The 143,255-nt window shown below is 47.8% G+C and overlaps 2 protein-coding genes across 2 annotated transcripts in view; one reads left to right on the top strand and one right to left on the bottom strand.

Annotated features, from left to right (window-relative positions):
• TPPP (tubulin polymerization promoting protein) overlaps positions 1-22,695 on the bottom strand; it is a 23,356-nt gene extending 661 nt beyond the window's left edge. The window contains exons 1-3 of the mRNA XM_069492869.1: positions 22,665-22,695; positions 9,096-9,416; positions 1-117 (exon numbers count right to left, since the gene is read on the bottom strand). The exon at positions 1-117 is cut by the window's left edge and continues 37 nt beyond it. Coding sequence (XP_069348970.1) covers positions 1-117; positions 9,096-9,412 — 434 coding nt within the window. The 5' untranslated portion in view covers positions 9,413-9,416; positions 22,665-22,695. The remainder of the gene's footprint in view (positions 118-9,095; positions 9,417-22,664) is intronic.
• A 10,967-nt stretch (positions 22,696-33,662) lies between these two features.
• LOC138398374 (RNA-binding protein 44-like) lies at positions 33,663-141,884 on the top strand. The gene is given in 32 exon segments (XM_069492762.1): positions 33,663-33,668; positions 34,179-34,291; positions 34,920-35,094; positions 36,944-37,315; positions 37,413-37,495; positions 37,815-37,900; positions 38,036-38,240; positions 38,324-38,456; positions 38,553-38,640; positions 39,793-39,974; positions 43,961-44,046; positions 44,153-44,711; positions 49,805-49,895; positions 50,714-50,733; positions 53,394-53,796; positions 53,799-53,980; positions 53,982-54,571; positions 54,573-54,960; positions 55,248-55,284; positions 55,287-55,306; positions 56,435-56,607; positions 57,051-57,112; positions 57,115-57,191; positions 57,269-57,336; positions 57,720-57,804; positions 121,832-121,944; positions 122,648-122,778; positions 125,272-125,348; positions 125,397-125,470; positions 127,535-127,643; positions 128,932-129,074; positions 141,759-141,884. Coding segments are annotated over 31 exon segments (4,902 nt in total). The 3' UTR covers positions 129,046-129,074; positions 141,759-141,884.
• The last annotated feature ends 1,371 nt before the right edge of the window (positions 141,885-143,255 follow it).

Raw genomic sequence — 143,255 nt, 5'->3', positions numbered from 1 at the left:
AGCCGGTGCACCTCGCGGACCGCCTCCTCGGCGCTCTTGTCTTTGAACCGCTTCTTGGCGAGCTCCTCCAGCGCCTCCTGGAACTGCTCGAAGGTGATGGTCCGGCAGGACTTCCCCCTGTGGGCGGTGGCGGCTTAAGGCGGGGTCAGGTGGCGGCCCCGAGCTACACCCCGCCCGTCTGGGAGGAAGCCCTCCCCCGCCCAGGGCCCTGCACGGTGGGAGGGGCCGGGCGGGCAGACCCACAGGGAGGGGTCTTGGGTGGGGCGTGGGGTCCCCCAGGGCATTTGGCAGGGTGGGTGCAGGACCCACATGTCAGGACCTGAGCCCCTAGCCCCGACCAGCCACTGCGTGTGAGCGTGGAGCGCAGGGGTCAGAGCCTGGGGGGCTGGGGCAGAGCCTGGGGGGGCTGGAGCAGAGCCTGGGGGGGCTGGAGCAGAGCCTGGGGGGTCTGGGGCAGAGCCTGGGGGGGCTGGAGCAGAGCCTGGGGGGTCTGGGGCAGAGCCTGGGGGGGCTGGGGCAGAGCCTGGGGGGTCTGGGGCACCCAGAGCTGTGCTCCACCCCACAGCACATTCATCAGACCCTCTCTTGGGCGACTGCAAAGAGGTTCTAAACTGGCTCTTTGCCTTTTATAATTTTAATTAGAAAACATTTTCCCACTTGATCTACCCCACCTAATCCAAATTAGTGAGGCTTTGCAAGGTTTAAAACGACCTCACTGTGGGTCCTGGAGGAGCAGCTGTGAGCAAGGCCCCTCCCAGGCCCTTCCAGCTGCGTCCGTGACCGCAGAGAGGCCTGACCCCACAGAACCCCAGCGGCTCTGTCCACCTCACTCAGCAGAGGCTCTAGAAAAGCCAAACAATTTTGAAAACCAGAACAAAGCTGGAGGCTGACACATCTCTAGGCGCACAGCAAAGCCAGGGTGACAAGAGCACAGCTCTGGCAAGAGGACAGACCGTGGATCAACAGCACTGTCTGGTGGGTTCAGGGACAGCCCCCACACGTGCGCACACACACACACACACGCACAGCCCACTGCTTTCCAAGGAGGCAAGCAGGCGAGAAAGGATTCTTTTCAACAAACGGAGGTAGAACAATCGGTGACCCCAGCGCAAAAATTACCCTTTTATCTACACCTTGCACCACACACCAGATTAACTCCAAACAGATCACAGTCCTAATTATTAACCCTACAACAAACTTCAAGAACATGAAAAAGCAAAGCTGTGACCTTGGGTTAGGCAAAGATTTCTTAGAAATGACATCCACAGTCCATGGTGACAAACTGGATGAATTGGACTTCACCAACATGCTGGAAACTGTGCCTTTCAGAAGACACTGTTGAGAGGAAGGAAGGACAGGCCACCGACTGGGAGAACATATTGGCAGGACACACACCTGACAAAGGACTCGTAGCTGAAATGCACAGAGAACTCTGAAAACTCGACAATAAGGAAAAACCCCGTGTAAAAACATGGGCAAAATATTTGAGCCAGAGACGTCCCCAAAGAAGACACACGGATGGCAAACAGCACATGGAGAGACGCTCAGCGTCGTCAGGAAAACCACAGCGAGGCGCCACTGCACACTAGGGTGGCTGCAGCCAGTACAGTAAGGAAAAGGACACAGTCCCAAGGCTGAGGTGGCTGCAGTGGCTGGCGGGCTCCTTCACTGCCGGTGTCTTGCCCAGGGTCTCACCAAGACAGACACCTGCCACGCGGCACACAGCCCTGGGTCCTACTCAAGGGAGATGAAAACGTCAGCTCACACGTGAACTTGGATGGGATTGTATCACAGTTTCACTCATAGTCACCAGAACCTAACCACAACCCAAATGTCCCTCAGCAGCGACCAGGTGAACACACTGATGTGTGCCCACAACACTCAGCAACTCGAGAACGAGCCAGCAAGAGAAAAGACACAGTGGGCTCCGTGGCCAGGCAGATACGAAGACGCCGCCCCCATGCGGCTCCCAGAGCCCGAGTTTTACACAGCAGCTAAAGGATCCACACACACTTTACATATGTCCCGAAGATGTGGGACATTCCAACCAAACCCCCGGTCTGGGGCAGAGCTGAGCCAGAGGGGGCAATGCTGGGGCCAGAGCCCCACGGCACAGTGTCCAACCAGCTGTTGTTCCACCCAGGAGGGGCTGGGGGACTCGGGGGACGTGCAGTGTATGGGCAGTGGCTTCTTGCCCCTCTGAGCTCTCAGCGGGACACCTGCCAGGGCCTCCCTCAGCGGTGCCTGGCACGGACAGCATAAAGCCACCCTTTCGTCCCGCTGGGCCCGCGGGGTGTGTTGACTCACTAAGGCCCTGTGGGGCCTCTCTGTCCTGTGCTGTCAAAGGCGCCCCTGTCTCCTAGTCACAGCCCTGCCCAGGCTGACATGCGGACGCCAGGCCTGACCGCCAGCCTGGTGACCGGCACTGGGGCATGCAGCCCCCTCTGGGCGGCCTCAGCTCCAGGCACCACCAGTGCCAGCCCCTCAGTCTGGGGAGCGGGTGGCTGAGGGGCTGCCTATCAGAGATCACATTCAGACTGGGGTGGATGCCTGTGCCAAGAGCCACTGGCCAGGCCCATGTTCCCAAGTGTCCCTGTGATCTTGGGGAGAGGGAGCCCTGGTCTCTGCCCTGAGCCCGCAGGAGGTCTCCCTGGGGGAGCCAGGCGCCTTCTGCCAGAGCAGTCCCCAGTGAGTGCTGGGAGGACAAAGCCCGTCTCTTCCCTGAGACACCCAGCCCTGCTCCGTGGCTCCCGGGACAGAGTTGGCCTGTTCTCTGGAGCCCACAGGGCAGGGGGCGTCCTGGGAGCCCACGCTGCTCAGAAGATGCGGTTCTCCCCAAACCCAGCCCGGCAGATGTGGCCACTGCTCACACACACAGTGCCCGGGAGAGGCGTCTGCTTCCCAGGCCCAGTGTCCTCCAGGCCTCAGGGCAGAACCCAGGGCCGGCAGGGGACCCCGCTCAGTCTCTGGGGGACACGGGGCCTGGCCAGGGCTGTCCAGGAGCACAGCACTCTGAGGACAGGCCTGTGCCTCCAGGGCGGAGGCGGCCCCAGGCTGGCCACTCACCTGGACCGGCAGCTCCGCCTTGTCCCGGCTGGAGGAGGGCGCAGCGGTTCCCGGCACTGTCGCACTGCAGCCTCGTCCTGCCCAGGGCTGTCCCGTGCACGCTGACCGCCCTGCGTCCCCCGGGCCCCAGCAGGACCAGATGCCCACGCTGAGACCCCCGAGCAGCCACTGCCCCTGGGCCCTTCCAGTTCCCAGCGAGCCCAGAAACCCCTCGGGGGCTGGGGAGGTGGCCTCTGCCCACACAGGGCCTGGAAGGGCCTGGACATCGCCACCTGTGAGGGCTTCTCCCCTGGTCGCAGGAGACCAGAGCCCCTTCCTGAAGCCCCTGTGGGCTCAGCTGATGGCGGGAGACGCCCGCTGAACAGGCAGCTCAGCTCCGGGGCTGACCGGGAAGCCAACAACCTTCCTCCTGCTCTGGCCGCCCAGGCACAGCCACCCGGCTGCCCCGGCTCCACCGGCCGAGCCCGGACCTGCCCCGCGGTCTCTGCCCACAGCGTCCAGTTACTTCCCTCCGGGTGGGCAGCGGCCGCCCTTAGGGCTGCTCCTAACTTCGCGTTGCCTAGTGCCTCTGTGTGGTCACTCGCCTGTGGCCGTCAGCAGGACCCGGGCTGGAGGCCAGAGGGGCCTCGTGCCCCCGCTGCTGCCCTGGCCCGGGGTGCGCTGCGGGCCGATGCCGGAGGTCGTCCAGGCAGACGCTGGCTGTTGCGGAAGGTCATCCTCTTACACCACCTGGGCGCTCTGCAGCCAGGCTAGCGACAGGGAGTGGGAACTGTCCCCGGACAGCAGCACGGAGCATTGCCAACCCTGCCCCAGCGAGCCGCCGCAGGCTCCCAGGAGCCTTCACTGCAAGGCCCCGGGGCCACCAGCCCAGACCTTGCCACAGACCTGCCCGCGCGGCCACCGCGCCCACGGGCCTCCACTCTGCAGACGCCGCGGTCGCCTGCCCTGCCGCCGGCGGCCACTAGAGGGCCCCACAGGGACAGGCCCGGCCCAGGCCCGGGTCGCCGAGGGTGAGACGAGGCCCGCACAGGACCCCGGGGCAGGCGAGGCCCGAGCCTGGGGGCGCAGACGCTGCCCAGGGTGAGGCCACACGGAGAGCTCTGCCCGCGCCCTGCCCTTCCCCGGCCCCCAGACGTGTGGCCCTAGAGTGGCTTCTGGGCAGAGCCGCCTGCAGACTCCAGGATGAGCCCGCTGGGCCCTGCCGGCCCTGGCAGGCGGCAGCAGGTGAGCTGTTCCCGTGCACTTGGTGACCCGGCAGACCCCAGGGCGCCCCGGGCCTGCCCTCCTTGGGGCTGGCCGCTGGCCTTTCTTCCTCCCAGCCCTTGTCCAGACCCTGCCTGTGCCACCCAAGCTGAGCCCCTGCCGGGACCCTGCACGGACGCACCAGCTCGTCCCCATGGGAGAACACAGGGTGCCCGCAGGCAGGCTGGAGCCCAGGGAGGCCGCGCCCCCCCAGGAGCAGAGACCCAGCCTGGGTCTTCCTCTGCCCGAGGCGGGGCCTCCCCTTGCGCGGAGGGACCCCGAGGGCTCAGTGGGCGAGGTCTGCGGACATTCAGTCCAGGAAGGGCGTGGGGGTGGCAGGGGTGGGCACAGCCTGACCCAGGGTGCCTGAGGCCTGACGTACCCCTCCCTGGGCCCACATGGACTTGCTGTCCACGGCCCCTGGGACCCCACACTGGGGTCTGCACACTTCGAGCCTGGATTAGTGTCTTAAAACCCCATTGCAAGCTCTCTGCAGGGGTGTCTGGGCCAACAGTAGTCGTCAATAAAAACCTGGACTCTGCCTGCAAGAAATTTGTTTAAGATTTAACACATAGTAACATCCAAACAAACAAGCGCTGCCGTGGCGACAAGGACTAAACAGAGGCCACAGATACCCCGGCTGGCACCAGGCCCACAGAGCCATGGCAACCTGCCTTGAAAACAGAAATAGTTGGGCTTTTTCTTTCCTGAGTCCCGCCAGAGCACCCAGGCGGCTGTGCACTCCAGGGCGTGGGGCCCTCCTGCAGCTGCCTGGCGCCCGAGCGTGGCTGGCGCTGGACGTCCCACGCCTCAGCGTGCACAGCAGGAGCCGTCCCAACCCCCACTGGGCCTGTGGTCAGCACACCGGCTTCCCTGGGAAACAGGGAAATCCTGGTTGTCCCTTGGGCCCCAGGACTCCAGCGCTTTCTGCAGGGTCCCCACCCTTGCTGGGGCACCGTCCCCTCATGATGCTCCTGGGGTCACTGTCCCCCAACCCTGCCAGGGCACCATCCACCTCTCTCCTCCTGGGCCAAGGGTATGAGTTTGCATCCCTTGCTCCCACATGCCTGGGAAGTCAGGGGCCCCACCCAGAGCAGAGACCCCCCCCCCCCGACGTGGGACTCAGGCCACAGGGAGCCCAAGGAGAGCCCAGGCCCTGGGAGGGAGGGCAGTCCCAGGGTGGGGGCCAGGCCGTGAGGGTCCTGTGCAGGTGGACAGGGAGGGTGGGAGGTCAGGGTCCCTCGGCCTCCCCTCAGGCTGGGCTCCTGCTGCCCAGCTGGACGGCTCCCCCCACACATGTGCAGGCATGTGCACATGTATGTGTGCCATGTGCATGCCGGTGCACACGTGCTGTAGCTTGAAGGCAACTCGCTGCATTTGCAGAAGGAACTGTGGCCCTGACTGCAAGTGGCGGTGTCTGGGCCACGCCGTGGCTGTGGACCATGGGGTCCCCCTGTGGGGTGACTGGCCACCGGGCAGGCCACTTCTTCCCACCTCCAGCCTAGCCCTTCTAGAAACTTCACTCTTCATCCACAGGCACAGGTCTGAGGGCCCCTCTATCCCTGGGCACACCGGGTCGGTGGAGGCCAGCGCTGGATGGCTTGGAGGGTGCCCTGGGCCTGGAGCAGCGGGACCACGCCGGCCCCACCTGAGAAGCACCCACGACCTGGCAGGCAGGTTGGGTCAGCAAAGGGCAAGCCCCCACCCTAAGCCAGGACGCCTGGAGCACTGGGGGTTGAGGGGGCACATGGCCCAGGGGCCGCGCCAACCTTCCTGGCTGTGCACCCCTGGTCCGGGACACGTGGGTGCAGAGCTCCGTGACCACCTCTGCTCTCCCCGCCGCCCACGTGCTGAGCACGGCTATCCTGGCTCCCCCAACCCCCCGAGTCGGTGTGCCAGATGCAGCCTTTCGGCACAGTGAGTCCTGGGCTCCGGCCCCCGGGCATTTGGGCACAGCCAGGTCAGTGCCACTTGCCCACGGCTGGCTGACCTGCTGGAGCACCTGTGGTCACCAGGACCTGCCTGTTGTGGCACCGTCCACTCACAGCCACACTGCAGGGCCTGTTGCCACAGGACGCTGCTCCTCTCCCTGCAGGGCTGGCAGGGCTGGTCTGTCCTGAGACCCCTTGGAAGCCTCCCCCGCCCGATCCCAGGGAGACGGGGACAAGAGGTGCTGAGACCCTCGGGTCAGACCACAAAGGAGCTGCAGCCGGCGGACACACTCGCTGCATGAGGCCTGGTCGCACAGGGCGCTGGAGCCCCCCAGCTTGGCGACGCAGGGGTAAGAATCAAAACACAGGCCCCGTCCAGCCCCCTCCCCGATAGACACTATGCTAGAACGTGCCGGCACCTTCCATGCCTGGTGGTGGCATCCCCATGCCGTCTCTTGGCTGGAGACGTCTCCCCAACCCTAGGCCACACCTTTCAGGTTGTGGCCCCTGTACTCCCACATCCCCCGAGTGGCAGAAACAGAACCTGGTGACACTCTGGGACCCTGTTCAGCAGGGGGACTTGGGTCAGCTGAGCAGCACAGAGCTGGGCCACACGTGCCCGAGGAGCCCCTGGCCGTACCCTCCCAGAGACAGCCGGCACTGCAGGGGAGGCTGGGCCCTGGCCAGGGTGGGAGTCGGGCTCCAGGCGGGCTCAGGGACAAAGCGGCAGTGGTCCTTGGTCAGGGTGGGCCAGTCTGGACAGGACAGTGAGGCCTGCTCACCCCTGGGGGTGGAGCTAACCTGTCCACGCCACCTCCTGTCAGGGGCCACGAGGCCGAGGGGCAGCCACAGGGTGACAGATTAGTGGGACGTTCTGGCCCAGACTGCCTGTGAGACCCAAGAGTCAGGGGATCCCAAAAGGCAGGCAGGTGGCTGGTGACAGGGCGCCCGCTAGCATGGCTTTCCGAGCTCTGACGTCCCCTGCACAACAGGCAGCTTACTGAGGCAACACAGAGGTGGAGCGGCCCACCCGCCCTTCTGTGGCGACCCCGTGCTCCCACGGACACAGAAGTCGGCGTCTGCAGTGGGGTGGGCAGGGACAGCCAGGTCCCTGACACAGGCCATCAGGGTCCCGGGCAACGGTAATCTCATGGAACCCCTTTCCCTGGGGCCACGACCCCCTGTCCTGCCCCCTCCAACCCGGGGCCACGAGAAGGGCCTGGCTCAAGCTGGAGCAGAGAGCCCGACAGCACCCAAGTCCTGCCGCTTCGGTGAGGGCCGTCGTGCCGGGTTCTGGCCAGCCCCACCTCTTCCTGCGGGGCAGAAAGGCCGAGGCCCCACCTCTTCCTGCGCCTGTCTGCAGCCCCTGTCTCTGGGCCCTTTCTGAGCAGGCTCCTGGGGGCCTCCACCCTCCCCCGCCCGGCCGCCTGTGCCCCCGGCTCTGAGGGAACGAGTGCTGTCCCCAGGAACCTGGGGTCTCCCCAGGAGCCGGCTGGCCCACGGTCCTGTGGTGACACCAGTGACAGCCGCCACTCAGGTCAGCGTCCAGGATGGGCACTGGCCAGTGACACAGGGAGCCAGGGGACCTCACCACACCGAGAACACCCTACCACATTCCCAGAGGGCACAGCAGTGACAGAAAGCAGGGCCAGAGGATGGGGACGTCCGGCCGATGGCCCAGCCCCCTGGAAAATCCACGGCACAGGAACACGCGCACGTCTGCACACACGTGCACACGCAGCACAGGAAAGGCGGGGGACTGGAGAGGAAGGAGACGAAGAGGTTATGGTGACAGACAGCTAAACACAAAGCACTGACCACAAGTGGACACTGCCAGAAATCAGCTGAAACAGCTGTTCCCGCAACGACTGACAGGGCCAGGGCGATCACAGGGTCGTGGTGGGCAGGACAATGTCCTTGAGCTTCAAGGATTCACGGCAGGATGTGAAGTGGGGTCTGAGGGTACCTCAACGCACGTCCCAGTGTCCAAGAGGAAATATGTAGGAATGCAAGACACAGACCTTGCCCACGTGTGCACACATCACAGGAACACATGTGCACACATCATGGGAACACGTGTGCACACGTGCACACACAGCAAGGACCACACATGCACACAGTGCAGGAACATGCACACGTGTGCACACAGATGCAGCAAATGGCACAATGCCACAAGGGCTGAGTCTACAGGTGGTGGTTTGCTGCCACCTCTTTGGGGCTTTTTGTTCTATTTTTCACCTTTTCTGTGTATGTGAAAATTCCCCAGGTCAGAAGTGGAGAGAAGTAGTGCAGAGGGGCTGGAGGCAGAGCGTGAGCTCCTGGCCACACAGAGGGACGGGCCTCCACGGCCTGGGGCCACGGACACCTGCCCGCAGACTCAGCCCCCACTGCCCGCTGGAGCCACCTGCCCCCAGCCACGTGCCGGCACTGTCCTCGCTCACGGGAGGCTTGTGATGTGCAGTGACAGCTTCTGACAGGGAGAGCAGAGTTCACCCCCATCTGCTCCAAGGCCAGACACCCCATCACAGGCCCAGGAGGTGGCAAAGGTGGGGACTGAGACTCAGGCTGTGGCATCAAGGAGTCCAGAGATGCTCTGGGAACTACGTTCTCCCCAGAACCTGCCCCAGACAGGGCGAGGTCTGGGGCAATCCCTGGGCACTGTATTCTGAGAAGAGCAGGTGTCTCGAAGCACAGCCACGTCCCCTGTCCTCACTGCCCGTTAAAGCACAGAATCCACCCCCAGATTTGGAACCGCAGACCTCTTGGGAGGTCTGCACGACCATCCCTTCCCGAGCGTGGACCCTGGGCCCTGGAAGGGAAGCCGCCTGGCCTGGACAAAGCCCGCGTGGCACTTACTTGATCTTGCTGAAGACGATGTCCGCGTCGGTGACAGTCACGTTCTTCCCGTCGATCACCTGGCAGTCCTTGCACAGCTTTGACCAGTTCTTGCCGTGCATCTCCTTCCCCGTGGCCCGAGTGTCCCCGTGCACTGCAAAGCGCCGGAAGGCCTCCTCCAGGGCACTGAGCGCGGGGGCCGTGGCAGCCGCCCCCTCACTGGCACCTTCGGACTCCAGTGACAGCCGCTTGGCTGCCTTGTCCTTGGCAGGGTCCCCCGGGGACTTAGGGGGTGTCCTGTTGGCCGCTTTGGCGGGTTTGGCCTTGCTGTCGGCCATGTCGCTGTGGGAGGAAGAACAGAAAGGCGTCATTCTGCTTCTCACAGGGCCCCAGCATCCCCGGCTGGCCCGGGGACAGGACAGGACACGCACTGCATGTGCCACGGCAGGCTCAGGATACGCCCCGAGTCCAGAGATGGGCAGGCCCTCCTCGGAGCCCCTCAGAGCCACCTGCCCCGCAGGTGAGTGTGTGTCCAGCCGAGGAGACGGCAGGGCCAAGAGAGGCTGGGAGGCACTGCTGCCCACCTGGCACCTGGACCCTGCCGCTGCCAAGCCGGTGGGTCAAGGAACACCGCCCCATTCAGTTAAAACCATCAGCAAGAGCAGAGCCCAGGTGGGAGCCAAGCTGGGCTCCCTGGGGGGCTCCAGGCCAGGGAGGCTCAGGGTCTGACCTGGCACAGCAGACCCTGCCTGACCCCTCGGCCACAGCTGCACGGCTCCCTCCCTGGGCCACTCCTCCCTGCAGCTCTGGGGCCGCCATCCCCGGGAAGGGCCCAGAGCAGCCTCAGTGCTGAGCCTTCTGGCCACAGGACTGAGTCTTGCCCAGGGGAGGGTGAGCGGTGACCCTCAGGACGTCCAAGGAGGACCTGCCCCGAAGCCCAGAGCCCAACCTGCCTGCAACGGCCCCTCAGGGCCAGGGAGGCTGTGGGCCTCCGGGTGGGAAAAGCCGTGCTCTTGGACTCTCAAGGTGCCTGGCCCCAGGGCAGGAGGCCAGGCCCCCTAAGGTGGAGGCTGAGGAGGTGCAGGGCCACCCGGGCAGGGCTCTGGGGCACAGGGCCACGCCAGGCACCCCGGGTCCTCAGCCGTGGCGCGTGCCTCCGCCACAAACACGGACACGGACGGGGCCAGGTGGGACAGGCCGTGGGTTGCTGAGGCCACTTCCCCACCCAGCGCCAGCTCCGTCCCAGCGCGGGACCCCAGGGAGTGGCCCAGCCTGTGGCTCTAGTCCCAGAGGGGTCACAGCTGCCTGCGGAGCCACAGCCCAGAGGCCCAGCGGCAGCAGAGGCCCTCAGAATCCGGACAAACACAGCCCTGGCCCGAGGGTCAGTGCCAAGAGCAGCAGGCTGATGTCATGACTCCGCAGTTCAGGAATCCCCTTCAGATCTGGGCTCTCAGTTCCAGTTATGGCCAAGCTATGGCGGGGGGTTCCTGAGTGCGGCCCCAGCTGAACTCAAGATCCTACAAATGTCCCCAAACAGCCAGAAAAACCCAAACGAAGCTCACCGGGCTGAGGCTCTCAGGGGCCGCATAGAAAGTGCAGCTGCCCCAAGGAGGCCGTTCCTGGAGGCACCAGGACCCCACAGAGGGCTTGGGGCTGGGGCAGGAGCGGGGAGGCCGGAGGGAAGAGAGAAAGTGAAATCAGAAGCCTCAAGGGCATCGGCCTGAAAACGTGAAGCCCGAGGCCCCCTGCGTCCCCGAGGGGCAGGAAAGGTGGCCAGGTGTGGTGCCCGCGCCGTTTCTTTGTCTGAAATAGCAGCTTCCCACAGGCCCGCCGCGGGTTTGCCACGGGCATCTCTGCAGCACTCACACACCTGGGAAGGAAAAGCTGTTAAGAAATTACTGGAAGCAATAGTGGGTTTGGTGAGAACACGTGAACTTCCTGTGGGTGTGTTACGCGTGGTCAAAGAGAACCTTTTATGATGCTTCAGAGTTGGCGCGAGTCCTGTGGTCTAAGAGACCAGGAGAAAACGGGCTGGAAGGAAACGTCCGTGCGGGGTTTGAGAGGCGCCGTCTCTGCTGCTGGGACGGCGCCGTTTCTCCCGAGCACAGACGTCCTCCGAGGGCCGCGGGGGAGGTCGGAACGTCGCGCGCTGTCGCCCAGACAGCACAGCAACCCGGGAGGGGCCGGAGGAGGGGCCCTGGGCGCGCACGCGGGACGCCTGAGCCCGCGCGAGATCGGCCTCCAGGGCACGGTGACACGGGGGACCGAGCGCAGGTGCAAGTCCTGCCCCGCGAGGACGGCCTCCGGCGGGAGCACAGGTGCGGACACGCAGGTAAGCGATCGCGGCAGGTGGAGGGGCCGCGCGGCGGAGGCAGCGGGAGCGGCGTGGTCCGGGCGGGCGCGGCACACGTGGGACGCGGCCCTCCTGCCGGCGCGCGCCTGGTGCTGGCTCACCGGCTGTGGTCTGCGGACGCTGGGTCGCGTGCCCGGGCGCCGAGGACAACAGGCCACCTGCAGCCGCTGCCCTCGGGTGTGGGGAGCGGCCGCCCAGAGGCCGGAGGCCGGGGAGCACCAGCGCTCCGGGAAGGAGAGGCCGTGAGCGGCGCAGAGGAGGGAGTGGACGCAGGAGCCACGCGGCCACCTGGAGAGGGACAGCCGGGCGGCCAGACCAGAAGGCGGCCTGGGAGGAAAGTCCGGGAAAAACGAGAGTTGACGTCGGGGCAGCCGAGGAGGCTCCGGAGCGTGGAAAAGCGGAGCCCCTTTCAACTGCGCCCCGGCGTCAGCTGGCCGGGCCCTGCTCCACCGACGGGAGCCGGGAGCCGGGAGCCGGGAGCCGGGGTGGGCGCGCGTTCCCGGAGCGCGGCGCAGGCAGGGCCCGGCGGCTGAGAGCGGCTCTCGGAGGACTCCTGCCCGCGCCAGCGGCCTTCCCTGCAGCCGAGCGCCCCTGGGATGAAGGACAGCTGGGAGGGCGGCGCGGAGGGGCCGCAGCCCTCAGGGACCGCGGAAGAGACGCCACGACACGGCAGCAGGTGGCTCACACACGCGCCCAAGCTCTGTTCTAGGTTTTTGCTGTGTTTTGCCCTGAACATGTATTAGCGTAACAAAATATTAAAAAGGCTCTTTAAACTAAAACTAACAGAGTGAGTTAGGTCCTGCGTGCCGCTGCGGGAGGCTGAGCGAGGCTGCTGCTTGTTCCGCGGAGCCAACACGCTTCCAGCCGGCGAGGGCAGGAGGAGACGGCGGCGGCAGCGACGGGAAGGGTCTCCGGACTCTGCAGCCGACGGGCGGGCTGAGGACAAGGGCGCGACCCCCGTGCTCTTCTCTGTTGTTTGAATTGCCTCATTAAATCCATGTGCTATTTTCATAATGACAGTAATAAGACTAAATTTAATTTAAAAAGCAATTGAAGGTGTAAGCAGAGATTTATGGGACTGTGGAGGCGTCCAGACCGACAGTGAGCCTGGAGGCCTGGAGCCTTTCCCTCCCTCCGAGCGCGGCCCAGGCCGCTCTGCCCTCCCCAGTGCCGCACTGCCCGGGCTCGCCCTTCCCGGCGCAGGCCTGGGGCCTCCGCTTTCCTGCCCCCTGTAGTTCCTGCGGGGACTGAGTGTGAACTGGGCAGCAGAACTTCATGCCCCTTCACCCCTGTACTGCTCTCATCTTCCGCCAGGAGGGAATATAAACAGTAAAAGGTGCTCTGGAAGACACACTGCTGACCCCCGGAGTGCAGCAATAAAGGGAAGACATCCCAGGTGGGCACCCTGCACTCAGGTGCATTCCCTGCGTCAAGGTGAGCTCCAGTACGCCCAGGTGAGTGCCCTGCACCCCCAGATGAGCACCCTGCATTCCCAGGTGAGCGCCCTGCACCCCCAGATGAGCACCCTGCATTCCCAGGTGAGCGCCCTGCTCCCCCAGATGAGCACCCTGCATTCCCAGGTGAGTGCCCTGCACCTGTAGCTGGGCACCCTGAACCTCTCTTCTGATGGCCTGTACCTCTGGGGGGTCTCCTGCAAGAGGGACGTGCCTCTGCCCCATCCACTGGCCAGGAGTCCCCTGCTCTGACCAGCAGCCCACCCAGCAGGAGGTGCTCCTTCTGTGCCAGAGCCCAAGGAAGCCCGAATGGGGCTGGTGGAGTCTTGCAGGGGCTGTGGGCCCAGGCTGTCCTGAAGGTAAGAGCAGGGAGCTGACAGATCTGTCCCCTGAGTGCCTGACAGACTGTGTTACCAGATTTGCATTTCAAAGGAGGGGCTGGAAAGGCAAGACGGGGCAGAAGCTGCAATTACAGACCTCAGAGTGGAGGCTGGGGCAGCTTCACGCCCAGAGAGGCAGCTGCCCTGGGGGAGCAAGTGGCCTCCTGCGGTGCCACAGGCCTGGACACTGCTGCCCTCGTCCCCACTGGCTCAGACACCTGAACTGGCCTTGCCCACCAGCTCACGGGCCTTCCGTGCTCAGAAGAGGCCCCATGGAACCCCCTTCCCAAAATGAATCTCCCTGGAACTTCCTGGCCACTTGCCTGCCTGAAACAAAACCTGTAGAAATGTGATCCAAGACGTCACAGGCAGAGGGACAGCTGCCACGGCTGCCTCAGAGAGAGACACCAACAGAAGGACTAGAAATTGGGGCACCAGTGAGGTGACAGCAACCTGGGCACGGAGCCTGTGAGCAGGGTCAGGTCCTGTCACTTGGACCAGGTCCCTGTCACTAGGACCAAGTCTGGTCACTAGGACCAGGTTGTCCCATGGGGAGAGCCCATCTCTGCGGATGAAGACACTCTGTGACCTTGGCATCATGACCTTTACCCCTAAATCTTCATGACTCAGGTTCTCGGCTTGCCCTGCGTGTCTCGCCCTGTGTGTGGGCGCGCTGGCCTGGGCCCCTCTCACCAACCTCTTCCGTCCACGGGCAAAGTGTCAACCGCCTGGCGTGCGCCGTAGCCCGGGGCGCTGTGTTGCCAGGCCATTGAGAAGCGGGTGGGCGGCTGCTGTGCTTGGCAGGAGCTTGTGTCTCCCGGCTGGTGACAGCCCCAGGCCCTGCAGGTGGGCAGGGCTTCCTAAAGCAGGTCTTCCTGAGCCCCTGCTGGGGCCCCCAGGGGTTGCCGGCTCCTACGCCCATCAGTGGTTCTCTGCGCAATGCTCCAGCCTCCGCAGGGCTGGCTTGGGGGCGGTGGTGCCGCCGGGATCCTTCCGATCTTTATCCCAAGCCCTGTCCAGGGTAGCGCCCTCCACCCGGAGGGGCAGCCCGTGGCCCTCCCGGAGTCCCTGGACCCTTCCTGGCCCACCCCACATCGTGTCCTCACCTCGGAGCACACCTTGAGCCGGTGCTGCTCACCATAACCAGGTGTGGCCGCTGACCGAGGGAGCACCTGCCGAGACAGACCCCACTCCTGCGCAGGCAACGCCGGGCGTCTTGCCACCGCTGCAGGCAGCGACGGCTCCTGCGTCCTGGAGATGGAGGCGTCCTGAGGATCAGACGAGGCCTGGCTCTGCACAGACCGTGGGTTCGCCCAGGCCCTGGGGACAGCGCCCCTCCAGCCATCGCCCTCGGACTCAGAGCCGAGCGAAGGACGTGCCCGTGGAGGCCCTGCGCCTGGCAGGACGAGACTGGACCCTCAGAGGCAGCCTGCCCAGCCCAGAGTGGGCAGAAGGAAAGGAGGAAAGGGAAGGAGCTCCAGCTGCTCCGGGTCTCCACGGAGGCAAGTCCTGCCGGGGCCCCAGACAGCCTCTCCAGAACATTCCCTGGGCTCCCTGATGGCCTGGTCCCTGGAAGCTGACAGGGGCTGGGGGAGAGGAGATGGGGACAGGAGGGAAACCAGCCCCCAGCTACGTCCAAAGCCAGCTGCAGCGCCCGAGAGGGAGGCCGGGCCCGGGGCAAGGGGAGGCCCTTCTGCTCACCGAGGCACCTGCGCTTGGGCCCCGGCTGCTCGGGGCTCTTGAGACCCTGGTGGTCACAGTGAGGCCTGGGGACAGTGGAATGGAAAGACCACAGCAGTCTGGAGTCGGGGAAGGGAGGCTCCCTACTGCCCTTGGTGGGACGAAGTGGCCGGCATCCCTGAAGAACTCGCCTTCCCGTGCTGCGTCCCGAGCCCAGCGCTTCCCGGGTCCCCAGGGCCCGAGTGAACAGGCCCAGTGGACAAAGGCCGTTCAGAGGCTGTGGGCGCCCCGGGCGGCACCAAGCTCCCCACACTGGGCGTTCTCAGCTCTTCTGTCCAGTCCAGCTGAGCGCAGTGGCCCTGGGGCCATTGTTCGTGTTTCTGTCACAGCAGGGCATTCCTCCGCCTCTCCTCGGGACACTCCATGTGAGTGGCCACTTGTGGCTATGGCTGCTACCCTAGACAGGGAGAGCTTCCCAGGGCGGCACCAAGCGGCACTGGCTGTCTGTGCCTCCCCCGCACACCCAGCAGGAGCCACAGCGCTGTCCCCGCACCCTGCGGGCACAGGCCACCCACGGGCCAGGCACAGCCGGGCTGCTGAGCTCTAGCCCAGCCCAGGGGCCCAGCCTCAGGCTGCTCGCTGGCCCAGAAGGTCGCTGGGACGGGGTCTCGGACCCCAGTGAGGCCCCAGCCCCGCGAGGGTGCCGGGTGTGCCTGCCCTTCTTCCGGGCAACCTGGAGGCTGGAAGGGACGAAGCCCCCCAGGTCTCCTTCACTGTTCCGAGGAAGTGAGAGGGAAAGGGCGGAGCTGGTGTCCCGAGCAGGTGTCCCCAGACATCTGCACACCCCCAATGATAGCCCTCCCCAGGGAGCACACCCCGGGACCCCAATGCTCGCCAGAACCAGGTGTGGCCTCGGACCGCTTGGAGACCAGGGGTGGGCAGTGGACGGGACAGGACAGGCGGGAGAGGGGAGTCCGGGCAAGGAGCCTTCCAGGAAGGGAAACTGAGGAAGGTAGGCAGGCAGGGCCTGCGGCAGGGGTGGCTGGTGGGCATCTTCCACCCCCAGCCCCTCGGAAGGAGATATGGATGCGCAGGGCTTCCCTGGCCCACAGAGGCCTCCCGGCACCCAGCCGCTTAGTGCCCTCAGTCCCCAGGAACCGCACTTGGGGCTGAGAACAGGCTCACGGCAGGGGTGACCACTGGAGCCACCTGCGCCCAGACCTAAGGTGAGAAAGCGAGGACAGCTGCTCCTTCTCAGGTTGTGGGGGTCGAGAGGAGACCCTGCCAGATCACATGGCAATGCCCTGTCCCTGCGAGGGAGCATCAGGATGGGAAGGTGGAACGTTCCAGCACTCGAGTGACCCACCACGGTTGTCCTCACTGGCCTGTTATCCAGCCCACAGATGCCCGGGCGCCCGGGACGCCCAGGAGCACCAGTTACATCACTAGGCGGCCACAGGGACGGGATGGAGCGGCGAGAGAGCCCGAAGACCTGTCTGCAGGTGGCACCGTGGCCCCGGGCCCGCGCTCAAGACCTGGTCACCAGGGCTCCAGACACACGCCCACAGCAAGAGTGGAGGTTAAACCACATCCCCGGGTCAAAGGCTGTTTCTCTAAAGCATCACACAGGACATCCCGCCCACGTCCCAAAGGGAGTGAAATAAAGACCCAAGAGCCTGCCTGTCTATCCTCTGAGTTCTAAGGCCGGTGGCGCAGATGCCACAGAGAACCGCCTGATGCCCACGCGCTCGCGGGAAGCACTGAGCAGGCTGAGAGCGAACATGCGGAACCTTCCAGCGCTGGTCCCTCATTCCGCGCATCTTCACTGGGCACCAGGTGCACGCGGGCCCCTGCGGTGCCCTGCACTCGGACGTCCCAGCCTCCAGGGCCGCAGTGACGGACCCTCCCCGCCCTTGGAGGCTGCGTGGAGACAGAGGCAGAAGCTGAAGCGCGGTGGCCACAGCCCGGGATCGCCTGGAGCCCCCGGCAGCCGGAGGGGGCAGGAAGGATCCCACGCGGGAGCCTCTGGAGGGAGAGTGGCCCTGCCCACACGGTGCCACTGGGCTCCTGGTCTCCAGAGCTGGGGAACAAACTCCTGTTGAGTTAAGCCCGTCTGTCATGGCAGCCTGTGGACGCTGGCGTACCAGGTGAGACCAGGACGCTGAGCGCCCCTCACAGAGGGAACAGAGTTCGCAAAGCCACGCGGGTGGCGGCACAGAGAGTCCAGAGGCTGGACTGGACGGAGGCCCAGAGGGGGCTGCAATCCAGGAGTCGTTGGAGCTTTAAGTAGGCGGCTGCTGGCGACACCTGTCTGCTTTGGTGCCCATCTGGCCTCAGGTGGCGTGCGCTTGGGTAGGTGCAAAACAGGGAAACCACCCTCGGCAGGGGGTGTGTTGGCCCAGGGAAGGTCCAACTGCAGTCGCTTGCTAAGCGGCTGTCGCTGGAACAGATCAAGAAGCCTTGGGAAGTTTTGATGTCCCTGGCATAGAGAAAGCGCGTTACCCAGGACACAGAAGCACTACCCCTAAAGGAAAAGATCCCTAAATGGCACCAGATTAAAATTAAGAACGTTTGTTCATCAAAAAATATCATTAGAAGAGTGAAAAGGCAACCCTCGGGGCAAGAGAAGATATTTGCTATGCAGGACAAACATCGTCCTGTCTCCAGAACATATAAAGAACTTCCACAGGTCAGGAGAGAAAGAGCGAACTTGACAGAGACGCCGGAGACGAGAGTGGGCAGCTCAGGGAGGCGGTGCCCAGCTGCCCAGCACACGTGCAGGAGGTTCTCAGCTTCAGGAGTTTAGCAAAGGAAACAAATGAAACACCAAACCAGATACGACCACACGCCTTCCTGGATGGTTAGAAGATTTTAAAGGCTGACGACGACAAGTGCTGGCCAGGATGCGGAGCAACAGAGCGCTGTGGTTGCAGCTGCCTCACTCCCCTGTGAAAACTGCTTGGAATCATCTACTGATTTGAAGAAGCGCATGACTCGGACCCAACAGCTCCGCCTCAGTGTTTACCCAGAGTCACCTGCCCTGTGCCCAGGGAACTACGAAGGTTCAAGGCAGCATCACTCACAGTTGCCAACAGAGGGAAACAACCCAAACACCCACCTCCCGACTCCACAGTGGCCAACGGCGCGGTGGTCCCCACGGAGCACACGGGAACGGCACCGCGGCGCAGCCAATCGGTCCTCGGACCAGCGCAGGGGCGTGTGCTGTGTGGCTTCATGCAGATAAAGACCAAGAACACAGGCCAAAGTCACCACAGAGTTCAGGGCTTTGGGCTGAGGTGGCAAACGGTAATGAAGTGCGAGACCCGGCCCAGCTCCCTGGGGACACGACGGGGGGGCAGCCCCGAACGGCTGGCATGAGGCGCCAGGCACAGACCCAGGAGGTAAGCTCGCGACACAGGGGCACTGGGCACCCGGCAGGGGCGGGGCGGGGCGGGAGGAGCCTGGCGGCAGGGGTGAGGCTGAGACAGGCTCTGTGACATACCACCATGTGGCCCTGCCACGCCTGGCTCCGGGCACTGAGAGGGGCGCACATGGAGCGGTGTCGAGCCCCAGCAGAGAAGGGGCTGGCCTGGCGGAGGTGTTCATGCCACCCTTGCTGAGAGACAAAGGGGTCTGGCACTCGTGGCGGCCTTTGGAGAAGTGGGGACCAGGTGTGTGGAGCAGGGACAGCCACCCCAAGGAGCAGCCCATGGCGGGCAGGTCACCTGTGGGCGCTCCCTGGCCACACAGTGGTGGCCTGGGCACAGGGGGAGGGAGAGGTTGGAGCTCGGAAGGGCCTGCTGGGGTCTGGACCTCACTCCTGGGTCTTGGGCTCCGGCCCGGGCAGGGAGTCAGCGTGGGGTGGGGCTGGGCGATGGCGGTGAGCGCCGTGAGTGAGCACGCCACGCACACCTCCGTGGACAGGGAGGGCGTGTGACAGGCTTGCTGATAGGGCAGCAGGCTCGGGGAGCTGCCCGTGTCAGCCATGAGGGTGCCTGTGTGGGACCCCTGGGTTCGGAGCCACGTCCACCCCCCACATGAAGCGCTCACCCCTCCCGCCTCAGTGACGCGTCAGCCCCTGGGGACAGCGGGTGTGTGTGGGGTCCCCGCAGGCTGCTGCTGGCATTCCTGGGGGAGGGGCCACACCGGCTCACTGGCCCCAGCACCTGGCAGGTGCTGGACAGTCTGGGAACAAACAGGTGGGTCAGGGCTGCAGGTTACAGAAGCTGGGCAGTGTGGCCTGGTCCCCCCTGTGCTCTGGCGGGATCTCACGGAGCCCACACGGAGCCCACACGGGCCGCCTGCTCACCATGCCAGGAAGTGAAGCTCCCCCGGAGCAGAGGCACCCTTCCCTTCTCTGTGCCATCAGGAGGTGCCCGGGGGAAGGGGCTCCGGGACCCTTCCTTCCTTTTCACAAATCTCATTGCAAACAGTTGGTGTGAATGAGATCCTCTGAGCATGAGCCCACACTTTCTCCCACAGAGGAGAGAGGGCCAGCCTGTCTGAGCGTACAGGGCTTGCAAAAAACGTTTGAGTACAAGGCAGAAAACATGTTTTCTTATACTCTTTTGAAAGATTTTGTATATTTCTACCCCAAAGGAGGCCCTGCATTTGTACATTTAAACACTAAATTACAGCTCACGACTGAGTTGTCCTTGTATGTCATTGTGCCGTTCACGGGGAAGCCTGGACCCAACAGCCCCGATTCCCACGTCAGGAAACAAGACCCGGGATAGCTGCTGTTTCCGGCTGCCTTTCTGCTCACGGCAGCGGCACCATCCTGCGGGGGCTGCCCAGGCCTTGCACCCGCCCCACCCGCAGGGCCGTGCAAAGGCCTTCCCGGGCGCTGACGGGCACATGCTGCAGGAGCTTGCCTGGGAAGAGGAGCTGCCACGGCACACTACAGCCCTGACTTCATGGCCCGGCGCGGTGGCTCAGGCCTGTGATCTCAGCACTCTGGGAGGCTGAGGCCGGAGGATCGCTTGAGTTCAGGAGTTTGAGACCCCCCTGAGCAAGAGTGAGACCCTGTCTCTTCTAAAAATAGAAAAATTAGCTGGGCGTGATGGTGGCGCCTGTAGTCCCAGCTACTTGGGAGGCTGAGGCAGGAGGATGACTTGAGCCCAGCAGTCTGAGGTCGCAGTGAGCTGTGACGACGCCACTGCACGTGACAGAGCGAGACTGCCAAAAAAAAAAGGTGAGGTGTGACAGCTGGGTGGGGGTGTCCTGGGTGAGGGGGATGTCCTGGGTGAGGGGGATGTCCTGGGTGGGGGGATGTCCTGGGTGAGGGTGTCCTGGGTGGGGGGGTGTCCTGGGCGGGGGTATGTCCTGGTGAGGGTGTCCTGGGCGGGGGTATGTCCTGGTGAGGGTGTCCTGGGTGGGGGGATGTCCTGGGTGGGAGGATGTCCTGGTGGGGGTGTCCTGGGCGGGGGTATGTCCTGGTGAGGGTGTCCTGGGTGGGGGGATGTCCTGGGTGGGGGGATGTCCTGGGTGAGGGGTGTCCTGGGTGGGAGGTGTCCTGGCTGGGGGTGTCCTGGCTGGGGGGGTGTCCTGGCTGGGGGGGATGTCCTGGGTGGGGGTGTCCTGGCTGGGGGGATGTCCTGGGTGGGAGGTGTCCTGGGTGGCGATGTCCTGGGTGGGGGACGCTGCCCATGGGAGATACCGTGGGCTGTGATGCTGTGGCTTACCCCTCCCACACACATAACCAGGTCCCCTGGCGGGCTGTGGTGGAAGTACATGTGGGGTGGCTGCTGCGCCCCTGTCTGAGCCCCAGTTGTGGCCGGGCCCATCCCTGCAGCTCCTCGCCCTCCAGGAAACACCTTTTGCTTAAGCGTAGGAGTTGGGTGTGTGCAGATTCTCCTGCCTGATCCCAGCACCTGCCTGCTTAAAGGTTTGTAGGCTCAGGTGAATTCGGCACTCTGTGGCCATTCTCTGGGGACAGTTTTGATGGCTCTACCAGCCACAGGTGGAGGTGGTGAGCTTCTCTCCTCAGCAGAGTGTTTCCCCCAGGGTGGTCCTGCTGAGGGTGCCGGGCTGGACCACAGCCTTCGGGGTGCAGACAGCCCCTGGCTCCTGGCCCCAAGGTCCCCAGACTGCAGCTGCGGTGCAAGCTCTCCCGTCTCACCAGCTATAAATAGGCTCGACTCTAAGTTGGCACAACCTCTCCCTGAGGAAGCTTTTAATTCTTCGCCGCTGCTGCAGGGAGTGGCTCCCACAGGCCTGAAGCGGGGAACCACCTCTTGACCTGCTAGGAGGACAGTTTTACTCCTAGAGATTCCCTTAAACCTTAATCAGTGATGGGTGATTTTAATTTTCTTTAGGAAATTCTCCTGTAATTTGCACATTTTCCACAATGAGCATTTATAACCTTGTATAATAGTTAAAACAGTTGTTTATTGCCGCTTCAGAGGATTTAGGAAGACGGACAAAACAATGACCAGGAGATAAGAATACAGCTAGCATAACGTCCTCTGTGGCAGGCATTGTCTCTAATCCGCATCACGTCATCCTTCTGCAGAGATGGAGAGGGCATTTTTAACTCGCATTTAAATCACGGTGCCTTCCAGAATCACAGATCCCTTTGGAAATCGTGAAAGCTCATTCCCCAGGAAGACGCACCCCCCCAGGCCCACACGTTCTGCAGACGGACCCAGGAGACCCTGCCGCCCCGCCCCCCGCCGAACCTCTGAGGCTCACGTGATGGGGGGAGCCCGGCGCGGAGCAGCTGACGGACGCCAGGGAGCCCGCCAGGGAGCCCGCCAGGGAGCCCGCCAGGGAGCCCACCGTGAGGCAAGCGGCGTCTCAGCCCCACTTCCTGCTGGTTCCGAGCGACCCAGGGGCCGTGGCTGGGCCCCAGGAAGCGGCCCCAGCAGGCCGGGCGTTCGGGGCAGCCTTGACTGATCCCGGGCTGGGGGCGGGGGCCGGCCCGGCTGTGGCAGCCCAGGGACCCCACGTAGAGAAGCGCCGGTAAATCCGGCAGGTGAATCAAGCGATGGATGCACCAGGGGTGACAGCCCAGCCAGCGTGAGCCGGACGATGTCGGATGGGAGGACACGAGGCCTCGCTGAGGCCTCATGTACGTGACTGCAGCCCCAGGCACAGGGTTCCAGAGCCTCCCCCGCAGGCACCCCCGCCCCGCCACCCGACCGCCACCCGACCGCGCTCGGCTCGGGCGGGGACCGACGCCCACCCGGGAGCTTCCGCGTCTGCGGCCAGGGTGACGCTCTCGCTCCGAGGACTGTGGTGCTGCGGACCCGGGACGGGCACCCGAGCTCTGGCCGGGGTCACGCTCATTCTGGGCCCTTTCTGTGGCCGTGGCGCTCCCCAAACCTGCCCGTAGGAGACGGGCTTCATTTCAAACCCTGGGGCCGAATGTCCCGCGCCTGACACTGGCGGCGGCTCCCCCGGGCCTGGGCACCGGCAGACGGGCGTGGGGAGGCCCGGAGGGAAGAGGCTGCAAGGAGCGTTCTTTGTCGCCCAGAAAGGCCACAGCGCCACAGTAGGGCCCAATTATAAGCCTGTCCGTTGCGCCCGGCAGCTGCTCCCGCCCGCGCCCCCAGCGCAGCCTCCCCGCCGCCGCCGGCCCCGAGCCCGCAGCGCCCCCCGCCTGGCAGCCCCGGGCGCGGGAGCGGGGCGCGTGTCCCCGGCCCCGGCGCAGGTGTCTGGCACAGCCCCAGGGTGGGGCCGGCGCGCCGCGCCCGCAGGACCGAGCCCCTCGCGCGCTTACCTCGGAGCTGCAGCGACCGCAGCGGCGGCGCCTCCGCGACTCGGCCGCGCGCGATCGGTGTCCCGCGGAGCTCGCGCCCGGCTGGCCCCGCCGCCCCGCCCCGCCCCGCCCCGCCCCCCCCTCCGCGGCCGCCAAGCCCGCCTCTGCCTTACAAGGTCCGCTCTGCGCGGGGCGCGGCCGACCGCGGGGCGGGGAGCGCGGGGCGGGCGGGAGGCGGCGCCCGCACCTGGCCCTCCGAGGTCACCGGGACCGAGGACCTGGGTCTCCGCGCCCCGCAGGAGGCGCGGGCGTGTGCGGCGCTGCGGGAGGATGCGCGAGCGCGGCCGCGGCCTCCGGGCGGGCGAGTGTGCGCGGGCGACTGCCCGGTCCCCTGTCCGCGTCCTGCTCTCCGGGCCCGCGGCCTTGGGGGGCGGCGGAGGGTGCGGCCGGGAGCAGGTCTGCGCCGGCCCCGCCCAGCGTCCCGCAGCGGCCCCGCCCCGAGGCTGAAGGCCGTCGCTGCTGCGGCCTCTGCCCCTTTCCCCTCTGTCCTCTCTCGGGGACACCTGCTGCCCGTCCCCGCCCCCGGCCCGCCCGGCCTTTCACCGGGGGTTGCTCCGCAGGTGCTGGGGCTGTGGTGACAGGCAGCTACTATGGTGTTGGTGCTGGAACCTGGGGCGCAGAGGGTCCCCTCCAGCCTCAGGCCCCCACCGTGGAGGAGGCTCCCCAGGCTGCTGGGGGGGGAGTGTGCAGCCCCTCCCCCGGGGGGAAAGGTCACCTTTAGGTCACTCCCAGCTTTGCTGCGGTTGTTCGGGTGGAGCTGACCCAAGTCCGCCCCACGGCTGCCCCTGTCTCCTGGCCGCAGGACCCGACCCCTCCCGGGAGTGCAGCCGGGCCAGGGAGCCCCACAAAGGCAGCAGAGGACACCGGATGCTGAACCAGAGAAGGGGTGACGGGTGCTGGCGTCCAACAGGCCATGCCGCCTGCGAGGACCAGCACTGAAGCCTCGGGAACCTGGGGGCAGCGTGGCCCCCACAGTGGCCGGGCCTCAGCTTCCTCTCAGCCCCTCTGGGGTCGCTTCTGCAGCCGCTGCCCAAACTGACCCTAACTCTTGCTGTTCTGAGAAGTCCCCTCCAGAGCACAGGTAAGGCACAGAGCAGGAGAGCGTGCGGGTGGGGTCACACCGGGCCAGTCCTGTGACTCAGTTTCTTTTTATGTCTGTTGTGGCTGGCTGTGCTTTCTTTATGGCCCACGGAACACTGGGCAGTTGCCTTCTGGAAGTTAGTACTGACGATATAAACCAGGTAGTGAAAAGATCACCCTGGTTGTGTTCCTTTTACCATTTTAGTCAAAAGGTGACTCATTGGTCCATTTTTCAAAATGAGTACAAATGCTCTTGACATAAATTCAGTGATGTTATCAATAGAATCACAGCTAGAGGTGGCCTCGGCTGTGGGAGCAGAATTATTCCAGGACAGGCAGGCAGGCAGTCGCTGTCCAGGGAGCTAAGCGAGTCCCCTGCCCAGAGGTGAACCAGGCCGGCCGTGCAGCACCACCGGAAAGCCCGGCCCCGCTCCGGACAGGGCCCCGGTGCCACGCCAGGAGCAGCCAGCTCATGAAGACCAGTCCTGACTCTCTGCGAACGGAATTGATTTTAGATGGCAGGTGTGTCATTCCCTAGCAGGCAGTCAGCTCAGTCTGCAGTTAGAAAATTACCTAAAATAGTGGCATAGGGCCTTGCTCAGCTAGGAAAATTAGATCCTGGTTTGGGAATCAGTGGCCCTTCACCAGCCATGGCCACCTGACCAGTGCGCCCTTTGACCCTGCTCTGGGCGCTTGGTCCATTGACAAGACCTGGACAACGTCCACGGATTTACCTTCCAGTTTTTAAGGACTGATTCGCCATCAGTGAATGAACTTCTTCACAGAAGTTGTGTTTGGAAAACCGGGTGGCTTAAACAACAGGAGCTTCCTGTCTTCCGGCCAGCAGGCCAGATGTCCAGGGCCATGTGCCCCCTGGAGGCTCCAGGGAAGGACCCTTCCTTGTCTCCAGTGTCTGGTGGCTCCCTGCATCCTGGGCTTGTGGCCGCCAGCTCCTCCTCTGCTCTGTCCTCATGGGGCCTCCTCCTGGGTGTCTGTTATAAGGACACTTGTCACTGGATTTAGGGGCCCCCATCTCAAGATCCTGAACTTAATTACTTCCACAAAGACCCTATTTTAAAATAAGTTCCTATTTTGAGGTTCCTGTGGATGTGAATTTAGGGGGCGCTATCACACCAGCTCTACCAGTGGCACGAGCAGTTGCCAGGGGTGTTCACTGGAGGGTCAGGTCCCCAATTGCCCTGCTCAGCTCCCTGCCCAGGGTCCCTGTGCACAGCTGGGAGCTCAGAGGTCCCTGCAGGAGGCCGGCTCTCGAGGGTGCCCATTCCCCTGCCCTCTTCTCACACCTGAGCTGGCTGGGCCGGGCCCACTCCCTGCCTGTCAGGTTCTGGACTCTGAGGCTGGCCTTGCCCCTCCTGAGAGAGACAGAGACAAGAGAGTGAGGGAGACAGAGACAGAGAGGGACAGAGAGCAGGGGAGACAAAGAGGCGGAGATGGACACACGCGCAGAGGAGGGAGGGGGCAAGTAGGAGGTGTGGCCACCTGGGTGGCACAGTGACACTACATGACATCTTGGGAGTGCCACCTGCCCTGGAGCTCCGTGGATGGAACGGACTCAGTTTTACTAAAGGATGGTCACAGAGGCCCACTGTCCTCCCCAACCATGTGAACCTGGTAGAAAGTCCCAGGGCCTTCCTGAACCAGCGGGATCTACAGCCAGGTGTGGGGCAGGCCCTGGTGGGACCAAGCCTCCCAGGGAAGCACAGAGAGGGGACCTGGGGGACGTGTGTCCACACCTGTCCTACCCCTCCGCCCTCTGCAGCAGTGGGGTCGGGAGGGGGCAGCTCTCCCTCCTGGAAGCCTCTCTGGCTGACCAGGCCCTGGGCTACTGCTTTGGGCCAGGAGGGTGTCAGGACGCTGACTTGGCAGCGGGGTGGGGTGTGGCTGTGGGGTGCAGGAGTCTCGGGGACACAGGGCTCCTGGGCAGCTCCCTGTGCCCAATCCACAGGTATGGGACTGTGCAGCGGCTAAGGGGCTTCTGCCCAGCCCCCCAGGCCCTGCTGGCCCCTCTCTGTCTCTCCTGCATGGTCTGACTCCTCCCTCAGCGTTCACCCCCTCCCCCGCCTGGGGCTCCGGGGTTTGGAGTTTCATTCCAGGTGGCCTGGGGCTGCTGGCGTGGGCGGTCGGTCATGCTCGGCCTCAGCAACACCTGGACGTCTGTTCAGCCTCTCCCTGCAGAGGCAGCACCATTCACACCCTCCCCCTCCACAGAGCCAAGGCAGGACCAGCCCATCGGACACCACCCGGCCCACAGCACACCTGGCCCCTGGCCCTGGGGTTTGGCTGCCCACAGCCTCGGGCCTGCTGAGCCCCTCCCGGGGACCTGGCCCAGGGCAGGCTCTGTCCTCAAGCGGCAGTGCCAGGGCCTCTCACTGGAGCCACGTGGGGCTCGAGCAGCCGGATGCCAGAACAGGGGCCTCTCGACCTGGTTCCTGTTTTGGGCACAGAACCACCCAGCTCAGCGCCTCACCTGCCTGGTCCCAGCCCTGCCTGTTCCTGGGCCTCCCGAACGTGCCCCATCATTTTGTTTGGAGTGGGCAGCTGCTGGGGGTCGGGGGGCTGAGGCAATATGGCAGTGATCAACAGCTCCTGCTTGTGGGCACTTGTGAGCACCTTGCAAAGCACCTCAAAATCCACCAGGGACACAAAAGCCAAACTCAGGAGACGCTCGAGACACACGTGGGGGCCTCTGACCCTGGCAGGCGGGGACTTAGTGGGAATTGGCTGGCTGCAGGGCAGACGGCTGACCCTCAACATCGGAAGCCTCCGAGTTCATGCAGTAGGCTCACAGCAGGCCAACAGTCCCCCATGTGCCGGGGCTGCGAGCTGGCCCGACACCTGCCAGTCTCAAGATGCCCAGGCCCCTGGAGAGGAAGCTACCTATGCTAGAGCACCAGCCTGGCCAAGCAGGGTCCTGGCGGGAAGCAGCAGAGGTGTTGGGGAGCAAGGGGAAGTGGCCCCTGGGATGTTCCAAAGTCCAGCCAAGGACACCGGGAGGAGGCAGTGGGGAGCTGTGCGGGTTGCAGGCAGGGCCCCACGTGGCAGAGGAAGCTGGCACAGCTGGCAGCTTTCAAGCTGCATCGCAAAAGGCCACCAGCAGCGGTCCCAGTGGGGACTCAGTTTCTCTAGCCTTGAGCAAGGATTCTCAGCCGGGGTGCGGTGGCTCCCCAGTGTCCCAGGTGGCCTTAGGAGGGGCCCTTTGATGAGCAGGAGCTGGGCAGCCTCTGCCGGGCACGGCGACCATGCAACCCACTGCCGAGCGAGCGAGGTCCGTGCCCTCGGGGCTCCAGTAGCTCCCGTTCGGCCCGGGCAAGGATGAGCTGCAGCCTGAGCGGGAGGTCTGGGGAGGGTGCAGGGCGGGGCTGGGCGGCCCGCGGGTATGGACAGCTGGGGGGAAGTCTGTGGGACCCGTGTGCAGGGAACAGAAATTCTCTAAAAAGGAGTCTGGAGGAAAGAGACTCATTCCACAGACCCCGCCTTCCGTGTGATAGGGTGGCCATTCCAGAGAGCACAGGGAAGGCTCAGGTCACAATGCGGATGTTCCCGCCCAGGCTCCAGTCAGGTTCAGTATACAAATGAGGGATTCACTGGCTTGGTCTGATTGGTCGGTGAGGCTGAGTCCTGATTGGTCAATGGAGCTGAGTCTGATTGGTCACTGTAGCTTACTTCTAATTGCTCAATGCATCTGAGTCTGATTGGTTAGTGTGGCTGAGTCCTGATTGGTCAATGAGCTGAGTGTGAGGCTCAGTCCTGATTGGCCGGTGCAGCTGAGTTTGAATGGTCAGTGAGGCTGCATCCTGATTGGTCAATACAGATGAGTCTGATTGGTCAATGCAGCTGAGTCTGATTGGTCACTGTGGCTTACTTCTAATTGCTCAATGCAGCTGAGTATGATTGGTCAATGCAGCTGAGTCTGATTGGTTAGTGTGACTGAGTCCTGATTGGTCAGTGCAACTGAGTCTGATTGGTCAGTGAGGCTGAGTCCTGACTGGTCAGTGCAACTGACTTTGATTGGTCAGTACAGCTGAGTACTGATTGGTCAATGCGGGTGAGTCTGACTGGAGTGCGGCTGAGTCCTGATTCGTCAGTGCAGCTGAATCTGACAGGTCAGTGCTGCTGAGTCCTGACTGGTCATTGAGGCTGAGTACTGATTGGTCAGTGCGGCTGAGTCTGATTGGTCGGTGAGGGTGAGTCCGATTGGTCAATTCAGCTGAGTCTGATTGGTCAGTGTGGCTGAGTCCTGATTGGTCAATGTGGCTGAGTCCGATTGGTCAATGTGGCAGAGTCTGATTGGTCAGTGAGGCTGAGTCCTTATTGGTCAGGGTGGCTGAGTCCTGATTGGTCAATGCGGCTGAACCTGATTGGTCAATGCAGGTGAGTCTGATTGGACACTGAAGCTGAGTCCTGATTGGCCAGTGCAGCTGAGTCTGATTGGACAATGAGGCTGAGTCCTGATTGGTCAGTGTGGCTTTGTCCTGATTGGTCAGTGAGGCTGAGTCTGATTGGTCACTGAGGCTGAATCTGACTGGTCAGTGCAGCTGAGTCCTGATTGGTTAATGCAGCTGAGTCTGATTGGTCAGTGCAGCTGAGTCCTGATTGGTCATTGAGGCTGAGTACTGATTGGTCAGTGCAACTGAGTCTGATTAGTCATTTCGGCTGAGTATGATAGGTCAGTCCAGCTGACTCCTGATTGGTCAATGCAGCTGAGTCTGATTGGTCAGTGCGGCTGAGTCCTGATTGGTCAGTGTGCCTGAGTCCTGTTTGGTCAATGCAGCTGAGTGTGATTGGTCAGTGTGGCAGAGTCTGATTGGTCAGTGCAGCTGAGTTCTAATTGCTTAATGCAGCTGAGCTCTAGACGTGCTAAACCTGACTGGAGGCTCAGGTTTCTGGGGAACTCCGGTGCGGTGGGGGCCTCCAGTCAGCAAATGGCGTCGGGGCTCCATGATAACAGACCCGGCGGCTGCTCGGGTCCGTCTTGAAGGATGGGCTTTCAGGTACACATTTGTCTGCATTCTGCCTCTGAGCCGGACCGTCCGGGGCAGCGGCTGCAGCCGGCCCGGTCCCCCTGGTCCACGCGGGACCCCTGTGGCAGCGCAGGGGCCGGGCAGCGCAACGAGCCCTGTGCCTGGGAAGCGCCCAAGCGTCTGTGAAATACGGATGGGTTCCGGTCGCCTGGGCTGCGGGTCCGGCTGCCGAGAATCAGCCAGCGCGGTCCGGGGCCTCCCGCGGACGCCTGTGAGAACCGCTGAGGCAGGGTGGGGAGGACGCTGAGCCCAGCCGGGATGCGAGGAGGCTCATTAGGGCCTGAGGGGTGGGGCGCGGACGGGACCTGGAAACAGCTGAGAGCGGGAAATTGAGTCCAGTCCGTCGGGCCGGGCCGGGGGCTTTCTGAAGACGCGTCTGTCAGAGCGTCGCCGCCGCAAGAGCTTAGGTTTCTCACGCGACCCAGGTGCGGCGGGAGTGTGGGCAGCGGCGGCGACGCCACCTGGCGGCGGGGCTGGTCTAACGCACGCAGCGGCTGGGCTGCGACGACCCGCGAGGGCGCCTGGGGACCGCGGCTGCCCCCTGGTGGCTGCGGCAGCTCTGTTCACGGCATGGGAAAGGTTTCTGACCACACGGTCATCCCAAGCAGAACCTCGTCCAACGCGGGACCGCAGAAACCTTCCCCATCTCGCTCCTTCACTGGGGTCGACTCCTGGGGTGAATCGCGTCCTCGGGAGTGTACACAACTGTCGTCTTCACAACCTGAGGGTTTCCTCGGTGTTGGATTGTGCCCAGACTCCCACGTGGCTCTTACGGAGCAGGGTGGGTAGTGGTGGCGAGGCTAACTGAATGGATGGGAATTTGGGTAAAAGCCGTTGTGTGGCAAAGTCTCCTGGTGAAAATAACTCAAGCGTTATTTCCCCTAGTTGGGAGAAGGACGGATGGGCCTGGTAGGTTTTTAAGAAGTCCCTGTCCAGGAGATGTATGGGGGCTGACGGGACAAGCAAAAGGCCACAGCTGTCACGAGGGGTCCTAGTTGGAGGATAGGTAGAGATTTAGGAACTGTCATAGATTCGTTGGCCACTGCAACCATCTGGATGAATTCAGAACCCCAGGGAGGGCACAGAGACAGTGTGCCAGGGCTAAGGATAGACAGCGTAGCCCCAGTGTCACCCACATCTCCAGTCTTAATATCTAACTCCTCTCCAATCTTAATATTTAATTCTTAGTTAGTTAATCTGGATAGGGGTCGTGTTCCATGAATGGCCCTGGAGTATCCCTGCTTTGCTGGTGGGAGAGGTCCCAGGGACTTTAGCAGGATTTAGTTGTAGTCAAATATTGGAGGAAATCAGGGGATTTAGGATCCATTCCAGGCCACAGGTAGATAACAAGGACTTGAACCCAGTGCACAGGGCTTCAATCCACTAGCAGGTGTGCTTTAGTTTTCCTTAGAAGCATGATTTTCTCTGTCCACGTTGATCATATAGGAATCTCGGATTTTAGAACTTCTTGAGAGGAGGAAGCCAAACCAAGGCAGGCTTTAGGTGTTACTTATAGTCTTAAGGTTCTCGGACCTGCCGCCAGGGAGTGACAATTTTTACTCATTCACTGTAAGGCTGGGAACACTGGCATTTTATGCATAGTCTTAAATATGACATTTCAGTCAAATCCTTGGCAATATGGCCAGCGTTTCCAATTGTATCCTGCTTGTAAAGAGAGCATATTTTTATTGAACTTATATAAATAAAGATAAGGATATTCACAAATAGTTCTGGAATTTTGAAGGAATCGAGTAGGGAGAAAAAGCAAATGCTTTCATCTTTGTTCACAGAAGGATACTTTATGAAATTGTTGCAAACTATGCAGAGCTTATGAAAGAAAATTTCCTTGACTCTGGAAAACATTTAGGTAAAGAACCAACATTTTAAATAAAGGCATAAAAACAGCATTCTTATCAATTACTTAGTTTCATGTAATCAAGATTATTTTTCTCAATCTTGATTAACAATTTTGGACTATAGCTGATGGAAAATGCTTCCACAGAAGAATTTAAAATAATAACTGTGGAAACCCAGAACAGCCATGGTCAAAAGTCTGATGAGAGTTTACAATTGGCAAGAAAATGTAGGTATTTCAGTGGCATATGAGAGTTTAACATAGTAATCATAATATGACTGATAGCACATAACACAACACATTAGAATTTTCAGAATCACATATTTTTGGAATAAATGTTAATAACACATTCACACAAATATGACTAAGTTAAATATCATTTCTTATTTAGCAATGCTTCCTATACAATTTACCAAATTAGCCTAATGATTTAATATCTCCACAAGAAGAGATATACATGCTTTGATGCTCTCCTGAGGTCCAACTGGAAAATCCCAAAGTTAATTTTAGGTCAAAAAGATTTAATTTAGGATTTTGATCCCAGGAAAACCTGCCAAAGATGTTAAAGAGTTTGAAGTACTTCACTAAACAGAGTCATGGGTCACTAACAGACTCAGATAACTTTTGTTTCTTTGAAATAAGAAGTCAAAAGTATATGAGTCTAAACTCTTATTCAATTAATGTTCAATTACTGTTTTAGAATTATCATATTTGGGTAATATCTATATATTCAATGAATATTCATCATTTAACTTCACGTAGGAAAACTCTAAGGGTATATTTACTGAAAATATTTGAGAAACCTCCCCAAGTAAACATATCATAAAATATAACCATTATCAAAAATTTATTTACAAACTTTTTTCCTAGCTACATCTACCCAATTTATTCATTCTTAACAATTATGCCTGGAAAATTTCATGAGACGTCAGACAAATATAGCCATCATCCCAGGCCAAATTTTCATGCCAAGAAAGCATCATAAAAGTAAGAACCTTAAAGTTAAATATATGCATATCTAGCTGAAGACTTAGCCATTCCCATCAAACGAATATTAGACCAGTCTCATCTGCCAAAAGATTACTAAGTCCTGTGCATTTGAATAGCATCTGGGCTTATTTGCATAATTTACGAATACTCATTTATTTATAAGCCAATTTGGCACTATGGACGATATACAAACAGACCTTTGTAGACAGTCCCGTGTGTTGAAGCTGTCATTTCTCCCCATCCAATTATCTTGATATCCTTGTTTAAAACTGACCATAACTGAAAGGTTGAAGTCTGGACCTCTCTTCTGTTCCACTTGGCTGTGGGTCCATCTTTGCGTCAGCATCACACTGTCGTTACTGCCAGAGCTTTGCAGTAAAACAGGGGAAGGAGGACGGCGCAGGGTCATCAACCGTGTGTACAGCACCCACACGGCAGCTCAGCTCTGCCCGCCATGCGGCCCCGCGCGGCCCCGCGAGGCCCGGACAGGGTGCAAGTGCCTTGTGGTCCCTGCTGGCTGCCATCTGAGTAGGCAAGTGGGCACACGGGCGGCCTGGGGCAGGGGCTCTTCTGTGCCTGCCGCCCCACGCAGGGCCACGCCTGACGGGCATTGCCAGTGTGGGGGCAGCACTGGAGGGCAGCTTCGGAAGGCCCCCCTCTGTCCGAGGGTCCGGGCAGCCGGTGGGGGGTCCTCACGTCTGGACACTCCGTGCTGTGCACCGGGGACGCGCGGACAGAGGAGTGTGGGTGGGGCTGGCTGCACAGGTGCCGCCACCAGCCTGAGGCCACACCGCTGGGTCCTCGGGTCACACACCCCTGCGGGTGCTCGTGCACTCGGCCTTGCAAAGTGACCCCTCCCTAAGGCACTTTTGTTCTCTCCCCAGGACCTCAGCCTCTCAGACGGGGCAGCCCAAAGAGCAGACCTGACCAACTTCTGCACAGGACCCCGGCGACTCGCCACCGTCACCAGCAGCCCACTCTCCAGCAGGACGCCCGCAGACCCCACGCCTTCCAGCCCCACGAAACGTGGCCCACTGCAGATGCCCTCGCCCTCCCCTCCCGGCTCCGGCTGACATCACTCGCATCAAATCTTCCTCCACCTCCACACCCCCCCCCCCGGCAGTGCTCCTGGCCCCACTCTTCGGCTCTCTGTGTGGACAGCACAGGCCAGGCCGACCCCCTGGGTTTGGTGGCAGAGCAGACGCAGGCCCGTGAGGTGTCTGGACCCTGGAAAGTGCCGCCAGGTTGGTCTTTGCGTCCTGCGGGGGCAGAAGAACCCCAGGACATGAGACGTGCTTATCAATAAAGGAGCAATGTTGGTAAAAATGGGCCTGTGCCTATTGCAGCCATGTGCTTCCTGGCGAGGCCAATCTTTTTTCTTCCCCTAAAAACCAACGAACGTGAGAACAGATGGTTTATAATTTTCTCTAGATAGTGAAGAGGGCCACCCACGGAAGCCTATTTGCAGCTCAGGGAGCAGATGGAGGTGGCCCTGGGCTGCCGCGCCCCGGCCAGCAGCTCAGCCTGGGCCTGGAGGGTTTCTGCAAAGGTTCTTGGGCCTGACTTGTCTGTCTTGATTAACTCCCAGGCTCTCATTTCTTCCACAGCCCCTCAGAACCTGTGTCATGGCTTGAGCACGTAAACTTGCACTTGTACCATCAAACCCAGATGGTCAGCACGCCCTGGAACCTCCTGGATGCTGTGCTCTGCCTGGTAAGTTCCATGTGAAACATTTAGCACCTGACTGCCACACTAAAAAAAACAATTTCCCTGGGGCCGTGGTGTTTTATTAAAACTAAACGATCCATTCTAATTTGTTATTTTTTATTGTTTTCTGTGCATGGGTTATATGCAACTCAACCCACATTTTTTGAATTACATTGTCAGTATCAGTTGTAACAATGAGAACATCAAGATTTTCGTGAACCAGCTGCAGGGTTTTGCTTCACACAGACCTGGGCTCAAAACTAGCCTGAGTTAAATGCAGTTCACATGGCAGTCAGTGTGTTGACCTGATTAGGTGGAGGGTGAGTGACAGCCACAAAACTGCAGACCTTCCAGCAGGAACCTGAGGCCAAGCGCTGCTGAGCCGGGCGACTGTCCCCCAGCGTGACTGGACGCTTACTCCAGCTCCAGCGACTGGGAAACCCTGGGTTTCCCCGACTCAGCCAGCGGGTTTTCTCCTCTGCTGGGCACACACCCGGGGTGGCACACACCTTCCCACGGGATTGTGTCCTCGCCATGCCGAGCTGAGGACTCACTGGGGTGACTGTCCCCCAAGCTTCAGTGGCTCCCAACAGCCCACCCTGGGTGCTCAGGCATTGTGGCCCCACGCCCTGGAGTGGGGGCTGGGCCTAGCGGCTGCAGCCCCAGGAACAGGACACAGAGGCGGTGCTGGGGTGAGAGCGAGAGCAGCCCAGGAGACCGACCACGCTGCCCTGGCTGGAGCTCTCTGGCCTCCCACTCGCTCCCTCCGATGGGCTGTCGCCCTGGTGCCGCCCACCCTAGGGGAGCCCACGCGGCTCGGAGTGGAAGGAGAAGGTGGCGCCCAGCCAGCCGCCCACGAGGACCTGCACTGGCCCCCGCCTTGTGGGGACTCGGGTTCAGACCCCCGCCCGCAGGTGAGAAGGTGACCGCACGGGCACCTGGTGGAAGCCTTATGAGGGACCCTGTGAGGAAGGCCCCGCTCCGCGGTGCTGGACTCCTGACCACGCAAACTGCTGAGGAATGAACAGGTGTAGTTTTTTTTTTTTTTTTTTTTTTTTTTGAGACAGAGTCTCACTTTGTTGCCCGGGCTAGAGTGAGTGCCGTGGCGTCAGCCTAGCTCACAGCAACCTCAAACTCCTGGGCTTAAGCAATCCTCCTGCCTCAGCCTCCCGAGTAGCTGGGACTACAGGCATGTGCCACCATGCCCGGCTAATTTTTTCTCTATATATTTTTAGTTGGCCAGATAATTTCTTTCTATTTTTAGTAGAGACGGGGTCTCACTTTTGCTCAGGCTGGTCTCGAACTCCTGACCTCGAGCGATCCACCCGCCTCGGCCTCCCAGAGTGCTAGGATTACAGGCGTGAGCCACCGCGCCCGGCCAGAACAGGTGTAGTTTTAAGCGGCTACATTTTGGGGTAGTTTTACTGCAACTAACAGTAACTAACTAATACATCAACTTTGTCCTGGAAATCTATTCTTCGATGTCCAAACACCCTGACATCAGTGTATGCCGCCCTGACTGGGCTGTTCTCCGTCTCCAAGGGCAGCGGGCCCCACGCCAGCCTGCCCACCCTCACCCCGACCCCCACCCCCGGCCACTGAGCCCTGCTGGGTTGAGTCCCTGACGGTCCTCCCATCTCGCAGTATCTGTCCCTGTGAACTCATCGCCCATGTCCAGAACGGCAGCAGCAGGCTCCAGGCTGGCTTGCTGTCCCGGGTCTGTCCCTCCATGCTGGGGACACAGGGCTGCAGGTGCTTGCTTCCAGGGCCACCTGCCACCGTTCCCCCACACCACCACTGTGCACCGATGCTTCAGGAAGAGCCTCAGCACGTGGGGCTCCCGCAGTCCCTGCAGTTCTCTGGCTCTGCTGGGGATGTCCGTGAGGCGAGCGCCCTGCAGAAGACAGGAGGGGACTGGCGGACACTGCGAGAGCTGCAAAGACTCGTTCTCTTGAGACCAGCGCGTCGTTAAGGGAAGCAGCCGGTGCGGAGGCGTCCGCAAACACCAGCAGTGTGGGAGCCTCCACTGGCCTCAGCAGAGCACCCAGGCCAGCCCAAGAGTCATGTGTGGGTCTCTGAGCTTCAGGGAAGGAAAGCCTCCAGGTGTCCTTGAATTTGTCCTCAGAAGCAGGCATGAAGCAACAGGTGAGGTGTCTACACCTGGTCCAGGCACAGAGGTGCCCATTCTGCCTCCTGGGGGATGTGGCCAGGTATCAAGGAGTGAGAAGGACGCTGGTGTCAGGCCCTCTGGTTCCAGCCCAGGCTGCTTCCCATGTGACCTTCAGGACCTCCAAGTTCCCACCCCAAAGGGGGCAGGTGTAACAGGCCGTCAGCTCTGGGCCCGCTGCTAGTGGAGCATCTCAGGTGCAGAGTGCAGCCAGCATGGGACAGGTGGCCCTGGAGCTCTGGGAACTGCGGGTCCCACACCCTGTGGTTCCACTCTGAGCAGAAGCAGAATCCTCTTGGGGTCACCAGGCTGGGCCCAGTCCCCGGGACCTGGCTGCCTCTGCTCTCCGCCTGCCCCTAAGGCCCCCGCCCCCCGTGCACCCTGCCTGTCCCTCCACCTCTGGCGCTCGTTCCCTTCCCACTGACACACCAGCCCCACGGCGCCCGGCGTGCGGGGGGCATAAAAGCAACTTTTACCAGGACACAGATGTAAAGAGACCCCCTCCCCTCCTCTCCAGCTGGGACCTACACTCCTTCCCTTTGACGGAGCGCAGGGGAGGAGAGCGTAGGGTCCACACGTCACCCTGGGCTGCCCTGGTCCAACCTCTGAGCTGGGGGCTCAATGGGGTCCCTCTGCGGTGTGGCCGGGGCTTCGTGCTGGGGCACAGAGCTCTCCTCTGTTCCCAGGGGAGGGGAGGAAGCCGCTGGCTCTGTGCCAAAGGCTCTACAGGGTTTCAACAGAAAGGGCCACAGTGGGGCAGGTCCCGAGCCGGGAGAGGGGACTGCTGCCAATCCTGACGGAGCCCCTTCTCCGCGTGCTTCTCTGACCGATTCTGTTGCAGTCGGAGCTCAGCATCTACCATCCTGGCCTGTCACACTCGGCCGTGACCTAGAGCCACCCAGGGGCTGTGGGGCTTCAGTTTTCATGCAGGTGCTTTCCCTGACCAGGGCCCATAAGGAGCTGCAGTGACAGCAACAAGCCTGCATGGAAACCAGTTCTGACCGAGACCCAGCGCAGCCACCCACTGCCTCAGTGGACACGTCCTGGGCGTCCCTGCCTCTTCCTCGCTCCAAGTGTGGGCCCAGGGCCCTGGGGGACGCACATGGAGGACAGGACTGACCAGGCCCCCCAATGCCACACGAAGGACCTTGGTCCCTTTCCATGGCCAACCTGACCCCACCACACTGGGAGAGGGGTGTGTGCTGTCCCCACGCTGCCGTGGAGCCAAGGAGCAGACTGAGGCTGTGGTTCCTGTAAGGGTGCAGGGCGGGCTGGGACAGTCAGTGGGGCCGGGTGGTCAGTGGGGCCAGGGGGTCACCAGGGCCAGACGCAGCTGCTGGCACTGCTGTGACTGAGCAGCATCCTGGCACATGAGTCCTCGTGTGCCCACCGCCTGCAGGCTGAGCTGAGGGACGCGCCCCGTTTGTGTGGTTACCAGGGAAACGGGGACCATGTCCAGAGCCGTAGGACACTAGTGGTGGCAGCGGAAGACCATGTGATGGGCACTGTGGCCCAGGTGCGGCTCCTCCCGTTGCGCGGCCAGAGTAGCATTTCCCTTGCTGGAAACCGGAAGGTCGGTGGGGGGACCGAGTGCTTGGGCAGTAGTGAGGCTGAGCAGGAGAACGACACCCAAGCCCTGCACCTCCTCCAACCTCCTCGCCCCTCTCTGGACTGCACACAGCCACCACCAGGAGAGGGCAGCTCTCGGGCACCACCCAGGGACAGTCGGGACGGCGAGGCCCATCTGGGCCCCACAGTGGAGGTGCTCAGGGTGCTGGACAGGCCCAGATTCTCCTGACCTGGGCTGCTAGGCAGACCTGGCCGAGATGCCCTCCACCCTTTTCCTGATCCTGTCCCCAAACTTGCAGGTGCTGTGGCCACGAGGCCACCCTCGAAGTGTCCGCCTGGGAACAAAGGGGTTCGGCTTCCCAGGGACCCCTGAAGTTCCAGGGTAGAAGCTCCTCCTAGACATCTCCTCTGGAACACGAAGCTCGTTCACACAGGAGCAAAGTTTAAGCACATCTGTCACCATGTACCCATGCGCCCTGCTCATCCCCCACAGCACGCTCTGATGCGGGTCGTGCTCTGGTGACAAGCGCCAGCACAGGATTGATGCGGGTGACCTTAAGGCAGCTACATTTTGTCCAAACTGACCTAGCTAGCCCCTCCCTCTGTCACACACTCCGGCAACCCTTTCTGAGCCCGGGAATGAGGTGACACGGCACCAAACCCTCAATTTCCTCTGACTTTCGCACTCGATTTTATGGCAGGAGAGTCAGGTTCAGGCGAGCAGCCAAAGGCGAGAGCAGCAGTGTCTCCTGCCACCAGCAGAGCCGCCTGCCCCCTGCACGTTTCGGTCTGGGGGCGACTGAGAGAACGGCAGCCACCCTGGGACGTTCCCTGGCGACAATCTGTGTTTAGTAAACACAAAAGCCGGACACACGCCCGTCGCCCTCCTCACCCCCGTGACCGTCCCCGCCCCGCTTGGCAGGAGGGGGAGCGGAGGGGCCACACAGCTGTTCTCCCGCGGGACGGCGCGTGTCGACCCCGCAGGGCCGAGCGGTGCCTGAGCGCACGGGGCTCCGGCCGGAACGCGGCGGAGAACGCGGCCTCCCCGCGCGCTCGGCACAGACTCGCCTGCCCGGTCCCGCCGCCTCCGGCCGCAGCTCGGCCTCGCAGGGAGGCGATTTCTCCAGGCGAAACGAAGTTGCAGCAGAGTCCAATCCCTTCCCTACGACGCGCCCTAGCGGACCATGGTGGAGCCTGTTGCCCTTTGCAGGAGAACAGACCCGGGTGGCGGGGCTCGCGTCTGCTCGGGACAGGGCCGGCACCGGGCCAGCGGCCCCCGCGCTCCTGAGCCGCCGCGGGCTCCTCCCGCCTTCGCTGCGTCTTCGCTGGTTCCCACCGCTCAGGTCCTCCGCAGGGCACCGCTCGCCCGCTCCCGTCCCGGACCCTGGCCTCGCTCAGGGCCCGGCGGCCACTTCCCAAGCCCGCCTGGGTCCCTGCAGGCACCAATGGCGCTGGCGCCCCCCAGTGACCACCGCGTGCGGCTGGCGGAGCCGGAGCGCCGCCGGCTGGAGACAGGCCGGGACACAGGTCCCAAAGCAGCCGGCTGGAGACAGGCCGGGACACAGGTCCCAAAGCAGCCGGCTGGAGACAGGCCGGGACACAGGTCCCAAAGCAGCCGGCTGGAGACAGGCCGGGACCCAGGTCCCAAAGCAGCCGGCTGGAGACAGGCCGGGACACAGGTCCCAAAGCAGCAGGGACAGCACAGCAGACGGAGGGCGGGGAGACAGGTGAGCAGGGCTCGCCGGCCAGAAAGCAGGTAAGAGCTCAGAGTGGGCCGCGCAAGAAGAGCCCGAGGGATCATAAAACAGCACGTTAGTAAAAAGCCACGTGCATAACGTCATAACCCCGGCACCTGTGAATGTGACCTCACTTGGAAACACGGCCTTTGGAGATGGCCGAGTTAAGATGGGGTCGCTTAGGGCGGGCCCTGAGCCAACGCTGGCGTCCTCGTAAGAAGGGGGCTGCGCAGGAGGCAGCCCCGGGGGGACTCCGGTGCCAGCACGGCGAGGGCCCGGCTCAGACTCCTGCCCACCTTCGGGGGCATGGCCCTGGCAGTGCCTTGACCCCTGACCCTGGCCGCAGGACTGGGACAGTGTCCGCCGTTGAAGGCACCGTCTGCAGGGCTCTGTCGGGGCGGCCACAGGAAGCCCACACGCCACGCACCCATGCGGTGCCAAAGGACAGACCCAGATGGAGCAGGGGTGGGGGGCAGGGCGGCCTCCTTCTCGGGGTGACAGTGACAGCAGAATCGGAGCGAGACATGGGACTGGCGCTTCAGAGTCGCTGTGGTCAAAGAAACACCAGCAGCTGCCCAGCCAAAGGCAGGCGAGTGTTGTGCTGGACGAGGAAACCCGGAGACCCCAACACAAAGCCCGAACCTTGACTGGATTCTGAGTTTCACAAAATCCTGTATTCGTCACACCTAAAAAGAACAATAAGTGAAGTTTACTACAGGACCTGAGAGCTCTTAATGCTATTACAGTCCTGCTGGGACCGCTACAACCCGGTCTTCCCCAGCTGTCCTTAATTCCAAGAGATTGGCCTTTGATTGTAATGGAGTTAACTTGGGGAAGAGGATATGTTTGTGCTCAAACTCCTACAGGTCCCGAGTGGTTCCCTTCCAGACACGTTTGCCCACGTCATGAGCTGGATTCCACAATGAAATGTCTCTCTCTCCAGCCACGGCTGATGGGGGTCCCGTGACAGACCCACAACACCATGACGGCGCCCAGGATCACGTGGGCTCAACTGAAACAGCTAGAGACACAGGCCTCAGCTATGATGACACAGCTGGGGGCTCCTCCTACCTGGGGAACACTTTCCTGGCGTATTTGGCTATTGCTGCCCGTAATAGCAGGCAGGTACCCCGAGGGCTCCTTTGCGGCCTTCTTCTCCTTTTATTTCTCCCGGATAGTACAGCCACAGTTCACTGGGTTCAATGTCTTAAACCCGCCTGTGTTTAAGCCCCTAACATGGTGGGACTCGGAGATCCCTCTGTCTACCGATGACTTCACAAGGAGGACGGTTGCCTCCACGTCCCTGGCAGAGAAGTGGAACAGACTGGCTTAATATCACAGTATCAGTAGTTTATCATTCCTCTAATCCTGTGTGTTACCAAATTACATAATACAACATGGTGCATTCCCATGACCACCCAAAAATATGTTAGCAACTGGTCGTGCTTGGTCTTGTCACTTTCTGTCTCTTATTTTCCAGGATGGATCCGCCAATTGATGTCTCTTCATAATGGCGTTGAGAGGTCACTGGCTGAAGCTTACATCTATCTCCTACTCACACCCCATCTCTAATTTTAAATAAAAACGGGGACATGTGGGGGCTGGGCCTAGAAGAAAGAAAGGATGGGTGGATGGAAAGAACGTGAGCAGGTGAATGAAGGGTCAGGCGAAGACACCTGCCTGAAGCTGCTTGTTTGCTGTGTGGAAAAGTCAACTAGAAACAGATGACCTGTATGGAAGTAGCAAGCAGCCCTGACCGTTTGCGTGTGTCCTTGGAAATAAATACAGGGAGCAACTTAGCTGAGGAGGCCATTTTCTCATTTAGATTTTGGTCTCTCCTCCTCTCTGAACACTGTTTCAAGTATTTATTCCTTCGCTACGAGCTCAGGAGTGAAAAAGCAGCTGCAACAATCTGGAAGTTAAAAAACCACAGCAACATTGCCGCTAGACTAGGTAATTTTGATAAAAGACAGTGAGTGAGCTCCCAGCAGGTGTTACCAATGGTACAAAAGTGGGAAGACGGGTCCCTGTGGTGGGACCACCCAGCCTTGCTCAAAAGGGCACCTGGCTATTTAGTTCTACCTTATTTTCCCATCGCATTCCCTGAGGATTCCCAGGGTGCGGCTTCATGCTGTGGAGACTTTGTCAACACTCCCTCAAACAGTTGTCTGTAAATGTTGTCACCCTTCTGTGCATCCTGTCTGTTCCACACATTTTAGCCACTCATATGTTCTCTGCTCTCACGGCCGGGCGCGGTGGCTCACGCCTGTAATCCTAGCTCTCTGGGAGGCCGAGGTGGGCGGATCGTTTGAGCTCAGGAGTTCGAGACCAGCCTGAGCAAGAGCGAGACCCCATCTCTACTAAAAAAATAGAAAGAAATTATATGGACAGCTAAAAATATATACAGAAAAAATTAGCCGGGCATGGTGGTGCATGCCTGTAGTCCCAGCTACTCGGGAGGCTGAGACAGGAGGATCGCTTAAGCCCAGGAGTTTGAGGTTGCTGTGAGCTAGGCTGACGCCACGGCACTCACTCTAGCCTGGGCAACAGAGTGAGACTCTGTCTCAAAAAAAAAAAAAAAAAGAGTAAAAGAGTAATATGTTCTCTGCTCTCAGACTGTATGTTCCTTGAGAAGAAGCTTTGCACTCTGTGGCCTGCCTGATACACAGCAAGACCTCAGCAGGTGTTTGTGGAATACAATAGTTGTAACAGCTCCTGAATAGAGAGGTTAAATATGTACAGGGACATCACAGTCCGTGTGGGAGATCTGGGTGGTTTCTCTCTCTCTATAGCTCCCTCAAACATCCAAAATAAGGCTCTGTGAGAAGTAGGATTATAGGAGATTTCCACTTCTTCATATTCTTCTGCATTTTCTACATTAAACACGTAACTTTTATAATAGGATATTTAAAAATTACAAGCAAAAGAATTAAATGTAAAACAAAAGGTAAGTAAAAACGATTACGTGAATGATTATTCTGAACTCGGAATGGGGTAAAAAAATCTCTAAGATTACTGACATCACAGACTGATCAATTTCTTAAAAATGTAAAACTTTACATCAAAACAATGTCAACCCCAACTCAATTCATGGACACGGTAGAACTGCCTGGCAGAAGAGGCTGAGCCGCTGGCCGCGAACACGGATACAGGGAAGTCAGATGAAGAGGAGCAGGGGTCCACGCCCCCAGGGCCAGTGGTCAGTGTCCAGAGTCATTGTCAAAAAAAAAAAAAAAAAAAAGCGGGGGTGGCGGCCAGAGGAAGACACAACTGGGCACTGGAGCTCACGGCTACACTAAAACGACTGAGGTCATTAAGTGGGTATGTTTCTTTCACCTGCCACCATAACACGAGATTTAGTGTCTTCCCTGCAAAGGGTCCGCCTGGCCTCTTTAAAACCGCCTCCCTTCCAGCGCTCTCCCCGCCCACCCCCGCACCCCCTCCTGCCACCTGCTCAGCGGCTTGCCTGCAAGCAACAGCGTCACCGGCACAGATTACCTACCCGGCAACCTGGTGACACATGTGATGTCGGTGCTCAGTATGTCTGGGCCCCTGTCCCCTCGTGGCACAACATCCTATCTCTATCCCCACATCCCAATCATCCTCCGTAAGGATGGCCGTGTCACTGCTTTCAATAGCTTGAAAGGCTGACATATGAAAGAAAGATTTGACTATTTCTGTGTTTTACCAATAGCATAGAGATAGGCCAACAGTGGGATGAGCATTGGACAAATTTATGTGCAGCGCAGGAAAGAAATTCCTAACAATTCTCACTGTGTTGGAGCAGCCAAAGGAGAAGAGTCCAGGGCCTGGAGTAGGACGTGGTTTCCAGCTGTCTTGGCATCAGGGTTGCCCTCCCATGGACACACGTCCAGAGCCACCCCTTCCAGGGTCACCATGGCCCAGAACTACAAGTCCTGTTCTTGGTGCCATCTGCCCAGATAAGGGGAGAGTGTCCAGCCTAATGTGATCCTCAGCCTGAAGCCCTTTTCATAACACAGGCCAGACTTCATTCCCCTGTGAAGCGCTGGCCTGTGAGGACACGGCCGCTGGGCTTGAGCACGTCACAACAACATGCTGCTGCCCTGGCCACCCCTTCATCCACTGATACTGACTTTAAATGATACAGTGATTTCAAAAATTAAATCTGCTGCAAAAGTACAAGACTTATACTTTAAGAGGCACTCCAAGGCAACTTAGATTGGCAAGACTTGCCGTAAAGTATATTAAGTCACCCCAAGGTGACTTCAGGTAGACCCGTGCTGACTGATCACTAGTCACCACGCCCAGCACTTGGCCCCTGGCAGGCCACTACAAATCTGGGAATGAACACAGGAATGAAGTGCATTTCACAGGCAGCCTCCTTTGAGGGGACAATTTGGGGGCGGGCATAGCCTTACAGCTCCCTTGTCCAACTGCCACTTATCCAAAGAGCCCTCCCTCACTCTTCAACAAAGCACATGTTGAGACAAATAACCAAATAAAGCCATCTGCATCCCTTCAGGATTGTTCATTTTGTGCAAGTTTAAATCTGCTATCAGGGACGATTAGGCACAAAATATAAGGGGGGGGTGCAAAAAAATTCAGTAATCAGATAATATTTTAATGCAATTGCTTAAAAAGTCAAAATGCAAAAAATCCATGGTGAACAAAATAGTCAAATTTTAGATAACGACAGTGTGCCCTGTGGAGCCATTTAGAGCCTGGGGGTGAAATGGGAATGGAGTAATTATTTGGATATTTTGTTCATCTTGGATCTTTCTTCATTACTTTTGACTTTTGGAAACAGATGCACTATAATATTATTTATTTTGATGTCTGAGGTTTTTGGCAACCCCTTAAATTTTGCATCCGTGGCAAATAAATGCCTCACTGACCTCACCTACCCCTCGGCCCTGCTAAAGGTATTTCTGCCAGACGGTCACAGGACAAGCTACGTCAAACACTGCGGTCCACGCGGCGCTGGACACAGCCCCGCAAGGAAGGCGGCCAGGCCCCCTCCGGCCACTGAGGGCGGCGGGCTGTGGCCCGCACTGGTCCCACATGGGGGCAGTTTGTCCTTTGCCGGCAGGGGCAGCGCCCCCCAGTATTGTCGCACGTTGGCTTCGCAGAGCCGCGGTCCAGACCAGAGCGGGAAAATCTTCGCCGGTGGCTCTGCCTGCCCGCCCGCCGCGCAGACTCTCTTCTCCCGCCAAACGTGCAAAATCCAGATGGGGGCCTCCTTCCTCGCTTCGGCGCCCGCACGCCCGGCCAATCACGGTGTCGCCCTGTTCGTGATGACCAATAGGAGCGTGCCTTGTCAGAGGTGGGCGGGGCACCGGCAGCCATTACCCGGCGGGCGCCGCGGCAGCCTTCCCAGCGCTAGTAGCCGCGAGGCGGCTGTGGAGAGTGGACGCCTCGCCTGTGGCGGCGGCGGCGACGCTGTTCGCAGGGGCCACGGGCGTGGATGCGGAACGGGAAGCTGGGCAGCGAGGCGGGCAGGGCGCGGCCGCTGGGCTTGGGCAGCTCGGGGGCGGTGAACCCGTGTGGCCGGGGAACCCCCGAGGCCCGTCCGGCTGCGGCGCGCGGGACGCCAAGCGGCGGTGGGGACGAGGCCGGCGAGGTGCGGAGGGGCCGCGGCCTTGCGCGTCCCCGGGCGGCCCCGGGGCTCTCGGACCTTCGCGCCCCTTCCAAGAGGGCTCCAGCGCCGCCTCGCGGGCGCCGCGCGACCTGCACCCCAAAGCTTGTCACGCTGAGCCCGAGACCGTCTTTCCGGGGCAGCTGCTTCCCCGGGGCAGGACGGAACCCGCTCCTGTGTGCGCGCACCGAGCCGCGCAGGCCCGGCCCGGCCCGAGGGAGGAGGGAGGTCGGTCCGGTGCCCCGGTGTGGGCCGCGCGACCCGACGGGGAAGGTCCTGGCCGGCGCGCAGGGCCGGGAAGGTCTCCCTGGAAAGCGGGCGTTTGCGATGAGGTCCGAAGGCCGAGCGGGAACTGAAGGTCAGGTGGGGGCGGCGGCGGGAGAACGCACGTGCCGACCTGTCCCAGCAAGCGGGACGCCCGAGCACCCGGGGACGAAAGCGCCCGCTTAACGCGGAGTCCGGACCGCTGTGGGTCTTACGGGATGTACTGAGGTTGTGACCCGCCTGAAAACGATGGCAGTCCTTTGCTGAGTTGCAAGCAGTGGAGAGAAGCGGCAGATGAGCACTTTGGAAAGAGCATTTTGGCCGAATGGGAGACTGTTGCCAGGATACCGTGAGAGTCAGGGGTTAAAACTGACAAGACCCGGCGAGGGGGAGGGGTGTGCCACGGGCGGTCCTGCAATTTCTGGCCCGGCCCAGGCGGTGCCATGCACCGAGACTGAGAACACTGGAGGGACTGGTTCGGTAAATGACAACTCCAAGGACAGAATAAAAATGGGTTCCTGCCTAGACGTGGAATTGCTGGGTCCATTGGGGGTCGAATACTTCCGGTTTAGCTAATTACTAAGCTTCACGTCTGTGTATCTTTTCCATTCGTATGTATTATAGGCATCTAGAACTTATGTATAAAAATGAACTCATCATCTCCATTACTCCTCACCCAAAAGCAAAATAACATTAAAAACAGAAAACTATTTCTCTACGTAGGTTCCTAGTTCAGTGAATATAAATCGATGATAAGTTCATTTTTATATAAAAGACATATCTAGTTGTCCCGTATCATTCCTCTCCTTGCCTTCTCTGTCAAAATCAATACTAAAGGAGTCCTTCCTCCTGCGGCTAACTCCGACTTGGCCATCTTTCCGATCTCAGTTTAAATGACATTCTCAAAGGCCCTCACTAACCCTTAGACTGTGGAATCTGTGTTTCTATTGAGCTCCCCAAGTGACTCTTATATCGGGCAAGTTTGGAGAAAGGGACACTATAATAAGATTTATATGCTCCCTTCCCCTCCTCCCACCCTGCCTTTGGAAATCGTGTGCCTGTTATGCTTCATAGCGGCAGAGACGGATCACCTGGATGTCCTCAACATTTAGCAGATGACTTAGCAAATAGAGGTTCAGTCATTATTGGATAATGTGTCGAAGAATGATGCTCCAGAGAAATGAATTCATTCCTGAAAATGGAAATGTACTTGCTTGGTAATAGGGTAGGTGTATGTTTAACATCATTAGAAACTTGGAGACAGTTTTCCAAAGTGGTGTTAACAATTTGTGTTCCCTCTAGCAACGTGTAAGAGTCCCAGTTTGTCCACATCCTCACCAATATCTGGTGTTATCAGCCTTTTTTTAAAAGCCATTCTAATGTGAAGTGGCACCTTGGGTGGCTTAAATTTGCATCTTCCTTTTGAAATTTTGCATTTCACTTTTGAATGGATTGTGTGCACTCTCTGTCTCCAGTTCTTGTGAATCTCCTCCCAGCAGGCGTTCATTCCCATCATTTGACCAAGTCGGTTTCTGTGGGTTATAATGACCCCTGTGCTGCCAAATTCCGTGACGAGTTCCAGTCTTCATCTTGCCCCACAATCGTCATCCCCTCCTCCTTTGCACACCCTCTTCTGTTGTCCTCCACTGTTCCATATCTGCATCTACTGGTTTTCCCTGCTACACGTATTCTTCCTTCTCAGTCTCCTTTGTTGGTTCCTTTTCATGTGTTCAACCTTTTCCGACTTTGGAGTGCCTCAGTGCTTAATCCTTGAGTCTCTTCTCTCTTTCTGCAGTCAGTAGGTGATTATATTCAAGTCATAGATTTAAATCTCCATTCTAATGAATCCCAAATTTACATCACTAAGTCAGTGTTATGTAGTGGCAATATAATGTAAGCAATATATATGACTTTATATTTTCTAGTAGCCACATTAAAAAAGGTTAAAAGATATGGGTAGAATTAATTTTAAGATGTTCTGTTTAATCCAGTATATCAAATATTATTTCAACATGTAATGAAATAAAAATGAGATTCTATATTTTTTTTGTATTAAGTCTTTGAAATCTGGTGTGTGTTTTATATTTACAGTACATCTCAATTCAGATTGGCCACATTTCAAGTGCTTAATAGCCACATGTGGCTACCGGACAGTGCAGCTCTAGTTAACTTCACCGATTTCCAGACCTCTGTCTCTCCATTTGAATGTCTAATATGTATCTCAGAATTAATGTGTTTCTCGCAACTCATATTCATTCCAACAAAAACAAATCCTTTCAGTTCTTTTTTTTTTTTTTTTTTTGAGACAGAGTCTCACTCTGTTGCCCAGGCTAGAGTGAGTGCCGTGGCGTCAGCCTAGCTCACAGCAACCTCAAACTCCTGGGCTCACGCGATCCTCCTGCCTCAGCCTCCCGAGTGGCTGGGACTACAGGCATGCACCACTATGCCCGGCTAATTTTTTCTATATATATTTTTAGCTGTCCATATAATTTTTTCTATTTTTAGTAGAGATGGGGTCTCGCTCTTGCTCAGGCTGATCTCGAACTCCTGAGCTCAAACAATCCGCCCACCTCGGCCTCCCAGAGAGCTAGGATTACAGGCGTGAGCCACCGCGCCCGGCCAATCCTTTCAGTTCTAACCTCAGTAGATCCAGGATCTAATCAGTTCTTACCTCCTCTGCTGCAGTCGCTGTGGTCCTGGCCATCACTGTCTCTTGCCTAGGTTATTACACTAGCCTCCTGACTGGTGAGATAGCCACGTGACTCTCTTCCTCCTTCAGTTTGTTCAAGTCTCACCTTATCGGAGAAGTGTTCCTTGACTCCCTTGTTTGAAGTGCAAACCTGGCTGGGCACAGTGGCTCACGTCTGTACTCCCAGCACTTTGGAAGCCCAAGGTGAGAGGATCACTTGAGACCAAGAGATTCAAGACCAGCCTGGGCAACAAAGCAAGACCCATCTCTCCAAAAAATTAAAACAATTAGGTGTGGTGGCCTGCACCTCTAGTCCTAGCTACTTGGGAGGCTGAGCCAGGAGGATTGCTTGAGCCCAGGGGTTTGAGGTTACAATGAGCTATGATGACGCCACTGCATTCTAGCCGAGGCAACAGAGTGAGACCCTGTCTCAAATACATAAATAATAAAAAGGGAAAACCTCTTCTCCTTACACACATAAATACATACCCATGAAAGTCGGTATTCTCTTCTCCCTTCAATGCTTTATTTATTTATTTATTGTTTTAGGGTTTTTGTTTTTGTGGCAGTTTTGAACTCCTGGGCTCAAATGATCTTCCCACCTCGGCCTCCCGAGTAGCTGGGACCACAAGCACATGCCGCCCAGCGGTTTTTAAGGTTGCCTGTCACCATTTCTCTTTGTTCAAAGAAGGTTTGATAGGAATTGTTACAGGATATATCTTTAGTCTTTTCAGTTCTTTCTATGGTTGATTCTCTGTTCACCTGTTTCTGAGTCTTTTTAAAAATTTGTTTTCCTAGAAAATTGCCTATTTTTTGTTAAGTTTTCAAGTTGTCCATCGGGGGTGTACATGATAATCTTAGTTTTTAAAAGTACTTCTTTATCTCTTGTTAACACACTCCTTTTCTCACTACTAATTTCTGTTTTAGACCTCTCTTAGATTTGTCTGGTGTTTATCTACTTCTAGTAGTCTTTTAAAAGAATAGTTCTTGATTTTAGGTACCATTTTTACTGTTTTTAAATTTGTCACTTCTGTTTTTGTCTTAACTAATTGTATTCCCAACCTTTTTGGTTTATTTTTAGTTCTTTTCTATTTTCTTGAGTTGATGGCTTAATTCCAGTTTGATTTAATAACAGTCCTCTAAATCTATGGCTTCTTTTGGTGATAACTTTGACCATGTCCCATAGGTTTTGGTAGTCTTGGCTCTTATTGTCATTAATTTTTTTCAGTTATCAAAATCCACACTGCTTAGGCAGTACCAAAGTCGGAATTCAAAGCTAGATAGGCTGTCTGCATGGAATGAGATCTTCTGCTTTATAATGTTTTCTCATAGTATTATAGAACAGAGTGAACTTAGATGATTTTTTGAGGATGGTTTATTGAAATAGTTCATTGGGAATCAAAGTCAACTTTTTTTTTTTCCCCCAAACTCACCAGGAACCTTTCTAATACCTGATCACCAGACTTCCATTGAAGACACCTCAGCTTTTTGGAAGTATGGATAGTAAAGATAAGTAGGGATGAGAGGCTCAAAATGATGCGAGTTGGCTGGACATCTTTCCTCTTGGTCTCCTTTGGGACTATTCATGTGTCCCTTGGAGTGTCTTGGTTTTCCTTTTAGTGACTAGCTTGGGCTTTCTCATCTAAATAGCTTTATTGAGGTATATTTTACTCATTTCAATGATTTTTTTTTAGTAACTTTATCAAGTGGTACAACCATCACATAAACCATAAATCAGTTTTAGAGCATTTATATCACCCAAATAAGATCCCTCATGCCCATTTATAGGTAATTTCTCCACCACCCCCCTGCTCCTCCATCCCAGGCAGCCACTAATCTACTTTCTCTACAAATTTGCTTTTTCTAGACATTCTATTTAAATGGAATCATACAGTATGTAACCTCTTTTGTCTGGTTTCTTTCATTCAACATAATGTTTTTGAGATTAATCCATGAGGTAATGTTTTGGTAGTTCTTTTTTATTGCTGAAAAATACTGCACTGTATGGATATATCATGTCATTAGTTTTTAATAATTGTACAATTTGTTTTGAAAATATTTTTGATCTAGGTTTGACATAAATAGGGTCACATTATAAAGATTCTATTTTTTTTGTTTTTGACTTTTTTTGGTGACTCTAACACATTGGTGGATTCTTAGATATTCCTTAGAAATTTTAAAAGAATGCATTTGTTCTCTATGTCACTGTCAGTTCATACTTTTTTAAAAGTTACTCATGTTCTACCAGTTTTATTATTTATTAGCCCTCTGATACTAGAATCTTTGACTATAACTGCTGCTTTATCCCATTCTTCTTGTATTTCTAATAGTTTTTTTTTTTTAAATGTCAAGTGTAATAATAGTTCAATATTTATACTTTTCTAGACTGTATATCCTGGAGTGACGCAGGCCACTGCAGTGGTGGAGACAGCTTCTGGTAAAGGCCACCACAGGAATGGAGGAAACCTCCAAAAAGGTGAGGGTGCAGGCCAGCTGCCTTTATTCTGGGTGGGAAGGGGTGATAAAGGTAATTGTGTCAAAGAGTTCCCCCTCCAATGTTGGTACTTTTTAAGCCTTTCTCCCATGAGGTAGTAAGATTCAGTGTGTTTTTAACTGGGCAAATTCACTGAGGTGAGTTTTGGTGGATATGGGCAGTCTAGGCAAGACCTTTCAGGGAAATGGAAGATTTAGGGAGGGGAAGGGGAGCAGGAAGCAGGGCTTCTGTCCAGCCAGGCTTTCCAGAACTGTTGACAGGTACAGTTCCACTTGAGTAATAGCTGGAAAGTGGGCAGGTTGACTTCTGCCTAACAAGTTATATGTGTTCTTTTTCTTCCCATAAATCCAAAATTTCTTTTTGTTAATGGTAGAAAGAAAATAAGAAATGGCAGGAACATAAAAAGCAAGTGACCAAAGTTTATGTGCCCATAAATACATGTGGCTTAAACTATTTTTTTTTTTTTTTGAGATGGTGTCTGGCTCTGTCACCCAGGCTGGAGTGCAGTGGTGTGATCATAGCTCACTGCAGCTCAAGGGATCCTCCCGCCTTGGTATCTTGAGTAGTTGGGAGTGTAGGCACACACCACTATGCCTGGCTTGTGGTTTAAACTATAAAGAGAGATTGTAGGTCAAAACAAAAATCCTATCCTATATTGTTCATGAGACACATTTATAACAGAAAAGGAAGGTTTAAAATAAAAGGGTAGGCAAGTTAAGAAATGAACTTAAAAAAATGAACTTAATGCTTAATCTTAAGTATTAATATAGTATAATTGATGCAAAAATCATTATAAGAAGATAAAGAGGGCCATTTAAAAGTGATAAAGTATTAGACAATGAATATATTACACAATGAAGACATCAGCCATGAACCCTAATGGAACAAACAGTGTACTTTCTATTCATACATTAAATGTTGGAATTAAGGAAAGGTTGCTAGAGATTGGACATAATAATGGTTCTCTCTCTTTCCCAGTATATCAGTAGGATTTTTCATCCGATTCAAAATGTTTCCCAAAAAAATGAGTTTAAAAAATTTAATTTGGGGGAGAGACTATAAAATAAATAAAACAAAAAAGGAAGAAGCTTAACCTACCAGATATAAAAATATCCTATGATGTTATAATAATTAAAACAATATAATGCTATTACACAAAAGATAATTAATGAAACAGAATAAGTAGAAATAGACTCTTAGAAAATTATGAAACAAAAACAGATTGCAGGATATGATAAAGATGCTGTTTCAACTCAGAAGGAAAACAATGGATTATTTAGCAAATGGTGTTAGGACAACTGACTATCCATTTTGGAAGGAAATTAAGTTAGATTGCTACCTTATGCTAGAGAGAAAAATAAATTCTACATAATGTAGAAAGGCTAAGAAGTGTTAAACATACAGAAACACATAGAATTGGAATAAATTATAGGAGAATTTGTTTATAATTATTTGGTAGGGAAGGCCAGACACAAAACCCAGAAGTCATAAAAGAAAAGGCCAAGTCATTTAACTAAGTAATCTCAAAGACTTTGGTATAAAAAAGTGCTATAAAAAGTTTAAGCCAGGTGCTATGGCACTTGCCTTGTAGGGCTATCTGAGGCAAGACGATAGCTTAAGCTGAAGAGTTCAAGTCCAACCTGAGCAACATAGCAAGACCTTGTCTCTTAAAAAAAAAAAAAGTAAAAGGTAATAATAAACTAGGAAAATTCACTATATTATACATTAAAAAAAAGAATTAGTATTTAGAATGTATAAAGAACTCCTAAATAGATCTCTTATCTCCAACCCATATTTATAACAGCTTACTGGACATTTACATCTGGGTGTTCTATCACTGACCTCAAAGTTCACTTGTCTGGAATTGAACTCATTATCTTCCCCCTCCTCCTCACTTTTCCTCTTTACCCTCTAAATCTGTTCTTCATAAAGTCTCTATCTCTTTAGCAATGAGTATTCCCATTGAACTATAGTACCAAGTTGCAAACCATAGTATTATCTGGGAATGATTAAGCAGGTAGCGGCCAATTGGTGAGTCATGAAATCAGTTTAGCTGATTGTGATCTGTTTTTTTTTTTTAATGAAATGAAATAAAATAGAAAATAACAGAACACATCGGAAATGGAGTAATTACTGTTTTGTAAAATTTTCCTTTTACTTACATACACATATATTGTCATATGTTTGTACTGGGTCATGATATAAAATGTGTTTCAAATTGTGATCTTAGTCAAAAAAATATTTGAAAACTACTGATATCTCTCTTCCTCTCACTGCCAATTCAATCAGTCACCAAGACTTGGTCAGTTGTGGAACTTTTATACCAGTGTGTTTTTCAGTCTCACTTCTGCACTCTTTTGGTCTACCTGCCTTTACTCTCCTCCTGCAAGCCTTCATTCTTCCTGTTGCCAGTATCCCAATTCCAGTCACATGATTACCCATTGAAGGAGCTGTCGGTGGTCTTCCATTGCCTTAGAATAAGAGCCCCTGCTCCTTAGCACACCAGAAAAGGCTTCTTTCAGTTCACAGGTCTTGTCACTCCCATCGAGCTCTGTCACTCCAGACAAGCTAACTTAGAATTTCCTTTCACACAGCTAACTACTTGCTGTTGGATCTGCCTAAAAGGATTTTGTCTATTTTGTTTCAAAACATTGTTTAAATAGAAAGTTTCTCTGAAATCTACTTCTTTCTTCTCAAGCATTTACCTGCTCTGTCAGCACTTTTATCTTTAGTACGTTTTTGTGTGCTTATTTGTGACGCTGACAAAATCCGTAAGCATTTGAGGGCAGCACTCCTGTTTTCTTTTCCTTTGTTTTTGCAATGCCTGGGGCTGGCACTAGGAGCACTCAAAGATTTATTAAATAATTTTATAAGAAAAAAGTTTCTTATTAGACCTGCCTACAAACAGAGTCAACTCCTATAAATAGTCAACTCCTTGCCATTGAAAATTCAAGCAGAATCTTGGCTACTATCTTAGTCTTCTCAGGCAGCCATAACAAAATACCATGGCTGAGTGGCTCAAACAACAGAAGTTCATTTTCTCATAGTTCTGGAGGCTGGAAGTCTGAGATCAAGGTGCCCCCGTGGTCAGGTTCTGGTGAGAGATCTCTTCCCGGCTTGGAGATGGCCGCCTTCTTGCTGTGTCCTCACGTAAGAGAGGGGAAGGAAGCTCTCTCCTGTCCCGTACAAGGGTGCTAATCATCTAAACGTAATTACCTCCCAAAGGCCCCAGCTCCAAATACCATCACATTGTGGATTAGGGCTTCAATATATGAAGCTGAGAATTGGGGGCGGGGGGAGGCAGAGTTCAGTCCGTAACAGCTACTATAAGGGATATTTGTCATGGATAACATACAACGTATTTGTGTACTGGGAAAAGCTAGGACCAGATGGTATCTAAGGTTTTTTAGTGTTTAAGTTACGTAATGTTGCTGCTGTTAACATTTTATCCCTTTTTTTAAAATCAGATAAACCTTTAAGAAAGAAAATTTGTTATCTTCCAATGGTTGTTATGAAGTCAAATTGACTTTTCCTGATTATGACTGGGATTCTTTGGCACTAGAGCAAAGAGCTAATGACAAAGAAATCAGCAACATCGACAAAATAGATTTATTGGAGCCATCTTTTTCAGTGAGTCAAGATACTAACAGAGAGAGTACTCAGTCTCAGTCAAGTGAGTCTGAAGACAGTACTGACTATGCTTCCTTAAATGAAACATACTCTATTCATTATACAGAGTCAAAACTAAAGCATGAAAGTCTTATTCTTTTAAGTTCACAATTAGATCCTGAAATGCAGAAAAGGAAGGAACTGTTTTTTGATATTTTGGAACATCAAGGTAGTAAGACTGTTGACTTGGAAAGAATGTACAAGATTTCAGATGGTAATATAAAGAAACTGTTGAAGATATGCAAAAGCATGATACAGATGAAGATTCACAGCAGGAATATCACAGTGCAGAAGAACAAGAATATATAAGTAACCATTTATGTTTTAATCATACAAAAACATTAAGTATATCTAATCTGAAAGTTGTTGAATTAAGAAATTCAGGTTATGAATTTAAACAAACGTGCTAGCAATCTAGAAGTTAACCATGTTAAATTGGAAAGTGATTCTATCTTTTCTTTAGGTTCACTTGATGTTTATGGAGAAGAAGATTCACCGCATGTCTCCAAATTTCAGAATTCTGTCATGTTAAGAGAATATTATGAAAAGTGTAAGGAACAAGAGACTAATTTAATGTACCACACAGTATTTGATGACAGTATGCTAACAAGCAGTTCTCTTGGAAACCAGGAATCTCAATCTAAGAGTGGATTCTTGAACCCTCAAAAAGCATTAAAAACTAAAATTTATACTGAAAAAATGAAATCTCAAATAACTGAAAGTAAAGATTTTTGTGGAAATACAATTGTTGAGAGCAAAATATTACAGCACCTTAAAAATTCTAGCACATTACCACAAGACAGAGCTTTAGAGACATTACCACAACGCTGTAAAGATGGTCAAACTTCCTGGACCTCTGTTTTTGATGATTCAGTAATTTCTGCCTGTGAATATTCACATTATAAAAGCGTACACAACACCCCTGACCCAGCCTTAGATTTTTCTAATACACCACCAAGGGTGACAGTCAGGGATATTCAGGCAATGGAAGAAGGTTGCCAGTAGCAGTGCCACAAATAAAACGTGCCTTCACAATATGGAGGGGATGAATCCTAAATCAGTGACAGATGCAGCAGGTTGCACAGTCACGATTAATCAGACTGTGGATGTTAGCACTGATTTTAGGGCTTGTTTCACAACCAGCAGGGCAGCAAGTGCAAGATCTTCTGTAGCGTCTGCATCAAGTAACACAGAGGTTACAATGATGAATAAAAAACGGCCTGGCACATGGCAAAGAGAGCAACAAAGAAGTGTGGCTTGTAATACAGAGTGGTCATAGGGTCAAGATTGTGTAGATCCTCAGATAGCCGTGATAAAAAGATCAGGAACATCTCCCTCAGTTGACAGTTTAAAACCTAATGGAAATTTTCTAAGCAAGGTAAAATCAATATGATTAATAACAAAATTTTATTTGACTTTATAAAGAGACAGTATATGCTAGCAAATGTTTTTGGTTCATTGATTATATTGAGGCTTTTGTGAGAAAATGCTAGAAGAGGGAAAGGGTACATAGATTGTTACCAGCTCTATGCTCCCATGGCTGCTATTGCCACAAAGTGCATTAGAAGTTGAATTTTGCATTTTATTAATACTAGTTTGGAACTCCAGATAGACCATGTGTTATTTATCATATATTTATAATTTAATTTAAAAGCCTGTTTTCAGGATTCCTTGAAATTAAGAAAAACATCTGATATCACAGACTTAAACATCCTGAGAGGTACGTCAGATATATGAGCTTGCAGAGACATGTCAGGGGAAATCAAAATAGTATTTGTTTTCTGTGTAGCGTATGTAACCATACAGAATAATAGCCAAAAGGGACCCTAAGAAATCATCTGCTTTAGCCATTTGCCTTCAAACAAATAAATAAAACAATACAGAATATTAAAGCTCTTCATTTATTGAGATTTCGGTCTCAGTTTCATCAGAAACTCGTGGCATCTTACCTGTTCAACCCAAACTCATACTGATTTAATTTTCAATTTTCTTTCATTTTATTCCCCTATAGAAAAAAGCAAAAAATGTTTTTTGAAAATGTCATAAATTTGAAGAAGTAAGTAGCTACTCTCACTGGTGCATTTTAATCTTGATTTAAATTTATTATATAATTTGCTTTGCATTTATTAAGATACCCTTATAATTCAGAGCACAGTGAAGAATGAGGAAGTGGGAAGGTAGAGAAACAGGGAGATGTCTAAGAAGCCAAATTAGTTATAATATTCTGAGGTCATTTACTTTTTCCTTCCATCATTCATTCTTCTAATGAGTTTATTCTGGCATCTCAACTCTAGAAGCAGAAGTATTGAGAACAGCTGAAAGTGGCAATTGGAAACAAGGGAAGACTTCCAATAACATTAATACTCAAAAAGATGTAGTGACTTGGGGCTTTTCAATGGATATGTTGTAATAAAACAGCAAAATATTTGCTTATGTTAAGGAAAATGTAAATTATTTTCTGTTAAAAAGATAATATGTTTAAGAACAATTTCCATCCAAAGTGCTTACAACTTAAAAAAATCTTGGCCAAAGTTTGATGTAGGTTGAAAAATACATTGATGATGGATAAAGTTATTACCTTAGATTAGAATCCTTTTTTGGTAAAAGAAAGTATGAATTTAAGAATTGTTTACTTCCTTGACTTATAGAAAGAATATATTTAGTCATAATTCTTGATGTCCTTGTTTTCTGAAGCTGTTATGTGTTCCCACAGCCTCTCTATCCTGAGTAGAATCCATTTAAACTTGACAGAGAAATGCAAGAAATTTAAAATGTTTCTAGAAGCCTGTCATTGCTATAGAAAAATGTTTGGAATGTTTACCAAATCTTTTTTTTTTTTTTTATTTTAAAAGGAATTTCAACTTTTTAAAGAGATGGAGAATTTGCCATCAGTGTGCTGTCAGAAAATAATGCAGAGAGCCACGAAAGCAGAGCTGCAACTTTTAAATGTTCACCATCAGACGTGTCATCATCATTGTTGTGATATTTACAAACTTGTAATGGAAAATAGGGAGGGATTAAATAGGTGTTTATTGATTTTAAATCTGTATTTTTTAAGAAATGTATCACTGCCTTTAAGTTTATTCTGGAAATTTTCTTTAATTTTCATTTGTGAAGGGCAGAATGAGGGGTAGATTGTAACTGGGCTTCTTAGCTGGCCTAGGGGTAACGGACTTTTCCTAGAAAAGGTAATATATTTGAACTTTCTGTAACATCCAAGTAAGAATGAAGTCAGGTGGGGTTTGCATGACATCCTACCACATTCTCTCTGGTTTATCCATTGAGAGATGTTTGTGCTGCCCTTAGAAAAGCACATTAATTGTGGTTCACTTTCTTTTACTCACCATTTAAAAGAAAAAAATTTAAGATCTAGAGAGTTAGCACTAAGCGTATACTATATTAATATTAGTGTTCAATGGACGACTTAGGCTGAAATAATTTCGTTTTGTGGACTTACATTTTGAACAGGAATTTACAAAGTAACTCTGCTAAGAAGGAATTAGGGTCGGCACTGCTGTCTTTTTTGGGAGACGTAGACATGTGAGTTTGAAAGAAAAACCACGCGCGGGCGCAGCACTGGGAGAGCTGCCCACCGTCAGTGGGATCAAGGTCGCCGTCCGCCTGCTCTGCTTTCGCTTCCCGGGTATGTGTGTGTGTTTTAGGAGTAAAAACTTTACTTCATTTAGACAGAAAACATTTTAAACAGAGATTTTTCTTTTCTGTCTTTACAGCTGATGAAAGAAGAATCACATGTGTGAGTTGATTTCATCTAATTTAGAACTCATTACATCTTTAAAATCACTTAATCCAGTTAACTTTAAATTTTCTGTTTTGGTCCCTATTGAAAACATTGGTGGATTCTTTCATGAAGTCTTTATTATCTTTTTTACTGATATGTAATATTTGTACATATTTATAGGGTACATGTAATATTTTGTTACATGCATAGGATGTGTAATAATCAAGTTCAGGGTATTTAGGATATCCATCACTTCATATATTTAATATTTATTATTTCTGTGTTGGGAACATTTCAAGTCCTGTCTTCTAGCTATTTTGAAATATAAAATATATTGTTAACTATAGTCTGCTATCAAACATTAGATCTTATTCTTTCTGAAGCGTTTATCTGTTTAGCTTTTCAGGAGCAGATTCTGAACTAGATGATCAAAGTGCTCAGGATGTTGATGTTTCTTTGACCCTAAAAAAGACACTCTCTAAAGTAAGATTTTTAGAAAGTTCATCTGTATAAATCTTTGATTTTATGGCTTAAGTAAACTATAAATTTCAGGGACTCCAACATCCTTCTTTTCACTCAACTAGCTTACTTTAGTTAGGAGGAACATAATGGTGTATTTAAGCTTAATCAAACAAATCAGCAATATATGTTGAGTAGGGTAAGCATATAGTTTATCACCAGATCAGTAGACTTCTGAGGATAAAGAGAGTAATGTTAATCATTCACCACAGCAATAGGTATAAATCTGGACTGTCCCAGGCAGATCCATGATATATGGCCACCATCATGTCGCATGAGTGCAGTTAAAACTAATATCTTGCACCTTCATTTCATGAGGTAGAATAAAGTAATGCTCTATTTGTTTTAGGCAGGGCAAAGTTTTAATTTCTCCTTTGTTGAAATGTTCCCTAAATCCCTGGGGGGACTGGCCTACAGACCAGGGCTTAACTCTGGGATATCCCAGGTTCCCTAAATCCCTGCGTGGGACTGGCCTACAGACCAGGCTCATCTATGGGACGTCTCAGATTCCCTAACTACCTGGGGAGGACAGGCCTATAAACCATGGCTCATCTGTGGGATGTCCCAGGTTCCCTAAATCCCAGGGGGGACTGGTCTACACACCAGGGCTCATTTATGGGATGTGCGAGATTCCCTAAATCCTTGAGGGCACTGGCCTATAGACCAGGGCTCATCTGATGGCTGTCTAATGTTCCCTAAATCCTTGAGGGCACTGGCCTACAGACCAGGACTCATCTGTGGGCTGTGCCAGGTTCCTTAAATCCCTTGGGGGAGTGGCCTACACACAACAGATCATCTTGGGGCTCTCCCAGGAGTCCCAATGGGATGGCCGCTGTGACAGCCTCTTAGGTTACCTTAATGCATGTCTTTCTTTATTTTCTGTCAGAGATCAGGATCTCGCTGGGCAGGGCATCTAAGAAGGCTTTTTCTCCCTGGCTCCTGCACATCCCAGGGTGGGGACAGGACTAAGTGATGAGCAGAGGGCCACTGGAATTCCTGGGCTGACCTGGAAGGGAGGAGCAGCCGTTACCGTCTCTTCCTTGTGATCAGGTGTGGAGCCTGTGTGTGATGGCCGGAGCCCCTGCTGCTGCTGTGGGCCAGGAGGCGGTTCCCGCGGGAGCTGTGGGAGGCAGGAGGAAGGCGGCAGGACACCGGGGTTGGCTCTCCCTGCCCACACAGTGCGCCTCAGTCATTTCTGGACACGTCCAGGCTCCTGTCTTCCACCCTGAAGTCTCACTCCTCTGAGCTCCCCTGAGCTCGCCCGTTAGTAATGTGGCTACATCTACCCTGTGTGCTGTACTGAGGGGGGTGAGTTGCGTTAAAAACCTCAAAAACTGTAGGTCGAAGGGCTCCTCTCCTGTTTTGTTTCCAAGCGTCTTCCCCAGACTTCACTGAATTCAGAAGAGCAACCTGCAGGCAGCCCCAGGCCCGTCCCCACCCCACACAGTCCTGTGTCGCTGCAGGGGCCCTGGGCAAGGGAGCCGCTGGGATGTGCAAGGGGTGTGCACCCCACTGGCTGAGAGTGGGGCTCCCCGCCTCCTGGTCACTCCCTCCGGGCCACGCCCGCCCCCTACCGCTTCCCCACCTTCTGTAACCCCCACCTCGGTCCCTCCCTAGAGCTCCTCCCTACCCCACACACCTGGTCCCGCCCATCCCCTGCCCAGTCATTCCCTACCGCCCACCTCCTCCCTACAGCTTCCCCACCTCCCGGAACCCCCACCTCCAGCTCTCCCTACAGCTGCCCCCCACCCTGCCCACCTGGTTCCCCGGGTCCCTACCCAGTCACTCCCTGCTGGCCACCTCTGCCCCGCCCAGCCGCCCCCTCCCTTCCTACCGATCTCCGGAAATCCGGGTCACCTTGGCCCCGCGCAGTCACTCCCTCCCCGCCACACCCCCCCCAGCCCTCCTTACCGTCCCGCCCTCATCGCTGCCGGCCGCCCCGCTGGTCCCCTTTCCTCCCTCCGTTCTTTCCGTGCGTCCTCGGAGCCTGGGCTGCAGCGCCCGCCGCACATCGGCCGTCCGGCTCTCTCCCTCGTCCCTCGGTGGTTTCCGTCCATCCTCGGCCCTCTCCGTCACGACTCGGTCCTCGCTGAGGCCTTTCGGCTCTCTTCGCCAAACCTCTTCAGCCCTTCCTGTGGTTCCCCGGCCTTTGTCGCCAACTTTCGGCTCTTTCTGTCACCTGCAGGGTGCACAGTCCCGACCCTGGGACTTGTGCAGGCTCTGCGGTTTCTTGGCGGTCTTGATGGCAATGGCACCTTCTGGAAGAGTCTTCCTGTTGTCCAGACTGCGGGGGGTTTGCGTCTAGATCCAGGTGCTCCTCGCACAAAGATCCAATGATTGAGAGGAGGGCTGCCAAGGAAGGAAGGAACTTTTAACTGGACAGACCTGGAGAAAAGCAGCTGCTCAAATCCGTCTCCGGCTAGCGGAGCTCTCGGGCTCTCAGGGAGGGGAGGGAGCCCGGCAGGTGGGAGGGGGGTCGGCGAGTCCTGGGGCAGGTGTGTGTGGGGGGGTGACGAGTCCCGGGGCAGGTTTGGGGTGGGGGTGACGAGTCCCGGGGCAGGTGGGGGTGGGGGTGGGGGTCGGCGAGTCCCGGGGCAGGTGGGGCTGGGGGTGGCGAGTCCCGCGGCAGGTGGGGATGAGGGTGGAGGACGGTGAGCCCCGGGGGCGACGGAGGTGGGGGGATGGCGAGCCCCGGGGCAGGAACTCTGACGCCTGCAGTCCCAGTTACCCGGAGGCTGAGGCGGGAGGCAGGAGGATCGCTGGAGCCCAGGACTTCTGGGCTGTGGCGCGCTGTGCCCATCAGGTGTGCGCACTAAGTTCGGCATCAACATGGTGACCTCTCCGGAGCGGGCGACCACCAGGTTGGCTAAGGAGGAGTGAATCGGTTCAGGTCGGAAACGGAGCAGGTCAAAACTCCCTGGCTGGTCAGAATCTCAAATCCTTTGTCTTGCAAAAAATCCTTCTTTTCTGGGAAACTCCAAAGGTCCAAGAGTCAGTTAAGGGAGAGGATTACATTAGGGCCGCCAAAATTTGCTCGGGGAGGGGCAGGTACAGTCTCTGGCCACACAGCTGTGATTTTACTGTTGGTGTCTCTGTCAACTAAACTAAAATCTTAAGTCCCCCCCCCCCACCTGCTGACCGAATGGACCCCTCCTGGCCAAGTGGATGCCCTAAAACATTCTGTGCAGAACCACCGTTGTTTCCCTGGGCCATATTTAGTCCAGAATCCTCTTTTCTAGACCCACACAGCCTAGCTGGCTTCTCTGGAATCTTCTAGGCATCGGAAGTGATGAAAACTAGATGGAAGAAAGAAAGGAGATATTATGTCTTGTTTTCCCCTGGAGCAGTAGGTGCCAGGGGGCCCTGGGGTCTGAAGCCACCCTCAGAGGCCTGGCGGGCAGCTCAGAGCCCACCTGTGAGCAGGGGTCCGCGCCAGCTGAGACTCTGCCCTGTGTCGGGAGCCCCCCACTCCTGTTGGGAGCTGGGTTCTCGTGCAGATGGGGGGCAGATGGAGGGACCTCCCGGCAGGCCACCGGGGCCTTTTCCCCTTTGTTCCCTGCACTGCAGTGTGGGGGGGGGCCTGTCACCCTCCCTGGAAACTACACCCCCTCCCCATTGTCATGTGGGGCTGAGCCTAGAGACTGGCTGCCCCCCAGGTGGATGGGACGTGGGGACATCTGCATGGGACATGCACACCGGGCGTGTGACGGTGGGGTCCCACCCGGGCACTCGCCCTGTCCTGAGAGGATCTCTGTGCCCTCCCCGCCCATTCCATGGTCAGCCTGTCGCCATTGGCAGTTTTTAGGGGCCAGAGACCTCTGCTGGGGGGCTATGGCCCCCACCCGCAGGGAGCCACTCCTGTGGAGGGTGGGGGTGGAGCTGCCCAGTGCTAAGTCCCTGGGGGCTTTTGGGGGCACCTGTGGCAGCATGAGCCCACCTCCAGCCCCCAGCCCAGAAGGACCCTCAGCCCCCAAAAGCCTCTGCTGCTTCAGGGGCTCGTCCCAACAGGCCTGGGTGACCTGAGGAGCTGGGCCCAGCATACGCTGTTGGGCTGATGGGCGCGTGTGCACCCCGGATGCAGGCATGGGGCCAGCGGGGCCATCATGGGTGGGTGCAGATGTCCAGTTGGGGCAGTGATGACCATCGGGGGGATGCCCAGGGCCAAGGGCGGGGTGGATGGGCTGCAGTCAGGGAGGGCTTCTCGGAGGCGGTGTCCAAAGTGCCCTGTGAAGGCTGTGCTGAGGAAGGGCCTTACTAAGCCCCAGGGGCACAGGCACATGGGACAGCCCGAGATGTGGTCCCCCGGCCAGAAAAATGAGAAATGAGGCTACGGGCACCTCCCTGGGATCAGGCAGGGCCGACGTGGGGAGAAAGCAGAAGAGGCGGTGCAGGACCCCCTGGGCAGGGCCTGGGGGTTCCAGGTGCCCCTGGAGGAACAGCTTCCCTTTGCCCTGGGCCAGGGCTGCCCTACAAGCCCAGGGCCGCAGGGAAGCCGCAGCCCCCAGTCCTGGGCTAGTGGGGCCTCCCAGCTTGGCTCAGCACTAGAAGGGCCCATTTGCCAGTCTGTCTCCCCCCAGGGCTCTGATGGCAGCACTGGGTCCCAGCTAGCTCCATGCCACCTGGCCCGGGACTCAGTGGCTGGGGGCCAGTCAGTGGGTGACAGGACAGAGCCCGTCCTGGGACAGCACTGACTGTCAGATGTTCTGGGGGCTGGACTTGCTTGGTGGTGGGGGCACTGTCTGGCCACCTGTCCTGGCTGGACATCATGCTGTGGGGACACTGGAATGTGCTCCTGTCTCCACCTTGGTCAGGCTGACATGCGGACGCCAGGCCTGACCGCCAGCCTGGTGACCGGCGCTGGGGCATGCAGCCCCCTCTGGGCGGCCTCGGCTCCAGGCACCACCAGTGCCAGCCCCTCGGTCTGGGGAGCGGGTGGCTGAGGGGCTCCCTATCAGAGATCACATTCAGACTGGGGTGGATGCCTGTGCCAAGAGCCACTGGCCAGGCCCATGTCCCCAAGGGTCCCTGTGATCTTGGGGAGAGGGAGCCCTGGTCTCTGCCCTGAGCCCGCAGGAGCTCTCCCTGGGGGAGCCAGGCGCCTTCTGCCAGAGCAGTCCCCAGTGAGTGCTGGAAAGACAATGCCCGTCTCTTCCCTGAGACACCCAGCCCTGCTCCGTGGCTCCCGGGACAGAGTTGGCCTGTTCTCTGGAGCCCACAGGGCAGGGGGCGTCCTGGGAGCCCACGCTGCTCAGAAGATGCGGTTCTCCCCAAACCCAGCCCGGCAGATGTGGCCACTGCTCACACACACGGTGCCCGGGAGAGGGGTCTGCTTCCCAGGCCCAGTGTCCTCCAGGCCTCAGGGCAGAACCCAGGGCCGGCAGGGGACCCCGCTCAGTCTCTGGGGGACTCGGGGCCTGGCCAGGGGTGTCCAGGAGCACAGCACTCTGAGGACAGGCCTGTGCCTCCAGGGCGGAGGCGGCCCCAGGCTGGCCACTCACCTGGACCGGCAGCTCCGCCTTGTCCGGGATGGAGGAGGACGCAGCGGTTCCCGGCACTGTCGCACTGCAGCCTCCTCCTGCCCAGGGCTGTCCCGTGCACGCTGACCGCCCTGTGTCCCCCGGGCCCCCGCAGGACCAGACGCCCAGGCTGAGAACCCCGAGCAGCCACTGCCCCCCGGCCCTTCCAGCTCCCGGCGATCCCCGAAACCCCTCGGGGGCTGGGGAGGTGGCCTCTGCCCACACAGGGCCTGGAAGGGCCTGGACATCGCCACCTGTGAGGGCTTCTCCCCTGGTCGCAGGAGACCAGAGCCCCTTCCTGAAGCCCCGTGTGGGCTCAGCTGATGGCGGGAGACGCCCGCTGAACAGGCAGCTCAGCTCCGGGGCTGACCGGGAAGCCAACAACCTTCCTCCTGCTGTGGCCGCCCAGGCACAGCCACCCGGCTGCCCCGGCTCCACCGGCCGAGCCCGGACCTGCCCCTGGTCTCTGCCCACAGCGTCCAGTTACTTCCCTCCGGGTGGGCAGCGGCCGCCCTAGGGCTGCTCCTAACTTCCCGTTGCCTAGTGCCTCTGTGTGGTCACTCGCCCGTGGCCGTCAGCAGGACCCGGGCTGGAGGCCGGGGGGCCTCGTGCCGGTGCGTCAGGGCCCGGCCTCTGCGTCCCCGCCGCTGCCCTGGCCCGGGTGCGCTGCGGGCCGATGCCTGAGGTCGTCCAGGCAGACGCTGGCTGTTGCGGAAGGTCATCCTCTTACACCACCTGGGGCCTCTGCGGCCAGGCTAGCGACAGGGAGCGGGAACTGTCCCCGGACAGCAGCACGGAGCATTGCCAACCCTGCCCCAGCGAGCCCTCGCAGGTTCCCAGGAGCCTTCACTGCAAGGCCAGGGGGCCACCAGCCCAGACCTTGCCACAGACCTGCCCGCGCAGCCATCGCGCCCACGGGCCTCCACTCTGCAGAAGACGCGGTCGCCTGCCCTGCCGCCGGCGGCCACCAGAGGGCCCCACAGGGCAGGCTCTGTCCTCAAGCGGCAGTGCCAGGGCCCTCTCACTGGAGCCACGTGGGGCTTGAGCAGCCAGATGCCAGAACAGGGGCCTCTCGACCTGGTTCCTGTTTTGGGCACAGAACCACCCAGCTCAGCGCCTCGCCTGCCTGGTCCCAGCCCTGCCTGTTCCTGGGCCTCCCCAACGTGCCCCATCATTTTGTTTGGAGTGGGCAGCTGCTGGGGGTCGGGGGGCTGAGGCAATATGGCAGCGATCAAAGCTCCTCCTTGTGAGCACCTTGCGAAGCACCTCAAAATCCACCAGGGACACAAAAGCCAAACTCAGGAGACGCTCGAGACACACGTGGGGGCCTCTGACCCTGGTAGACGGGGACTTAGTGGGAATTGGCTGGCCGCAGGGCAGACGGCTGACCCTCGACATTGGAAGGCGCCGAGTACAAGCAGTAGGCTCACAGCAGGCCAACAGTCCCCCACGTGCCGGGGCTGCGAGCTGGCCTGATGCCTGCCAGCCTCAAGATGCCCAGGCCCCTGGAGAGGAACTACCTATGCTAGAGCACCGGCCTGGCCAAGCAGGGTCCTGGCGGGAAGCAGCAGAGGTGTTGGGGAGCAAGGGGAAGTGGCCCCTGGGCCATTCCAAAGTCCAGCCAAGGACACCGGCAGGAGGCAGTGGGGAGCTGTGCGGGTTGCAGGCAGGGTGCCACATGGCAGAGGAAGCTGGCACAGCTGGCAGCTTTCAAGCTGCATCGCAAAGGCCACCAGCAGGGGTCCCAGTGGGGACTCAGGGTCTCTGGCCTTGAGCAAGGATTCTCAGCCGGGGTGCGGTGGCTCCCCAGTGTCCCAGGCGGCCAGAGGATGGGCTCTTTGATGAGCAGGAGCTGGGCAGCCTCTGCCGGGCACCGCGACCATGCAGCCCACTGCCGAGCGAGAGAGGTCTGTGCCCTCGGGGCTCCAGTAGCTCCTGTGGGGCCCGGCCAAGGATGAGCTGCAGCCTGAGCGGGAGGTCTGGGGAGGGTGCAGGGCTGGGCCGGGCGGGCCGCGGGTATGGACAGCTGGGGGAAAGTCTGTGGGACGCGCATGCCGGGAACAGAAGTTCTCTAAAAAGGAGTCTGGAGGAAAGAGAGTCATTCCAGAGACTCCGCATTCCGTGTGATAGGGTGGCCGTTCCAGTGAGCACAGGGAAGGCTCAGGTCACACACCGTAAGTTCCCGCCCAGGCTCCAGTCAGGTTCATTATACAAATGAGGGATTCACTGACTTGGTCTGATTGATCAGTGCGACTGAGTCCTGATTGGTCAATACAGACGAGTCTGGTCAATGCACCTGAGTCTGATTGGTCAGTGTGGCTTACTTCTAATTGCTAAATGCAGCTGAGTCTGATTGGTTACCGTGGCTGAGTCCTGATTGGTCAATGAGCTGAGTTGATTGGACAGTGAGGCTGAGTCCTGATTGGCCAGTGCAGCTGAGTTTGATTGATCAAGGAGGCTGAGTCCTTATTGGTCAGTGTGGCTGAATCCTGATTAATCAATGTGGCTGAAGCTGATTGGTCAGTGTGGATGAATCCTGACTAGTCAATGTGGCTGAGGCAGATTGGTCAGGGTGGCTGAGTCTGATTGGTCAGTTTGGCTGAATCCTGATTGGTCAATGTGGTTGAGTCCTGACTAGTAAGTGTGGCTGAATCTGATTGGTCAGTGAGGCTGAGTCCTGTCTAGTAAGTGTGGCTGATTCTGGTTGGTCACTGTGGGTGAGTCCTGATTGGGCAACGTTGCTGAGTATGATTGCTCAATGTGGCTGCGTCTGATTGGTCAGAGAGGCTGAGGCCAGACTGGTCAGTGTGGCTGAATCTGATTGGTAAGTGTGGCTGAGTCCTCATTAGTCAGTGTGGCTGATTATGATTGGGCAGTGTGGCTGAGTCCTGATTGGTCACTGTGGCTGAATCTCATTGGTCAGTGCAGCTAAGACCTGATTGGTCAGTGTGGCTGAGTCTGATGGGACTATTTGGCTTAGTTCTGATTGGTCAATTTGGTGGAGTCGACTTTGTCATGTGGCTGCGTCTGATTGGTCAGTGCGGCTGAGTATTCATTAGGCAGTATGGCTGCGTCTGATTGGTCAGTGCGGCTGAATCTGATTGGTCAGTGTGGCTGAATCCTGATTAATCAATGTGGCTGATGCAGATTGGTCAGGGTGGCTGAATCTGATTGGTTAGTGAGGCTGAGTCTTGACTAGTAAGTGTGGCTGATTCTGATTGGTCAGTGTGGCTGAGTCCTGATTGGGCAACGTTGCTGAGTATGATTGCTCAATGTGGCTGCGTCTGATTGGTCAGTGTTGCTGAATCTGATTGGACACGGCTGCAGAGTCCTGATTGGTCAACGTGGCTGCGTCTGATTAGTGAGTGTCGCTGAATCTGATTGGTCATTGTGGCTGAGTCCTTACTACTCCGTGTGGCTGAATCTGATTGGTCAGTGCTGCTGAGTCCTGATTGGTCAACGTGGCTGAGTCTGATTAGTCATTGAGGCAGAATCTGATTGGTCAGTGCTGTTGAATCCTGATTGGTCAACGTAGCTGAGTCTCATTGGTCAATGCAGCGGAGTGTGATTGGTCCATGCAGCTGAATCTGATTGGTCAGTGTGGCTTACTTCTAATTGCTCAATGCAGCCGAGTCTGATTGGTCATTGTGGCTAGGTCCTGTTTGGGCATGCTGAGTGTGGCTGAATCTGATTGGTCAGTGTGGCTGCATCGGAAGGTCAGAGTGGCTGAGTCCTGGCTAGTCTGTGTGGCTGAATCTGATTGGTCAGTGCTGCTGAGTCCTGATTGGTCATCGTGGCTGAGTGTTAAGGCTGAAAGCGGCTGAGTCTGATTAGTCAGTGTGGCTGAATCTGATTGGTCGGTGTGGCTCAGTACTGACTAGTTACTGTGGCTGAATCTGATTGGTCAGTGCTGCTGAGTCCTGATTGGTCAACTTGGCTGAACCTGAACGCTGAATGCGCCTGCGTATGATTATTCAGTGTGGCTGACTCCTGACTAGTCCAGTGTGGTTGAATCTGATTGGTCAGTGCTGCTGAGTCCTCATTGGTCAACGTGGCTGAGTCTGAATGCTCAATGCGGCTGTGTCTGACTATTCAGTGTGGCTGAATCTGATTGGTCACAGTGCCTGAACCTGATTGGTCATTGTGGCTGAATCAGATTGGTCCACGTTGCTGTGTGCTGATTGGTCTACGTCGCTGCGTGTGATTAGAAAGTGTGGCTCGAGGAGTCTGAGGTTGCTGTGAGCTAAGCTGACGCCACGGCACTCACTCTAGCCTGGGCAACAAAGTGAGACTCTGTCTCAAAAAAAAAAAAAAAAAAAAAAAAAAAAAAAGAAAGTGTGGTTCAATCTGATTGGTCAGTGCTGCTGAGTCCTCATTGGTCAAGGTGGCTGAGCCTGAACGGTCAATGAGGCTGCGTCTGACTAGTGAGTGTGGCTGAATCTGATTGGACAATATGGCTTAGTCCTGATTTGTCTATTTAGCTGACTCTGCACCGTCAGTGTGGCTGAGTCTGATTACTAAGTGTGACTGAATCTGATCGGTCAGTGTTACTGAGTCCTGACTACTCCGTGTGGCTGAATCTGATTGATCAGTGCTGCTGAGTCCTCATTGGTCAACGTGGCTGAGTCAGAATGCTCAATACAGCTGCGTCTGATTAGTCAATGTGGCTGAATCTGATTGGTCAGTGTGGCCGAATCTGATTGGTCACTGTTGCGGAGTTCTCATTGGTCAAAGTGGCTGAGCCTGAATTCTCAATGTGGCTGCTTCTGATTAGTCAATGTCGCTCAATCTGATTGGTCAATGTGGCTGGGTCCTGACTAGTCAGTGTGGCTGAATCTGATTGGTCAGTGCTGCTGAGACCTGATTGGTCACCGTCGCTGAGTCTGAATGTTCAAAGAGGCTGCATGTGATTAGTCAGTGTGGCTGTATCTGATTGGTTAGTGCGGTTGAACGTGCTTTACCAATGCGGCTCAATCTGATTGGTCAGGGATGCTGAATCCTGACTGGTCAACGTGGCTGAGTCTAAATGCTCAATGCGGCTGCGTCTGATTATTCAGTGTGGCTGAATCTGATTCGTCACTGCTGCTGAGTCCTGATTGGTCAACGTGGTTGGGTCTTATTGGTCAGAGTGGCTGAACGTGATTGGTCAATGCGGCTAAATCTGATTGGTTAGTGTTTCTGAGTCATGATTGGTCAACGTGGCTGAGTTTCATTGGACAATTTTGCTTAGTCCTCATTGATCATTTTGGCTGAGTCTGCAACGTCAATATGGCTGAATCTGATTGGTCAGTGAGGCTGAATTCTGATTGGTCAGTGGGGATGAATCTGATTCGTCAATGTGACTGAGTCCTGATTAGTCAGTGTGGCTAAATCTGATTGGTCAGTGTGGCTGAGTCCTCATTAGTCAGTGTGGCTGAATATGATTGGTCAGTGCTGCTGAGTTCTGATAGGTCAATGTCACTGAGTCTGATTGCTTAATGCAACTGAGTCCTGATTGGTCAGTGTGGCTTAATGTCATTGGTCAGTGTGGCTGCGTCTGATTGGACAACTTGGCTTATTCCTGATTGGTCAATTTGGCTGAGTCTGATTCATCAGTGTGGCTGTGCCTCGTTGGTCACTGAGGCTGAATCCTGATTGGTCAACGTGGCTGAGTCTGATTGCTCTATGCGGTTGAGTCTGATTGGTCGGTGAGGCTGAGTCCTGATTGGTCAGTGTGGCTGAATGTCATTGGTCAGTGCGGCTGAGTCCTGAATGGTCAGTGTGGCTGAATCTGATTCGACATTTTGGCTGAGTCCTGATTGGTCAATTTGGCTGAGTCTGATTTGTCAGTGTGGCTGCGTCTGAGTGGTCATTGTGGCTGAATCCAGATTGGTCAATGTGGCTGAATCCTGATTAGTCAGTGTGGCTGAATCTGATTGGTCAGTGTAACTGAGTCCTGATTGGTCAACGTGGCTGAGTCTGATTGGTCAATTCAGCTGAGTCTTATTGGTCTGTGAAGCTGAGTCATGATCAGTCAGTGAGGCTGAGTCTGATTGGTCAATGCAGCTGAGTCTGATTGGTCAGTGCAGCTGAGCTGCAGACCTGCTAAAGCTGATCCAAGGCTCAGGTTTCTGGTGAACTCCAGTGCGGTGCGGGCGCGGCATCGGCGCGGCCTCCAGTCACAAATGACCTCTGGGCTCCATGTTAAAATCAGACCCTGCGGCTGCTCGGGTCCGTCTTGAAGGATGGGCTTTCAGGTACACATTTGTCAGCATTCTGCTTCTGAGCCGGACCGTCCGGGGCAGCGGCTGCAGCCGGCCCGGTCCCCCTATTCCACGCGGGACCCCAGGGGCAGCTGAGGGGCCGGGCAGCGCCACCAGCCCTCTGCCTGGGAAACGCCCAAGCGCCTGTGAAATACAGATGGGTTCTGGGTCGCGTCAGCTGCGGTCCGGCTGCGGAGAGTCGGCTGGCGCGGTCCGGAGCCTCCCGCAGACACCTGTGAGAATGGCTGAGGCAGGGTGGGGAGGACGCTGAGCCCAGCCCGGATGCGAGGAGGCTCATTAGGGCCCGAGGGGTGGGGCGCGGACGGGACCTGGAAACAGCTGAGAGCGGGAAATTGAGTCCAGTGCGTCGGGCCGGAGCCGGGAGGCTTTCTGAAGACGCGTCTGTCAGAGCGTCGCTGCCGCAAGAGCTTAGGTTTCTCACGCGACCCAGGTGCGGCGGGAGTGTGGGCAGGGCGGCGACGCCACCTGGCGGCGGGGCTGGTCTAACGCACGCAGCGGCTGGGCTGCGACGACCCGCGAGGGCGTCTGGGGACTGCCTCTGCGCCCTGGTGGCTTCGGCAGCTCTGTTCACGGCATGGGAAAGGTTTCTGACCACACGGTCATCCCAAGCAGAACCTCGTCCACCGCAGGACCGCAGAAACCTTCCCCATCTCGCTCCTTCACTGGGGTCGACTCCTGGGGTGAATCGCGTCCTCGGGAGTGTACACAACTGTCATCTTCACAACCAGGGTTTTCCTCGGTGTTGGATTGTGCCCAGACTCCCACGTGGCTCTTACGGAGCAGGGTGGGTAGTGGTGGCAAGGCTAACTGAATGGATGGGAATTTGGGTAAAAGTCATTGTGTGGCAAAGTCTCCTGGTGAAAATAACTCAAGCGTTATTTCCCCTAGTTGGGAGAAGGACGTATGGGCCTGGTAGGTTTTTAAGAAGTCCCTGTCCAGGAGATGTATGGGGGCTGACGGGACAAGCAAAAGACCACGGCTGACACGAGGGGTCCTAGTTGGAGGATAGGTAGAGATTTAGGAACTGTCATAGATTCGTTGGCCACTGCAACCATCTAGATGAATTCAGAACCCCAGGGAGGGCACAGAGACAGTGTGCCGGGGCTAAGGATAGACAGCGTAGCCCCAGTGTCACCCACATCTCCAGTCTTAATATCTAACTCCTCTCCAATCTTAATATTTAATTCTCTTAGTTGGTTAATCTGGATAGGGGTCGTGTTCCATGAATGGCCCTGGAGTATCCCTGCTTTGCTGGTGGGCGAGATCCCGGGGACTTTAGCATGATTTAGTTGTAGCCAAATATTGGAGGAAATCAGGGGATTTAGGATCCATTCCAGGCCACAGGTAGATAACAAGGACTTGAACACAGTGCACAGGGCTTCAATCTACTAGCAGGTGTGCTTTCGTTTTCCTTAGAAGCATGATTTTCTCTGTCCACGTTGATCATATAGGAATCTCAGATTTTAGAACTTCTTGAGAGGAGGAAGCCAAACCAAGGCAGGCTTTAGGTTTTACTTATAGTCTTAAGGTTCTCGGACTTATAGTCTCTTTACTTATAGTTCTCTTTACTTATAGTCTTAAGGTCTGTCACTGCCAGGAAGTGACAAATTTTAACTCATTCACTGTAAGGCTGGGGACACTGGTATTTTATGCATATTCTTAAATATGACACTTCAGTCAAATCATTGGCAATATGGCCAGTGTTTCTAATTGTATCCTGCTTGTAAAGAGACAGCATATTTTTATTGAACTTATATAAATAAAGATAAGGATATTCACGAATACTTCCGGAATTTTGAAGGAATCGAGTAGGGAGAAAAAGCAAATGCTTTCATCTTTGTTCACAAAAGGATACTTTACGAAATTGTTGCAAACTATACAAAGCTTATGAAAGAAAATTTCCTTGACTCTGGAAAACATTTAGGTAAAGAACCAACATTTTAAATAAAGGCATAAAAGCAGTATTGTTATCAATTACTTAGTTTCATGTAATCAAGATTGTTTTTCTCAATCTTGATTAACAATTTTGGACTATAGCTGATTGAAAATGCTTCCATCAAAGAATTTAAAATAATAACTGTGGAAACCCAGAACAGCCATGGTCAAAAGTCTGATGAGAGTTTACAACTGGCAAGAAAATGTAGGTATTTCTGTGGCATATAACAGTTTAACATAGTAATCATAATGACTGATAGCACATAACACACCACATTAGAATTTTCAGAATCACATATTTTTGGAATACATTTTAATAACACATTTACACAAATATGACCAAGTTAAATATCATTTCTTATTTAGCAATGCTTCCTATACGATTTACCAAATTAGCCTAATAGTTTAATATCTCCATAAGAAGAGATATACATTCTTTGATGCTCTCCTGGGGTCCAACTGGAAAATCCCAAAGTTAATTTTAGGTCAAAAAGATTTAATTTAGGATTTTGATCCCAGGAAAACCTGCCAAAGATGTTAAAAGGTTTGAAGTACTTCACTAAACAGAGTCAGAGGTCACTAACAGACTCAGATAACTTTTGTTTCTTTGAAATAAGAAGTCAAAAGTATGTGAGTCTAAACTCTTATTCAATTAATGTTCAATTACTGTTTTAGAATTATCTTATTTGGATAATATCTATATATTCAATGAATATTCATCATTTAACTTCACTTAGTAAAACTCTAAGGGTATATTTACTAAAATATTTGAGAAACCTCCCCAAGTAAACATGTTACAAAATATAACCATCATCAAAAATTTATTTACAAACTTTTTTCCTAGCCACATCTACCCAATTTATTCATTCTTAACAATTATGCCTGGAAAATTTCATGAGACAGACTAATATAGCCATCATCCCAGGCCAAATTTTCATGCCAAGAAAGCATCATAAAAGTAAGAAACTTAAAGTTAAATATATGCATATTTAGCTGAAGACCTGGTCATTCCCATCAAACCAATATTAGACCAGTCTCATCTGCAAAAAGATTACTAAGTCCTGTGCATTTGAATAGCATCTGGGCTTATTTGCATAATTTACGAATACTCATTTATTTATAAGCCAATTTGGTACTATGGACGATATACAAACAGACCTTTGTAGACAGTCCCATTTGTTGAAGCTGTCATTTCTCCCCATCCAATTATCTTGATATCCTTGTTTAAAATTGATTGACCATAAATGAAAGGTTTAAGTCTGGACCTCTATTCTGTTCCACTTGTCTGTAGGTCCATCTTTATGTCAGCATCACACTGTCTTTATTGCCATAGCGTTGCAGTAAAATTGGATGTCTGGTTGTGTAAGTTCTTCAATTTTGTTCTTTTTCAAAATTGTTTTGGCTGGTATATTGTCTAGATGCTCTGAATTTCCATACACATGTTAGGGTCAGCTTGTCATTTCCACTAAAAAAAAGGCGCTGCCAGGGTTCAGTAAGGATCCTGGTTAGTCTGTAGATCAGTTTAGGGGAAAACTGCCCCTTAACACAGCCAGACCCCCACCTCCCCGGCGCCCCCTTCCCCGCCCCTCCCCGTCCTCTCCCCATCCCGGTCCTCCCGCCCCGCCCCGCCCTTGCTAGCTGTCCGGCTGCGCCCCCGTGTGGCTGCGGGGGGACGAGCGGAGCCGCAGCGCGGGGCTGGCGGGGGGGGCGGACGGGGAGGAGGCGGGGCCGGGGCGGACAAGGGAGGGGAGTGGGGGTGGGGACGGGGCACGGTATGGTGGCTCATGCCTGTAATCTTAGCACTCTAGGAGGCCGAGGCAGGAGGATCGCTTGAGGTCAGGAGTTCGAGACCAACCTTTGCAAGAGTGAGACCCAGTCTCGACAAAAACTAGAAAGAAAAATTAGCCAGGTGTGGTGGCGTGTGCCTGTAGTCCCAGCTACTCAGGAGGCTGAGGCAGGAGGATCCCTGGAGCCCAGGAGTTGGAGGTTGCAGAGAGCTATTATGACACCACTGCACTCTAGCCCAGGTGACAGAGCAAGACCCTGTCTCAAAGAAAGAAAGAAACAAACAAACAAAATCCAAACTGTACTGTATAATCTGTGGCTTTAAATTGTTTTATTTTAAATCTTAAAGGCTACATTAAATATGTAAAGAGAGTGTTATGAATATAATATTGACCCAATTAACTGATAGAAATTGAAACCAAGAGGAAATTTAAAATACAAACCGGGTCATTTTTTGTTACTTTATACTTTTTATTATCTCAGGGAATTTAAAAATTTTTCATTTATTCTAGGGACTTGGGTACATCAGTTGAACAAAACAGACAAAAATCCCAGCTTCTACCAGCGAAGACCAGAAAGACACTAAAAGATAAACATATAAAATAAATACAGTCATACCTCAGTATCTTTAGGGGATTGATTCCAGGATCCCCATCAACACCAAAATCTGCGGATGCTCAAGTCCCTTATATAAAATGGCATAATATTTGCGTATAACTTATATATATTCTCCTGTATACTTTAAATGATCTCTAGATTACTTACAATACCAAATGCAATGTAAATGCTATATAAATAGTTGTTATACTGTATTTTTTGTGTTATTTAATTTTTTTTTCCTGACTATTTTTGATCTGCAGTTAGTTGAATCTGTGAATGCCTAACCATAGATCCGGAAAGCTGACCATAGAGATTGCTACCAGGTGTGAAGTGTCATGGGAAGAAAAGAAAAAGAATGAAGTAGGAAGGATCGAGAATTGGTGTCTGGCGGTTGCAATTTTAAATACCTGGCTCAGGCTAAGTATCAACGCTAAGTGACATTTCCTTGTGAGAGGATATTCCGGCTGTTTTGACAATAAACAGAGTAGATGATGGGCAGGGAGGCCCTGCAGTTTAGTAGGCCACTGAGGTATAATTGAGATGCTGGAAGTAACGCAGGTGAGAACTAGTCTGATTTATTTTGGAAGTGGAACCAACGAGCTTTCTTGGCAGATTGGAAGTGAAAATGAGAGTGTGAGAGGGACCAAGGACGACGCCAAGGTCTGTGGCCTGAGCAGCTGGAAGGATGCCCTGACACCAGCACCTGGCTCTCTCTGTCCCTTTGACCATAGGCAGAGTTTGGCGGGTCCTTTGGTGGAGTACTGGCCGCTAGACTGGGACACTGTCACGTGTCCCGACTTCTGGGACGTATGCGATCCCGGGCAGGAGTCACAGGGGTCTGGGACACGAACAGTTTTCGCATTGCAAATGCCAGCTGGAAGTGCTGGGCCTGAAGCCAGTGAATGACAAACGATTTTGTTACATTGAAAAAAACAATGGTCCGAGGGTTTCAGGACCTCGAGGTCGCAACTGCGACCGACAGACACCTCGCCCCCGCCAGCGCGACACCCGCTTCCTCCTCAGGGCGCGAGCCGCAGCCGCCTGCGGGCCGGGCTGGGAAGAGGCTCCCGCGCGCTCCCGCCCAGGCTCGGTCGCCATCTTCCGTGCGCGCTCCCGCGCAGGCTCCACCCCCTGCTGTGGGCGGTCGGTTCCCCACAGCAGCGGCCGCCCAGCCTGCGCGGCTCCAAGGTGGGGGTGGCGCCGCCTGCCCATCCCGAGGCGGGGCCTGGCTGGGGCGGGGCCTGCCTGGGGCGGGCCCAGGGGTGGGGGGCCTGGCTGGGGCGGGGCCTGGCAGGGGCGGGCCCGGGGCGGGGCCTGGCCAGGGCGGGGCCTGGCTAGGGCGGGGCCTGGCTGGAGCGTGGCCCAGGGGCGGGGCCAGTGTGGCGGCCGTGGCGGTTGCGCGATGAAGCCCCGCCCCCTGCCGCACCGGAGCGCGCGACGCCTCTGGCCACGCCCGCGCACGAGTCTGGGCGGGGCGGAGGGAGCCGCAGAGCCGGCGGCCGCGACAAAGGCGACGGTGAGTGCAGACCCGGCCCCGCGCCTCGCCCTCTCGGGCCCTTGGGCGGCGGCCTGAAGCCCCGAACCCCGGTCCCCGAGGGCTCCGCGGTGAGCGCGGCCCGGCGCTGTGGGCTGAGGGCTGCGGGCTGAGCCGGCGGCTCCGTTTCCAGGTTCAGGCGAGGTCCCTTCCCCGAGGACCCCCCCTTTGGGCTTCGTCCCTTCCCTCTGAGGAAGGGACCCGAGCTCAGCTCGGAATTCAGGCAGGCGGGCGACCGAGGCGCCGACCCCCCGCCGCGGTAAAGCGGAAACGCAGACCCCTCCCCCCCCTCGGCGGGTCTGGCTGTCGCGAGGGTGGCGCGAGGGGCGGGCGGGGACGACCCGGAGGCTCCAGGTGAGGGTTGGCGGGGCGGGGACCCAGGCTCCGGAGCCCAGACTGTCGTCCGAGGTGCCCGGCGCGTCCCGCCCGCGGTCCCGCAGGGAGCTCGCTGGGCTCGGAGCGGAAGTCCCGGCCGCCTCCTCGGAGGAGGAGCGCGAGCGACTCTCACAGGTGGTTTCACCAGCTGTGGCTGCTGGTTGGGATTTGGGTCCCGGGTGTGGTCGGTAGCGACTCGCTGATGCTGCTTTAACGGCTGAAAAAGCGCCCCAATCCACTGACTTAATGTGTGCCAGAAACGGTGTTGAGATTCCTTATTACCTAGAGTGAGTGCCGTGGCGTCAGCCTCGCTCACAGCAACCTCAAACTCCTGAGCTCAAGCGATCCTCCTGCCTCAGCCTCCCGAGTAGCTGGGACTACAGGCATGCGCCACCATGCCCGGCTAATTTTTTCTATATATATTTTTAGCTGTCCATATAATTTCTTTCTATTTTTAGTAGAGATGGGGTCTCGCTCTTGCTCAGGCTGGTCTCGAACTCCTGAGCTCAAACGATCCGCCCACCTCGGCCTCCCAAAGTGCTAGGATTACAGGCGTGAGCCACCGCTCCCAGCCGCCATTCTTTTAAACGATAAGGCTTTGTAGAGGAATTCGGTGGTGGTGTGCAGTTTGGAAACGTAAACGTTAAAGGGCTTGGAATACAGTAGATGCTCATTAAAATATTTGTTGAATCAATCTGGAAACATCAGACAAAGTTGGTCTCACATCTAGTGAAATTTAGGCACATACCCTTTTGACTAAGATTAAGGGAAAAACGTTGGCAAAAAACATGTAGTTTTGTTTATATGCTTGTTTTTGATTTTTACCCAATATATGCATACTTTGGAACCATCAGTTGTTACTCTCAGTACTACTATCATCGAAAATAAGTTTGAAATGTGAATTTTTTATTTTGAGGAAAGTTGGTATACATTATCTATTTCTTAAAAGCAGGCTTTATTTCTCATTTTGTTTAAAAATAATGGAGAACATAAAGAGGCGCTGGGATTGTATTTTGAGACCCAGCTTTATTTTTCATTGTGAATAAAGTTGTTTATGTGCTTTTGAGGGACTTCTGTGGTCTTGAGTGTCTTTTCCAAAAAGGGAGAACTGTAAATTGAAGCAGGAAAAAAAACTAATGTTGCACTAATACAATTAAACATTACCATTTACTCAACAGATATTCATTAAACATCTATTATGTGCTGGGATCTGTGTTGAGTGGTGTTTCTGGGGACGAACAAAACTCACAATAATCCTTTTTTAAAACGAGCATAAAGTTCTTTCTTATAATCGATGTTGCAAGTGGAGACTGTCTTAAACCCCTAATGCCTGCTTTAAGTTGGGAAAGGTGGCAGGTGAACTGCAGGAAATGTAAATTCATAACAGTCTATTGAAAAGATAATAAGTAACTTAAGAGGGCTAAGATTATTGGCTTGCACTTTCATATTTTCAGTTTAATAAAATCTATCTACATTTTAAAAAGAAGGGAGGAAGAGATTTAACAGACTGGTGTTTTATCTCTCTCTCACAAGAAGATTTTAGTACAGTGTATTTATTGAAAGATCATGGACTTCTGGTTCTGTGTTCTGTAAGTAATCTTTGCAACAGCAATATTTTCTATTTTTAAAAATCACTGATGATAAACATTGGATTCCTTTTCCATAAGAAACGTTTTTAAGTAAAGCACCATTTCAGGAATTTATTTTGTCCTTTTCTTTACTATTTACAAACAAATACAGTATTAGCTTGATAGTGCTGAAATTGGAAGGATTATTAGTAATAATTTGTGGTTCCATATATGGACTTTACCGTAGTTTTACAACTGATAAAAGTGCTTATTAAAAAGAAGATGAAATTTTTAGTATTGCATTTATTGTAAGGTTGCATTGCCTATTTTTATCTTATTTACATATGTTTAAAAACAATATTTGGCTTCTTCAGAAGTCTGAGTTAATGTACTCCAAAGCCAATCTTGATCTTTACAAAATAATGTAGATTACTAATTTTTTTGCAGTTAGCTTTTGAATTTTGGTGGACCCTTTTGACTTGTCAATGCTTATAATAGTTTATACATTGTTGAAAATAACGTATACATTCAAATAGAAGTTTTAGATTTTAGACTTACTGGCTATTAGCTTTTTATGATTGTTGTTCCTAGGAATAAGGGAAGGAATCCCTCAAATTTTAGTGGTAGAGAGTTGTGATAGTTTTTCTTTAAACGTGTATTTCTTGGAGGAAGAAATGTGTATTTCTTGACGATTTACCACTATCAGTCTGGTGTTGACAAGAAATCTAATAGTGATGATAAAGAACAATGTAAGCAGGCTGTGATATGTTAAATAAAAAGTGCCTGGCATTCTTTTTGGATAAGCACATCATCAGAATTCTTGACAATCAACAGCATGGAGACATGTTAAAATAATTTTTTCCAAGAAATCAGGATTCATAATGAATATTTTTTGTATTTTAGAAAACACTGTAAATGTTTTTAAAGTATTATTCCTGTGTTGGAGTAGTTCATAATGTTTTGAGGCTGAGTAAATTCCAGGATTATCCTATTTTGTAATTGTTGGAATATTTGAAATGTTGGTGTTTTCTTCATCGAGGTAGATGTGTCTGCTGTGGGGGGTGGTTCATTTTTTTGTAAGGCCCTTCAGAGTGATCTAGAAGGAATTTCTTTTCTCTCAGATGTAATTAATCAAGTGATGAAGAATGATGCTAACTAGGCATTTGCAGCTGTGCCCATGTTTGCCTGTGTAGATTGTGAGAGTTTATCAATTAGCATTTGTAGAAAACATTTTTGAATTTTAAAATTTTTATTTAAATGCTATATAACAGATTTCTCACAAAAAAAAAAAAAAACAAAAAAAAAACAGATTTCTCACGTTTATTGTCTAGTATAGGTTGCTATTATGTTTTTAATTCCCAGTTGTCTTTTTAAAAAACATGAAAATGTTTAGGTTTTTCATCTGTTTTAGGATGAATCTGGGATTTTTTTAAGGTTTTATAAGATTTTTCACTCACAATGAAACATGCTTATTGGTTTTGATTTATTGTAGTGTTTTTTTTTTGTTGTTGTTAGTTTTTTTTTTTATTTCAGAGACAGGGTCTCACTCTGTCACCCATGCTGAGTGCAGCGGCATGACTGTCAATCACTGCAACCTCAGACACCTGGGCTCAAGCAATGCTCCTACCTCAGCCTCCCGAGTAGCTGGGGTTATAAGCTTGCACTGCCATGCCCGGCTAATTTTCAAATTTTTTGTAGACACAAGGTGTTGCTATGTTGCCGAGGCTGGTCTGGAACTCCTAGCCTCTGTGTCCCAAACTGCTGGGATTACAGGTACTAGCCACCCCACCTGGCCTGTTTTAGTGTTTTCTTATCTCAGTTTTTATGAAACAAATATTTTAACATTTTATTGAATGTTAAATGTTAGTAATGTGTCAGAATGGGGCATTGTAGGTTCCCTGTGTATTCTTGAGAGGAACTGAGTAAAACATGTGCTTATCCTTAATGCTTGCTTGCTAGTTAGGTGATAGCATTTTTTCTGATTTTTTTTTTCCATACTTCCTGGAAAAACTTGGAATTTAGCATATTAAATATTGACTTGCTGCCTCAGTTCAAAGCTTAAGTATGCTTGAATCTTTCTGTAATACTACCAAATTATGAATGGATTAGAATTTAGTTGAGACTGCTCTGTGACTGCATCCAGATGGGGTTTCTGAATTGAAATGCCAAAAAGACTTGGTAATAAATTGTCTTTATTGTCTTTATCTTGACACTATAAAATACCTGTAAATGTATTTTAGTCAAAATTATGGTAACACATACTCACTCCTTTTCCTAGAATGCATTAGATAAGTCTGCATTAAACAGAGGTGACTTTGAAAATGACTAAATGGTGAGCCATGATATTTCTGTTTTGTTGCTTGCCCGCTTAGAAACTCATGCTAAGATTTCTTATGACATCTTCTGTGATCAAATTTTGTAGTTGTACTCAAACCTAAAATGACTTTTGTTTTATTTGACTTAATAATTTGCTTTCACTTTTTGCTTAGTAAAGCAAAAATGAATTTTTACTACCTCTAGCATTGGGTATATTTTATACCTTACATGTAGTGGGAATTTATGGGTATCTATGGAACTAGTATGTTCAGTGGATGGGACTTGGTAAGGCTAAGCAGAAAACAGTTTTCACTGTGCCTTCAGACCCTCCATAGATTCAGTCTCTACCTCTGTATGAGCTCTTAGTAAGATCAGATAGCTTTTCCAGTAACTTTCAGGTAATAAAAACTCTTGTGGTCACTTGTCATTCGTAATCTTATTTTAGTCATTAGGAGGTGCAGTTCAGTATAATCAGTGTTGAGACTCTCACACAATTCTGAACTTTTCTTTGGTTCCCACTGTTTCAGACCTAGAAGCCTGCTTTGGAGGAAGATTCCTACTTGATTTCTCATTTTACTTTGCCAGATTCTCTTCAGTATGACGTCCTCGCCTGCTCAGGGTCCAGCTCCGTGCGGAAAAGGGATCGAGGGGAAAGGTATGGTTTATTTTAGCTCATCTGATTGTGATCTGGCATTTTTGCCTTCTGAGTTGGACAGGTTGTTCAAAGCGGACGCCCTAGGACTGCTGGAAATAGTTTTCTTGAGAATTCTATGTCTGGGACCCCCAGCTACAATTCCTGTGATATAATTCTCTATCTTTAATTTCGCTTCCCAGCTTTCCTCATCTGCAGGCCCACTTTGCCCAGGGTGATGTTTTGCTTTAGTGTTTAAGGTAGTTCTATAACATTTTAAGCAGAACTGCCCATACTTTACTAAGGATATTTCATTTGGCATAATTCCACTGGGGCCTCCACATCCTCTATTTCCAACTTCTGTGAAATACAGTAGACCCTCTGTGTCTGTGGGTTCCACATGTGAGGATTCAACCAACTGTGGATCAAAAATACTAAACCCTGTCTCTAAAAAAAAATACAAATTTTAAAACTACAGTATAACAGCTACTTACATGGCATTTACATATGAGTAATCTAGAGATGCTTTAAAGTATATGGATATGTATAGGTTATATGCGAATACCTACCCATTTTATATCTGGTACTTGAGCATCTGGGGATTTGGGTATGGTGGGGTTCCATGAACCAAACCCCCGTGGGACAACTGTAACCCCCCTTGACAGCACTTCTGTCTGTTTGGGACCTGCAGTCCATTGCTTCTGCCACCTCTGTACTGTCCCCCTTCTTGCACATCTTTACTTGAATACTTTCCCTGCCTTGAAGCCATGGTCCACTATTATAATCTCTCCCTTTCGCACGCCCTCAGTTCCATGTAGGGCGCTCCTCCATTGCACTCCCCTGGCCAGCCCTCCACCCCACACCGTTTACATGCAGTTCTCCGTCCAGTTCAGCCTGCACCTGGGCAGTAGACCGTGCTCTGAGGAAAACACAGCCATGCTGACCCGGGTCTCCCGTTCAGTGCCTGACCGCTGACCTCAGGAAGGCCCTTTGTGTTGCTGACAGTGGTGTAATCCCAGGACATTTCCCTGGTTGAATCACTTTAGCATTCCCACAAGTGACTGTTTTTTTTTTTATTTTTTATTTTTTTGAGACAGAGTCTCGCTTTGTTGCCCGGGCTAGAGTGAGTGCCATGGCATCAGCCTAGCTCACAGCAACCTCAGACTCCTGGGCTTAAGCGATCCTACCGCCTCAGCCTCCCAAGTAGCTGGGACTACAGGCATGCGCCACCATGCCCGGCTAATTTTTTCTATATATATTTTAGTTGGCCAGATAATTTCTTTCTATTTTTTTAGTAGAGACGGGGGTCTCACTCTTGCTCAGGCTGGTCTCGAACTCCTGACCTTGAGCGATCCACGTGCCTCGGCCTCCCAGAGTGCTAGGATTACAGGCATGAGCCACCGCGCCCGGCCCATAAGTGACTATTTTACACCTCCCTCCTCAAACCTCTAACCTTTTCTCCATTTTCATCTGATAACGTGTTTCCCGTGTGTGAAAAATGAAAGCGATCAGAAAGTGTTTCCATGTCCCTCAGGCCTCTGCCCATGCTCTTTGCATTTCCTGCTGTTCTTCACCCCGGTCTCCACGGCTGCCCTGGGTTCTCTCCCTTCCTCCTGTCAAGGACGTTGCGTTGCTTCCGTGTCCATCCCCTCGTGCATGCCAACGAGATGCGTCAGTGTCCTGTTTTTACTTGATCATTCCTGTCAGCATATAGATACATATGCAGCATATAGATACTGATATCTCCCATCTTTAAAAAACCTTGTTCAACACCACATTTTTCTTTAGTTACTACTCTCCAGAAAAGTTGATATTTGTGGTCTTCAGTACTCCCTCCCTCTCTTGGATCCACTACAGTGAGGTTTTTTTTTTTTTTCTCTTCCATTCTACCATGGCAGTTCTTTTTTGATGTTACTGGTGACCTCTTTGGTGAATTCTAATGTCAATGAATATAGCAGCAGTCACAGCATTTGATGTGGTTGATAATGTTCTCTTCTTTGAAACCTTCTTCCCTTTGCTTCTGGGATATTACTGTTTATTTTCAGTTTCTTTTGCTGGTTCCTTTTCATCACTCCAATTTCTAAAAAATGAGGCAGTGTTCCAGGGATATATGTTTAGACCTCTTCTGTATTTCTATTTAGTCCCTTATGATCTCATCTCATTTAGCTAGAATTATATATTTCTGACTAAGAATTTTATCTTTGGTCTGAATTTCTTTCCGAATCTCCAGACTTGTATGTTCATGTGCGTACTCAACATTTTCAGCTAGATGTCTAATTTAACTAGACATTTAGATCCCAAATTTAACATGTCACAACTGAAAACTCGTCAACTCCTTCTTCTCTCCCACCCATTCCAATAATTGTTTCCATTCCATTCTTCCTCATCTTTTAAATGTCCACTCCCTCTTTCAGTTTCTCTGGCCCCAAACCTCATAGACATCTTGATACTCCCTTCTGATACTTCCACATCTAATTCAAATAATTATCACGAAAGAACATTCTTTATATACTTTAAATGCTGCCTTAACTATAAATGGAATGACAATTTGCTGCCACCCCAGTAAGCAACCATAATCTCTTGCTTGTGTTATTTTCATAGTCATTAGTCTCCCTGCTGCTTCTGCACTTTTCTATTCTCAACACAGCAACCAGGGTGATCCTTTTAACATGAAAGTCTGATTATTTCACTCCTGTGTTCAAACCATTCAGTGGCTTTCTATATCCTTGAGAGTAAAAGCCAGAATATTTACTGTGCCTATAAGAGCCTCCGTTGATCTGTACCTCCTGCCTCTCTGGTTTTGTGTCCTACACAATCAGGTTTCTCCTTGGCTTCCTCTACTCTGGTCCCCAGGCATCCTCCAGGCGCAGTCTTGCTTTCGTGCCCTCAGGGATAGAGCATTGTTTTATTCACTGCAGAGTTCCCAGGACCGAGGCTGGCTCATGATGGGCACTCACAGTTCCTGAATGAATGGCTGCTTGTCTTGTTTCTCCTGATTCTGGTTACAGCCCTATGTGCATGTTTCTATAACGAAAGTATTTGAACTTCCCCTCAAATGGTATGGTCCTATAAGAATGAAGTAGAAACAACTTTAGATACAAGAATATAAAGTAAGTTTCCAGTCAACTTTTGTGTATGGGAAGTGAAAATACACAGTGAAATGGTAAGGGACAGAGGAGGTAGGAAAGGAATGAAGAGAGCTAAGGCAAATGAAATAAAGAAGAGGAAAACCTGGTTTGGAAATAGGGTGACAACATGTAAAAAATTTATTTTGGGCTTGCTCCATATTTCTTTTCAGTTACATTTCTCGAGTTCTGAGTGTTGGTGATTTTCATGGACTAGACACTTCAAGTTGGACTATATTATACCCTTGTTTTTATCAGGGATGTAGGCTCAGGTGAGATCAGGAGCCAAAACTTCATTGTTCTTCTGTATTTTGCTCAACTCTTTTTGTTAAAGAAAAGGAGAAATTACTGAGAAAGCCTAATGGTATTCTTAGCAGTTTTTATTTTTTTTGTAGAAACCTCCAATAGAAGTCTCATAGTTTTAGGGAGGGATTTTCAGTGTACAAAAATGTATTGGTATACCTGTCCTCTTGGTACTGTGCCGCCTATTTAGTCCCCCCTTAAAAAAGGAGAGGAATATAGGTACACTTATTGTTTTGCACGGTAAACTAGCAGCTAGCTACAATAATCACAAGTTTATTGAGTAGTATTAAATGCATATGCTTATTTGTTCTCTTAAATGAGAAAAAGAAAAATGCTTGTACAGACTTAAATGCATAGTCTAAAAATGGAGTTTAACTGATATTTAGTTGGGAAATGAGAGTGCAAGGGGAATTAATGATATGCAGATTTTTAGTATTTCATTCTGCTGAGACAAGATTTTTTTTTTTTTTTGAGACAGAGTCTCACTTTGTTGCCCGGGCTAGAGTTAGTGCCATGGCGTCAGCCTAGCTCACAGCAACCTCAAACTCCTGGGCTCAAACGATCCTACTGCCTCAGCCTCCCGAGTAGCTGGGACTATAGGCACTCGCCACCATGCCCGGCTAATTTTTTCTATATATATTTTTAGTTGTCCATATAATTTCTTTCTATTTTTAGTAGAGACAGGGTCTCGCTCTTGCTCAGGCTGGCCTCGAACTCCTGACCTTGAGCGATCCACCCGCCTCGGCCTCCCAGAGTGCTAGGATTACAGGCGTGAGCCACCGCGCCCGGCCCAAGATTTTTTTTCTTTTAACCTTTTTTCCCTGAGCTGTAGGTCTCCTTTCCTGTTGGTTGATTAAAAAGAAAAATTCTTTTAGATAAATTGTTGAAATGAGTAGCTTAGTAGTTCCGGAATGAATAAATAATTTTATGTGCAAGTATAAATTCTCCTCAAACCAGTCTACACAGTTTCCTTTTTTTGTGTAATATACAAAAATTTGTCTTTATTGACTTGTGGGACTTTTATGTGGCCATAATGTGGACTTGGTTTTCACGGCTATAGGGAGTGTGGGTGTGTATGTGTGTGTATATTTCTTTACAGTTTTTGTAATATGAACATGCAATTTAGACTGATATGCTGATATTTTACTTTAACTCCTAAGCACTAATTTGAACAAAAATCAGATTTGGTATTATATTCTTCTTTCATGTTAAAATAAACATGACCTTTATAATTCTTAAAAAGTCTATTTACATACCAAATAAAATGATTTTGGATGACACGCAAGAAGTGTTTGCCTATGGTTTTGAAATGATCCTAGCCTGAACAACATAGTGAATCTATTTTATAGACTAATTAGGTCATCTTCATTAGAATTCCACATTGACGTACATGAATTCATATGTTAGCATTTCACGTATGAAGTAACCATCTTGGGTTAATAAGATCCTTATTTCTGAGCTGGTGTGTAGTCCTACCACTAAGTTTATTTCAGCTATAGTCACGGTTTTCTGTTTTTTCTTTTTTTTAAAGAGACATGGTTTTGCTCTGTTGCCCAGGCTGGAGTGTAGTGGTGTGATCATAACTCCTGGGATTGTTGTGGCTAGCTGCTAGTTTACCGTGCAAAACAATAAATGTACTTATATTCCTCTCCTTTTTTTAGGGGGGACTAAATAGGCGGCACAGTACCAAGAGGACAGGCATACCAATACATTCTTGTACACTGAAAATCCCTCCCTAAAACTATGAGACTTCTATTGGAGGTTTTTACATTGGCAGTCTCCTGCCATTGCTTCTTGAGTAGCTGGGACTACAGCCATGTACCACCGTGCCCAGCTGAGCAGAATTTTTTTTTTTTTTTAGAGATGGGGTCTTGCTGTGTTGCCCAGGCTGGTCTTGAATTCCTGGGCTCAGGAGATCTTCTTGCCTCTGATGACCTCTCAGACAATCTCACCTTTGCTCATTAGACTCTATCCAAGTTAGTCTGTTCACTTTTTCAAACATGCCATGCTTGGCCTTAGGACTTTTACACTAGTCGTTTCCTTTGTCTGAATGGTCTTTCCCAGATCTTGAGCCTGGCCCCTTAACCTCAAGGTCTCAGCTTAAATATCACCTAACTCACCACGCAGTTTAAAATCGCTTCCCCATTACTGTTTTAATTTCTTGATGGCATTTCTCAGTCCTTGAAATTATGTATTTTTATATATATTTCTTAGGAGAGCAGGGACCTCCTTTGTCTTGTTCCTGCTGTCCACAATGCCCAGAACGCTACCTGGCACCAAACAGGTGTGCAGTAAAGTGTTGAATGGATGAAACCAGGTACCGGTCTCATTTGTTCTTTGTTATGAATGATTTCAGTGTACTAGTATTTTAAACTGTCAACAGCATATTTCTTCTAACCTAGGGAAGACAGAAACTGGATCAATCAGACAAAAGCCTGGTTTTAGAACAGGGTGGGACAGTTTGGGACCTGCTCTGATCCTCAGCATGTTCCGTGGAGCCATGGTGTACTGGAGTTGGGGAGGTGCCTGCGCCTCTCGCTCCGACTCCGCGCTCGGTGCCATCATCTGGCAGCTTGAAACTGGCCGTGGTGGGACAGTTCCAACATGGGAATGGGCAAAAGCTACCAATCAGGGCCCTTTTTTTCAAAAGAGGTGGTGGTTCAATATTTATCAGGAGACCACTGGGTGGGCCCATGTGAAATTGCTGATGTTTGCTTGACTATTGGCAATTTCTTATGTTTTAACCTAGTAGAGTTACCTGTTTTGGTTTAAAGGTAATTTCTTCATAGGAGTTACTGAAATTACCTCAGTCCTTTACTTTCTTTCTTTTTCAAAATTATGTTCTCTTCACATCTGATGATTACTTTGAGATTCATTTAATGCATATAATTAGCTATGTATATGTTTGTATGTTAATTATTTAACTGCATATCTAATAGTTTAGCTTATTCCAAAGCAGGCACAGAAGATCTTCAGATTCCTCTGAGAGTGTTCTTGGTTTCGCTACTGAGCAGTAAATAAGCCTTTTGAAAGGTGTTCCTTTTCTCGTCCAGAAAGCAGATCTGATTCAGTTAGTGATATAGCATTATCTACCCTTTTATCCCCCCTATGATTTACATAAATATGTCTGAGTTCAGTTCTTTGGGGTTTTTTTTTCTGGCTTTTTTCTTCTTTTGCCCATTATTACTCTTGAAGTGCTTGCTTACATTTTCTGATCATTTACTTCTGCTACTCCGTGATTTCTTCTACAAATAAATGTCACTAAATCAATGAAATGATTCTGTTTTGTTTTTCGAGTTTTTTCCTATTATCTTTCCTATGGTTACCTGGACATTCCAGCCCATTTCCTACCCTCCCCCCAGCTCTCCAGTAAAGAGGCATGAAATTAAAGACATCATTTTCTTATCTGAGGAAGTTTATTGTTTAAAAATTGAACTTTGGGCCGGGCGCGGTGGCTCACGCCTGTAATCCTAGCACTCTGGGAGGCCGAGGCGGGTGGATCGCTCAAGGTCAGGAGTTCGAGGCCAGCCTGAGCAAGAGTGAGACCCCCGTCTCTACTAAAAATAGAAAGAAATTATATGGACAACTAAAATATATACATACAAAAAATTAGCCGGGCATGGTGGCACATGTCTGTAGTCCCAGCTACTCGGGAGGCTGAGGCAGTAGGATCGCTTAAGCCCAGGAGTTTGAGGTTGCTGTGAGCTAGACTGACGCCACGGCACTCACTCTAGCCTGGGCAACAGAGTGAGACTCTGTCTCAAAAAAAAAAAAAAAAAAAAAATTGAACTTTGTTGGCTCAGGGGAATTTATTGGTATTTCTTCAGCAACATTTGCTTTATGTTAATTCTGAATAAGTGGATTTGAACTGGTGGTATTGAATTATTATAAAATATGACACCTACATTTCCTATCCTCTAACTTAAATTGTTCTCTCTCATGTACATATGAAAAAAAGTGTTTAATATAGAGCATCAGAAAGTACATATAAGGTAAAGAAGAAACCTTTACTCCTACCACCGCAGGATAACCAACCACTGGTAATATTTTGATGAATGTCCTTCCAGATAAATCAGTGAATATATGCTTTTTCACAAAAGTAAGATCTTATTATACATACTATTCTATAACATTTTACCTTAGCAAATATTGTGATCATATAAGCATTGCTTTTTATTGCTTCAGTTTGAAAGGGTCTTATTGGAAAGTGAAAATTTTGTTTGACAAGGGCAAAGCTGTCAGTAAAGTTATGATTAAAAATGATGGTGTTTATGGAGAGCAGAATGTGGCAGAGTCAACTGGTGACAAGAATTACTTAAGCAGTAATTTTTTTCTCAAGAGCTCTCTCACCATTGTACAATAGCCTGATTGTTTTATACTGGCTAACAAAAACCGTTCCTGACTCTATGTAAAGTACAATTATTTTAAATAGCCCTATGGTGAAATATGGGCCTGTAAATACGTTCATATTTTTTAGACTGCCCAAGTCCTACTGATGTCTTAATATTAAAATACTTCTAGAAGAAAAATGTGTTTTTTTGACAGCCTTCCTCTATGTGTAGTATGGCAGTTTTATTAGATATTGCTACCCTTGTTATGTGTCAGAGTGAGGGAGTTCTTAGAAAAAGAAAATTAGCATGTAAGAATTCTTATGTTAATGTTTGATTTGACTTTTGTTTTATGACTGTGAAAATTCTTGTGGAAGAATTGCTGAGATGTATTGGTGTATTGCATCCTTGGAAATTACCAGTCCCAATCTTGTCAAGTACTTGTTTGGGTCTTAAGGTAGCAATTTTTTTTTGAGACAGGTCTTAGTCGCTGGGGCCAGAGTGCCGGTGGAGTCGTCATATCTCACTGCAACCTCCTACTCCTCGGCTCAAGCGATCCTCCTGCCTCAGCCTTCCAAGTAGCTGGGACTACAGGCATGCGCCCCCATGCCCGGCTAATTTTTTCTGTTTTTGGCAGAGATGGGGTCTCACTCTTGCTCAAGCTGGTCTTGAACTCCTGAGCTGAAGGCATCCTCCTCCTTCGGCCTCCCAGAGTGCTAGGATTACAGGCGCCAGCCACTGTGCTGGGCCTTAAAGTAGCAATTTTTAAAGTCAATCAAAGATCCTTTAAGGGTTTTATAATTTAAATGTTTTTTCCTTTGCCACAGGAAAGGTACCTGTTACCTAGGGTAGAGTAGGCTGTCGATGTTTTGCCTTGTTTTTAGCTATGCCCTTTTCTGTGTTGTATTACCGCTTGCTCGCAAGCTCTTGTAGTCTTTTTCTGTTCAGTGGCCATTTCTCTTACCCCGCAATGCCACATCCGGAACTGCGCATGTGTTGCGGAAAGCGCTTCTCACAGGGTAAAGAAGAATAAAAAGCAGTGTAGTCAACGTGGACTTTTTTACTGAGAAATGATGTATTTCTTGTTTAGAGACTGGCAGTGTAGTCACTAAAAAATGTTTTTCATCCACATTCTATGTTTGTGAATGGACATGCAGGTGTCTCTGTTTGTTGGAAGGTAAAGTGAATCTTGAGATAAAGTCGAGAAGTGTTTAGAATTATTCCATACATTTTGCTGTTTTAAAAAAAATGTTATTTTTAAAAAAGTTTCATTCCACAGTGAGTTTTTAGCCTCCTCTTTTTACATTTATTTTGTTTTTGTAAACTGTTCTAAATTAGCTTAGTAACTAGTCACACAGTAAGTGGCAGAACTCACGTTTGAAGTCCTTTCTGATTTTTCAGAGTCAGTAAGCTTGGGAAGCGCTGTAAAGTGGCAGAAAGAATATGGACTTTGGAGGTAGACACACCTCAGTTTGATCCCTAACTCTGGCACAGATTTGCTGCATGGCAAGTTCTTACCCTGGGTGATTTTTATTTTCCTTTTCATTTAAGTGAGGGTAATAGGCTTACTAAGATTAAATGAAGTAATACACATAAAGCACTTGGCTTGTACAAGATGCTAATAAATGTTTCATTTCCTTTCTGCTACACCTTATGGTTTTAAAATATCTTGGGAGCCACTTGGACATTTCACTTGAAAGTGAATTGCAGTCAGGAAACTGGAAATAGACGTAACCCAGGTGGACTCGTATTGTAGTGACCTTCTTAATTTCCCTGTCTGAGAAGCAGAGTGGTTCTTATAACTGTTCAAAATATTTGACTTCAAGGCAGGTTTTATTGTTAAAAGCTGAAAAGGAACCCATTGGGATGAGTTAATTATTGCTGACCAAAATGGCAAGAAAGTAACTATTTCTACATTTCCTGAGAAATTGAAGCATTTGTGCTGTATGCATAAAGATGGTAAATTTTATAGGCTAAGAACTGACCCTTTGGAAACAAATATATGATGAAAATAGGAGGGGAAAGTGTTCAACCAATAATAAAAATTTTTTATCAGATTTAAGAGATGGTGCTGATTCAGACGTGCGCACAGTGACACAGGTGCTAAATGCAGTGCTGGAGGGAGTACAGTCTGTGGAACCTGTTTCAGAAGCACTTTGGCACATGTCACAGAGTGGAACTTAGTACTTCCGAGAGTACATCCTAAGGAAATAACCCATTTTTCTGTTTTGCGGGAGTGAGGGGAGAAATTATTTTTTTATTGTAACAGCCTTATTGAGATTATTCATATAACATAAACACCTTTTTCAAGTACATACGTCAGTGTTATACAGCCCTTGCCACTATCTAATTTTATAATATTTTCATCACGCCCCCCCCCAAAAAAAGAAATTAGCAGTCATTCCCCGTTCTTCCCTCTCCTCAGCCCCTGGCAACCACTAACATATTTTGTCTTTTTAGATTTGCCTCTTTGGACATGTAATGTAAATGGAATTATATGCTGTGTGGCCAACTGGCTTTTTTTCATTTAGCATAATGTTTCAAGTGTGATCTGGACAGTGTATATCAGTACATCATTCTCTTTTATGGCTAAATATTATTCCATTGTAGGATATACAACATTTGACTTCTCTATTCACTAATGAATAGATAGTGAGTGAGTGAACCCAAACAACTGTGATGAACAACACTGCTATGAAAATTCACGTACAGGTTTTTTTGTGTGGACATGTTTTAATTTATGTTGGATATATACCTAGGAGTGGAAATGCTGGATCATACGGTAATTCTATGTTTAATATTTTGAGGAGCTGCTAGGCTGTTTTCCAGAGTAGCTGTACAATTTTACATTTCTGTCAGCACAGTAGGTAATATGTGGCCTTTTGTAACTGTTTCTTTTACTTAGTATGTTCAAGGTTTATCCATGTTGTATGTATCAGTACTTTCTTTTTATGGCTTTATCAAAAACCTTGAATTCACATAGTATAAGGTTTCAAATGGTATTCTTTTTCAAAGTTATTTTCACTATTCTATCTTTTTTGCATTTCTGTGTGATTTTAGAATCAACGTGTCAATTTCTACAAAAAAGTCTGCTGGGATTTTAACTAGAATTGCGCTGACTCTATTGCTTAAATTGGGGAGAATTGACATGTTAACACCATTGACTGCACTGATCTATGAACATAGTGTCTCTATTTGTCTTTGCACATGATTTGATAATTGATTAATAATTCATATTTTTCATGTTATAAATGAACTTTTTTTACAGTGTCAGTTTCTGATTGTTCTTTGAACAATTGTTTTATACAAATAGAGTTCATTTTTGAGTATTGATCATGTATCCTGCAACGTTCCTAAAATCACTTTAGTTCTGCTAACAGTAGTCTTTTGGTTTTCCCAATTTCATTATAAGATTTAGCATAGCCTCTGAGTTCCTTGTCAGCTTAGAGTTGAAGAATTGCATAAGCTTATGAATTGTGATATCAATACCTTGCAAGGAGTGATGTGCAGCATCCCCAATATTTGTCTTCATTTTCCTTTTAATGGAATATTAATATTGCTCATAACATGGAACCTTGACATTTCAAGCTATTATTATTTAAGTAGTTGAATTTATAGGCAATTTCAGCAAAGTATTTGATTCTGAGGGAGGAATTGCTATTTGTTTTCATGGCTGGAATTGTAGCCATCTGTTCAAATTATGTATTTTGGGGGGCGAATCAATTGCCTTGCTGATGATTTTGGGGGACAAGGAGAGTATATGGTAAGGACTTTCATGTTTGTGGCTTGAGCAGAACTGTGTGGATCATGGTATGATTTATTGAGATGAGGAAGAATGAGGAAGCAGTGGATTTAAGATTATCAGTTTGGCTTGGACAGGTTAGATTTTAGGCCTGTTTGCCTACTGTGTTAAATGCTTGTAGGTTTATTTGGGTGCTTGTAAATGAAGAAATATATTTTAGGTTAAAAACAGGCCTGAGATCCCATAGCTAGTCATTTACAGAATTAGATCTCAGGTCTTGGGTGCTCTGACTAAGCCCATGTTATTATTCCCTTATGCTATATTATATCCTCAAGGCAGAAAAACATGCCTGGCTTTGGCAATAATAAAATGTTCCCTGGGAGCTACTAGAAATATGTAGCAGAATTTGGAAGCTCAGCTGCCTGTGGAGTCCAGGCAGGTAACCGTGAGCCAGGTTGTAACATGAAAGAGTGGTGTTGTCTTTGGAGAACGGCGAAGTCCATGCCCCACCTAAGGGTTCACTGTTAATCGGCTCCAGCAGATTATTACCATGTGGGAACGTGGGTGCAGTATTGCCAGATTTTCTTATTTTTCTAGAGAGCTAGAAGTGTTGATTTTTCACGTGAAGTCTTCTGATTTATAAATGTAGGTAGCTATCCTTTAACACACTGTGGAGACCAACCTTGCGTGGGTCCAACAAAAATATCTATCTGCTGAATTCTGCCTACTGGCAATGTTTGCTAGGGTTGTACCTGGTATACTGTGGAAGCAATGACAGATTTGTATGATGGGAAAAGGGTGGTAACCACATATAATAAGCTCATTACAAGTGTTAAAGTGTAGGTTGCTTAGTTTAAACATGGTGCTTAGTCTGATGTTTGAGTTCAGTTTTCATAGGGATCTGTTAATTATAGATGGGGGAGGGGGAATTGCTCCCTGCAGCTTTTTGCCTCCTAATTGCATGCTTTCATTTGCAGATAGGGCCGGTTTGGAGTGTGTGGATTTTTGAGTGAAACCTCTTCCCCAGATGAGAAGAAACCTTCAAGGAAGAACTACTGGCAGTGAGTCTGCAGAGTCATCTGGATGCATAATGTGGAATGTTCTAAGCCCAGACGTAGCTGAATGGGTGGCTCCACTGATGAGGAGTGGTAAGTCTGATTGTCCCCACTGATAAAATTAAATAACCTCAATCCTTTCCATAAAAATAGGACGACTTCTGCATTCTTAGCATTTACTGATGAACAGTAAGTTAATTTTTGTATCACTGGGAAAGACAACAGTGCAGTCTAAGAGACTTGTTTATCCCTGACAGTGTATTTAATGTATGATTTCAGAATTTGGCTTTCTTCTTCCAGTTAGGCACATCTCTTCCTTTGCTTATGTATTTTTCTTTTTTATTTCTTCTTCATTCCAAGGCCAGAAATATTCTTGAAATACTCAGCCAACACTGAAGTGATGGTCATGATGGTTACCGGTATCCATGGTAATCTTAGTTGTAGTGGATCTCATTCCCTCTGGAAGTGATTGTTCTAGTAATGGATATGAGAGACAGTTCTGGCTGATGGGAGATAAAAGAGAACTCTGCAAGAGGCTTCTGGGGAAGGTTTTCTTGCATTTGAGAAAAGGAAGAAAAAGATGGTCCCTCTTCTCTCCAGGGCTGGTTTTATCTGGATGTGACATCTGGGACTGCTGTAGCCATTTTTCTAGTAGCTCGAAGGCGATGCCTCCATGACGGAGGGCAGCACCAACAGGATGGCAGAAAAGTAGAACTGGAGCCCCATCTACTGTGCCTGGAGCCACCCTACCTGAATTGCTTTATTGTTTAAGTAGTTTTGCCTTGAGATTTTCTGTTATTTGCTATAGAAATCATCCACATTCGTTTGATTTCTTCCTTTTCTGATTACCCAAAGCCCTATCTTTTAGTGTCTCAGGCATTTCTACTTGATTATGTTTTATGCTGTTCAGGAATGTTTGAAGTCAAAGGCTATGTTTATATCCCTATCGTGTCTGACATTTATGCGTTCTTCTTAGTGAATTCCTAAGTACATAGTTGTTGAACTGAATTATTTGAATGGTGGAGTATTTGAAAAACCAGTCCACGCAATTGAATAGAGATTTTCTTCTAATTCATGTCCTTTTCTTTAACCACACTACTTTCCTCTAGGATTATTAGTGAAGTTTGACTTTTCATTTAAGATGACTAGTGTGTAATATATGTTCAGGTGGTTAGTTCTACTCTAAAATATATTGCTTGGATTTTGCCTTTTGTTTTTGTGCAACTTTACCATCAGAACTAGAATACTCGTACATGTTTGAGTATTGGCTTTCAGTCTAATAAATGTAATTTTGCTTTCTTCTCCATTATAAAATCTGAGAGTAAACTTTGTGTTTTCTGTGCTAATTGTAAGACTGAGGGACGTGAACATTAGGAAACAGTGCAGGAATGATTTGTATTTGGCTTTGAGGTGCACATTCACAATAAGATTCCCTAAAATGTGCATCCCCCACTGTGTTCCTAGGACCTGTGTTTTGGGCGGGGCAAGAGAAGAGGTGTGGTGGTGAGTATGGTAAGAGGGGTCTTGAGCCATAGGATGGATTATCTAGTGTCTTATATTTTAAGGCTGTATGAAACAAACCACTTCTTTTTTTTTTTTCCTTTGTTTTTTGCCAAAGTCAAGATATTCCTGTACTCTTCTATCTTTTAAGTTGTTATAATAATCTCAAAAAAGTATGGGGTAAGGACCTCTTTTTCTTCTTGAAAATCTATGGTGTTGCTTTCAGTTATGTTAACAAGAATAATCATGAACTTGTGGTTTTGATTTTCCCAGGTAATCTAGTAGTACATTTTGAATCCTTCAAAAAGTGATTTACGTTAAGGGAAAATTTTAATTTTTTTTCTTGATAGATTGTGATGAAAATCTGGGAGAGTAACTTTTTAAGAAGATAGGGAAAGTTATATGATGTGCTTTACCCATCAGTTTAAATGCAGTAATATCATTGTTTAGTAATATAAGAAATTTAAATCACTAAGGTCAACTTTAATGTGCTTTGTTTCATATAAGTTTTGATGGGTTTGTAGGAATGGATCATGTGTCTTACCTAAGCCAATCATGGCAGGCATGTGACTTAAGCCTGATCAGTCAGAATGAATCTTAAGACATTTGCTAGGAATGCTGGGATGAAGGCACTTTTTTTTTTTTTTTCCTGAATTTCAACCTGAAAACGTAGTCATTGAACTCCTGGCAGTTATCTTCTGACCATCAAAGGAAAGCTAGTTGAATAAGAAGTCAACCCTGAAGGAACAGAGTGGAGAAAAACCATGCCCTAGTCACCTCAGTTGAGCTGCTAGCTCAAGCCTTTCGTGAAGGTGCTATGCCTTTACACTGTCAGTTATACGAGTCAGTAAACACCTTGTTTAATCCAATTTACTTTGGATTTTTCTCTTACATGTATGTGAAAATGTCCTGATACATCCTTCTCATCACTCATTCCATACCTTTATAATAAGAGCTCAAGCAACTCACTAAATCTTGAATTGTGAATTAGGCAAGTAAGCCTGTAATACAGTTATGCCGGGTAGCAGATAATGCAATCTACTCACTGATTTTTTTTTCCAGTACCAAATACAAGGACTAAGGTGGTAAACAAATATGTAGTCCACGCCATTGCAAATGGAGTTTGTTGTTAACTTGACAAGACTGACGTTATGTGAACAGTCTTACTATGAATATATTCTTATCAACAGAAGTTAGGGTTCTAGAAAAAAGGAGCATGTATTCATCTACAGTGATTGGCCCTTTGGCAGGGACTCCCGCTGAACCCTTGGCACCTCTATAACTGTAAAATAAACAACTATGGGCAACTTGGAATCTGGCTGACTTAAAAAAATAAATACAATAAGTCATTATTAATTATTTTTTCATAAGAAGAGTTTATAAAGGTGCAGGACCACAATCACTTATTCAAAATCTTGGGGCCCACATGTGTTTTTAAATTGCAGAACTTTTTATATTTTAGAAAGTTTAATTTGGTAGACATCCCTCATTATCTGTGAGAAATTGGTTCCAGGACCACAGATGCTCAAGTTCCTTATATAAAATGGCATTGTAATTACATATACCTTACACACATCCTCCCATATACTTTAAATCATTACTTCTGATACCCATTATGATGCCTGTATATCACTTTATTCATGTGACAAATTCAAGGTTTCCTTTTTGGAACTTTGTGGAATTTTCTTCCCCGAGATGTTTTCTCTCCATGCTTGGTTGAATCCCTGGATGCAGAACCCCTGGATCCTGAGGGTGGACTGTACATACTGTGTATTTAATGTGACTTCTCTGCTGTGGTTTGGATGTGATTTGTCCCTGCCAAAAAAATCAGTGAGGCAGTGTAGGGAGGTGGGGCCTGGTGGCAGGTGTTTGGTCAGGGAGGTGGATCCCTCCTGAGGAGACTAATGCCCTCTCCAGGGAGCATGTTCTCTCCCTGGAGGGAAGGAATGGATCAGTTCCCCGAGAGTGGGTGCTGTAAAGTGAGGGTCCTCTCTTGTGTGGTCCCCCTTCACACAGGCCTGCTTGCCTTTCCGTTTCTCCACCATGTGCTAGTGCAGCTGAGGCCTTTACCGGCAGCCGAGCTGATGCTGGTGCCATGCTTTTGGTCTTTATAGCCACCGGAATTATGGGCCAAATAAACTTCTTTTATTTATAAATTCCCCAGCCTCAAGTATTCTGTTAGAACAACACGAACAGGTAAGACAATCTTTTTTTTTTTTTTTTTTTTTAAGGAATGGACAGGTGGCTTTTTTTTTTTTCCTATTAATACAGATAATAATATCTTAACATTAGTTGAACTACTAAATAAATGCCAGGCTCTGTGTAAAGTACTTTTCTGTATTATCTTAACTTACCTGTTTAATAAATTGTATTCATTTATATACTTGAGAAAATTTAGAGAGGTTAAGTGACTTTATCAAGGTTTATTCAGCTAGGAGATAGGAGAACTGAGATTGTAACCTAGAGCTTTTGGCTCTGAGGTCTGTGCCCTTAACCGCTGTTGAGACTGTGGATTGTGCTGTGCTGCTCAGGGCCAGTGCGGAAGGCGTCATGTCTTGCCCGCTGGGTTACTGTTCTTTTCAGCAGGGACTTTCTTGAGTACATGGTGAGAGAGGAAGGGAAGGGGGAAGAAGGGACTGTCTTGAAATGCTACTGTACAGGGAAAAAGAAAGAAAAATTTTAAAATGCACTTTTAACCCATCACATATCACAGCTACATGATGGGCTAAAAAAATTGAAACATATCTCTGATGCCACATTTTCTAAAATAAAATTCTATCAGTGTTGTCTATCAGAAACACGGGAAGGGTAATTGCAGCCCAGTGTCCACTCCCAGGTTCAGTCTGGGCACATCCGTGAGTATTTTCTGAAACTTGATTCCTGGGATTGGGATTCTAGGGGTAAGGACAACGGCACGTTAGTTAGTCTTTTAAACTTTAATTATGAAGTTCTGGTCTGTAATCCTAGGAGTATTCACTGAACTCATGAAGTCTTTAGAATTACAATATTTTTTTAAGTCTGCCCATTTGAGCAGAAAATATTTGTTATTTTCTTCATTTTTATTTCTTTAATTGGTATTGAGATTTAACATTTTTTGTGTATTTGTTTTTACCTGTTTTCAGTTTTCCTTCAGGATTTTAAAAGATTTTAAGTGGTCTTCACAAATCTATTATTCTTTTGGAAGAGAGATGTAGAAAATTAAAAGGAATGGACTCTGGAGCCAGATTGTTTATTGCATTGGCTAGAACTTCTAGAACATTGTGATTATAATGAGCATCTTGTCTTGTTCAATAATTAATGCTTCTGATGTTCCATTAAATGCTTACATTTTTGGAAGGTTTATAATATTTTGACATAGAGCATTTTTTTCTTTTTTAAGATGCACCTATGTCCTAGGAACGATTAAGCATTCTGTCTGCCTTTGAGTGTGCTTTATAAATGTGAAAGAGATCGGTTTGCTGGTTAAGACTTTTTAAAATCAGAAGTATATGTTGAATATTGTCAATTCAATTATGACATCTGTATAGGCCAGATTTTAAAATGTGTTTAAAATGATCTTAAAAAGTGTTTAATTGTCACTGTGTTGCAGTTGCTACAAACTAAAAATAAAGTTACTTTTATCTAGTTAAACTGCACTGTAGTTAACCTCTGGTAGTCTACAAATACTTTGCTTCTATGGTAGTTTCAAGAATATAGTGCTTATTTTATTTTTGTGCTTTTAAAAATATAGTTTTATAATATGTTGACTTATATTTAATTTATATATGTCTTATTAAAATATCTATGTGGTCCTAATGTGTAGGAGCTCAGTGAATATTTGTTGAATAAGTTAATTTTTATAATTATCTGATTAGTGAGTTATCTTGATAGCTTATTTTTTCACTGGTGATAGGAAAAGAATATAGCAATTTTAGAGATGGAAAAAACTCAGAAACTATTTATGCAGTATTAACAGTTTTAGTTTCCTGGTTTCGTGGTCATATGGCTGACTTCTGATCCTGATTTCCCATTCTGACTTGATAGCATCTTGCTATGCGTGCCAGTCTACTAGAAGCAATCTGTTGGGTTTAGGTATTGAGCCCCCCACCCCCCACAGAGGCAAAAGGAATAATCTGTTCACCAAATGTGAGAGAATGTACACATTGTAGAAATTGAAATTTTTTAAAACCCAGAAATACAATGGGATATTTTTTCACACATCAGCCTTAATGGCTCTGAGTTTCTCCCTTTCTAAATGTTAATATCTATAAAGAAGGAGTTTGGGAAACTTTCAGGGAATAGAATAATTGGTATTAGTTTTTCAGTTTTGGGAATTTGATCCAATGTGAAAATCTTCATCTATAGCTAGAAAAAATGTATATAAATATATATATTTTTAAGAGACAAGGTCTTGCTCTGTCATCCAGGCTGGAGTATAGTGGTACAATCATAACACACTGTAACTTTGAACTCCTGGGTTCAAGCTATCCTCCAACCTCAGCCTTTCAAGTAGCTAGGACTACAGGCATGCACCACCATTCCCAACTAATTTTTAAATTTTTGGGGGGACATGAGGTCTCACTATTTAGCCCAGGTTGGTCTCAAAGCAATCTTCCTGCCTTGGCTTCCCAAAGTGCTGGGATTATAGGCATGAGCCACTATGTCTGGCCTATAGAGAGAAAATATTTTAAAGTCTGATACTAGTTTAAAGTGTAGGGAATGGAAACTGATATTAAATTTCCAGTTTTTTAGTTAATGGTCCAGTTTAGAAGTATCTGGAAATAATTGCCATCTAAGGGGATATGCTTATGTAAATAGTTGGTGATTTTAATTAATTAGCTGGCCATTGTTAGGGTGAGTGCTTTTCGTACACTAAAGCTCTGCCTGTCACTTCAACAAGCCTTTTTGGGGCAAGGCATGGTAGCTCACACCTGTCATCTTAGCAGTTTGGGAGGTGGAGGCGGGAAGATCGCTTGAGCCCAGGAGTTTGAGAACAGCCTGGATAACAGCAAGACCCTGTTTCTTTTTTTTTTTTTAGACAGAGTCTCACTTTGTTGCCCAGGCTAGAGTGAGTGCCGTGGCATCAGCCTAGCTCACAGCAACCTCAAACTCCTGAGCTCAAGCGATCCTCCTGTCTCAGCCTCCCGAGTAGCTGGGACTACAGGCATGCACCACCATGCCCAGCTAATTTTTTCTATATATATTTTTAGCTGTCCATACAATTTCTTTCTATTTTTAGTAGAGATGGGGTCTCGCTCTTGCTCAGGCTGGTCTTGAACTCCTGAGCTCTAACGATCCACCCACCTCAGCCTCCCAGAGTGCTAGGATTACAGGCGTGAGCCACCGTGCCCAGCCAAGACCCTGTTTCTTTAAAAAAAAAAAAAAAAAAAAAATTAGCTGGGATCATGGCGCATGCCTATAGTCCCAGCTGAGCTAAGAGGATTGCTTGAAGCCAGGAGTTTGAGACTGCAGTGAGCTATGATTGTGCCACTGCAGTCCAGCCTGGGCAACAGAGCAAGACCCTGTCTCTTAAAAAAAGAAAAGCCCTTTATTTTTTTTTTCCTTGTGAGACAGAGTCTCACTCTGTTGCCCGGGCTAGAGTGCCATGATGTCAGCTTCGCTCACAGCAACCTCAGACTCCTGGGCTCAAGCAATCCTTCTGCCTCAGCCTCCCAAGTTGCTGGGACTACAGGCATGCGCCACCATGCTCAGCTAATTTTTTTCTATATATTTTTAGTTGGCCAGATAATTTCTCTCTATTTTTAGTAGAGATGGTGGGGGGGGGTCTCGCTCTTGCTCAGGCTGGTCTCGAACTCCTGATCTCGAGTGATCCACCCACCTTGGCCTCCCAGAGTGCTAGGATTATAGCTGTGAGCCACAGCACCCGGCCTAGAAAAGCCTTTTTGAGCCCATTCCTTTCAGCTGGGACTTAGTCACATAGGTTTTAATTTTATGCAACTTAGTATATTTACCTGAAATGCTGATCTTTTAAGTGAATTAGGAGTGGAAGGTGGGAGAATGATCTTTTCAAGTCACAGTGTTAATTTTTCCTCCCCACATCCAGGGTCTCATGTCATTCTGGTTCTCTTAAACCTATAATAAACCACTGATTTTTAAGCTCCTGTATAGAATGGAATTCTGAACCACTTCAGCTGCAGTTGTCCTCTACCCTAGGGCCATAGAAAGTGGTTTGGAGTGCAGTTTCTGCCGCTGGGAAGAACTATTGATCTTCCTAACAAGGATAACTTTGCACTGATACATAGCACTGCTAGGCTGCAGCCCGCTGCTAGACGCGGCCTGCACTGTGTGCAGTGGCTTCCCTCGCCCCTTGTCAGGCACCACTGTTCTGCAGTTGGACGGGCAGGACTGTTTCTCAAAATGCAGGTCACCTATAGCAGAATCATCAAAACCTAAAAGATGATATAGAGAGTCACCATCATGATTCAATATGTGAAAAATGTTATTCTTCTTTAATCAATAATATAGCATGATTCCAATAAAAATACCAGCAGGATTTTTAAGGATTAGACCAGCTGAATCTAAAATTTTGTAAGGAAAAAATAAGATTATCCAGAAAAATTCTTAAAAAAAGGAACTTTTAAAAAGGAACTAGTTCTCCCAGACATTAAAAGTATATTTTAAAGTTACAGTAGTCAAAACATCATGATTCCGGTATATGACTAGATAGATTAGTGGTACAGAATAAAAGTAGTCCCAAATTCATATGGAAATTTAGAATATAATCAAGACATATTTCAGTGTGAAAAGAAGATAAGGATTTTTTTTTTTTTCTTTTTTGGCAGTATATATAGCTGGGTAGTCATCAGGAAAAAAATCAGATCTTGAGAGAAGGAATACAGATTTTTTTCCCTTTTTATATTTGAAATTAGGGAAGACTTATAAGAAAACATTTTTTGAAAGATAGAAAATACAGGTACTCTGATGCATTGTTAGAGGAAGTATAGGTTGGTACATTCTCTTAGGAGATTTGGGAAATATCTGCCAAAGTTTAAAAATGCCTACCAAAGTTTAAATGTATGTGTCCTTTGATTAGTCATTTTCACTTCTTGGTATTTATCCTGCAGATAAATCCTTTAGGTTTGGATTTACTTCATCATATTTCCACATGTGTGAATATACAGGTTATTCTTCACAGCATTTCTTATAATAGTAAAATATTAGAAACAACGTACTTTTCCATCTGTCAGAGACTATTTATACTGACATAAAAATGCAGCCTTTAAAAACTGATGGGGGGGGCCGGGTGCGGTGGCTCACGCCTGTAATCCTAGCACTCTGGGAGGCCAAGGCGGGTGGATCGTTTGAGCTCAGGAGTTCGAGACCAGCCTGAGCAAGAGCGAGACCCTGTCTCTACTACAAAATAGAAAGAAATTAGCCACACAACTAAAAATATATATAGAAAAAATTAGCTGGGCATGATGGCGCATGCCTGTAGTCCCAGCTACTTGGGAGGTTGAGGCAGGAGGATCGCTTGAGCCCAGGAGTTTGAGGTTGCTGTGAGCAAGGCTGATGCCATGGCACTCACTCTAGCCCGGGCAACAAAGTGAGACTCTGTCTCAAAAACTAAATAAATAAATAAATAAAAAATTGAGGGAGATAGTTTTTAAAAAGTTATTGCTATTGCCTGATTTTCAAAATGTAGTATGAAGTGAAAAGGTAGGGTGCCAATGATATATGATACTATGTAAAAATATTTTTACATATACTGAATACCTGTGAAAGGCTACAGAAGAAGTTAATATTCGTGGCTGTGTTAGAGGAGAACTGGGTGGCTAGGGGTAAGGTGGAAAGGAGATTTAGTTTTCGTAATTAATATCTTGACTCTTGAGTTTTGTGCCATGGTGATATAAGACCTATCTGGGGGAAAAAAAGTGAGTTTGTAAAAGCAAAAAAAAAATTCCACCAAATTTTCATCTTCATCAGCTTATCAGAATCTCCAAGGGTGAAATCACCCCAAATCTCCATTGGAAAAATTTTTTCCATAGCACTGGAAAAAAACCACATAACATTGGTGTAGTTGAAGAATAAATTTTTAAAAACTCCACATAACATGAGATTTATCATAGTAATCATTTCTAAGTGTATGGTTTAGTAGTGTTAAGCATATTTACATTGCTGTGAAACAGATCTCCAAAACTTTTTTATCTTATAAAACTAAAACTCTATACTCATTAAACAGTAAGTTTCCTTTTCCCCCTACTGCCATCCCCTGGTACCCCCCTACTTTATGTTTCTATGAACTTGACTACTTTAGAGACCTCATTTAAGTGGAATCATGCAGTATTCGTGACTGGCTTATATGGCAGAATTCCATTCCTTTTTTAAGGCTGAATTATACTCCATTGTGTATGTACCATATTTGGTTTATCTCTTAAACCCTCGATGGACGTTTGGGTTGACTATTGTGAATAGTGCTGGTATTATCATGGGCGTACGGACATCTCTTCAAGACCCTGCCTTCAGTTCTTTTGACTGTATCCCAGAAATGGGATTGCTGGATCATGTGGTATTTCTATTTTTAATTTTTCGAGGACCTGTAATCATGTTTTCCGTAGCACCTGCACCATTTTACAGTCTCACCAGCAGTGCACAGGGTTTCTGATTTCTTCACATCCTCACCAACACTTATTTTTTGTTTTTTTGATAGTAGCCATCCTAAGGGGTATGAGGGGATCCTAATCTATATTTTTAACAAGCATTTTGATGTATTTCTCAGTGAGCTATGATGGTGCTGTTGCACTCCAGCCTGGGTGCCAGAGGAAGACCACGTCTCTTAAAAGAAAAATCATGTATTTCTCATATACTTTAAAAAAGCTTTATGAAGTACACTTAGAGATTTTATAGTTTGATTACCTAAAAAATACAACTAATAGTCACGTTTTAGAACTGTTATCTGTGTGCTTTGTTTCTGTAACTTAAAGTACATGTTTGTTGTATAATCAGATTGTCTAGGGATAATACCCTTCACTCTCCCCCCCCCCCCCCGCACCCATTTTTTTCTTTTATTTAGTTAGCTGTAAAGGAATTGCCTGGGGGAACAGACTCAGCTGTGTGTACTTAACCCCAAGATGTTTTGCTCACCTTAATTCTTTTCTCCAATATAGTTAAAATTCTAAGGTTCTACATGTTATAAGAATTCCAATGGTATACCGACATTCAAAATACTATGTTTTAATAAAAAACTGACTGTCCTTTTTACTTGGCATGAGAGGATTTGAGCTGTTTAGTTTTAATTGAAAATAGTAAGATCCTAGTAAAAAGGGGAAAAGAAGTATAAATTGTCCTTAAATTTTTTTCCTCCATTTCCAAGAAAATTTTAGGGTATGAGTTCTACAACAAAATTAATAGCTTATGGAGTATTTTGCATTTTGAGTAAATTCCTTGCGGTTTTTGTTTTCCTGACTTGAAGTTTCTGTAATTGTTATTCTGGAACTGTTATTGCAGAGTGCCCATTCTTTCTGGCAGGTATTTATTCTTGAGAAGTATTATTTCTAAAATCACAACACTGTATGAGTATCCAGCTATTACCTATGCCTACATCATGAGTATTAGAAGTCATTTTGAAATAACTTTACCAGACTTTAAGGTTTGTTACTGTGCCATTTTCTCCTTTATGACTGTTTTTATTTGGATATTTAAGACTGAACTGCTGCATTTATTCTGTCTGGTGTGTGAGTTGGTAGAGGAGGGTTCAGGTAGTTGTATGGCTTGGGAAGAGTGAGAGTTCAATCCTCACTGTGAATTGTGAGAAGATGATGAAATCCTTTATATCCGTTTCCATAGACCTGCATTTCAAAGACTCACATTTTAATGAGAATTGGTTGTGCAGCTGCAACGCTGGCAACAAAGCCTAAGAGAAAAGCATGGGGGCAGCATTCCAGAAATCAAGGCAGGCCCTGGTCTCATGGGGAGCTGAGCTAATGAAACAGATAAAATATAAAGCATTTGGTAGAAATAAGACCAATACCTTCTTTGGCATAGTGGAGTTGAAAATTTTCCACAAGTTTTATTTAAAAAGTCCAAAGCTGTCATAAGTTGCACACTGAATAAGAGTAGCTATATTATATTCTCTTTTAGTATAAAAATAAAATACTCTTGGAAGTGAATATTTCTGTGAATTATATCTAAAATGTCATGATTACTGGCCCATTATTGGTGAAGTCTAGATGTTTTCAAAACACAGGGTACCAAATTTGTCAGATTTTTAAACACAAGCTTTGAGGTTTTAATAACTTTAAAAATTAAGTGGTCATAGCAGTTTTAATGTGAATGTTGCATGGTTATTGGACTCCATAGATTCTCTTAAATAATACAATTTATTAAATATATTCTAATGCTATGACAGTGACTATATAATCTATGATTAAACCATGATTTCATTATTACCTGGTTTTTATACAATTATGTTGCATCTGGGTTTTCTTCCTATTATAATAGGAAATACTACAACAAAACATTTTTGTCCATATAGATATTTTGCTTTCTTTTGGATTACTCAGGATTGTTTCTGTATTTCCAGAAGTGTTACTAATGCATTAAATGTAAACATTTTCAATAATTTCTGACAGTGTGTATGCAATTAGTAGTTTCTCTACTTCTTTCCATTTATTGATTACCACATTTTAAAATTCATTGAATAGATGTGAAATGGTAGTTGCATTTTTTGTTTTTAATTTTAATTTCTTTAATTAGGAACTTTGAATATTTTAAAAGAAGCCTACCAGCTTCTCTGTGGATTGTAAATTTTATGTCCTTTTCCCATTTATCTATTGGAAATCCATTAGTTGTTTTAGGGAATAGTCCTAAGAATCTCTCAAATTGAATGTGGTAAACTTCTCATTCATTCTGTACGTACATACCAATATGTGCCAGACCCTGTTATAGCTTGAACAAAACATCATGATGTAATTGCAAACTCCTCCAGCTAAAAGGACTCTTAGATAGTGTTTTCATTTTTCACCTAAGAAAACTGAGATCCCATCCCCAATTACATGATCAGTAATTAACCTTAGGGGATTGTGGCCGAACTGAAATTAAAGCTCTGTAGGCATCGTTGCCTCCATTCTTTTCCATGTATCTCCTCTTTGCTCTTCTAGATATGATACCAGATTTCTTCCCACTGCCCCTGCTGCTTCTACTATACTTGTGGATTCCTGTGGCCTAAGCAAATCAGCCTAATCCTAGTCTTGTGGTTTAAAGAACCCATTGGTTTTAACCATTCCTTTGGCCGCAGTGATTGGTTTGGGAATGACAAGTCAGCCAAGTTGATCCAGTTAGAGGGTAGCCTTGAATTTTCATTACCATTAAGTGCTAATAAGTATTTTAAAAAATGTTTACATGTTTTTACCTTTTAATTTGAATTATCTAGTTATATGCTTTCCAAATATGAGATTTTAAAAACCATCTTTTTGTCATTAATTTCATCCTATTTTTGTAAGAGAATACAGTCTGTCTGGTGTTGATCCTCTCAAGTGTTTTGAGGCACGCTTTTTCTATTATATGACCAGTGTGTGTATGTGCTGTATGCTCATGAAAATAATAGGTATTCTGTAGTTTTTTTTCTGGGATCTTCACAATCTCTACTTATATTGTTCTCTTCTTGATGAATTGATGTTAAAATTCTCAACTACACTTGAATTTTTACACCTGTATTTGTGGTATTTATTCCTGACGTATACTGAAGCTTTCTTGTTTGCTGTGGATGTGTTCATGATGATGATACATTTTTGTTATATCAGTATATAATATCTGAATTTGTCCTTTATGATATTTTTTGCCTTAAATCTTATTATGATTGCTACCGCAGCTTTATTTTGATTCATACTCATCTGATGTATCCTTTCTTAAATATGTCTCTTGTAGGGACTATATTGCTTTATCATTTTTTAACCCACCATAAAATCTTTGGCCTAATTTGTTTTTAAATTGGCAAGTTCAACGCATTTACATTATTGTAATTCTTTTTTTTTTGAGACAGGGTCTTGCTCTGTCTCCCAGGCTAGAGTGCAGTGGCATCATCATAGCTCACAGCAACCTCAAACTCCTGGGCTCAAGTGATCCTCCTGCCTCAGCCTCTGGAGTAGCTGGCACTATAGATTCATGCCACCATGCCCGGCTAATTTTTCTATTTTTTGTAGAGACGGGGTCTCGTTCTAGCTCAAGCTGGTCGTGAACTCCTGGCCTGAAATGATCCTCCTGCCTCTGCCCCTGTTGTAATTACTCTAATTGGGCTTACTTTTGGTCCTTTCCCCCTTTCCTGCCTTTCATTGGATAGGTTGAGTTTTTTTTTTTTTTTTTTTCCTATTATTGTTCTTATGCTGGTTGTCCTTTAGACCCATTCCTGTTTATTTCTGCATATTGGTTACACTTAAAGTAGCTTTTTCTTCCCCCACATATGACAAATACTCTAGCGCACTCTTATGTTCTCGGGGTGTGTGTCCTGACTCCCCGTCCCCAATGAATGTATTGCTAGTATTTTAGGTCAGAGTTTTTTTCGATATCAAGGCATTTGACTACTTTTACTTTGTCTCTCCCTTTTTCTTTTTCTTTTCAATATTCCTCCAAGATTGTGCTTAGTGGGCTTTATATGACATTCTGAGGCTTTGTGTTCTTGGGAATATTTTTGCCTAATATATTGGAATGATATTTTGTCTGGATGTAAAATTCTAAATGTAAAGTTCTTTTAATTCAAGACTTTTAAAATGGAGGTAACAGGCCAGGCGTGGTGGCTCACGCCTGTAATCCTAGCACTCTGGGAGGCTGAGGCGGGTGGATCGCTCGAGGTCAGGAGTTCGAGACCAGCCTGAACAAGAGTGAGACCCCGTCTCTACTAAAAAATAGAAAGAAATTATATATGGACAACTAAAATATATATATACAAAAAAAAAAAAAAATTAGCCAGGCATGGTGGTGCATGCCTGTAGTCCCAGCTACTCGGGAGGCTGAGGCAGGAGGATCACTTGAGCCCAGGAGTTTGAGGTTGCTGTGAGCTAGGCTGACGTTGCGGCACTCACTCTAGCCCAGGCAACAAAGCGAGACTCTGTCTCAAAAAAAATAAATAAATAAAAAAGAAAAAAAAAATGGAGGTAACAATCCCTTACCTGGAATTCCAAAATCAAAAAAAGATCTGAAAACCAAAGGACTTCTTGTAACTCATTTGGCAACAAAACCCAACAAGCTGACGTGAGGCTGTTTATGGCTCATTTGGCAGAAGAACCCAACCTGAACTGACATGAGGGTATTTATGGCTTTCATTCATCTCATTTAGTGTATTTACAGATTTTGCTTCAAAATATTGATGAGTTCAATTATGGGTTAGTGCCTTAGACACTGCTCTGGATGTTACATAACATATGATATATACCATATTACTGTTGTAAAATCTGAAAAATTCTTGTCTTAGTCTGTTTTGTCTGTCTGTAACAGAATACCACAGACTGGGTAGTTTATAATGAATCAGAAGTTTATTGGCTCACAGTTCTGGAGCATAGGAAGTCCAAGATCGAGAGGCTGGTATCTCGCTGGGCAGAGAAAGTGAGGCAGTAGGGGAACTCGCCCCTGTATAATGAACCCTTCCTGATGGACGCACTCTCAGGCAGGGCGAGCATGAATCCGTCCGTGAGGGCTGATCCTTAGTCCCAATACTGTTGCATTGGATATTGAGTTTCCAACACATGCTTTTTGGAGGATACATTCAAGCTATAGCAATTTTAAATTCTGAAAAAAGCCTTGCCTCAAGAAGTATGGATTGTGAATTTGGGTTACTCCATCTCGTATCCAGTGTTACTTACTGTGATATATATTAATCTTATTCTTTTGCTTTGGCATTGGTCTATTTTCTTTCAGTGTTTTTGAATTTTTTCTGTGGTGAACTTAAATTTTCTAGAAATAGTTTCCTCTGTTATTTGGCTCTTTGAGCCCTTATAATATTGACTTGTTTTTTTTTTTTGTTTTTTTTTTTTTGAGACAGAGTCTCACTTTGTTGCCGAGGCTAGAGTGAGTGCCATGGCGTCAGCCTAGCTCACAGCAACCTCAAACTCCTGAGCTCAAGCGATCCTCCTGTCTCAGCCTCCCGAGTAACTGGGACTACAGGCATGCACCACCATGCCTGGCTAATTTTTTCTATATATATTTTTAGCTGTCCATATAATTTATTTCTATTTTTAGTAGAGATGGGGTCTCGCTCTTGCTCAGGCTGGTCTCAAACTCCAGAGCTCAAACGATCCGCCCACCTCGGCCTCCCAGAGTGCTAGGATTACAGGCGTGAGCCACCGCGCCCGGCCAATATTGACTTCTTTTATCTTTAATTCTGGGAAAGTTACCCTCATTCTTTCTTTTTTTTTTTTTTTTTTTTTTTTTTTTTTGAGACAGAGTCTCTCTTTGTTGCCCAGGCTAGAGTGAGTGCCGTGGCATCAGCCTAGCTCACAGCAACCTCAAACTCCTGAGCTCAAAGGATCCTCCTGTCTCAGCCTCCTGAGGAGCTGGGACTACAGGCATGTGCCACCATGCCCGGCTAATTATTTCTATATATATTTTTAGCTGTCTATATAATTTCTTTCTATCTTTAGTAGAGATGGGGTCTCGCTCTTGCTCAGGCTGGTCTCGAACTCCTGAGCTCAAACGATCCGCCCACCTCGGCCTCCCAGAGTGCTAGGATTACAGGCGTGAGCCACCACGCCCGGCCAATATTGACTTCTTTTATCTTTTTCTTTTTCTTTTCTTTTCTTTTTTTTTTTTTTTTTTTTGAGACAGAGTCTCACTCTGTTGCCCAGGCTAGAGTGCCGTGGCGTCAGCCTAGCTCACAGCAACCTCAAACTCCTGAGCTCAAGGGATCCTCCTGTCTCAGCCTCCCGAGTAGCTGGGACTACAGGCATGCGCCACCATGCCCAGCTAATTTTTTCTATATATATTTTTAGCTGTTCATATAATTTCTTTCTATTTTTAGTAGAGATGAGGTCTCGCTCTTGCTCAGGCTGGTCTCGAACTCCTGAGCTCAAACGATCCGCCCACCTCGGCCTCCCAGAGTGCTAGGATTACAGGCGTGAGCCACCGCGCCCGGCCAACTTCTTTTATCTTTAATTCTGGGAAAGTTACCCTCATTATTTCTTTTTTTTTTTCTTTTTTGAGACAGAGTCTCACTTTGTCGTCCAGGCTAGAGTGAGTGCCGTGGCATCAGCCTAGCTCACAGCAACCTCAAACTCCTGAGCTCAAGGGATCCTCCTGTCTCAGCCTCCCGAGTAGCTGGGACTACAGGCATGCACCACCATGCCCGGCTAATTTTTTCTATATATATTTTTAGCTGTCCATACAATTTCTTTCTATTTTTAGTAGAGATGAGGTCTCGCTCTTGCTCAGGCTGGTCTCGAACTCCTGAGCTCAAACGATCCGCCCACCTCGGCCTCCCAGAGTGCTAGGATTACAGGCGTGAGCCACCACGCCCGGCCAATTTCTTGAAATGCTTTATTTCTTCCCACCTTCTGAAACTCTGATTATCTAGATATTGTCTCTTTTTCATGCTCAATATTTCTACTTGATTCTTTTTCGTTGTTTCTTGTTTTGTTTCGTAGTGCTTACGTCTCTCATTGACTTCTTAGGGGTGTATTCTTGGATCCTCCATTCCAATAATTCTACTTCAGATGGCATAAATTGTTTAGTGTGTTGTCTTTCTTTTACAGTAGTTTTATGCTCCAGATGTATCTACTTATCTATGTCCCTTGGCGAGGGCATTAGTTACTTAATCTAATGCCTATTGGAATTTGTGTCAGTCCGGGTGAGTTTAAGGAGAGGAAGGGCCTGAGTCTCAGGTCAGCCAGCCACCTGGCACCGCTAAAGTGCTGTTGAGTCTCCTCTTGGCTGATGCTGCATCAGGCAACTTCTGATGAGGGTTTGCTTCGTACACTCTCAGAATGAGTAATATCGGGAAGAGGCAGTGTCCTTAGATCATAACTCCCTCTCGGCTCCGTATCCCTGGCCTTGCTGTGGGAGTACGAGTGGGGGCAGGAAGGGTGAGTTCCGAGCGGCACTGTACCTGTTTCCACAGCTTCCCCCACAGGGCTTTCGTGTTGTCTGCATTTTATCTTGCTGCCAAAGACATCTAGGCTATTGCTGCTAATTCCTGTGGTGAAGGGACAATCAAAGGAGAGGCAAGGGCAGAATTCAAAAAAGCTAGTGGTTTTAATGAGCAATTCTTTTATTAATAATTTACCTCTCATTTTTGAAGGTCAGGAATTTGGGCAGGTATTGGCACTTCTTCTTTTATTTATTTATATATTTTTTGAGACAGAGTCTCATTCTGTTGCCCGGGTTAGAGTGCCATGGCGTCAGCCTGGCTCACAGCAACCTCAGACTCCTGGGCTCAAGGGATCCTCCTGCCTCACCTCCCGAGTATACGGAACTATAGACATGCGCCACCATGCCAGGCTAATTTTTCTATTTTTTTCTAGAGAAAGGGTCCCACTCATGTTCAGGCTGGTCTTGAACTTCTGAGCACAAGCAATCCTCTTGCCTTAGCCTTCCAAAGTGCTAGGTTTATAGGCATGAGCCACAGTGCCCAGTCTCATATTCTTTTAGTAAAGTTGTAACATTTTATTATGTAAGTTTGCACATTTCTTGTTAGATTTGTTCTAGATTTTTTATGGATTTTTTTTTTCTATTTGAAGTCCTATTTTTATATTTTCCTAACTGATTAGTATATAGGAACCTAATAATTTTTATATGCTAATTTTTAATCCAAACACCATACTGAAACTTGAATTAGTTTTTTAAATTTTATTTTTGTTATTAGTATCATTTTCTTTTTTGTGAGGGGATTTTGGTATGTTGCCCAGGCTGGTCTTCAAACACCTGGATGCAGGTGATCCTCCATCCTCAGCCTCCCTAGTAGCTGGGACTACACGCGTGCACTGCCGGGCCTGGTTTTCAGTTAATTTGATAGTTGAAATGCTTATTGTCTTCCAAATATCTCCACATAGTGGCATTTTTTTAGTTGTTTTCCGATATTTAAACTGTTTATCCTTTTGGAATCTTAACTGAATTAACTAAGACCTCTAGTATAATGTTGAATAGTGCTAGTGTTGGCTGAATATCCCTGCTTATCCTGACTTTTTATAATCGACCATGTTATCAAAGATTACATTTTCAACAGTGTTTTAAAAGATTGTGGAACACTTGAGTCCTATTGCCATATTAAGTATGCCTTGTAATTTTTTGTTGAACATGATGATATACTGGGTAAAAGGAGCCATGGTAAATAGGCATTTGTTGTGAGGTTTTATGTTTATCTGGTTGGATTTAGGCCGTTTTACTATTTACTTTTACTATTTACTAGCTTTAGGTGTTGGAGGATAAAGTTTCCTCTTGTGCCCTTATGCTTGTCCTCTCTTGTCTTTGAGTTTGAGACTAGTAAGGTGCTTGTTTCTTTTGTCATCCTGTTATGTGGGAGCCCTGTAGGTGTGTGACAAGGTGTGGGGGGAGGGGAGACATTAGACAGTGCTGTGGTTAGTTCTCAGGTTTTCAGTGAGTCTGTGCCCCTGGCTGTGACCTACACAAAAGTGCTTCTCAGTTTTGTTTTGTTTCTACCCCCAAGTGAGACAAAAAGGCTGGAGCAGACTGGAGTGGGATATTTATTTCCCCTGCCCCAACTTGGTTAGTTTTTGGTAAAACCCGGTTGGTTAGGCTCTGGTGAAAGTTTCTCTCGAGGGCAGCCTTACTAGGAGAACAGAATGCGCTGGTGTGTTGCACCATGGCTGCCTTCCCCTCCCTTTGCTGAGGCACAGGAGACTTTCTCTGACCTTCACTGTGGGAACCTGGTAGGACGGTTCCCGGAGGTGAAACCCACAGCTGTGTGGGGGCCTGCCTAAGACCGGGCACCCCTGGAGTCCTTAACTCTTAAACTTGCCTACGCTGAGCCTCCAGCTAGTCACAAATTACAGTTTAGATTTTCCTGCCCTGGTACTGGGTCCTGCAGAGTTTCTGCTTGTGGGTTTCTGTTCTGGCTGAGTTGTGGTTCTCTGTGTCTGCCTGCCTGTCTCTCTCATTTGGGGAGCAGCAGTTTTCTGTGTACCCTCATTTCTCCAGTGGATCTGAGATGTTGGGTTTTCCATTTGTTCAGCCATTTTCTTGTTCCGTGGATGGGAATGATGACTTCTAAGCTCCTTACAGATCGGAAACCAGAAGTCAAATTGCCATATTTTTTCAAGATTGATTGATTGATTGATTGCCAGTATTCACATTGTAATAAAGTGACTTCTATTCAGGCATGTTATAAAGGTCTACTTATCAATAGCTAGAGTAGAAAGGCACAGATTAGAAATTTAAGTAGCAGGAACATGAAGCCTTAGAGTTACAAGAATGAAACATCAGAAATACATTTTCTGCTGAGGATTTGCAACTTGGTTTTTTTTGCATACAATATTTAACATGTCAGCATTGTGTTATTGTTTAATAAATACATGTTTATGTGAAATATTCCACAGAAACTCCGTGGACATCTGATTTCTTAACCTTTTTGGCCTGCAGGGCCTGTGGTCATCATAATGGAATAATAGCTTGCTTGTTGGCATCAGGAAACAGATTTAAAGAAAGCATTAATAATTTTATGTCTCTTTACATTCTGCAAAAATATCCTTAACATTCTACTGGACAGTAGCAAGACTGCCTTATCTGAAAGCTGCTTGGTCGTCTCTGAAATTATCTTTTCTAAAGTATTTACTGAAATAAAGTGCTGCGTGCCAGTCTCCCACTTGTTCTTTTATCACCCTGCTCTTGCACATTCCATGTGTGAAAAAGGAACAACCCGATATTGGGAAGAAAATAGAATGCATTTTTCTCAGTAGTAGCATAAGAATCATTTTTCTCTTCCTACTCCTTCATTTTAATACAGTACAATACAGAGTATAATAAGGTCCCAATGTTTTGAGCCGTGGTAATCTGAAACTTTTTAACTGACTGTAAGTGCTGGAGTTGCTGTTGCCAGATACAGCAAAGGTTATGGATTTTAAATTGGGTGGTTGCTGCCTTGCAATTTAGTTTAAAACAAAAGAGAAAGATCTGTTAGCTGTTTACAGAACTGTAGTGGATTCTTTACCTACTTACTGTTGTGCATCACAGTGCTGGTGAACTTCTAAGGTGAGCTTAAAAACAATGAACACTGATTTACAGGGGAAAAAATGCCACTTTTCTGTTTAGATTATCTGCCTTCCCATCTAATGTTCCCCCACATGGCACTGATATTTTGTGATACTGTTTGTCTCTGAAATGTATCATTTTAGACATATATGCAGTTACCATACATTTGTACAATTAGTAACACTCTGGTATTTCTATAATGAGCCAGGTACTGATGAAATAATAATAAAACAGGCATCATTTCTCCGATCGTGGCTCTCACTCTAGTGGAGAAGATATTTACTGTACAAATGTGTATATGATATCAGGGGATGATAACTGCTCTGTGGAAAAAGAAGATAGAGAATGACAAAAGCAATCTATGTAACCAAAACGTCTGTACCCCTGTAATATTCTGAAGTGAAATAAAAACAAGGAAGATAGAGAATGATGTGGGAGAAATAGAGATGTTAATTTAAATAGGGTGTTCAGGGAAGGCATAAGGGCATAAGCCACAAAGCTCCGGAGGGCGGAGCATTTTCATCAGGGATCAGGAAGTGCCAAGCTGTGTGTGCGAGAGGAACACTGAAGAAGGCAGAGTGGCCGGGAGCCACAGGGCCAGGGGTGGGAGTGAGGCCAGAGAGGTGACCAAAGGCAGTTCATGTTTGGCCTTCCAGGTCATGGAACGTCTTTGGTTTTTATTCTTTTTATCATTGAATGGTTTTGACTAAAAATGAAGAGGAAGGACATGCAGTTTTTCTAGTGGTTGGCTCACCATGCGTCCGACTGAGAACCAGCACTGACTGGCCACGCTGTCCCCTCTGGCCACGCGAGCCACCTTGCTCCTTCCGCACACTCCCCCGGGACCCCTCAGCTGTCTGGAGTGGAGTGTAGAGTACATTCTGCAATAAGGTTGTTTATTCTTGGTGGTGGCTTTTCTTTCTGCCATTTATTGTTCTGCTGTACAGTTTTAACCCATAACAGTGGAGTGTGCAAATGTGTGCTGGTGCCGGTGGAGGACCTGCCCTGGTGAAGCACAGGAAGAGCACTGTGCTTACTGTGTGGACAGCTCGAGTTTTCTTCAGGGGAAGCGACTGAGGAAATGGAGGGGGACGGATCAGTAGAGAGCTGGGGTTGCTGTAAGACCATTAGACATTCTGGAAACATCAGAGCCATTAGTGCAGCCCGAGGGGATTAACCAACAATTCTATGACAGGTGGCCAGAGACACTCTAACTGGGGCCGTTCCCTGATTTCAGGGATTTGTGTAAAGCAGAGGAGCGACTGGTCAGGTGCGCTGTGTCTCCGTAGCGCTGTGCTGAAGGCGCCCCGGACGGCGCAGGCTCGCTCAGCACCTCCACTTTCGGGAACCACGTTCCACACCCTAAGTGAGGCGTGAGTGTAATAGAAATGTCTTTTTTTCTTTTTCTGAAAACACAAATGTGCATGTTCTTGATTTGTTTAATTTCACACAAAACCACATTCCATAACCAGTCATCTCAAAACAAATAAATGAGTTCACTTAATAAAAATAGAAAATTATCAGTTGAGAAATGAAAAAGAACCATACTTTCTAGAAAGTCATCTTAGAGGACCGATTGAAATGTTTTACCTGTACTGTTAAACCTAGAAGTTCCAAAGGCCATTTAATATACTGGAACTGTCTCTGCTGCCTTAGGAGTGGCCACCGTGTTTTGTTGCAGTCACTTTGGGGTGTAGCAGATGGTATTCCTTGTGGATTACACCTCTGCAGCTCTTTTAATATAACTGTGAAGAAAGTTCAAATTTGGCCATATGTACTTGAAAACAAACCAGAAAGTCTCTTGGCAAAGCAGTGGAGCAGGCAGGTTTTGGTGTGCCCACCCTGTTGTTTGTGTCCTTAACCAGCTCAGAGCTGTCCGTTGGTGATCTAATGTCCACAGCATTCAGTGTGAGTTCAATATGGGGAAGGGGGTAAGAAGTTAGTAGAAAGCCTTTTATTTTTTGAAATCACAATGTCTTTGTAGGTTTGTAAGTGTCAGGGGAAATTTTGCTTTAATGCTTTTCTTAAATTGATCTTTATTCAGTTCAGATTGGAGTTTTTAAACTACATACCTCAAAAGGAAGCAAGTCTTTTTTTGTTTGTTTGTTTTGTTTTGAGACAGTCTCACTCTGTTGCCTGGGCTAGAGTGCCGTGGTGTCAGCCTAGCTCACAGCAACCTCCAACTCCTGGGCTCAAGTGAGCCTCCTGCCTCAGCCTCCCGGGTAGCTAGGACTACAGGCATGTGCCACCATGCCCGGCTAATTTTTTCTATTTTTAGTTGTTTGGCTAATTTCCTTCTATTTTTAGTAGAGATGGGGTCTTGCTCTTGCTCTGGCTGGTCTTGAACTCCTGAGCTCAAGCAGTCCTCCTGTCTCGGCCTCCCAGAATGCTAGGATTACAGGAGTGAGCCACCGCATCTGGCCAAAGTGAGTCATTTCTTAGCAAACATGAGGTTGTTGCAATTTTTACTTAAAATGTGACATCAGATAAAGTAATAATATTTAAAAGAAAAAATTTAATTCCTTTTGAAACTGTTTTATACAAAAAAAAAAAATAAAACTTATGTAATGATGCACACCAATAAACAGGTATAAGCCACCACCCAACACAGATGTCCTAGTGGTGGACAGTTGAGTAGTTTCTAGTTTTTAGTTTTTTGTGTTACAAACTATGCTGTAAATTCTTGTACCTATATCTTAGTACCCCCCTGACTTTTTTTTTTTTTTTTTTTTTTGAGACAGAGTCTCACTCTGTTGCCCAGGCTAGAGTGAGTGCCGTGGCGTCAGCCTAGCTCACAGCAACCTCAAACTCCTGAGCTCAAGCGATCCTCCTGTCTCAGCCTCCCGAGTAGCTGGGACTACAGGCATGTGCCACCATGCCCAGCTAATTTTTTCTATATATATTTTTAGCTGTCCATATAATTTCTTTCTATTTTTAGTAGAGGTGGGGTCTCGCTCTTGCTCAGGCTGGTCTCGAACTCCTGAGCTCAAACGATCCGCCCACCTCGGCCTCCCAGAGTGCTAGGATTACAGGCGTGAGCCACCGCGCCTGGCCCCCCCTGACTTTTAGTATCCTTGTTTCTCTAACATATATCTAGAAGTAGAATTCTCAGTTGTGAGGTGTGGGCATGACCAATTGTACAAGATAGTGCCACATTATTTTCCAAAGTGATAATTGCTCGCACATCACTGGTGTAAGTTCCACTTTCACATCTTCATCAATGCTTGATTTTTTCCAACACTTAAATTTTTGCTAATCTGATGGGTAAAATGGGATTTCACGGACTTTATGTGCTTAATTGCTTGGTATGGTTTCTTCTGTGAAAGACATGCTTGTTCATGTCTTTTGCACACTTTTTGTTTTTTCTTAAGCCTCCCTTTATGTTCTGAAAACAAATTCTTTGTTGGTTAAATGTGTTAAAACATACTTAACTAACATCTTCTTGGTGTATGTTTTTGTGTTTAAGAATGGTTTCTTACACTCGGTAATAAAGATTTCATCCAGATTTACTTGTAAAAGTTGAAAAATCTTGCCTTTTACATAGAAGCCTGGAATTGATTTTTGAGGAAGGGATTTAATTGCATTTATTTTCTATATGGAGAACCCTCTGTTCCACAACTACTTACTAAGTAGCCTTTCCTTTCACCACTGGTGTGCAGTATATAATAATGTATCAGGCTCCCATACATGATGCGTTCGATTATAGACTGTATTAGCCCACTCGTTCAGCATCGTGCCAACTCCACAGTATCTTCTGCAGTTTGCTTTATAGTGTCCTGATACCTGGGAAGGCAGGTCCCTTTCTTTTTGTTCTTCTTTTGTAATGTTTTGGCCATTCTTAAAATTTATATGGCCACTCTGTATAAATATTTATACAGAATATAAATATTATTTATATTTATATATTATATTTACACAGAATGGCCATATAAATTTTCAAATTAGTTTGTTAAGTTTTCCAAAAGCCCTGTTGGAGTTTGGATTAGACTTGCACTAAATCTATATATATGAGTATTCCTATTTATGAAGCTAGTGTATGTCTTCCTTTTTTAGTTATTTCCATAAAGGCTGTTAAAAAACATTGTATTAATGAAAACTTTTATTCTATCCACTCTCTTCCTTTCCTCTATTACTTTGAAGGCAAATCTGAGGCATATCAGTTTATCCATAATTATTTCAATATGTATCCCTAAGGAAGACTTAACCACAACACCATTATGATATAAAAAATTGATAATTTAAAAGGGTTTATTTACACATAAATGTACATATGATAATTATGAAGCAAATGTATTGTGAAGCAAATATTACTCAAGGTAAGAAATAGGACATTGTCAGCACCCCAAAAGCCTCCTGTGTCCTTTCCAATTACATACGTTCCTGTTCCAACATCTGGTGGAATTGCTATCCTGATTTTTATGGTAATTACTTCCTTCCATGATTTTTACCATCTATGTAGGTATCCCTAAACCATACAGTTTAGCTTGCCTATTTTGACTTTAAATGGAGTCATAACTGGAAGTGATCCTTCGTGTTTTCTTCTTTAATTCAATATTATATTTATTCATAAGATTGATCCATATTCATGTAGGCAGCTAAATTTCATGTTCATTTTTCTTTATTGTTTTGTTGTATGGCTGTACCATAATAGATTTATCCATTATAGTTTTTTTATAATCTGGGTTGATACCCAGTGCGACCATTAAGAACATTGCTCTTTTATGCATTTGTGTGTGTGTAGCCTGGTCAACATGTGCATGAGTTTCCCTAGGGCTGTGCCCCCCACGACCAGGTGGCAGAATAGCGACCCCCGCCACCCAGTCTGTGGGAAAAATTGTCTTCCATTAAACTTGGGAACTGGGGGGCTGCATGGCAGGAGATGAGTGACTTCATCATCTGTGTTTACAGCCATTCTTTATGGCTCCCCACACCCCCCCTCTGAAAAATTATCTTCCATGAACCCGGTCTCTGGTGCCAAAAAGGGTTGGGGACCCCTGCTCTAGGGTATATACCTAGGAGTGAAATTATTGGCTCTAAAGTCTAAAGAGTTCACCTTGACCATGCAAGAGCAAATTGTTTCAAAGTTGATGTTATTCTTTGACATTCTCACCAGCAGTTTGAGTGTTCCATTATTTCGTATCTTCAGACTTTAAAATCTTATAGCAATTGGGGAAGAATGTAGTAGTGGTTCTTTAAGTTTAGCCTTGTATTGTCTTACATTTTAATATGAGAGTGAACAGGCTGGTCTGAAGGTAGTCAGTTATCTCGATTGATTGTTCACCATCAGTTATAGACTGAACGCCTTGTTCTGCTCTTTCCGTCTTCTCACTACTGCACTTGTCTGAAAAAGAAAAACCAAAAGAGAGAGTGAGCAGTAACCATGACTTGTTTGACTAATACCTTGTGAACCTCAAGATTATGCACACAAATTAGAGATTTCTTTTTTTTTTTTTTTTTTTTTGAGACAGAGTCTCACTCTGTTGCCCAGGCTAGAGTGAGTGCTGTGGCGTCAGCCTAGCTCACAGCAACCTCAAACTCCTGGGCTCAAGCGATCCTCCTGTCTCAGCCTCCCGAGTAGCTGGGACTACAGGCATGAGCCACCATGCCCGGCTAATTTTTTTCTATATATATTTTTAGCTGTCCATATAATTTCTTTCTATTTTTAGTAGAGATGGGGTCTCGCTCTTGCTCAGGCTGGTCTCGAACTCCTGAGCTCAAACGATCCGCCCACCTCGGCCTCCCAGAGTGCTAGGATTACAGGCGTGAGCCAAACGATCCGCCCACCTCGGCCTCCCAGAGTGCTAGGATTACAGGGGTGAGCCACCGCGCCCGGCCTAGAGATTTCTTAAAGTAAAATTCTCCAGTTGAAGTCTTCCACACTTTTGTTCATATTCCATTTACATTATAACATAAAATCAGTTCTTTCAAGGTATAGAAAAAGGCACATTTAGATAAACTGAAGCAGATTAATTTAAGACATTATATAACATCTTTTGTTTTTATGTTTAGTTTCCCGTATGGTTAGGCATGAATCTAATTTAGCACATTCTCCTTATTCTGTTCCTAGTAACTCTTGTAGAAATAACATAGTAGCTACCAGGCATCTTTGTCACTCTATATACTAATCATTATTACAGCTTAATTTTTTACAAGATGAAAAATAAAAATGGAAGTTCTCGGTGGCTCATGCCTGTAATCTTAGCACTCTGGGAGGCCGAGGCAGGCAGATTGTTTGAGCTCAGGAGTTAGAGACCAGCCTGAGCAAGAGCGAGACCCCATCTCTACTAAAAATAGAAAGAAATTATGTGGACAGCTAAAAAAATATATATAGAAAAAATTAGCCGGGCATGGTGGCACATGCCTGTAGTCCCAGCTACTCGGGAGGCTCTGGCAGAAGGATTGCTCGAGCCCAGGAGTTTGAGGTTGCTATGAGCTAGGGTGATGCCAGGGCACTCTAGCCCAGGCAACAGAGTGAGACTCTGGGGAAAAAAAGGAAGTTCTAGTATTTTCCTCTAACTTCCCAGTAGATCATTTTGATCCTCCCTCAGGCGAGCATATCCCACATTGCAAACCATCGATGACAGAAGTCAGAAGTTTAGAGCGCCCAGCCCCAAATCTTTAATTTTATGGCTTAAGTAAATTATAATTTTTAGAGACTCCGACATCCTTCTTTTCACTCAACTAGCTTACTTTATAGCTTACTTTAATTAGGAGGAACATAATGCTGTATTTAAGCCTAATGAAACAGATATCAGCAGTATATGTTGAGTAGGGTAAGCATATAGTTTATCACCAAATCACTAGATTTTTGAGGATGAAAGAGAGTAATAGTAAAGTTAATCATTCACCACAGCAATAGGTATAAATCTGGACTGTCCAGGGCAAATCCATGATATACGGCCACCATCATGTTGCATGAGTGTAGTTAAAACTAACATCTTGCACCTTCATGTCATGAGGTAGAATAAAGTAATGTTCCATTTATTTTAGGTAGAGCAAAGTTTTAATTTCTCCTTTGTTGAAATGAGGAAAATAGTTTTTAAATGCCTCTCATAAGTTTTCTCATTCTGTCTTGTTCCACCAAGGGAATCTTGGTCAGATGACAATCAGGAAAGATGGTTTAATCTATATAAGAACACCCTGCAAATTACAAAGTGTTATAGTAACATAAGTTACATTCCATTATCAAGCCAGGAGGCAATGGAATAGGAAAGCTGAAGTTTATTTCTGCTTTTCTGACTTTGGTCTTAACTTTAAGGTTTCATTCTTTGAGTGGTCTTAGGTAATCCCCCAAGATGGATTCCCAAGTCCAAAGTGAAATACTTGATTAACATATGTTCCTTTCTACTAACAGGAATGATAAAAAGTAAATTGTTTTAACAAATTGTTCTATTGTTAAATTCGTTTTTTAAAAAACTCAGTTATCCACGAAGAATCAACAGATTTAGAACTAGATTTTCATGTACTTAAATTTCTTACATATTAATACTTTGCTTAAACAATTTATACATTTAGTACTATATGATAATTCTTAAGGGCTTTATTTTCATTGCAATGGTACCAATGGTATAACCTGCTTATTTAGGAAGAATAAATTATTTTTTAAAAGTACAAGATGTAGATGTAACAATTTTTATAATCATACTTTTGGCTATAAAACAATATCTATTTTAAGTTGGGATTACATTTTAGTCCCTGTCTCATTAAATTAACTAGTTATGCATGAAAGCCAGTATAGTGTAGTATAATATTTCTAAATTTCAGCTATTCATGTACCATCTTCACAATTTACCATAGCCCTAGTTACCTGTAATGTTATTCTGTATTTCTCTTTAATGATTCTCCTTTTCACAAAAATTTAAGTGTGAAGAATAATTCACTCTTACATATAAGAAAGAAATATTACGTCCCATAAATAAAAGATATACATAAGTAAACACTAAATTAAATACATAACTGTTAAAGGTTAATGTTATTAATATTTATATATACCTCCCAAAGTTATCTCAAGTACTTCTAGTGTGTATCTGCCACACTTTCCAAAATACTAGTGTTAGCACATAGTGACTATACACAGACTGGATTCAAATCCTAATTCTTGTTAACTGTGACTTGGCGCAATGAGTTTCTTAGATTCAGTTTTCTCATCTGTGAAGTCAAGTTGATGGTTTTACTCTCATAGCCTTCGTTATTGTACGGGCTAAATAATGCCAGTGAAGAGTGCCTGTCACATAGTAAGAGCACAATAATTGCTAGTCCTTATTATTGTTTTTATTGTCTTAATCCTCAGATATCTTTGTTATCTGACAGTAGTCATCCTAAACAAAATACATCACCCAAGAAAGACAGTTTAAAAAATAGTGATATAAATGTAGACTTTGATCAACTGAAAGTTGATGATAAAAGTTAGTATAAAAATATATTATCTTTCATAGTTGCCAGAAAACAGTCAAAGTTTAAAATATCTCGTGTTTATTCATTAAATCAAAATAAATATTTTTAATTGACTACAATGGCATCATTCTGACTGTGAATGTTAAGTATGTTCTTATTTTTGCTTGACTTGTCTTTAAAGTCACCTAATATATCTGATAATGCTGAATAATAATAATATGGACTTTTATTCTGCTTCATGTTTCCAATTTGAAAACTTTCTTGTGTCTAATTGTATCTCTGTAAATTGTGCACTTTTTTTAGTTTTCTCCTCTATGAAAAGAGATTATGGTCATTCCAAAAAGATCATTAATTTTAATGATATAAAGAGCTGCAGCACTACTTAGTCCTTTTAAAGAAGTTTTCTCTTATTCTGTATATAATGTCTTTTTTCCAATAAATAACTGAAAAATCAGAATAGTAACAGTTTTAATAAACTGGGAATCAATATAGGAAGCAGATCACTCAAACTGAAAAGAACTTTTCATTCCAGGACTGCTGAAATCCTTTCTCACAGAAGCTTTATGCTTGGTTCTCTTATTTTGCTTAATATTCATCTTCAGATTTGTATATAAAACAAGTAATTTTCATAGTGATTCATCATGCTTTTTAGATAACTTTTCAGAGGATTAAACATTGTAGGTAATTCATAGCTCATTGTTTTCAATTTATGAAACTGTAGAAATTACCAAGAAATAAGTGAAGACTGGTTTGATGCTAAAGAAAACCTGACAGGATTTGACTTCTCAGGAAGGCAAGAAAATCAAATAGAACAAGATAGATGGAATCTGAAGTTTACACTAGGTTGGTTTAACAATTTACTGAGGAATCCTAACCTATTTGTAAAATAATACTTACCTGCTTCTGGGTTGTGTTGGGTGCCTGAGCTTTTTTAATATTTTATTCCTGTTGGCGGCTTTTCTTTATACAAAATGAGAAATTGGCCAGTTGGATGTCAACTTTTTAAAGAACAGAAAATTGCTAAAAGCTTAAACCCAAGATTTAGTTAGCAAGGAGATAAGCTGCATTCTTTTCCACTGAGCCCTAACTAGACACTTTCCAGGTGCGGTTACCTGGGGAACAAAACCAACTTCTCAGCTTTCCTCAGGTAACCAGTACTAATCTATCAAATCGGTATTAGTGATGGAAACTATTTACTTTCCCTCACTTTAATAATTTCATCTATTTCAGGAATATTTTCATCTTTAGATAGTCCTTAAATGCTTATAATAGTTAGAATAATCACAGGCACTAGAGAAAATTCTGTCATTTCTTGTGATAGTTATGCTACCTCTCTTTATTTTTATCTGTATGTTTCTGTGGGTTTTTTAATTTTCCATATTAGCGATGGTTTTATTTTTTTCTGCTTGTATAAATAATGGCTTATTAAGATTTTTAAATAAAATATGAAAATATAAGAAAATTAAAATTACCTGAAGTTTCTCCAACCTGCAGTAACCACTATGAATATTTTAGTGAGCATTTCAATGCATTTCTTTATGCATATATTAATACATATACACAACTTAAAATATTATATCATCTGGTTTAATTGTAACTTTTTTCTTTCCTTGCATTATTTTCCACCATATCACTTGTCACAATACTGTGTGTTTTGCTTACTTGATATTTGATTGATTACTTGGTTCTCTGCCTTCCCACCCTTACATACTAGCTCAGCAAGATCAGGGATTTTGTTCACTGCCAAGTACAGAGTGCAGCCCATAGGGTATCCAGTAGATATTTTGCATTGAATTAGTGAAGGGTTAGGTGATGGGTGTACTGTATACCTTCTGACTCATTTAGTGTACTATAGCTCTTTACTGCTTTTTCACTGCAATATAAAAATGTAAAGCTAGGTAGTTTCACTATTTTGTCTGTAGAATACATTTATAATCCAAAGAGATTAACAAATTAAATGAAGTAAGTTAATGAAGAAGGTTAGGTATTGATGAAAGACTCTGCTTGAATTCTAGCACTAATACTTAACAGATTTGTGACCTAAACTCCTATGACCTCAGTATCATCATCTGTAAAATGGAAATAATATTAATTATAGCTCCCTCACGGGGTGGTTGGGAGAATCATGTGAGGTGATGTGTATATAAAGTGCTTAGCATGTTGCCTGGAGCAGAGCATTCGATAAGTGCTAGGCTACTCTTGTTGCTAGTACTACTTAATGAACACAATAAAATTTACAAATCTCCCATTATTATTTAAAAATTATTAAAACATAAGTAAAAGTACTCATGGATTCATTCGACAATATTTGTATACTCCCTATGTGCCAGGTATAGGATTTGCTAGTAATTCAAATCTCAATTTAGTGAATCTTTGATTTCAGACCAGGTTCCCTTCACAATATTGACTATGAGATGACAGTCTAAAATTTTTGAATTGTTTTGTCAAGCAAGAAAAAAAATTATCTATAATCCTAGTATTTGTGGTTTCCAAAATCATGCTGTCTAACTCAAGTAATTTGTCTGTTTTTTTCTTATGTGCTCTTAACATTATCACAAGCTATATAATACCAGCTGTTGATATTTGTCTGATTGAAAGGTTTTCTTGGTACGTTATTTCCCCAAGGAAGGAATGTGTGTAAAGAGGTCTCTGAAACCACTAGCTCTAGCCAGAACTAACACTAAGGAGTTAAGATCCTGTGTACATCCAGTGTTCTCATAGCACTTCTCTGAAACAGGGACAAATGACAGACTTTTTTAGTTGTGATGTACAGTCAGCCCATGGGTTCTGTATTCATGGATTCAACCAACTTTCTTGTCATTATTTCCTAAACAACGCAGCATAACAACTATTTACATAGAATTTACATTGTATTAGGTATTGTGAGTAATCTAGAGATAATTTAAGGTATATAGGAAGATGTGTGTGGATTATATGCAAATACTGTGCCATTTTATATAAGGGATTTGAGCATCCTCAGATCTTGGTATCCGCAGGGAGTCCTAGAACCAGTCCCCCAGGGATACCAAAGGACAGCTGTAACTGATTACTCCGTTTAGATGTAATTTATTCATTTGAGCTATGAGAGACTTAATATCAACTAATCCATACCCATTTATTTTTCAAGATGATACGATTAAGGCCCAGAAATCTTAACACTGTACTCCAGGCTTTTGGTCTTCAGTCTGGTCATGCTGATATTTGTTGATAACTTTATGATAAGCTTTGTGATAGTAAAAAGAAACCATGAAATATTTAACAAGTTTTCATTTTCTCTTAAACATCTCAATACAATGATGATCATTTCTGTGGTATATTCTGTTTTTCTACAAGCAGAAATGTATGCTGAACCCTTACGAAGAGATAAAGGTTATTTGGTACATGTTGGTGGTCTCTGCCCTTCAGTATCTGAGGTATGCCAAGATTTCTTTTTGAACTTCATATTATTTCTCTTTTATTAGGCTGATTGAAGGTCTCATTTCCAGAAATACCAAGTTTCTGAAATTTCAATATATGATTCTTCTACTAACTACAGGTGTGTTTCCCAAATTCAGTCCAATGTGCATTACTGTGTGCCTGCTGCTCACCAGAGGTTCTGTACCAGACATCAGCCATAGTGGGGATAGAGTCAAAGGCCATTCCCACAGGAGGGTCCCAGGCTAGTATAGGGGGCCATGCAGACAAATAGTTGCAGTCATTATAGACAAATAGCTGCAGTCATTAGTTCGTGCTGTTCTTAATCAGATCTTTCTTGGATTATACTTTGTAGCTTGTTACTAGTGGTCTGTAGCAGACTGACTGACTTCCGTGTACTTTATCTTGTTTACGCGCTGTTTCACAGGGAATGTAGGGTGCCTTAGTTAAGGAGAACGGGCTCCAGAAAGAGATAACTTCGGCTCAATTCCCAGGTCTGTCAGCAACTTGATGAATAAATTTGGGCAATTTACTTGACCTTTTTGTACCTCAGCCTCGTCTTTGTCTATAAAGTGAGGTTGATAGTACTGTCATAGCGATGTTGTGAAACTACTATGAGTTAAGTTTGTAAAGCACTAGGAGTAAAGCCTGGCACATAGTAGATGCTCAGAAAATTGTATTCTATTATTTCTGATTTTAATTACTTTTCAGATGACACTTGTATACTTTTTAGGTAGATAGCTACATCATCTATATATAATCTCTTCCAATCTGTATGTTGCTACTTTCTATTTTGTGACATTGTCAGATCATTCAAATCACAGTGGTGACGGAAATACCTTTACTGTCTGCTGACAAAAAATGATGGCTGTTCATTTCAGATATGAAAATCTTTATCAATTAAGAGAGAATCCTGTTTGTAGTTGGGGTTGAAATTTGTTAAAAAATAGGTGTTTAATGTTATTTAATGGAGTCACCTAAGAGTATATGCTTTCTAAATTTTACTCATTAATGTGGTATTAATACGTTTCATTAAAGTAGTATTATAATCCTAGTAGTATTTACCTGATGTGAAAGATTCTTTTAGTATCTTATTGAATCCTTAAAACAAACTGTGGGGTTTTCTTTTCTTAAGTATTATACATACTGTGTGGAAATTTAGAAAATACAATTAAATGGAAAAATACAAGGAGGTTATAAAAAATTATCCATAGTCCCATCATTTGAAAACAACCACTTTTCACATTTGGTATGTATCCTTCCACTGACACTCTCTAGGTCTGGTGCTTTTATAGGAATAGCTCTTGCCTGACTTTCTCAATTATATGGTTAAAATTCTGATTCGATGTTCCAACTTTTTTTTTTTTTTTTTTTTGGTCTAAATATTTCCCCACAACAAGGCCATAAAGATATTCTTTTAAATATTCTGACAAATGTTTTAAATTTTGACTTTCACATTGCAAGCCTTTGAGTCATCTGGAGGTTATGTTTGAACATAGGAATTAATTTTAACTTTTTTAGTATAAATAGTCCCCAGATTGCTAATCTCTGCAACTTTATCATATATCAGCTTTGCAAATGTTTTATATTAAATTTTAATATAAAATAAATAGGAGATAATTTATGAGAAATGCTTAGTATCTTTTATTTCTCATCTTTAATTTGGTTTTTATTTAGTTATTCTAAATAAACATTCTTCTTGATTTTAAGCTATCAACCTTTTTTTTTTTTTTTTTTTGACAGAGTCTCACTCTGTTGCCCGGGCTAGAGTGCTGTGGCGTGTCAGCCTAGCTCACAGCAACCTCCAACTCCTGGGCTCAAGGGATCCTCCTGCCTCAACCTCCCGAGTAGCTGGGACTACAGGCATGCGCCACCATGCCCGGCTAATTTTTTCTATATATGTATTTTTAGCTGTCCATATAATTTCTTTCTATTTTTAGTAGAGACGAGGTCTCGCTCTTGCTCAGGCTGGTCTCGAGCTCCTGACCTTGAGTGATCCACCCGCCTTGGCCTCCCAGGGTGCTAGGATCACAGACATGAGCTACTGTTCCCGGCTTAATATATCAACCTTTATAAGAGCATTTATTATTGTGAAAACTATATTTGAGCCAGTGGTTACAAAATTAAGCTTGAGGTAATTTAAAGTCAATGAAAATCCTTTTGGTTTTCTGCTTTTCTATTTTAGATATGCAACTCTTGCTTTCCAAAAAAAAAAAAAAAAAAAAAAAACACACACACACACACAAAACGGTGATATAAAGATGGCTGTGAAGGAAATGAATGGTGCCAAAAAGGTAGGGGACTGCTGCTTTCCAGTCTTTTTTTTCTTCTTTATTCTTGAATAGTGCTACTCTGTAAGTAACTAATTATTATACTTTCATCACTTTTTATAGCTAATATTATCTCATAATTATTAAAACCATAAAAGGTAGTCATTTTATTTTTTTATGCCCTCATCTGTACCTCACTGAGGTTTTAAACACGATGTGGAAAATGATGGAGGTTTGCTCTGCCTCCTGCTCATCCTGTGACTCTGGGAGAGCTACCTCACTCTCTGAGCTTTTTGTCTTAAAATGAGGATAATAGTTCTTACCTCAAATATTTATAAGTTTAAATGAGCTTAATATGGAAAAATTCTTAGTACAATGTACTGAGGATGTACTCAGTAAGTACAGCTATTATCGTTGCTATTACATACCAGTAATTTGGCTTTTTCTTGGAGAGCTCATTTTTTCTGTGGTTTCAACTATCACTTTAAACTATCACATTCCGATCTTTTCACTTATTTATTGAACAAAGAGTTATTACATACCAACTGTGTACATTATTCTAGGAACTGGGAAAGGAACAGTGAACAAAATAGACAAAAATCTGTGCTTTTATATGAAGCTTAAATCTAGTGGGAGAGATAATGGCAATAAGTAAAATGTAATATTCTGGTGTGACAGAGCTAATATTTTATGTATTTTGCCCTGACTTTGCATCTAGGATTTAAAGTCTGAGCCATTCCTTTGTTGAATTTTAACAGGATTTACAGTGGTTTCGCACCATTTATAGTCTACTTGCATGGTTAATAGTAACTAATTGATCATTTTAATTTTATCTTTCACAAGTGAAGGAGGCTGCATTTTATATTACTAGTTCCCCCCCTGCCCCCATAACCTGTGATACAATTCTGGGCATGTAGTTTGTGTTCATTACATACAATATTTAGTAAATAAAATATAGAATATTTATAATTACTCTTCAGACCAGCCTTTATCAGGTTGGTTGATTATGTCCTATCTTTGGGAGGGTGGAGAAAATAGTTACACCATTTGCTGTGTTCTGGGGTTCAGGGGAAGAATCCCTGTTGAGAAAAGCTGATTTAGACATAGAGTTTATCATTACTATAAAAAATTATGTTGGGCATGTTTTCTTAATACATAGCCCTGAACACCGCTGAAGTAAATTTACTTGGCATAAATAATCTTAAAGTAAAATTTTCAGAGCAATTTATTTTATTTAAAATTTATTTTAATTGAATAAGCTGGATTATCACTATGTAATGGTTTTAAGAAAACTTTTAAAATGCTTATTTAGGGTGTCAAGAATTGTAAACAAATTGAATCTGCTAAATTATTACCTGATGCACCTGTTAGATTCATACCTCCAAATACTCTGAACTTGCGTAGCTTCACCAAGATCATGAAGTGACTGGCTGAACTACATCCAGAAGTCAGCAGGTAAGAACTAAAATTATATTTTAATTGGTTTTAAGCTTTTTATGTAAAAGCATAGTTCAATTAAATAACTTAGCTATAGTCAGATTGTGTTACTTTGGAAAAGACAAATGCTCATGTATGTTTTCACTTTGCCTAGAGACCATATTATAGAAGCTCTTCAGGAGGTAAGAATAAATCCTAAAGGGTTTCTGAATGGCTTATCTGTTAATACTATTGTGGAAATGACTTCATCCGTTCTGAAAAACTCTTGTTTTTATTCCTAACTGGAAGCAGAGATCATACAACATATTCTTTTTTATTTAAATATTACGTTAAAATTTTAAGCTATTCATTTCATTTTTCACATAAAATGAATATTAAATTAAAAATAATAAAATATAAAATTTAAAACCAAACATATTACTATTAATATAAAACCATTTACCCCAAAATTGCTTGGTTTAACATTCATCATCTCACAGTTTGCAGATTAAGATTCAAGGCTGGCTTAGATGGGTAGTTTGCGTTCAGAGTCTTTCATGTTGCAGTCAAGAAGTTGGCCTGGACCGTAGTCATCCAGAGGCCACACTGAGCCTGGAGGGTCTCCTAAGACGGCTCATTCACATGGCTGTTGGCAAGAGGCCTCAATGCCTTACTGCATGGGCCTCTCCACAGGACTCTTTGAATGCCTTTACATTGTAGCAGCTGGCCTCCCCTGAGCAAGAGAGCAAGGTAGAAGCTGCTCTGACCCACCCTCAGGAATCACAATTGATCATTTTGCCACATTCTATTAGATGAAGGTCACTACATGCAACTCATACTCAAGGGGAGGGAAAATTAACCCCACCTCTTAAAGAAAGGCATATCAAAGAATTTGTTTATATATTTTAAAATGACCACCAGTGAACATATACAATACCTTTTTACAACATAGGTGAGACTTCTGTTTCCAGTTATAGGTGTGTAGATGACTCAAGCCAACCGTCCACTGAGAACAACTAGAAAACCTGAATAAATATTAAAAAAAAAAATCTGCTTGAAGGCACGGATGAGCTGTCAAGATAATGATGAATTACTGGATAAGGGTACAAAGAGGGGTCTCAAAGTATGCCCAGCGTTTGGGGGTACTTTCCCCCCAGTATTATTTGCAGAGGGGAAGCTAGGAGTGCATGGGCCATTTTGATATCATTGAAGCCAGGGGCATGGGGACTTGGTAAATTCTCAGCATCGGAGTTCGGGCCCCAGTGGGCTGTACTTGAGGAGAACAAGTTTGAACTAGAAATACATGTTCCCCAGAAGGGCTGTAACTCAGCTTCAGAATTTAGTCCCTAAATCAGATTGAGATGATCTTGGGTCATGAGTGCTCCCCGGCACCTGGAAGAAATCAAAGTAAGACTTCTCTGGAGGAAAAGAATATCATTTTAGGCCTCAAATTATTTATGCCAACAATTTTGTACTTGTTAGCTTATTTTATATATAAGAACATACAGTCAAAATCATGGCCAGTGGGCACAGTGGCTCACACCTGTAATCCCAGCACTTCAGGAGGCTGAGGCAGAAGGATCACTTGAGGCCAGGAGTTTTGAGACCAGCATGGGCAATGTAGACAGACTCCATCTCTACAAAAAATGAGGAAGACATCTCAAAAGCTCAGGGAAAGCTAGGCCCCTCACACCAGTTAGCCCAGCTGTGGCTGCAAAGGACAAGTTCTTCAAGGAAATGCAAAGTGCCACTCCAGTGAACACATGAATGACAAAAAAGCAAAATAGCTTTATTGCGGATACAGAGAAAGCTTGTGTGCTCCGGATAGATCATCCCAGCTACAACATTCCCTTCAGCCAAAACCTAATTTAGAGTAGGCTCCTCTCTTGAATTCCATGAAGACTGAGATAGGTGAGGAAGCTGCAGAAGAAAAGGATGAAGCTAGCAGATGGTGCATGAGGCTTAAGTAATGAAGCCATCTCCATATCATAAAAGTGCAAGGTGAATCAGCAAGTGCTGATGGATAAGCTGTAGCAAGCTGTCCATAACATCTAGCTAGGATAATTCATGAAGGGTGATACACTAAAAAGCAGATTTTTAATGTAGAAGACATAGTCTTCTGTTAGGGGACATCATCTGAGACTTTCATAGCTGGAGAAGTCAATGCCTTGCTGCAAAGGACAGGCTGACTCTTGTTAGGAGCTACTATAGCTGGTGACTTTAAATGGAAGCCTGTGCTCATTTACCGCTCTAGAGTTGAAGGGTTTCCAGCTATATCTCTGTCTTCTTTTCTGGCTACTCTGAAACCTGCTAAATTTTCCTATTGATGTCCACATAACTCACTGTTTACGGTATTTACAACGGAAAGGCTACCTGGAGATCCTGATGCCGGTTGTTGTTGAAAGGTGTATGAAAATATTTTGGTTTTGCTCTTGTATCCCTAACTGCAGATACAATTCACTTCCACTGCCTCAGTGTCTATGTACCATTAGGGACTCAGAGCTGTCCTAGAAGTTGTGGTCAGAAGAGCTTAAAGTGAAAGCTTCAGTTTTCCCTTGGTCTCGTCCATTTTAGTCCCACTCTTTACAAGCTAGCCGGTCATGCGTACATTATGCTGCTCTAACAAAGTTTGGGCCTAGGGAAAAAGTTTCTAAATTATTAATTTCTCTGTAGTAATTTACTTTAAGATAAAAAGTGAACGATGGTTACAATCCAGAGAATCTCAAAACAGTCTTACTCTTTATAAATATTGCATGTACTCAAGTGTACACACACACCCCCCAAAATGGTTTTGAGACCATTTAGATTGTTTTCAAAGCAGCCTAATCTTGATCCTCATGCAAAAAGCATGTTACTGCTTTGTAGCATTCTTTGAGATGCTCAGGTTTGGCACTGAAAGTTCCCCTCCCCCCCCCAGTCTACAGTCAGGTGATCTTATGCTGATGCGGGATTCAGAAAACTAACTTAAAACGAAGGCTGCAGAAGCAAAAATGTTCTGACCTTGCCTTGTGTGCCTGCCTCTTGTACCAATGCTTCCCTGAAGCCAGCCATAAAAACCAGAATCCCTGTACCCAAGGCAGGTCGTACAGCCCAGAACCCCTTTTTTTCCTGAAAGCTAGCCTTAAAACCTCAAATTAGTCTATATAAACTGGCCATGAAGTAATTATCTGACCGCCTTTGTTTTACCGTAAAACCCCGTGCCAGAAAGGGCTTTGCCGCCCTGCAACCCACAAGGGAGGAAGGCACACTGGAGAGAGGCCAAGCGGAATCTAAATATAAAAGCCTTGCTGGTTCTGCCACTCGGCCCCTTAGAATTAGCGCACCCCCTTTTGGTCCAGTCATTTCTACCGGACTGTCCGTGCTTGAAACAATACATGGACAGTTTCCCCCGCACTTTTGAGTGCTCGTTCTGAAGGTGTCCATGTATAAGTTTTAATCCTTTCTGCTAGTAATCTTCACGGCAGTAAATTCTCCACATGTCTTTACGGGGACCTTTTGGGCGGCTTTTGCTCCCAGACTTTGGGGACCAGAGACACTTTGATCCCTGTGATGTCAATAAATTCTGTTTTGGAACGTCAAAAGATGATTTTGTCTAATTCACTGATCTTTGAAACTACTGTCAACTTCAATATGTCAATGGTCCTTAAAGATTAAGTGGATATAAAAGCTAAAGGTCATAAAAGTTTGGCCACAGATGCCGTCTCTCTGACATATATTGGCCAAAAGGGGGGGACTTGTGAACTAAAACAACATTTTGAGGCTCACCTCACACACACGCACACACACCCCGCCACCAGCACCGCCTATAACCTGCAAGCCCCGCTTGGAGATGGCCCACCTTTTCGGGCCAAACCCATGTGTGCCTCCCATGTATTGATTTATGACTTTCCCTGTAAGCCCCGTCTCCCTGAAAGGTATAAAACCAAACTATAACACACCAGCCACAGCCAGTCCACTTGCTCAAGGCCTCTTGGGCGTGGCCCCGGGTCATGAGCCTCCCATTTGGCTCAGATTAAATCTCTTTAAAATTTACATTACAGAGTTTGGTTTCTTTTCCGTTGACAAGGTTGGCGCCCGGGCCTGGGGCTCAGAGAAGACTCAGGACCACCAAAGGAGCAGCCCGAACTCGGCGCCGGGTACCGGCGTGGCCCTTTTCGGCCCCCCGATTCCGAGCTTCTCCTTTGGTGGAACTGGTGGGTCGTCCTGAGCTCCGTTTTTGGTTGATGGTCTCGGTTTACTCTGAGCTGGTTCTTTTCCTAGGAATTGTTGCTTGGGATCCTAACTTAGATTTGTAGGTGCCTCCTAAAGGGTCTTCTCCATTGTCTTTTTATCCTAAAATTAAATTTCTGTTGTTTACAAGCAGTTTATGGCATTTGCTACCACAGCCTAAATGGACTAACGTAGTATCTTTCTAGTTTCAATTCCTACTATGTATTTTCATTCTTGCATCCTTCCACGGTATGTAATAATGTTAATCCTGCTTCCCACAATGCATCCTAATTCCTTCGCACTTCTATTGACATTCACCACAAAGCATTGTTTCTCTTCTCTTCCCAAAATGATCTAGGTAAATCCTATTCGTGTTTCAGTCCCAGCCCAAATGACACTTTGGGACCCTAAATTCCCAAATAGAAGTAACATAACTCCTCCCTCATTACTTATATTTTATTAAAGGCAGGAGGGCTCACACTTGCAAAAACCTAGCAATGTGATGTCTTAGGGAGGATGGCTTGTTATTCTGAAGAGAGTATCACCATCTCTCACTAAAATTTCTTTTTGCACCCAAAAGAGGAGTCTCAAAGTCACTCTGAGTAGTCCAATTGCCTCAAATTTCAGTTTAAGATTATATTTGTCAAGTGGGATACTGAGACCATAAAGTAAATCTTTCAAGCACCTAGTTGGCCTGAGCACTAGGAATACCAGGACTAGGTAAGGCACAGCTGCTGCCTACAGGAACTCACATTCCACTGAGAGAAAGAGGTCAGCACACAGTAACAGGGTGATGGGTTGTGAAAGCCAAGGAGACAGACACCGGAAAATGACAACCTAAAGATGCAGGAGCCAGTGAGTTAGGGAAAGTTCATAGATTAAATGATTTTATATTAATCCATTTTCCTAAAGAACAGATGGAGGCAAAATAGAAGATGACTAACATCCCAGGAGAATATGATTATTTGGATTTTGTTTTGACTACAATGTCTGACCCTCTTGGAGATCAAAATTTAGCCCATTGCATATTATGGAGCAATGTTTTTAATAAATGTACTGCAAACCACGTGTAATCCAACTCAATGAAAAAAAAACAACTGAAATCTCAAGCTATTTTGAAATAGGAAGGGGAAAATTTGCAAATAGAAGTTTTTCCCAACTGAAGCAGAGAGGGGAAAACAAGTGAACCCTTTGGAAGGTATTAAAGAAGCTGTCGGCCGGGCGCGGTGGCTCACGCCTGTAATCCTAGCACTCTGGGAGGCCGAGGTGGGCGGATCGTTTGAGCTCAGGAGTTCGAGACCAGCCTGAGCAAGAGCGAGACCCCATCTCTACTAAAAATAGAAAGAAATTATATGGACAGCTAAAAATATATATAGAAAAAATTAGCTGGGCATGGTGGTGCATGCCTGTAGTCCCAGCTACTCGGGAGGCTGAGACAGGAGGATCGCTCGAGCTCAGGAGTTTGAGGTTGCTGTGAGCTAGGTTGATGCCACGGCACTCACTCTAGCCTGGGCAACAGAGTGAGACTCTGTCTCAAAAAAAAAAAAAAAAAAAAAAAAAAAGAAGCTGTCACAATGCGAGTGCCAAGCAAGGTGATTGTCAGTCCTATAATGCCCTTGGTCTCTGCCTCCACAAAAAATAAATCATCTTTTCTAAGTTATAATAGTCAAGCCTGTAAATAAATATTTTTAAATTTCTGAAGCTGTTCCTCCCCACTAAAAGATGCTCAAAATTTAAAAAATCAAAATATTTTTTAGCTGCTTTTGTCAAAAAGGTAAATATTTCATAAGGTGTCAGTATGCATGTTGGCCCTCAGTTTATCACGCTGTAACACACCATCTCTCAGGTTTTGCCGTGACAGTACCTAACAAGGCTTCCAGGCTCTCTTCAACACCTCCAAGCTCCCCTTTCTCCAAACACAAAAGGAAGAAGAAAACTACAAACCCCCATCTGCCCGCCCTACAGTTCCTGGGAAGAGATGGTCCTCACATTGTTCCTGCTTAGACCCCTGAAGCCTGGAGGAGGAGATGGCGACAGCTGTGCCAGCGGGCAAGGAAGGACTCCCAATAAGGGGGAGGAAATTTGGCTCAGGGGACAGACGGGAGAAGGGACATGGAGAGGAGGGGTCAGTGGAGATAAAATGGTGAGGGGGGTGAGAAGAGCGAGTAAAAAAACAGGGAGAAAGGAGTGAGGATCACACAAGACAGAAAAAGATAAAATGGAAGAGAAAAAGAAGGAAGGGTCAGGGTTAAAGGATGCAGAGACGGTGGCACAGAGAACGCGGAAAAGGCTGTCACTGGGAGGAAGGGAGATTAAGGGGGTGCTACCTAAAGGGCTTCACCCCAGCAGGTGAATGGGCTGCACGGGGAAGGGGGACCTGGAAACCGAGCGGGTGGCAATAAGTGGCTGTGGGCGAAGGCGGGAGCCTGTGGGGGACGCCGGAGCGAGGGAGCGGCGGGGACGCGGGGACTCCAGGGCGGGCAGGGATCAGGGCCGGGGAGGCGGCAGTGGCTTGGGCCGGCCTCGCTCCCTCACCGAGGCTGAGCCGGCCCGATCCTCGGGCGCAGCCTCTGCCCCAGGTGCGGCGGTGGCCGGACCGGAGCCCGCCCCCAGGCCGAGCCGGCGCTGGGGCTCTGGGCTCAGCCCCAGCCTAGGCCTCTTTAATTCAGAAGCCGGAAGTGCCACAGCCACAGCCCGCACTGGAGCAGAAGCTCCGCCCCGCGAGGCCCCGCCCCAGCGTTAGAGCCGCGCCTGCGCGTTTCTCTTTCCATTGCCGGGTCCTGGGGGGGGGGTGTCTATGTCACTGAGCAGCCAGCAGAGGGCAGGCTTCTAATTGTTCAGAGCCCCGCAGTGTCTGAGCGTGTCCAAAGGGGTTGTGGGGACCTGTCACCTGGGCGCTGCTTGGTGAAGCCTGGGGGACTCCAGGGGACTGCCACAGTGGGTATGGGGAGCAGCCCTGCTCCGATGGCCAAGAAGCTGAGGAGCCTGATCTAAGACCAGGAGGGAACACTGGGTACCGACTCCCAGCCCAGGCATCCCATCCTCCATCCCCCTCGCCTGTGAGAAACTGGAACCCTCATACATGGCTGATGAGAGTGAAAACTGGTGCAGCTATTGTTGAAACCCTTTGGTGGTTCCTCAAAAGGTTAAGCATAGAATTACCGTATGACCCAGCAAGTCCACTTACAGGTGTGTAACCAAAAGAATTCGGAACAGAGACTCAAACCAACACTTGCACACTAATGTTCATAGCAACTGTATTCACGCTAACCAAAAGGCAGAAACGACCCAAATGTCCATCAACAGATAAATGGATAAAGAACATGTGGCGAGTACACACACAGGAATATTACTCAGCCATGAAAAGGAACGGAGTTATGACACTTGCTACAGCATGGGTGAATCTTGGAAACATTATGATAAACAAAATAAGCCAGGCACAAAAGGACAAATACCATATGACTCCACTTCTGTGAAATACCTAGAATAAGGCAGATTCATAGAGACAAAGTATGTTAGAGGTGACCCGGGGCCGAGGGCGGGGGAAATGGGAGTTATTACCTAATGGTTACAGAGCTTCCGGTTGATATAATGAGAAAATTGGAAATAAATAATGATGATGGTTGCACAACATTGTGAATGTACTTAACGCCACTGAACTACACTTACAAATGGTTACAGTGGCAAATTGTGTGTATCACAGGAAAAATAGGTTTAAAGTAAAATACTTTTTAAGATACACAAAAGCTGAAAGAATCAATCAGCAACAGACCCTTAAACTGCAAGAAATGTTAGACGTACTTTAGGCACGGAAAAATGATACCAGATGAGATTATGTTTAGAGATCTGGCCATGGTAACCAAATGGGTAGTATGTGACTTTTTTTCTTTTTCAAACATCTTTAAAAGATAATTGACTGTTTAAACAAAAATAACGAAATTGGGTCATATAACACATGTGTAAGTAACATGTATGACAATAGCACAGAGACCCGAGGGGAAGCGACGGAAGGACGGAGCATGCTGTAAGGCTCTCACGCTGCACAGAAAGTGGTGTCGTATCACTAGAAGGTAGAAACCAACGGTATTGTGACGTATCCTACGCCTCACAGGACAGCTTCCCACACAAAGAACTATCCAACCCAAAATGTCAGCTTGAGAAACCATGCCCTAAAGCTAAATAACTAAAACAGTAGAACAAAAAGTTATAGCTAATGGGCCACAAAGGCAATGAGAATGAAAACAATACTCGATGCAAAAGAAGTCATAAAAGAAAACAGCAAAGAGCTGATGAGATGAAGGGAAAACATAGAGCAGGGTTTGGTGAATGGAACATGGTGGAAATGACATGGTGCCAGCTTCCAGGCCCAGGACTCATGAAACCAGCAGCTTCCACTGTCTGTCTCTCGGAACATTTGCTCTGGAGGAAGCTGTCGCTCACATCGCCACCCGGGCTCCACCTCTTGTCATACCAGTGGTGGCATTAGATTCTCATAGAATCTCGAACCCGACTGTAAACTGTGCGTGGGAGGGACCTAGGTTGTGGCTTCTTATGAGAATCTAATGCTGGATGGTCTGAGGTGGAGCGGAGGCCATGATGCTAGCGCTGGGGAGCGGCTGCAAATGCAGATTACCGTTAGCAGAGAGGTTTGACTGAACAATGAATGTGATGCGCTTTGGTTTTTTTGTTTGTTTGTTTTTTTGTTTTTGTTTTTTTTTTTTTTTGAGACAGAGTGTTGCTTTGTTGCCCTTGCTAGAGTGAGTGCCGTGGCGTCAGCCTAGCTCACAGCAACCTCAAACTGCTGGGCTTAAGCGATCCTCCTATCTCAGCCTCCTGAGTAGCTGGGACTACAGGCATGCGCCACCATGCCCGGCTAATATTTTTCTATATATATTTTTAGTTGGCCAGATAATTTCTTTCTGTTGTTTTTAGTAGAGACGGGGTCTCGCTCTTGTTCAGGCTGGTCTCGAACTCCTGTCCTCGAGTGATCCACCTGCCTCGGCCTCCCAGAGTGCTAGGATTACAGGCATGAGCCACCACGCCCGGCCTGATGCACTTGAATCATCCCAAAACCTTTCCCCCCTCCCCTGGTCTGTGAAAAAATTGTCTTCCGTGAAATCAATCACTGGTGCCAAAAACGTTGGGAACTGCTGGGATATAAGACAAACATACAAAAATGAATTCTATTTGAATATACTAGCAATGAATGATTGGAAATTGAAATTACGAATGATACCATTTACAATAGCATTTAAAAAGAAATATTTACAGGTAAATCTGACAAAACTACAGAAGACCTGTACTATAAAAACTGTAAACATTGCAGAGTAAAAATAAAGGAGACCTCAGCAAAGGGAAAGATACATCTTCGCAGCTCAGAAAAACACTCAGACATCAATTCTGACCAAATTGATCTGCAGATTCAGCACAAGCCCAGTCAAAATCTAAGTGTCCTCTATTGTAGAAATTGTCAAGCTGATTCTAATATTCATGTGGACATGCAAATGCTGTAGAATAAGTCCTCCGGAAAAAAAAAAAGAACAAAGTTGGAGGACTAATGCCACTCAATTTCAAGATTTTTTATAAAGCTATGGTAATCAAGACAGTGGTAAAAGACAGACAAATAGATCAATAGAATGAAATAGAGAGTTCAGAAATAGATTCATGGCCGGGTGTGGTGGCTCACTCCTGTGATCCCAGCACTCTGGGAGGTCGAGGAGGGAGGATCACTAGAGGTCAGGTGTTCAAGACCAGCCTGAGCAAGAGCGAGACCCTGTCTCTACTAAAAATAGGAAAAAAACCAAAAATTAGCCAGGTGTGGTGGTGGCACCTGCAGTCCCAGCTACTCAGGAGGCGGAGGCAGGAGGATCACTCAAGCCCAGGAGCTAGAGGCTGCAGTGAGCTAGGCAGACACCTTGTCACTTTAGCCCAGGTGACGGAACAAGACTCTGTCTCAAAAAAAATAAATAAATAAAAATAAAAGGAAAAGAAATAGACTCACTCATGCATGGAAAACAAATGTGTTACAGATGAGCAAAGGCCATGCAGTGGAAAAAGGATTGTCTTTTCAATAAATTGTGCTGGAAAGTGTGGCTACTTATGTGTCAAAAAAGAAACTAACTCATTCCACACCTCATACATATATGAAAATTAACTTAAAATGGGCCATAAACATAAATGTAAAACTATAAACTTCCAGAAGAAAATAGAAAATGTTTGTGATCTTGGGCTAGGCGAAGATGTCTTAAATATAACACCTGAAGCATGATTTTCTGAAAAAACACACAGAATTTTATCAAGATTTTAAACATATATTCTTCCAAAGACACTGTTAGCGTGAAAATACCAACCATAGACTGGCAGGAAATATTTGCAAAGCCTGTACCTGATAAAGGGCTTGTATCCAGAATATGTAAATAGGTCTCAAACTCAGTAATAAAAAATAAATAACCCAATAACAAAATGAGCAAAAAATTTGGCCAGATACTTCACAAAGAAGATACTCAGAAGACAGGTCAGTATGCTCAATGTCATTAGTCCTGGGGGAAACGCGACTTACACCACAGTGAGAATTGCTGCGCTTCTACCCCAGTGGCTGAAAGAAAGAGACTGGCGGGCCACGCAGGGCTGGCTTCACGGGCCTGTGACCTGTGACCTGTGTGGCGACACAGAGCCCCTGCACGGAGGGCCCTGCGCCTTGTTTCATGCCCTCCTGTTTTCATCTTGAAATCGTTAATGATCTTAGAACACGGAGCCCGGTGTTTTCATTTTGCCCCAGACCCAGCAAATTATATAGCCAGTCTCGACTCCACACGTTAGCAAGGATGGGGGAAAGTGGAGCTCTCACACACCACTGGTAGCAATGTTAAATGGAACCACCGCTTTGGAAAACAGTTGGGCAGGTTCTTAAAAAGCTAAGCATTTACCTCCCATAGGACCCAGCATTCCCACGCTTAGGTGTATACCCAAGAGAAATAAAAATATATGTGAAAGATTATATAGATTTTATGGGGATTAACTAACCAATAAAACCCCTTTTCTTTCCATTATATCTTTCATGAATAGCGAAGGCATTACAAATACTTTCTCTTTAAAAAGTTTCTCTATTCATCTGTCCCAAAGGTCACACTGTAAATAATTACCTTAGATTTTGACCTCTTATTTATGCAGTGACAGTAATTAAAATTAGAAAGGTAAAACATTTATTTATTTTAAAGCTACTAGAGACTTAACTATCCCTTCCATAACAGGCAAAGTTTTCATTTGGGGGAAATAAACCGTTTTTACTGTGGCACATACACTACTTACATTATTAATATTGGTTCCATTTTATAGAAAGAGAGGGTTTTTTTAATTCAAAGTTGTGATTTCAATAATGATGAATTGTACATTTTACAGCTTGCTCTAATCTTTTAACACAATTAAATTGGACCTATCCCCAAGTTTTACCAACTTCTTAAAAACTTACCAGTCTATAACAATGACACAACTGATGAAAATGACATATCTGTGTAACGATGCAAAACTCACCATAGGTTCAAGAATAATGTACTTGTTTCATATCTGAAGATTAAATATATTGTAAATTCGGGGGGGAGGTGTCTTTTTTCTTTTTTTGGAGACAAGGTCTCGCCCTGTTACCTGGGATACAGTACAGTGTTACTACCACAGCTCACTGCAACTTCAAACTCCTAGGCTCAAGTGATCCTTCTGCCTCAGGCTCCACAGTAGCTGGGACTACAGGCACATGCCACCACGCCTGGCTCTCCCCCCCATTTTAGTAGAGATGGGGTCTCGCTCTTGCTCAGACTGGTCTCAAACTCCTGGCCTCAACCAATCCTCCCTCCTTGGCCTCCCAATGTGTTAGGATTATAGGCATGAGCCACTGCACCAGGCCTAAAATATACTGTAAGTTGTAGAGTCCATTTCCTTGGTTGTGGGGAAAAAGAGCACAGGCAGCAGCAGAGGACTGTCCTGGGACACTCTTCATCACACAGCAGTAACAGTTTAGTCAAAATCATACCCGAAAGCCCAACCTTGACTACTCAAGACACAGGGCTACCCTCTGCCATCAATTAGAAAACGGTTACCTTTCTGAAAACCCTCAGGATAAATTTCCTTCTGGTTTCAGTACTGTGAACAATAGCTACGGTTCACTTGGGCAACCGATTTGCTTTATGGCCATCACTAAAATGTTGAGCCTGCCCTTTTATACCAAAAGCCAAATTGGTGACACATCCTTAACAAGCTGTAGGAATTCATGGAAGACTTTCTTGTATTAGGTTTCCTCCTGGCTCTATTTTAGATCCTAAACTTCATTTCTCTTTTCATCATCCTTCTCATCCCCTTCTAATATATATAGCCTTACTCTGTTTCTTCTTTTCTAATTGTCCTCAAAATATTTTTGGAACAAAAGAAGTTCTAATAAAATATACCGTGTATACTTATTGATACACATGAGGACACATGCACACACATAGACTAAAAGCCAACCGAATTTTATTCTTTCTCCAGGATGATGGGGGACCCTGCTTCCTGCGCTGTGTGGCTCACGTGTTGCAATGACAGCACTGGTGACAGCGCCCGTCTCACTCTTGGCCAGCAGCAAATATTCCCATCTCTTGTTTCTCCATTCCTCAGCAGTTGAGAATAGGAATTAATCAACATCTTATAATGAAATGGGATGCTTCAAAATGTTACATTAAAGCTCAATTCCACCACTGAAAACATTTGTTATGTTTTTCTCATTATATACATTTACTAGCCCTGAACCAAATCTAACTGTATTTTGTACAACATTTAGTACACAATCTATTTTAACAGAACTCTAAGACAAACTTTCAATGATTAGCGAAGTATATGATGTATAACCTACTAATTTTATTGAATGGGTTTTCTTTCAAAATAAATTATGTAATTAAAAATTAGAAAATTACATCTTTCTAAATCATATACATTTTTAAAACTTCTATTTTCATTTTAAACTCAATTATAAAAAATTATCACAATAATGTACATTGTACCCAAAAAGCCCTAACCTCAGCATGATATAATTCATCCATGTAACCCAAAATACGTGCACCCCCTAAATCTATTGAAATAAAAAAAAAACCTAAAAAAAATGGTCACAATAAAATTATATGCTTTGTCCATTTGTCAGAGAAAAATAATTAACAGTAAATACTAGGCCTTCTTTTTCAATTCTGTATGAAATTCCTTTTGATAACACTTGATAGAATTCTATTCACAACAACACTCAGCCAAATACACTTCTTTCTATAGTGCTAAGTGTTCAGAAACACACAGCATTCAAATAATGTAGTTTCCATGTAATTAGGATATCATTTTCAGTTTGATAATCTGGCATAGAAAAGTCTTCCAGTGGAAGAAAGGAGAAATAGCTAAAAAGAAACAGTTGACTTAAATGATGATGATTACTACTGAATGAACCGGTTCCCTAAAACGTAGTGGAATGGGCTGTCAATGCCTGAAAGTGACAGAGACGTGCACGTCTGGGAACAGAAGGAAAGCTCTGCTGGCAACACAACAGTGATCCGACCAGGGAGGATAATCCATTTTTTCGTTACATATCTATCCCACCTCCCGACACCTGTTTATCATCCACGTTCCCTAACAGGCTTTGGTGCCATCCACTTACTCCTTTTTTGTTTAAAAATTTTCATTTAGAAATTACTCATACAAGGAAGTATTTTAAAATATGTGCAGTTTGAAGAATTAGAAACACCAGAGAAACCACCACCTCGGCTCAGAAAGGGCAGAAGCTCCTTGGATAGGCCCCTCCTGCCGGCTCCCGCCACCACCACCAGTGTCCCCAATTCTGTGTTAACCGTTTCCCCATTTTGTCTTCATACCGTTCAGTCCTGTGTATGTGCATCCCTTAAAGCACGTTGCTCTGTGCTGCCGGGTTTTGAACTTTACAGAAATGGAATCATTCTGCAAGTATTCTTTTGTACTTTGATTCCTTTCTTTGATATTACATTTTTGCAATTA

The sequence above is a fragment of the Eulemur rufifrons genome, chromosome 17 (assembly GCF_041146395.1).
Source record: "Eulemur rufifrons isolate Redbay chromosome 17, OSU_ERuf_1, whole genome shotgun sequence".
Taxonomy (NCBI): Eukaryota; Metazoa; Chordata; class Mammalia; order Primates; family Lemuridae; genus Eulemur; species Eulemur rufifrons.
This window is presented reverse-complemented; position numbering and strand designations above follow the sequence as displayed.